This window comes from Chionomys nivalis, chromosome 8 (genome assembly GCF_950005125.1).
Source record: "Chionomys nivalis chromosome 8, mChiNiv1.1, whole genome shotgun sequence".
Classification (NCBI taxonomy): domain Eukaryota; kingdom Metazoa; phylum Chordata; class Mammalia; order Rodentia; family Cricetidae; genus Chionomys; species Chionomys nivalis.
In genome coordinates this window covers 8,035,991-8,180,169 of record NC_080093.1, presented here as the reverse complement: position 1 = coordinate 8,180,169, position 144,179 = coordinate 8,035,991, and the positions used below count along the sequence as shown (strand labels likewise).

At 45.5% G+C, this 144,179-nt stretch overlaps 1 protein-coding gene across 5 annotated transcripts; it reads right to left on the bottom strand.

The window, feature by feature from the left end:
• Window positions 1-38,165: 38,165 nt before the first annotated feature.
• Window positions 38,166-94,128, bottom strand: Xpnpep1 (X-prolyl aminopeptidase 1). 5 transcript variants are annotated; one of them, XM_057778902.1, is made up of 22 exons: window positions 94,022-94,104; window positions 83,024-83,154; window positions 80,681-80,769; window positions 72,570-72,694; window positions 61,417-61,480; window positions 60,210-60,314; window positions 59,365-59,457; window positions 58,941-59,084; window positions 57,220-57,315; window positions 54,891-54,972; window positions 52,738-52,948; window positions 51,506-51,595; window positions 50,538-50,588; window positions 49,215-49,273; window positions 49,050-49,127; window positions 47,223-47,294; window positions 45,866-45,926; window positions 44,577-44,646; window positions 43,600-43,773; window positions 42,876-42,952; window positions 42,004-42,102; window positions 38,166-38,694 (listed from the first exon to the last, which is right to left on the bottom strand). In XM_057778902.1, exons 4-22 carry the CDS (start codon window positions 72,684-72,686, stop codon window positions 38,566-38,568), a joined length of 1,872 nt encoding a protein of 623 aa, XP_057634885.1. In that variant the 5' UTR covers window positions 72,687-72,694; window positions 80,681-80,769; window positions 83,024-83,154; window positions 94,022-94,104; the 3' UTR covers window positions 38,166-38,565. The 5 variants fall into 5 exon arrangements, with proteins under 5 accessions (XP_057634885.1, XP_057634886.1, XP_057634884.1 ...); XM_057778903.1 differs by having other exon boundaries at window positions 83,024-83,158; window positions 94,022-94,036; XM_057778901.1 differs by lacking the exon at window positions 94,022-94,104 and adding an exon at window positions 93,676-93,959.
• Between the last annotated feature and the right edge of the window lie 50,051 nt (window positions 94,129-144,179).

Genomic DNA, 144,179 nt, shown 5'->3' with positions numbered 1-144,179 from the left:
ATCCATTTCAGCCTACAGGCCTGTAGTATCTGTAGAATTTTCTATGAAGCAGGAATTTTTAGAGACAGTTTCACCTATATTGGCAGTTTGTCAGTCACCTTCTTCTGTATCATGCAGAATGTCTGGTAGACTCTTTCATGAAGCAGGAACCCTAAAGGACTCTCTCATCTTTAGGCAAGTTCAGCAGTCATTTTCTGTGGGGCCTGCATGTCCAATTCACACAGCATGCCATCAAGCAGTCCAGAAAAGAGCAGTTTCTTGCCCAAGTGGCAAACAAACTCCATCAGGAGCCTCTTCAGTGCCCATCATCTTCTTGAAGTAGATTAGTGCTGCAAGGAGCAGGTGTGTTTCATTGTCATGAAAAATCCTAAGTTTTTAAAACATTTTAAATGCCATATTCTGTTAGTCTTTTAAAGGTTTGAAGAATAACTATCCACCTGAAATATATCTCTGTATATCTGAAAAAAACCTAACTAACATGACTATAATTAACTATTTTAGATGATTATCTATTAACCTGTATTTCTTAATTATACATTACATTTTAAATGAGCTACACAAACACAATACCTTAATCAATAGCAAAAATATACATATAGCAAATTGACCTTAAATTTGTATTAGTAAATCAAGATCCATACCAATGCAAGGTATTCATCTTTATAGCATATCCCCCTTTGAATATAAATAAACATTTATAAATAATCATTTAGAAAATTTGGACATAGTTCTCTCCAAATTGTTTCCTGCTTTTTGTTGGGCAAAGTATTTTCTTTTGGGAGGATTCACAGAGACCTTTCAGGGGGACTTGGTTCACCAAACCACATTAGTCTAGAAGGAATCCACAAGTGCTCATCCTCTGTGGAAACAAAAGCAGAACCTCTTTCTTAAAGAAACATATTCTTAGACCCAAACTTTAAAGTCAAGACACCTTTAGAACACATATGTTGATTAAGCTTAGCAGTCCATACAATGAAATGTCTATCTGTACTTAGCTTATTCACAGTCAAAAAAATTCAAAGAAAACACAATAGTATACATAATCCAGACTCTGTGTATATCCCGTGTTTACATGGCTTATTTTTCTTTACTATGTCTCTTTAAAGACTTTACTTATTTTCAAACTATTTACTTCTTTTTATAACTATTTCTTCTTTCTCCCAAGCCTACGTACATTTATCCAACACTGTGACCCATTTAGAGGTCTTTTCCATCTGGATGTGTTGTTGCTGCATAGCTGTAATCCTTTTCTGACCAGGACCACTTCTTAAAATGCTAAGTGGGCATGGCTAGGACCAACTCCATGGCACTGCCTATTGGCTCCGCCCAATCCAACACAGCAGAGGCATGTTCACTACCTCTGAGAGCACATTGCCCCAGCTCCAGGGTCTCAGCAGGTCTGTGTCACCATTAAGTAATTTGTAATACCACATGCTGCTCACAGACCCCATCTAAGTGCTCAGCCTCCTGAAAGAGCCAGAGTTGTTCCTGGAAGTCACTGTTTCAAAACCACGTGGTTTTCTTGCCAGTAATGCTGAGTCAGGAAGACTTCCCAAGATGTTGGCAAGGTTCCAGCTCTGTCTCCTCTGGTGGCTACATGGCATCCCTCTGACTCTGCCTACTTTCTCTATATAGCTCTGTTGGAAGTTCCCACCTGGCTTTACTCTGTTAAGCCCTTGACCGAAAGCAGATTTTTATTAACCAATGACAATAAAACATATTTACAGCATACAGAAAGGACTCCCACATCACTCAGGGAGATGGGGATGAGGGGCCAGAAAGATTGTAAGAGCCAAAGGAGATGTATGGCACCAAGGAAACAGTGTCTTCCAGACTCCATAGGACTGATACACATATGAACTCATAGCACACACAGGGCATATACAAGTTCAAGCCAGATGGGATGTCAATGCTGAGAGGGGGAAGTAGACATAGTCTCCCACCCCCATCCAAGAAGCTATCTGCAATTGATACATACTTGCAAAGGAAAAATGGTTTTCTCCAATGTTGTCTCAGTGGGTATATTAACTACACCTAAAGGTAGATCCCATGCCTAGCAGTATCTGGCCAACACAAAATTAACCCAATGGTATTTTTGCAGACTTTGTATCTCATATTGCTTTGTTTTCTGATGATGTGCTTTTCTGGGTGCACATTTTGGTGTGTGTATGTGTGTGTGTTTCTTGTGTCTTTTCCTTAGGTTTTGTTTTGTTTTGTTTTTGTTTTAATTCTGGTAGGTTTGCTTGCCTGTTTGGAAACAAATGAGATATTTATGAGAATATTTTTAGCTATCTCATAAATAATTTAACTTATTAAAAAGGATGCCATGGGGAATTAAGCCAAATAAATATCTGGCTACCATTTCTTAAGTAAAGCAATTGCATGACAGTGATGTTCAGAAAGCAAAAGTTCTTCCACTTGGAACAGAAATTGTTTTGATCTGTTTACTGCATCTCTCCTCTTTCTCCATATGCTGCTCTGTGATGAGTGTGTGCAGAGTCTCCTTTTTGCAATAATTAGATGGGAAGATCCTAGGGCTGATGGTCCAATTTCTTTGGCAAACTCCTCTCAGACTTACCTGCAAATTTTCATTTACATGTCCCAGCAGGTGTCTCTTTTTTACTGACTTCCGTCTCTATGAGGAAATCTGCAGTGTGGCACAGCATGGCCCAGTGACTCACCAAGTATTTGTAAATACCAACAATTTCCCTCTCTGTTAGTTTGTATCCATTATTTTATGAATGTGTTTTATTCATATTTATTTATGAATAGATATTGGAGAAAATTAGAATTACACATAAAAAGGCAACTTTTTATTTTTTTAATTTTTTTGAAAGTTTTATAGATTTATAATATTGCATTGTTCATAGCACTTCACCAAGAATTGCCCCAAACTCCCTCCACCACTTCCCATTCCATTTCCCTCGCAAAGAAACATCACCTTTTGTTGTTGTTTTGTGACTAATAACAAATAAAAAAAAAATTTCCTTGGAAGAAAGGAAATTTTAAAAGTCAGTTTGAGGTGTTATGAAGAAATGGTATTTTGAAATATACCCTACCCTTTTACAGAGAATATGAAACATATATACAGACACATGACGAAATACAGATGCATCTTATATAACATCAGCTTTAACTTAACAATTTAAGAATTCTATAGAATTCACTTTTTATTACTATTTCACATAAATGCCCATCAATAGTAGACTGGATGACGTGATTTGTTTCGTGTATACAGTGTGTATACTGCATGTATTAGTATGAGAGGTTTCACTTCCGCATTAACTCACCAAGAAGCCAGTGATTGATGAGACAAGAGAAGTGCAATTGTCCCTTATGCAATAATTCCACTATGTTCAGTGGAATTAGGATCTGTGCTGTGACCGATGAGACTAAAATCGCTTTCTGCATTCTGCATCCATGCCACACAGGCTATCCAGCTCAATTTCAAATGAGAACATGTACATGCAGGAGTGATATGGCCATAGACTCAGCTCATTTTCAGATCAGCAGGGCCCTGGCCTCCCATGATGCTCCTGGTGTGCTGTTCATCCCAGCAAAAGGCTATGCTCAAATGGTCTTTCCTCTTTTTTTTTTTTTTTGAAATTTATCTATTTATTATGTATACAATATTCTGTCTGTGTGCATGCCTGCAGGCCAGCAGAGGGCACCAGACCCCATTACAGATGGTTGTGAGCCACCATGTGGTTGCTGGGAATTGAATTCAGGACCTTTGGAAGAGCAGGCAATGCTCTTAACCTCTGCGCCATCTCTCCACCCCAAATGGTCTTTTCTTGCCTCCTGAGGCACTGCAAGAGCAGGCTAGGCCGGTAACATAAAGGGGAGGTTGCTGTGGCAGAAGTGGTAGCCATGGTGTTGATGAACCTGGTGGCAGTAGCAAACCATCAAGAAAGGGGCTGAAAGGTTCTAGAAGGCAAATGGGAGCAGAACTGTAGAAAATCGAGGTAGTTGAGATAGCAAAGGATGGAGGAAGGTAAAGGGGGACAGAAAATCAAGAGTGTAGAAGTGGAAAGCAGTGAAGAGTTGACATAGAAATGCAGCCACAGTCAACAGGAGAGTTCTAAGGAGCTGCCAGTACCTGAGGCCCAAAGGCTGGAATACTGTGTTCCATTGGAATCAGTGATCCCAACACTGAAGGCTAGAGAACTCAGAACTCTGGCAGCTAGAACTACTACCAGTTCCAGCTGCTGCACAAGCTGCAGATCACTAGTTGCTGAGTGTAGGGCTGGGGTAATCAACTCCAGGGCAGTCAAGCCCCTGACCTGTGCTTCTAGAGTTGCTTATGCATCCAGAACTGCATCTGCACATTCATAACTGTTATTGAGCATCCAGAGCTGTAACTGAGTATCCAGAGCTGTAACTGAGTATCCAGAGCTGTACCTATGCATCAACAGCTGCACCTGTGCATGCAGAACTGTACCTGTGAATCTAGAACTCACCTGTGGATACAGAGTTGCACCTGTGCATGCAGAACTGTACCTGTGAATCTAGAAATTACCTATGCATCCAGAGCTTCACCTGCACATCCAGGGATGCATCTGTGACCCAGACCTGTACCTGTGCATCCAGACCTGTACTGAACATCCAGACCTGTACCCTGCACCCAGACCTGTACCTGTGCATAAAGACCTGTACCCTGCATCCAGACCTGTACCCTGCACCCAGACCTGTACCCTGCACCCAGACCTGTACCCTGCACCCAGACCTGTACCTGTGCATCCAGACCTGTACCTGTGCATCCAGACCTGTACTGTGCATCCATCCAGACCTGTACTGTGCATCCAGATCTATACTGTGCATCCAGAGCATCCATCCTCTACTCTTGGACTGGGACGTGGCCTCATAGACTATTTACCTGGATGCTGAAGCACGTCTGGCCCCTTCCTTCCTCTCTCTGCTTGCCCCTGGGCCCCATTTTGACTGTTTGGTTTGCTTTGGATCTGATCTTCATCCACCGTTCAAGCAGAACATCCTGACTTTGTAAGTCTACCCCTTAATAAACACCAATTCGTTTTCTTAGTTCTGAGCTAGTGTGAAATTCTTTTTGTTAAGCATCCAATCATTTCTGCCTTCAATCATCTGTCATCATTTGCACAAATTCCAGTCCCTGTGTTTGAGAGTGTGTACTGTTGGAACTATTCTCTTGAGAACCTAACTCAGATGCGACTTTCTTTTCCTTTATTGAAAATAGTTTTCTGTCTCACATAAGGCCTGATTAGTATTTCCTTTCCCTCTGCTCCTTCAACTTCCTCCTTCCCTCCCTGCCCATCCACCCACTTTTTATCTCTCATTAGAAAGCAAACAATATTCTATGAGATAAAAGTAATATACAATACAATAAGATAAAACAAAAACTAATACAGAGAATAGGAAATACAGTGAAATAGAAGGAAAACAGCACACTCAAGAATCATTAAAAACACTAAACTGGAAAACATAATGAATATGCAAAAAACCTGTAAGAGAAAATGAGTTATATACAAATGTATATTTATATGTACATATATATATATATATAATAAAAGCAAAATTGAGATAAAATTAAAGCCAAAGGGGCAGAAAAAGTCCCAAGAGAACATATGAGATGAGAATCCCCAGCGATGCCATTGAGTTCATGTTCTGCTGGGCATCTAATGCAGGGCACACAGCCTATCTGCCGCGCACCGCGGCCCCAGTCTGCACTCTATGCGCTAGACCCCAGTTCGCAAGCTTCAGGAAAGGAGCTGGAGGTTGAGTTTACAGACGGAGAGACAGAACGACACATGCAGAGACAGACCGACACACGGACCTCCAAACGCTGGTTCAGAAAGCCCACTTTAATTAACACCATGTAGGCTTAAATACACTGCAGTCAATGGTCAACAGGTGATAATCCCATCCTCTGATCCTCTAACTAGTCACAGCTTCTAGTAACTTATATTAGAAGGTTCTAGGAGGGAAAAGCAGCTGAAAACCAGGATTCAATTAGTCCCAACATCTCCCCTCTAAATTTTTTATAAAACAGAAAACCCTCCTGATTTAGGTCATCTCAGAAGAATAAACCCTTACCCGTCTTTGGAAGGCCCCTTCCCTGTCTTAGGCGGGCACTCTTCTGTAGAAGTTGCCCATCTATGGAGGAGTCTTTATTGTTGGTGCAGTATTTGGAACCAATCCTGGAGTACGTTCAAGTTACTGGCCAACAGGCACAGAAGGACTTGCTAAGTGATCATATGCTGCGTTCTCATGGGTTGTCTGATCTTACACAGAATTCAGAAATGAATGCCCATGGCAACAGGTGTTAAGATTGCCAGCAATAGGGTCCCCAATTACCACTGGACACAGCCTCCCATTAGGGCTATGGTATTCAACCATCCCTTTGGCTAGTTACAATCTGGTGTGCTAATTGTAACATTTCAAGGGCTTTTCAAGTAGCCATTGAGTTGTTTCACCACATAAGAGGCATTAGCAATATTAACAGATGTGAACTAGACATTTGTTGTACTAGCCATAAGTCCACCTGCTCCTACAATAGGGCAGTCTCTTAATTTAAATTTGAAAGTCCAAATTTAATGTGGACACTCAGGGCATTCTGAGTCTGGAGAGCATCGTTGACTTGTCTCGCCAGTTTATCCATGGTGTCCAACACATGTAATAGCTAATCTTGTCAGCTTGATGGGATTTGAATCTCCATAGAAACACACCTGAGGGTGTGTCTGTGGGCATGCTCCCAGAAAGGATTAACTGAAGTGGGATGACCTACCCTGATTGTGGGGAGCATCATGCCATAGGCTGGGATTCTAGGCTGGACAAGATGAAGAAAGGAAGTTGAGTACCGCCAGCCTTCTCTCTCTGCCTAGCAGTGCAGTGTGAGCAGCCAGCCACCTCATGCTCCTCTTGTCAAATAATGAGCCAAAACCAGCCTTCCTTCAATGGTGGCCTTGGCCAGTTTTTTACCCCAGCAATGAGAAAGTAACTAATATGCTGCATTATTCATTCACTTATAATCCCTGCATTGTGACAAAGAGCAGTGCTCACTGCAGCTGGGGGTGAAGAATGCAGCACAGAGCACCTTGTAAGCCTTTCGGATGGTGTTCAACTGATCTGCGTCCTTCTTATGCTGGTAGATGCAAGAGTGTCTATGTTTACTAAACAATAAGCTGTACATTTAAGGTGACTGCATTTCATTACAAATATATTAGTTGACTTTATTCCCAAAAAAAAAACACATAAATGAATTATCAACTACCAGGACAATGATCTTTCCCCCCCCTTCAATTTGTTATTTATCTGTTTAGTTTTTAGACACAAACTCTCATAGTCCAGCCAAGGCTAGCATCCAACTTGCCACAATCCTCCTGCTTCAGACGTCTTAGTGTGGGAATAACAGGCATGCATCACCATAACCCTCCTGACCTTCAAATTAATTCTCATTTCTTGTGTGTTAGTTGTCCTCCCTGAAGACTGTATTACCCCAAATAAAGTCTCACCAACATAACTGCTTAACCAGGAGCTGAATAAGGAAGACACCAACAGACATGCCAAATGAATGGGGAAGACCAAAAGACCACAGCCCTGCACAACGAACTACACACAACTAAGGAACACAGAAAATGAGGGAGATGGTGTCCTCCAGAGAATAGTACACCAACAGGTTACCCAGTACCAGATGCTCAGCCCTGAAAACACACATGCAAGTAACATTCTACAGACCAAGGAGGGGTTATATGGGAGGGCTTGAAGGGAAGAAAGAGAAGATAAAAATGTGAGTAATTTCCTTGCCAACATAACCAGCATCTTTTCCTGATGTCTGCAACCAGGGAGGCCTGCTTTTTGGCGTCTCTTGAGGAGGCACCCATCATTAAATTTATTAGAATTGTGTAATAAAAGCTAGGAAATTGCACACTGCATCCCCAGAGCTGTTAGGTCGCAATTCTGCCACATAAGCCTAGCAGTTGTCAACATTCATTAAACTGCTAAAACCCAGGCTTGCATCTAAACGGCAGGTAGTTGCTCATAGGTGCCAACACAGGTCTAGCAATTATAAAACCAATTACTAAGATCAAAAAGGAAATATAGAATAAATATTCTGCCTGCAATTTTTTTTCACTAACTTCTTATCAAGAGGTAAATAGCTTAGCTGGCATCTACTAAGAGGTTATACAGTGCTAGAAAGGATTTTTACCAGAACATTTTAAACTTAAATGTATCAGAAATGTTGAGAAACAAGGCAGCCAAGAAGGAGTATGTGTAACAAGGAAAGCGGCTTTATTACTAAAGAATTCCATAGAACTTAGCTGTGTCATGATGCTCAACAAAGAGCACAATCCCAACCAGACTATGCAGAACAAAGAGAGGGGATTTAAGCCTATACATCAAGTAGAGTGGGGGAAGTGAGAGGAACCAGTTTTAACTTTATTTAAAAATCATGACCTTTGGAGTCAGAAGGAATGCTGGGGTCTGGTGTGGGACAATTCTGTATTCTGTCAATTATGTTTAAAATAAATGCTGATTGGCCAGTAGCCAGGCAGGAAGTATAGGTGGGACAACTAGACAGGAAGTAGAGGCAGGGCAATGAGAACAGGCGAATTCTGGAAAGAAGGAAGCTCTTTCCCCAGTCCTGTCCGGACACTGAAGAAGGAAGATGTGACCTGCCCTGCCAAAAATGGTACCGAGCCATGTGGCTAACATAGATAAGAATAATGGTTTAATGTAAGTTATAAGAGCTAATACAAAGCCTGAGCTAATGGGCCAATCAGATTATAACTTATGGAGACCTCTGTGTGATTTCTTTGGGATTCATTGGCTGTGGGAACTGGGCAAGACAGAAACCCCAACAAACAAGCCCTCATGTTAAAGGGGTCATCTAGCTCTTTGATTCCCTACACTGAAGGAATGAGCTGGTGGTGTCTGTCTGTCCCAAGACCATGTGGCCCTTGTTTCTCCACAGCTTGTTCAGAATCTTGCTTCCTTACTCTGTCTGTGTGAACAGTAGGATGAAAGCTAAGTCCATGTGTGCTGAATAACCATGGTGACCAGCAGACGTGAAGGGCGTATTGAATATTTTTACTAGACAGTGTCCTCTCCCTGGACACCCTCATGAGCAGAACCCCTTCCCCTTGTCTTCCTAGAACCACAGAGAAGGCCCTGGCCATCTACAAGGACCTTTTGCACTGTTTCTGTGCTCCTCTGCAGTTTGAAGTGTGAGTGAAGAACCAAGGCTTAGGAATGAAAGAAAACATTTTGAAAGGGAGATTTTATTTCAAAGCATCACTCTCTCTTCTGTGTTCTATTTAAAAGGCAACAACTGCTCCCTTTCTACTCAGATAAGATGGGCTTTTCCCCCATAAGCAGATAGGAGGCTTAGGATCTCGGAGACATGGATGGAAAGACACAAGCTGCATGCATAAGGAGGATTTTTTGTGATTCCTTACCTACATTCTCTCTGTCAGCTTTATGAATTATGAATTATTAGATCAGAATTATGAATTTTATGTGTGTAAACTCACCACCAGGTGCTTCACTGTTTGTCATTTCATCTCCTCTTTTGTGATGGAGGAGTTACTTTCATTTAATAAAGAAACTGCCTTGGCCCATTTATAGGCCAGCCCTTAGGTGGGTGGAGTAAACAGACAGAATGCTGGGAGAAAGAAGCCGAGTAGAGTGAGTCGCCATGATTCTCCCACTCCAAAAAGACGCAGGTTAAGATCTTTCCTGGTAAGCCAGCTCGTGGTACTACACAGAATATTAGAAATGGGTTAGATCAATATGTAAGAGCTAGCCAATAAGAGGCTGGAGCTAATGGGCCAGGCAGTGATTAAAAGAATACAGTTTCCGTGTAATTATTTCGGGGCATAAACTAGCCATGCGGTCGGCCGGGTGCCGGGGACGCAGCCCTGCCGCTCATATTTCAACACTTTTGTAACAGCTCCATGGTGTTTCTTCTGTGCTGAGAAAAGCCAGCCAGTATTTGCTATTCCAAGGGCCATCATTATGCCAAGCCCAGAAAGCTGAACCACCTGTTTTTAAAACCATTTACAGTCTTCTAGGGGGCAACAATTAAGCAAGTACTCATAATACTGAGGCAGGAGAATAAGGCAGAACGAGACCTGGAAGGCTTACACAAAAATCAGTGAAGGCAGCTGAGATGGACTTAAGCAGGCTGGTGCTGCTCAAACAGAACAGAGGCATTCCAGAGCAGCTTAGAGTGACTTCTGGGTCATTATAATGTGAAGGTGTTACACCACTGTCTAGAGACTTAAAATGCTAAGGACACAAGAGATTCGTAAAGTTGTACACAGAACTGCAAGTAACAGAGCATGCTCAGAATGGCAAATGCTATGCAAATGAACCCAAAAGTCCATGCTATGCAAATGACCTGAAGAAGCTGTGTTACATCACATTAAAACCCCAACTCTTTGTACAGGGGGGTTATTGAGCTTATAAGCATTCCCTCTTTGCTCAGCCCAGTTCCCCATCCCTGGAAATATACTCTCTCTAATAAATTGTCTCAGAACTATTCTTTGTCCAGAAACAGAAGAATCTGGAACCCTTCCACAAGCACCTTCTGAAACCTGGTAAGCTACATCAACACCATGTGACAAATGACCCCCACAATAATGGTCCTGTTTTCTATGCATAGTGTTATTCTGTGTTCACACCACCCTCAATTTTATGGAGGAAATCACACCATTCTTTCTACCTGCAGATCCCAGAGAGACATCTAACGAAGTGGATCTGTTAGAAACTTTAAGGTAAGCAGCTGACCAATCAGACTTCCAGGGGGAAGGGAGGAGAGCATTCTCCACAGAGAACACAGCCTGAGACGTCTGTCTGCCCGTATTGGTTGGTGGAAGAACTTGTTTGCAGAGCAAAGATAGTGGGAACACCCTGTCCAAGGTTCTACTGCTCTTTAACAGGAAAGGGAGGGGAAAAGGACAGTTCTCCTTCCATAACATGACTCTCCCTGGTGGGAAGTGGCCAGGTTTTCCCAAACACACTGAACTTCCTTTCTAAATGGAATGCTTCCTGATCTTCCAAATGGATGCTCACAGCAAATCATCTCTGTTTTTCTTGATTTTGAACAGCATCTCTTTGGACAAACCATTTCTACACAATAGCAAATTGTAGTAGTTATGATCATCATAATAGCATCACAAGAATAATCAAACGCTTCTGAAACAAAAATGATCCCATCTAAGCCAGACTTCAGCTACCGTGCTGTGCATTTGAGTTTATGCACATTTGTGATTGATGGTGAAATTTGTGCCCCTTTATGGCTCCTCGGCTGTTATGATAGACTGGCTCTACAATATCACTTTGTTTGGCAATTTATCTACCCTGTTCTTATCCTCCATTTGGAAGGGAGGAAACAGCATTCTTGCTGTAACTCGAGCATAAGCAAACTAAGAGCTAAGTCATGATGTGCTAATTGATAATTCTATTGGATCTGTCTTTTACAGACAAGAGCAGACTGGACTTTTGCAAACAACCTTCATGCAGCAAATCAGTTCAGCCCCTTTATCAGCTTCCTGGATTTGACTGCATGCTACCTTCTCTTTCACCCATGTAGGCTGCTCTCAAACTGGTTACTCTGGTAGCTCTCAAATTCTTTATTTTTTATTTATTTTTTTTTTTTTTTTTTTTTTTGGTTTTTCGAGACAGGGTTTCTCTGTGGTTTTGGAGCCTGTCCTGTAGATTCTTAAAGGGAAACTGTGCATTTCCTTTGCTACATAGAAGCTTTTTAGTTCTATGAGTTTTATTTGTTGAATGGAATCCTATTCAGAAAGTCCTTTCCAACCCCTACCTCTTATAGATGCTACCTCTGTTTTCTTTGAGCAGTTTCAGCATTTCTGGTCTCACAATTAGGTCTTTGGTCGGTCCACTTGGAGTCCATTTGAACAGGTGCTATATATGTGTCTCCTTTCATTCTTCTCTATGTGGCTATGCAGTTTTCCCAGCAACATTTGTTGATGATTCTTGGTTTTCCAGTGTTTGTTTTTGGCATCTTTGTCAAATATCAGATAGCCATAATTATGTGCACTCATGTTTGCATTTTCTATTTTGTCCCATTAACCTACATGTCTATTTTGGTGCCAGTACCATACTGGTTTTATTACTATAGCTCTGTAATATATATCTTAAAATATGATAGAGTAATTCCTCCAACACTGTTCTTTTTGTTCAGGATTTCTTTGACTATTATAGTCCCATATGAATTTTAGGATATTTTTCTCTATGTAAAGGACATCATGGGAATTTTGGTTGGGATGGCCTGGAATCTGTAAATTGTTTTGGGTAGTGTGGTGATTTGAATGAGAATGGTCCCTATAGGTTCATATATTTAAATGTTTTGTTCCCAGTTAGAATAGTTTTGGAAGGATTAGGAAGTTTAACCTTGTTGGAGAAGATGTGTTCTTGTTGGAGGAGGCATGTCACTTGTTGGGGGTGCCTAGAGTACCTCTGTCTCTCCTTCTTTCTCTCTCTCTCTCTCTCTCTCTCTCTCTCTCTCTCTCTCTCTCTCTCTCCTGCCTGAAGATCAGATTATAAAGCTCTTAGATACTGCTCCAGTGCCATGGATGTCTGCTTCACACCACAGTGATCATAGAGTACCCCTCTGAAACTGTAAACAAGTTCTCAGCTAAATGCTTTCTTTCATAAGAGTCGTTGTGGTCATGGTGTCTCTTCATCTAAATAGAACAGTGTCTAAGATGGTCATTTGGGTCTAGAGTCTGAAGAAAATCACCACACAATCTAAACTATGTCAGCAAGGCAAAGCGTTTTACTTCTTCATCAGAGTATGTTACCATGCTTAAGCTAACAAGCAAGCACACACAGCAGGGCTTCTCTTGAGTTTTGGTTCCAATTCAAAGGGTCCCTGTGCCTCATTCTAAGTGTTTGAAGCTTGGCCTCATATTTTTGCATAATTAGATAACACAGGGCAGTGTGATTTCAAAATTGGAACATATATTTTGATTACAAGAAGCACTAACCCTGAAGGAATTTTAATTTCTTCCAAGTAGCTTCTTTACTATTATTAATGAAATATCTCATTCAACCCTTTGGTAGAAAAGGTAGTGTTTCCATTCCCCATGGAAACAATCTTGCTGCAAGGAGGGGGCCACAAGACTTTGCAAATGGCATCCTATGTGCATCTCAAGGTGCAATGAGAACTTTCCCAGCTCAACTCTCAGTGGCACCAATTGCGCAGCACTAACAGTTGAAAGCTAATTGTTTCTCCATGATTGATTTTGTCCTTGGCAGCCCTGGTCCCCCGTGTAATGCCAGCCACTGGTCACATCTCACTGGCACTGAACAAGGGTGCAGAGCATGCAAACCAAACTTAAGGAATGACCTTATGTCCAGGCTTGTGCCCAAAGCCACAAGGCTGGAAGGCTAAGAGAAAAGAGTTCCCTATGCTAAGAATGAGTTTAACAGTGTAAGCCCCACAGAGGACAGCAGCTGACAGGGTAGCTGACCCCCAGAGCCTTTTGCACAAGTCAAGCTTGAGATTTGATTGGCGTCTGACACTTTCTCCTCTGACCGAGAGTCTGGATTCCAAGGGAAAATGCAAATTGGGCTGGACAGAGAAGCTTCAAACTAGAGCCTAGTCCCTCAAAGGTGAGGAGTCCAGAAGATGCCAAGGCTAGGCCAAACATCCCAGGCACCTGGGGCAACTGGAGGAACTTCAGCATCTTGCATTGCTTTGGCAGCATCTGGGGAACGGCTGTTTTCTAGCTTTCTCTGGGTGGCTCAGGAGGGAAGCTTTGGGGGCCCTTTTTCTGTCCTTATGCAGGATAGTTGATTATCCCACTGAATATTAGTATGGTCTGATAAGATCTACTGAGAAAGACAACTACATCTGGGGAATTAATACCAAGGAACACAGCAAGCAATCAAGATAGGCACATTGTGTAAAAAAGAAACTGACACAGAGCCGAAAGAGAAACTGATCAATGGGAATAGATGCAGAGATGAACAGGATGGTGAATTCAGTAGGAAGAGCTTTGAAAACAGCTACGGTTAGAGAGGAAATAAGGAAAACTCCTCACTTAGCTGTATAAAATGGGAAGAAGGAAGGAAAAAGGGGGACAGGAAGGAGGGAGAGAGGGTGGAAAGAAAGAGAGAAGGAAGGAGAAAAAGTGGGAGGGAAGAAGGAAAAGAAAAAGAGAATTGATGGTCAGAGAAAAGCCAATGACAAGAGAGTAGACTCAAACCCAATTAAAGGCAAGTGGAATAAATATTCTAATTAAATGGAGGAAGTTGTCCAGCTGGGTAGAAATTAAATTGAAAATAATCACATAGTACATGGCAAATATCTAATTTGAGGAAGGTAACTGGTAAGAAAAGTTAAGTACTGGGAGACGGATTGTAACTTTTGTCTGGAGTCAAATAATGTTGGGTCATGTTGTCAAATCCTGTATTTATTATGAGTACTTTTATGCCTTCTGTGTGCAAATAAATAGCCCGGCCTATGAGATTAGATGTGTGTTTGGAAGACAGGGAGAAAGCAGATTTACTCTGCAGAACATTTCACGCTATCAAAGCAAATTCCTCTTCCGCCGTGTGATACTTGCCTCCCTTACACTGAATAAAACAGCTTTGACCAGGTATTTGGATAGCCAGGCTCCTGGTGTGTAAATAAGCCAGGGAGTTACAAGAAATTGTACTACATTCTATGACTCTTTCCTTTAAAAATGAAAATATTCTTTAAGAGTGAAGAAAGAAATAAGCATGGTCATCAGTTGTCATTAAATCAATGGAGAAATTAAAACCATCCTTACTCAAACTATGGTTCTTGGAAGACAGCAAGCACCCTTTTTATTATTATCATCACCACTGTTGTTATTTCATTTTTATTGGCCGCTGTGTATGAAGGTTCCAGAGTTAAAAACACAGTGAGATATAGAAAAGATATTGCTTTAGCCTGGGTTTCATGAAGCCAATATCAATCTTTTATTTCATAAACCTCAGGCTACTTATTGCTTTAAATGAAGGCTTAGATGCATTAGCCATGGCAAGGACAGGAACACATAAGAGAACTCGCAGTGACAATACACAGTGGGGTTAGGAAAGAACTGATGTCCCTCCCATGCCCCGGGAATCTAACACAAAAGAGGTCACAAAGCCACCAGACTTGGAGAGGCATCTGAGCTCAGTTGACTCAGGAATGACTCCAAGTAACAGTTTTTGCTGTTGTCTTCAACTAGAGGAAGAAAGGACGGGTGATTTGACTGAGCAGGACAAGACATGGTAGCACTGGGGTTCAATGTGCCCAGACCTCAAATCTGACACGGAGCATTTTGCAAATGAATCCCTAAAGTTACCTCTGGCTTAGAACTGTAAGGTCTGAGTACACATCTATCAAGAGCAAATACCAATATTTGAAAATGTTTTTCAAAACACAATTGTCTTGGAGCTAATCGTGAGAGGAGAACGGAGCACAGTTAAGTAAACTGAGGTATATCTGTACTGAAAAAAAAGCAATTAGCTAAGCAAGAAAATGATCTTTTCTGCTTGTCTTTGGTTTTTAATCTTAGGCTATTGCAAAGGGGAAGTGACAACAAACACTGGCAAGTATGTGGGAGAAAAGAAATTCCTATACACTGGCGGTAGGGGTGCAAACTCGTACAGCCTGTGTGGAAATCATCCTGGAGGTCCCTCTACACACTAAAATTCCCACACGGTCCAGTTTCACCACTCAGGTTGCATAACGAAAGGAACCTGAGACAGTATGCCATAGAGATGCTGCACAGCCGTGCTTACCACAACACTGTTCACAATAACTAGCAAGATACGGAACCAGCCTAGGTATCTGTGAACAGACGAATGGACTAAGACGGTCTGGTGTATTGCACAGTGGAATTTTATTCTGCTATGAAGGAGAGTGAAGGAGACTAGAAAGATGGTCCAGTGGTTAAGAGCACATACTGCTCTTTTAGAGGAATCAATTCGGCTTCCAGCACCCACACTGTGCAGCTTACGGTCACCTGCAACTCCAGTTTTAGGGGTTCTTACTCCTAAATCTGGACTATACAGGCACCTACATACATATAGAACACATGTAGACAATCAGGAAAACACACATATATACAACTAAATTTGTAAAAAGAAGAACTAAATTGTTCATTTACAGACAAATGTATGGAACCAGAGCCATCATGCTGAGTGAAATAAGCCAGGTGAAGAAAGCTGAGCTGGTGACGCTGGTCCTGTAACCAATGACTCTGGAGGACAGTGCAGGGGGATCACAGGCTTTCTGGGGTCACACAGGGAACCCAAGGGAATCCTGGAAAATTCAGTGAAGCTCTGTCTCAAAACAAAAAGTAAAAGAGAAAGTTGAAGTACTGAGAGAAGAAAAAAAAGAAGAAAATGCACCATACTCTCATTCTGAAATAAGACGGAGAGAGAGAGAGAGAGAGAGAGAGAGAGAGAGAGAGAGAGAGAGAGAGAGGAAGAAGAAGGAGGAGGAGGAGGAGGAGGAAGGAGGAGGAGGAGGAGGAAGGAGGAGGAGGAGGAGGAGGAGGAGGAGGAAGAAGAAGAAGAAGAAGAAGAAGAAGAAGAAGAAGAAGAAGAAGAAGAAGAAGAAGAAGAAGAAGAAGAAGAAGAAGAAGAAGAAGAAGAAAGAGGACCACATGGGTAGAAAAAGAGGGAAAGTGTCTAAAGGGAGGAGGAAGGGAGACCAAGTGAGGATAATGGGAGGGAAAAAGACAGACAAATGTCGCATATGTATATAAACCTGTATTTATTCATATAAAAATGAAAGTAGATTGGGAACAATTAAGGACGAGGAAAAGGTACCAGCAGGGAGAGGTAAGGGGGACAAGAAGAGTGGCAGCCTGGCAGACATGAGCAAAGTGCAATGCTACATGACGTGTATGACAGCACCATAAAGAAACCTAAGGGCTGACATGGTGGCTCCGTTAGGAAAGGCACTGGCTGCCAGGACTGGCGACTGGAGTTTGACTCATGGAACCCACGTGTTCAAAGCAGAAAACTGACTCCCACGAGTTGTCCTCTGACTGCTACACATGCACTTCATCCTATGCACATAGACACATAAAGACAAGCAAACACATACATACATACATAGATGTAGAAATTTTTCAATTAATTTTAAAATAAACAGATCATAAGACAAGCCACTGGCATAAATGCCATTAGTGTCTGAGACAAGAACAAGCTTTTATGTTGCTAGACATTTGGATCATTTCTCCATGGTCTACAGAAAAACGGATTAAAATCTTCAGCTTCTCAGACCCCAGTAACCTGCCTTGTCTGGCCTGCAGGCTAAAGCCCACCACCCTCTTTCATGCACTGTGTGCCCAGTCAGACCACGGACAGTCCTTGTCGTCCCTGCACCCCATTTGCTAGCCGTGCACTTACTCAGCCCCTTTCCTTAGTCATATTTGTGCCTCTTCTTCATATCCACACATCTCCACAATTCCAGGAAACATCCTCTCCCAAGTAGCAATGCTCCTCTCCGTCTCCTGCATTTTTCATTTCTCTGTTATTGTTGGCTTGCCTTGTCTCCTCTCTTTTTAAAATTTTTATCACATTTATTTATTTGTATGTGCACATGTATGTGAGTGTGCATGCCATGGCATGCATGTGGAAGTCAGAGAGCAGCGTGAGTCCGTCCTCTCCTTCTGCCATGGGAGTCCCAGAGGTTGAAGACCTCTCCCCTCTTAAATGATACCTTCTATACTGGTCTGAATGAAAATGGCTCTAATAGGCTCATAGGGAGCAGCACTATTAGGAGGTGTGGCCTTGTTGGAGGAGGTGTGGCCTTGTTGGAGGAGGTGTGGCCTGGTTGGAGGAGGTGTGGCCTGGGCGGAGGAGGTGTGGCCTGCTTGGAGGAAATGTATCACGGGTTTTGAGGTTCAAGTGCTCAAGCCAGGCCCAGTGGCTTAGTCTCTTTTCATGCTACCCACAAATCCGGATGTAGAACTCTCAGCTGCCTCTCCAGCACCATGTCTGCCTGCATGCTGCCATGCTTCCCACCATGAAGATAATAGACTAAATTGCTGAACTATAAGTCAGTCCAATTACATATCATCTTTTATAAGAGTTGCCAAGGTTATGGTATCTCTTCAGAGAAATAGAAATCCTAAGACACCTTCTTTCAAGGTTTTCTAATGTAGACTTCCACAAAACATAGATGTAAAGAACCTAACCAGTTTTTGCATTTTGCCAAGATCTTCCTGGCATCTCAAACTGGGCATTAAGTAACTCATTACATAACTCACAACAATGCTTATTCAAGTATTTAGTTTTTTTAAGATGTACATTTTAATGTGTCTGTAAAGCAGAGGCTAGAAGGGGGCATCAGGTTCCAAAGGAGCCACCCACTTGGGTGTTGAAAACCCAGCTCAGGTCCTCTGAAAGAGCAGCAAGTCCTCTTAACCACTGTGCATCTCTCCAGCCCCTATTCAGGCTTTCTCTATTTTTTTATTTCAAAACTACTTGTACATTAAAACGCATTTCCATGCTGCATTCACTGTGGAGCGACAGTATCCCAAACAAATTAGTGAAAAGGCTGGGGACACATAACAATTTTAACGGGATTTTCTTCTAACAAATGGGTACACTGAAGACCGAGACCCAGGATCCCATTGTTCAGCTCTGAAATCTATAGCAAGAGCTTTGATCTTGGAAACAGAATTTGTCTGTGCTCTATGGAATTCCCACAGTGGGATATTTTAAGCCCTGGATGAAAACATGCTAAACTTGAAGGAGTCTTTTTCATGTCAATGCATCAAACCCTTACTCAGTCAACTACTATAACACACGCCTAATCATGGCACATGTTTAAGGCCCTGAAATATTTATGATACAATTCCTGAGAGACGGTGTGCTGTATTGTATATTGAGTATACAATCAGAGACATCTGGATACAATGACTAATTGATGCTCTCAAAATATCATGCCGGTACAGATTTTCCTTAAAAACAGCTCATCTCTAGAATTCGACTCCCATTCTGAAAGATGATGTTCTCTAGGTATATCTTAGGCAACATGAATAAATCAAGACTAGCGCTCTTTCCCCAGCCATCAAAGCGCATTCTGCCTTGCGGCTGTACCACTCCTGAACATGGGAGACTATCCTCACTGCTCCTAACATTTAGAATTATCCTATAAAAGGCCAGGCCTAAGTACATATTTGCTAAATGAAATAAAAATTCTCAGTCAGATTCCCTGGGGTCTGAATGGCTCCTTGCTGCTGTTTCGATGTCTCATAGGAAGCACCGGCTACAGCAGGAAGTTTGGAAGCCGTGGAAAACCATGGTACTTGGTGGTAGACAGGATTTAAGTGGGACAAAAGCCTTCCTTTGTCAGAGCCTGGGACTGCTTCGCTAACTTCTTTTTTTTTTCTTTTGGCTTTGCCCCTTTAAACCATGTCACCTCTACAGTTCTGTCTTTCCTCCCACGATCTACACTTAACCTTTTGTGTGGCTTTCTTTCCTCACTTTGTGTAGTGTAACCAGCATGCAAGCGAATGCCCAATAAGTTTTTTTTTTTTTTAAGGAACAGAAAATAGTTTGTGAAACTTTGCTACCATGTGTGTTAAGAGATTAAAAATGTGAGAACAAGCATGACCTCTGACCTGTTGAGGTTAAAGGTCTAGTGGAGAAGGTGAAGCATCTGAAATCGCCACAGAGCTGACACCAGAATGCCTCAAGTGCTAAGAAGCAGCTCATGTTGTGGGCTATGGTGGAATATTACCTTAGCTATGTAAACATGTGTTACATTTGTTTATGCTGCATTTGTTTAACGATATAAAGATAAGTTGTTTTGCCTGCCTAAGGCACCTGATTGGTCTAATAAAAAGCTAAACAGTCAATAGCTAGGCAGCAGACAGAGAGGTGAGGTTAGCAGACAGAGAGAATACATAGGAGAGATCTAGGCTCAGGAGAGAGAGGAGAGGAAAATGAGGGAGAAAAAGAGGGGGATTCCCAAGGTCAGCCAGGTAGCTGCCAGACAGAGAGACCCAGAGTAGGGTGCACAGAATGAGGGGTAAAAAGCCCTGAGGCAAAACATAGATGAAGAGAAACAGGCTAAGGTAAAGGGAAAAAACTAGCCAGAAATGAGCATAAGCTAAGACTGAGCATTCATAATTAATAATAAGTCTCCATATCATGATTTGGGACCTATTTGGTAGTCCAAAAGAAAGCCTGCTGCAGTGGGCAGAATATGATCAGGGTTCTGTGCTGACCAGAAAGGAGGGTTTCCTTGATCAAGTGAAGCTTCAGCGCTGACTTTAAGCATGAGTGTGAGGTGACAAGAGACAGAGAAGAGCAAACAAGGCAGAACAAGTGGTCCAGGAAGGCGACAGTGGGAAGAAACCCAGGAATTACCCTAGGCCAAAGACTGCGTAAGCCTGAGGCTCAGGAGCAGCCAGTGTGGTCTAAGGACAGGTTCCCACTTGAGTTACCCAGGTCCACTGATCAGCCCTGGACACGTGAACATACAAACAATGACAAACAGACTCAGTTGTATATACATGTGTGCCTATGTGTAAATGCATGTGCACACATGTACAGACATGCAACAATAATAAAGAAGATATTATGAATGTGGGAAGGAACATAAGGGGAGCTTGAGGGGGGAAGTGATGGAAGTGATATAGATACAGCGTTCATAAAGGAAGTTCTCAAGAAATAAAATTCAAAAAAGTGTTTTTAAAGATGGGTATGGAGTCAGTGAACAGATGGAGGGAAGTCTAGAGAGGAAAGCCAGCTTCAGGCCACAGGGACTTCTACCGCCCTTCCAGAACATCGGGTTACGAGACACAGAATCATTGTAGGAGTTTAAGCAGAGAATTGACATGACTGGATTTGGGTTTCCAAACCACTATGAAAAATTAGTGGTACGGAGGGAGAAGAGTGACGCCAGAGCTGCCTGGTGAGGAGGAATAGTAGCCAGAAGGTTAATGACAATGTACTTTCTCTGTATGTTCCCCTCTCGCTGCTAAACAGGCACATCTGTCTCTAAGGGAACAGGAGCACCACATTTAAAATCAGCTCCGAGAAGGTGCCTGGCAACCCCCTCCTGTACCAGCCTTTGGGCGGGCAGAGGTTCTATCTTTATCACAAGACAATAAAAGAAAGATCATCCGCTCCAGTCTCAGAAAATACATTCCTCATGTTCAATCAGAGATCATCATAATAATAGCATGAATGGAGGATTTGGGGAGGAAGGAACATGTCCACCGAAACTCTCTGATTGTGGCTGACAATAGGGGCTGACTGAGAAGCCATTGATAAAGACACTGGGACTTGTTTTTATGGCATGTTCTGGCTTTTTGGGACCCTAGTCTATATGGATGTGCAGCTCCCTAGGCCTGGATGTAGCGGGGAGGGCCTTGGACTTCCCACAGGGCAGGGTTCCCTGCCCTCTCTCAAGCAGGGTGGGAGAGGGAGGAGGGGGTGCCGCGCACCGCGCCTCTGTGTCTGCCCTAGGTGCGCTCTTACCCAGTTCGCGAGCTTCGGGCAAGGGGGTTGGAGGTTAAAATATACAGACACACACAGACAGAGAGACAGCAACACGGGTCATCCTTGAATTCCCCAAGAATGCCCCCTTTATTGTGTTCAGGGGCAGATTATATAGAGATAGCCATGCCCCGGCCAAATCCACCAGAAACCACTCTCCTACCATCAGGAACTCCTGAAGGTCTCGTGCTCAGAGCAGCTGTAGGCACTCAGATCAGGTGGCTGCGGTGCTGTTCCTTGGATTCCAGATAAAGAAACTGAGAGTTGAGTTTATAGATAAGAATTTGAACTCAAATCTCTGTTATCAGAGTCTGATCAGTTAACCAATAAATCCAACATGGGAATCAGCACACTTGAGAAAAAGAAGAGACCTTGTGAATGGCTGCCTGGATGCGCAAAAAGCTTAAAATCCAAATCAGCACAGCACTCAAGAGGCAGAGGCAGGAGGATCTCTGTGAGTCTGAGGCCAGCCTGGTCTATAAGAGCTAGTTCCAGGACAGGCTCCAAGGCTACAGAGAAACCCTGACTCAAAAAAAGAAAAAAAGATCCAAATCAGTACATTTCAGAAGATGAAGTGGAAGGTTATTACTAACTGTGGTGGTTTGAATAAGTATGGCCCCCATAGGCTCATATATTTGAATGCTTAGTCATGAGGGAATGGCACTATTTGAAAGGATTAGAAGGATTGGGAGATGTAGTCTCTTGTTGGAGGAAATGTGTCACTGAGAGGGGGGGCGTCTTGGGTTTTGAGGTTTCAAAATCCTGTACCAGGCATAGGCTACTTCTCTCTCTCTCTCTCTCTCTCTCTCTCTCTCTCTCTCTCTCTCTCTCTCTCTCTCTCTCTCTCTCTGCTTGCTCCTCAGGATATAGCTCTCTGCTACTTCTCTTGCACCATGCTCCCCACCATGATGAAAATGGACTAAGTCTCTGAAAGTGTAAGCAGGCCCTCAATTAAATGCTTTATTTTATGAGTTGACGTGATCATGGTGTCTCTTCACAGCAATAGAAAAGTGACTAAGACACTAATTCTTCTAAAGCAGTGGTCTCAGTCTCCCTAACGTTGTGATCCTTTAATATAGTTCCTCATGCTATGGTGACTACAACCATAGAATTATTTTTGTTGCTGTGTCATGAGTGTAATTTTGCCTCTCATGAATCATAATGTGAATATCTGGTATTGAGGACGTCTGATGTGTGACCCCTGTGAAAGTGTCATTCAATCCCTGATGGGTTTGCGACCCACAGACTGAGAACTGCTGTGCTAGAAGAACTGGTGGAAGGTGGGACCATTTCATTCGACTGGAAAATAAATAAATAAATAAATAAATAAATAAATAAATAAATAAATAAATAAATCCTAAGGTGGTATAAAATAGTAGTGGTGACAAGAGCTAGGTGGTAGTGAATGGGGTAGAAAGTGAGAAGGGTTGGGGAGATGAATATGGACTCAGTGTCATGGAAAAGCTCATTGATGTCAACAGTCACCTCAGAGGGGCAAGATCTGCTAAACTTGAACACGGTAGCATCTTGCACACCATCCAGCCATGAATATCTACGGACTCATTCACTAGGACCAGAGAAGGGATTTTTTTTTTTACTCTTTTCTATTGCTTTATAAATAATACCATTCAAAATTTCCACCTCCTCCCATTTCCCTTCCACTCCCCCCACTCTCCCCCTACCCTCATCCCCTCCAGTCCTAAGAGAATGCAGGGTACCCTGCCCTGTGGGAAGTCCAAGGCCCTCCCCACTCCATCCAGGCTTGGGAAGGTGTGCATCCAAACAGACAAGGCTCCCAAAAAGCCAGTACATGCAGTAGAATCAAAACCCAGTGTCATTATCATTGGCTTCTCAGTCAATCCTCATTGTCAGCCACATTCAGAGAGTCCAGTTTGATCACATGTTCCTTCAGTCCCAGTCCAGCTGGCCTTGGTGAGCTCCCATTAGATCAGTCCCACTGTCTCCGTGGAGATGCAAAGTATATTTGTAGTGACACAAAAAGGACTCTTCTGGAAGGAAAGATTAAAGATGCAAATGCTAGAATAATTCACAGAACAAGGAGGGTTGGGAAGCCTCAAGAAGACAAGGGGCTGGAGAGCCTTCCTTGAAGGGAAGAAGTCTCTCCTCCTAAAGAAACAGTGAAAACTCAGCACTCATAAGAGAACTCTGATGGAGGAGTTATTTTCATTTAATAAAGAAACTGCCTTGGCCCCTTATTAGGACAGAAAATTAGATAGGCGGAGTAGACAGAACAGAATGCTGGGAGAAAGAAGCCGAGTCAAGGAGTCGCCATGATTCTCCCACTCCAGACAGACGCAGGTTAAGATTCTCCCTGGTAAGCCAGCTCATGGTACTACACAGAATATTAAAAATGGGTTAGATCAATATGTAAGAGCTAGCCAATAAGAGGCCGGAACTAATGGGCCAGGCAGTGTTTAAAAGAATACAGTTTCCGTGTAATTATTTCGGGTAAAGCTAGCTGGGTGGCGGTGTGAAGCAGCCCCGTCACTCTTATTACTACAGAACTCACAGATGGGAAGAGGAGAGAGAACAGGGAGCCATAGGCTGGTGACGGTGTCAGCAGCAACCATTCCAAATTTACCAAGTGACTTCCTGAGCTCCCGTCTCCCACGGCATCAAGGAGAGAATCCTTTACTAGAACAGTCTCCAGCTATGTGTCTACTCAAAGACTAGGAACCCCCGAGCTAAGCCACGGACGTGAGATCTATCTCCAGGTTGGCCACTGTCTTATGTTGACTTAGAAAGAGAACATCCCTAAGCAAGCTTTCTCATAAGACTTTCTTTTGGGACCTCCAGCTCCCTAATAATGACATGGAGACTTATTATTAATTATGAAAGCTTGGCCTTAGCTTCCGTTTGTTCCCAACTGGCTCTTATACTTAAATTACCCTACTTCTATTAATCTACATCCTGCCACGTGGCTTTTACCTCTTTCCCGTTCTTTACATCAGACTTGCTCTATATCTCACTTGTGTCTCCTTGCCTCTCTTCTTCTCAGAGTTCCTCTCTCTCCCCAGAAATCCTGCCTATTCTCTTCTGCACAGCGGTTGGCCATTCAGCTCTTTATTAAACCAATCAGAAGACACCTTAGACAGAGACACATCTTTACAGTGTACAAGAGATTAGCCCCAACACATTCCCCTCTCAGGGGCTCAGGGCCTCCTCTGGGAAGAACTAAGCACCCAGATTAGATAACAGTGTGCACCCAGTAACACCTTTCTGCCTTCCACTTAACAGGCACAAGAGTCATCCAAGAACATAAATAACTTTCCTTTGATTCTGCCTCATAAGATATCATGTCTTAGCTCTTTAATTTTAAAGTCACTGGAAACTTTACATTTTAATTTATGAGCCATGTTTTGCAAGGCAGTGAGAAGCATTTCTGCCATTTAGCATTAGGTCGTGTGTGTGTGTGTGTGTGTCCTAAATCTGTACTTGTACTGCAGGTGGGTTATTCATAAGGACTTTGTCAGTCCACTGTGCTCACTCTTTGCCATTGCCCTGTCGAGGGACAACTAGAATATCAACACCTGCTCTCCCTTGACCCAGCCGTGGCAAATCCAATTTCCTTCATAACAGTATCACGCAGAGTGCCACCTCTGCTTGCCAGGCCTTGCAGCCAAGTTTGAAAATGGCAGTTGCCTGCATGAGACTGGCACCCATGATGTGGGGTGAGGGGTATATACTGACTCTTGGATTCCAGCCCAGTCCCCAGAGTCAGACTGCCAGCTGAAATTCCTGGCTCCGTCGTTTCCTGGCTGTGCAACCTTGAACACGTCATTCTTTCCTCTCGCCTCTAACTTCTTGCTGTGTGAAATTGGAAGGTGATTAACACTCACCTCATCGGAGTTTTAAAATGATCAGATGAAACTGTAGTGTGGGTTAAAGGACCTGGATTCTTGGGAGGTATTCAGCAAGGTAAATGACTGCTAGGGTTCTGCTCTTTGTATGTGCACTTTTGTAGAGAGCGCAGGGGAGGAGGCCAAGGCCACATGGAAGGTGAGACAACTTAACACCCGCAAGCTTGGTACCTCTGCCACAGAATCCCACAGTCATCTGAGGAGGACTGAGCAGGAGACCAAGGCCGATCTCACGCAGGAAAGAGAATTTGGATGTCCAGGCTGTTTCTTAGAATGGACATCATATCAGGAGAACCAGGGTGGCAGAAACAACTCAGAATCGACTCAGCATTCAACCTGACAAAGGGTGGACGTGGTCTTGGGATGATCTTTCTGTATGCTGTGAATATGTATTCCTCTCACTGGTTAACAATAAAAGCTGTTTGACCAATAACCATACAGGGATAAGGTTAAGCAGAACAATCAAAATGAGAACTCAGAAGAGGAGGGGCAGAGTAGGAAGAGATGTAAGCCAACTGCTCAAAAAGCAAGATGCCAGCAAACCGGTAAAGTCATGTCCACATGACAATACATAGATTAATAAAAATGGGTTAATTCAAATGTAAGAGCTAGTTAGTAATAAGCCTGAACTATAGGCCAAGTATCTTGTAATTAATATTAAGTTTCTGAGTGATTATTCAGAAGTAGCTGCGGGATGGAGAGGGACAGAGAAACCCCCATTTACCCTGGGGCCTGGGTGGAAACAGTTCTAAAGATAGACAGACAGCTAAGGAAACTCATTTGGGGACTAAAGAGGTGGGAATGGAGAAAGCAGACCCAGAATGTCATGACAACAAGACCAAGGTTAAAGCCGGTGACTGACCGTAGAACACAGGCCACCCACTGGGTTGCTGAGTTTCCTTCCAGCAAAGGATTATGACCTTGTTGGTTCTGAACACAAGCACACTAGCCGGACTACCCAAGACTACAGAGCAAAATGCATACAGGAAAACACAGAAAATGATTCTGCAGCTAGAGGCTGGAGAGACGCCCAGGGTCTAAGAGCCCTTGCGCTCTTCCAGAAGCCAAGTTCAGTCCCAGCACACCTGTCTGGCAGCTCACAGATGCCTGTACCTCTCTCTCCAAGGGACCCAGCGCCCTCTTCTGGCCTCCAAGGGTACTGTGCATCTTTATGTAAAGAGGAGAAAGCAGGACAAAAGAGAACCCTCAGCCCTCTTCTTCCCATTGTAGGGAATAGAGTCCAGCCCCGGTGTTCCAGTCCAGATCGGACAAAGGAGTCTCAGAGGAAAAGAGAAAGGTGATATCGTTGGTGGTGACAATAAAAAGGACAGGGAGCAATGCTACCCTGACTTTCCATCATGGTGACCATCGTACACAGAGTCAGAGGTGGTCTGTCCTCCCAGCTAAACGGACTCACCTGTTACTGTGGCAATTCTAAGCCACGTGCAGTGCATGTCAGTTTAGTAGAGCATCAAGACTCAACCAGGACACACTAGAGAGGTTCTGCACTTGCCTCCCAGTGACGATTTACATCATAAGCCCCGTGCTTCAGCTGACACACACTGAGACCGGCCCAACGCTATGCGCAGCTCGGTTCCATCACACTCGCCAAAAGGCCCTTCAGAGCCGGCTCTTCGTCCAGCTTATTAAATGAACTCTTCCTCTCCACCCGCCTACAGTCACGGGCTGCGCACAGTGAGCTTTCGAGGGACACTGAGGGCAGTCATGCGGCGCCCCAGTGTCAGAGATTTCCTGGGGTCTTCCCGGGGTCCCACTGAGTGTCTAATTCACCTCTTTCCAGGCCGGCTAGTGGTCTCTGCTCGCTGCAAAGAACCACACTGCCACCTGCTGGCAAACAAGAAGGTGGGCTTGGGATGCTATGGGATGTCCTGGAAATTCCCAGTGACTGTCTCTGTCGCTGATATCCTGACCCCGGGAGGTCTAGCGGCTGTTGTGGGGAAACCCTGTCTGTTCCCTTTGGTTTTCCTACTTTTTCTCTTCTTCTCTTGTTGAGAAAAGTGCGTCCTCCAGCACCCCACCTGGGATCAGGGAGCATGACGGTAGAAAGAGCCAGACGCCTTGGTCCCCACACGTACATCTCACCTCTTCCCAACGAGATTCACTACAAAACTTAACACCAGGTCACAGCACCCAGAAGGGCATAGTCGGATGCTCCATTATGGGAGTTTCTATGTTTCTTTTGCATGTCAATAATCAAGATGTATTTTACAGTCGTGATGATGCTGGGTGAAAACCCTTGACATCTGAAGGCGCCAAGCAAGCACTACTGTATTGGTCAGTAGGTGGATGGCATAGAACGTGAATTGCATCTCAGCAATGCTGCGATGAGATTTTTGTAAATGTCTCAGGTTGGGTTGAAAGACGAGGTTTACACAAAGCTTTACTATGCAGCAACATTATCTACAGGAGCTTTTTCCTTGGGCCCTCACAATCAGACTGGAGGCGGGACCACCAATCTCCATAGGGAACAGGGACCCAAAGGTTTGTGCTGCCCAACAACACGACAGGGCTCAGATACAGTGAGGTCTGCCCTGGAATATGTGTTCCTAAGCACTGTAATTCTCTCTTGTTTTGTGTTACTTCTAGAACAAAAAACTGAGATCAAATTTTCTCTAGTGAGGGAAAAAACAAAGCCTTCCTTTTGAGTTTAAGAAAAAAATTATACTGGGACTAAGTGCTGGGAGAGCTGACTCCGCCGTTAAGAGCACTTGTCGCTCCTGCAGTGGTTTTAGCACCCACACGGTGTCTCACAATAGTCTGTAACTCCAGTTCCAGGAGATCTGAGCCCCTCTTCTGACCTCATCAGGCACCAGGCATGGATGTGGTGCACTTACATACACGCAGACAAAATATTCATCCCGTTAAAACAATAAAATAGGTTTAATTAAAAATAAATGACTATTAAGACTGGGGAATTCGTGGAGAAAATGTGCAGTATGTCAAAGGTCCTGGGTTCAATGCCCAGCAATGCAAAACACATGTACGCATGTTAGGTAGGTAGATTAATGATATGTGATTAATAGAAGGCAAACAGGTAGGAAGACAGGCAGATGTTAAGATTCAGACATTTTGCTAGAAAGCAACCAAAATGCCCTTCAATAGGTGACTGGTTTACAAACTGATGTCTCTGCACTAGAATACTACTCAGTGACTGAAAAAGACGCTATTGAGCACTTACCTGTTCTGCACAAAGGTCTAGGCTCAACCCTCCTCAGCAGAGACAGAGAAAACTCTATCAAGTCACAAAAAGACATGGATGAACCTTAAGTACATGCTGCTGATGAGAGAGTGCACCTGAATAGCCTGTGTACTACACAGCTCCAGCTATGTGTCCTCTGGAAAAGACAAAACTTCAGAGGTGGTGAAAAGTCAGCGGCTGCCAGGAGCTGGAAGGAAAGACAGAGTGAGAGAGGCGTGAATAGATGGAGCTGGGGGCCGAAGGTCAGGTGGCGAAACTAAGTCTGTAAGATATTGTCATTATAGATTTAGAACACAAAGTACTTATCAAATCTATTGAGCTTTACAAAATAAAGACTGAACCTGTGCAACAATAAATAAATAAATAAATAAATAAATAAATAAATAAATAAATATAAAATAAAATAAATAAGCAAGCCAATATTGTTACTGGAAGGGGGGGTGAGGGCGCGAGTCAAAGAATCCCAAGCTAACTGCAAAATATTTTAATTATATTTATTTATTTATTTATTATAAGGGGCAAACTCAAGGAACAGGAACAAGAAGTCCAACCTCAGGTGTGTAACACAGGAACCAGAAAGAGAGAACCCTGGGTGGGCTGGTGGTTTTTCCCTGGGTACCCAAAAGGTCACGCCCTAACCTGGTCCAGCCTCTTAAAGGTTATTGGCTGAAGGAGGTTCCCCATCACCTCCCCCTTTTGTCTAAATAAAAGAGTTCCAAAACCAATACAAAACTATATACACTAGGATATCAAGTATAAAATTAGGATTACAACCAGCATAAACAATATTAAGCAAGGAACGTATGTTAAATGTTTTAATAATCATTTATCCTGAGGAGTCTAAGTCTTGTAATGGAAATGGCTTGGCTAGATCATAAGAGGAAGGCAACTACAACTACCTAATCTTTAACCCCATCGAAGGCCTGAGAAGGGAGATAATATTACTCGAGTAGGCAGGAAGCGCAATCAAACACCTTCCAAAATGTGCAGTATATGATAAAGGCAATGGGATACCTGAGCAATAATCACCCAAAGTCTCATTTGCAATGTTGAAGCAGCCAACTTTGGCTAAGGCCTAGAGTAACTGACAGACCATTTTTAGAGGCAGGAAAATTTTTAGAACTGTCTTACTCTGTCTTGTCAAGGGTTACCAGTCTTTTTCCTTGTGTTCTGCTTATCAAATACGGACACCATGCGCTTTATCAGTGGTCGAGGCATGGGCAATTTCTTGCCCAAAGGCCAGTTATGCAGAATGTGGCCTAAGATCCTTCAAAGGAATGAAACAGTCATATTCGAATGACAGGGGGGAAAGGTGGGGTCTAAACCACTTTTAAAAGTGAAAAGATGGAACTGATAATCCAAATAAAAGAAGAAACATCAAACAGTGACAAAGGTAGCCTCGCAGTGGCCCAGGCTACCAATCACAACACAGATACCAGAGCTGAGCCGTCAAGTCACAGATGTACAGATGTACATATGGCTTTGTATCCCTGCACCAGATGAAAGGGTCTAGAAGCAGTGATAATCCAATAATCAATAGCTAAGAATCTATCCTTAGTAAAAGAGATGTTTTAAGTATCTCCTTCCATAGGAATTTAAACTCCTTAGAAAATGGCTGACTCAATGATTAGTCAGGAAATAGACTATACAAATAAATCTGAAAGCATGGTGTAATACCAGGAATGAGGCAAGGAACACAGAAAGCAATGGAAAGAGAATAACCAAAATTGGAACAATTTGAGAAATAAAATAGTAATGTAAAATACCCTCAAAAATACAAACTATCAACAGGTCTATGTGGAAATGAAAAAAATAAATGTAAGAAAAGAGATAAGGCCAAGAGGTGGTGGCACACACCTTTAAACCCAGGACTTGGGAGACAGATGCAGGCTGGTCTATGTGAATTCGAAGCCATGCTGGTCTATAAGAGCTAGTGCCAGGAAAGCCAAAGCTATACAGAGAAATCCTATCTTGAAAAACCAAAAGAGAGGCAGGGGAGAGAGATCTCTTATGTGGAATATTTTCAAACAAATTCTGTAGATACTCACTCTTCAAGAAGGCTCATTGTAACTCTGCATTCAAGTCTGGTCTACACACAGTGACTTATTTCAAAGGAATATAGTACTGAGGAAGGAAATAACTTTACAGTGAAGAAACATGAGCAAACCCTCCTCAGTCTGATGGCCAAGGTCCACACCAACAGTGACAGGCTGTCTTGGTGTGTTCCTTTGATCTGATATTGTAAAATGGGTACTTTATCTTTGTGGAAAATACAGAACCACAGGTCAATCATATTAAAATCTCAACATAGGTACAGTCCACAGAATAGCTGGTCTGTATTCTTCAGAACTGTCAATATCATCAAAACAACAAGAGAAGATGTCACAACCTACAGGGATATGACAGCTGGGGGCTGATTTTTGTCACCCTGTTGTGAGATGGCATCACTTGGGAAGTGCGGGAACTCAAGGCACTGCTGCATCCAGATTGCTCTGTGGGCAGCCTGGGTGATGTTTTCTTGCTTGATGATATGTAGAAGGACCTAGTCCAATGTGGGTGGTGCTGTCACTGTGCAGGTGGTCCTGGGGTATAGAAGAAAGCAAGCTGAGCAAGTTGGGAAGAGTAGACCAGTAAGAAGTGGTCTTCTGCTTTAGTTCCCACCTCCAAGTTCCTGCTTTGGCTTCCCTCAATGAACTGTAACCAGAGATAAGAGCAACATAAAATAAATAGAACAACAGCAATTTCTGGTTTAATCTTCAGACCAGAAAAAAGTACAAGAAAATTTGAAGGAAGAATGGTCTCTGGTTATTAATAATGCATCAACATTTGTTCATTGTGACAAAAAAAATTAATCTCTCTGAACTGTTTTACAGTAAATCTAAGACTGTTCTAAAAGACATCTGGTTTATATTAGTTTTTCAAGACAGGGTTTCTCTGTAGCTTTGGAGCCTGTCCTGTAACTAGCTCTTGTAGACCAGGCTGGCCTCGAACTCACAGAGATCCGCCTGCCTCTGCCTCCCGAGTGCTGGGATTAAAGGCGTGCGCCACCACCGCCCGGCTCAAGGGTCTATTTTTATCTATATATACTGAGCCTGGAAGGATGAGCCCAGGAGTACAAGTGCTCACAGAGACCAGAAAAGGGTATTCATCCCTCCAACACTGGGGCCACAGGTAGTTGTGAACCACCAAACATGGGTGCTGAGAACCAAACCCATGTCCTCTGCAAGAGGGGCAAGCTCTCTCTACCACCGAGACATCTCTCCAGCACCCAACAACATTTGGTTTTTCAAATAGTGATATAGGAATGAAGAGGAAGGAATAAAGAATAATAGTGAGAGAAGTCAACACAGAATATATGCCTCTCCTTCTTGACTGAAAACGCAGGTGCCTCTTATGATACTTAGCTTTATTGGGCAGCCCTGCGTGTCCTAGAGTAGGCTAAGATTTGTAGACATTGTTTCGCTTCATCCATAAAAATAAGCTATGAAAGACATCATTACTGCTTCTATTTTATAAATGGCAGAACTGGAGGTCAGAGATAATAGATATTGCTAGACTTTGAAAGCAGTGGGAAGATGCCTATTCCACGTCCATAGCCTGTCATCTGCAAGCCTATTTGAAAGATCTTCACCCATCGTGTCAATAAATAAAAATGCTTAGCGATTATGCTCCTAGTTGTGGCCACAGATTGTATTGAGTCTGAGAAAGCCATAAGTCTAGTGGGAGAGACATGGGGAAAGCTAAACTTTCAAAGGGAAATTTCTTACAGTGTTTGAACGCTATAAAAAAATTGGCATGGGGACTCCTGCAGAGAGACATGTGGAATTTGAGCTTGGTTCTCAAGAAGGGAAGGAGAAGGATGAAGGTATGGAGGGCCCTCCAGGCAAAGAGGAAGCTCGTGGTTCACCATCTATTACAGAGCACAGGTTGGGTAGGTAGCATGCCCTAGCGCAAGAGCCCTTGGTCTAAGGCCCAGCAGGAGCTGCTATGGTATTGGTCTCACCTTCAATCTGGCCCTCATACAGCCTTTATTTGCTAAAGACAAACAAACAAAAAACTCCTTAGAGTCCCCTGTAATGATTAAAACACAGAACATTTTAAGTTGAGAGACCCTCAAGCAAGTAACCTAGTATCTTTTGCTGACCCATTGCATTTTCCTCGTTCCTTTTATGTTTGCCTAACGTACAATCTGCCATGCTTCTCCTCTCTTGTATTCTTATAAGCCTGAAGTTTTGAAGTGTTTTCCATCTCTTTCAATGGCATATCCCTGAGGTGTGCCTCCATTCTTGGCATATAATCCTGCAGATTTTCAAATGTTTCTAACTTCTCACCTCCACCTCCTATCTGTCATGTTTCTGTAATCATGGTTGATTGCCCCAAACTTCAGGGAAGGAGACTTGTACTGAGGTCATTTTTTATTATCTGGGACTCCACAATAGTCTTTTCTGTTGATAGTGTGAAGCATTCAAAAACAAAGCACCTACTTTGGGAGCTCCCTGGGCTCTGACCCCAGCTGGACAAATCTCCTTCATCTCTGTCTGTTCTAATCCTGTTTGTGTCTATCCTCGGGATTGACTCCTGTTTGGATCTTTCCTCAGCAGTTGCTCTTGTAATATGGAAAGTCCTTCTGTATATGTGTTGTTTTTATTGATTAATAGAGAAACTGATTTCGGCCAATGACTTAACAGAGTAAAGCCAGACTGGAAGAGATATAGAGTGGGCAGAGTCAAAGAGACACCGTGGAGCCACCAAAAGGGAAAGACACGAGCTGCCAGATGGAACCTTATTGGTAGGCCATGAGCCTTGTGGCAAAATATAAAATAATGTAAATGGGTTAATTCTAAATGTAAGAGCTAGCTAGCAATACGCTTAAGCTATTGACCAAACAGTATTGCAATTAATACAAATTTCAGGAGTCTGAGTGGCCAAGAAACAAGCAGCCTCTGCCTACACTCTTGTTTGGGTCTATCCTCAACACTGTCTCCTATTTGGGTCTATCCTCAGGATTATTTCCTGTTTGAGTGTATCCTCAGCAGTTGGTCTTGTTTTGGTCTATCCTCAGCAATTGGTCTTGTTTTGGTCTATCCTCCGCAGTTTCTCCTGTTTGGGTCTATCCTCAGTAGTTTCTTCTTGCTACAGGGCTTTGCCCTGCCCATTGCCGGGATTCTGTCTGCTGGGGCTCCTGCCTCTCTTCCACAAAACCCACCCTCATCACCGAAATGTACAGCTGTTCCTTTCTTTGATCACACCTCTCCAAACAGCTCTTGAAGACTGTATTCCTGGTCTGTTCACAGGCTTGTTGAGCACGTGGCCACCTCCTTCACCTTCCTCCACCACATAAGTGGCGAGCACAGCTGTCCTGGTCCTGTTGAGCCTGTCACCTCTGTTTGTTGTAGCTCTCACCTCTGCATTTGCTTTCCCAGCTGCTCTGTTCTATAGAGCGATTGGGGGAGATACAAAACTATGGCAAAAGTCAGAAGCTGCGTTTTTAACTCTAGATCCTGTGAACTTCTCTCTTTCAGACTTTGGGGGTTGCTTGTTTTTGTTTTGTTGTTTTGTTTTATTAGTTGGTTTTGACACAATCTCTCTAAATATCCCTGACTGTCCTGGAACTCACTCTATAGACCAGACTGGCCTTGAACTCCTTGGATTTCTTAATCTGTATTCTGACTAGTTAGTGACCACAGCATGGGCTTGAAAAAGGAGGAAGCTCAACTGGTGAAGAGTTTGTCATTACAAGCATGAGGACCTGAGTTTGGGTTTCTGAGAACCACATAAAAAGCCAGGCATGGCGACAAATGCTTAGAGCCAGGAAGCAGGAACAGAGGTTCTCTTGGGCTGTCTGGCCACCAGTCTAACTAAACCAGTGAGTTCCAGGCTTAGTGAGACTCTGTCTCAAAGACCGTTGTGGAAAACACTGACCTCTGACCTCCACATAACACACATGCACATACGCATGAACATGTACACACAGAGAATGAAAATTGCCACATACTACCTCCTCTCTTGAGGCCCTTCAAAACCACTACTAATCTCCCCCGAAAGGAAGTGCCCGGAACACTGGGAAACACAAGATACTTTACACTGAGCCTCTAGGTCATCAGCGGTATAAACTCCCAGCCACCCAGAAACCACCGTAGCTGGTCAGTAGTCATGGGCGTCCAAATCACTAACACAATCCAGAGTTGGCGGGACGAGAAACAACTGAAGGTTGTTGCTTGGCAGTTAGATACTAGCCGACCTCCTAGTCGAGAGATCTTAGGGAGGGGTGGGCTGTCTCCCAGGTGCCAGCATCACTGAAGCGCCAGAGACTGAAAAGCACCTGGAAGCCAGCCCCTGGGGTGTCCGATGCAGAGGCCGAGCATCTGCACCATTCCTGGATCCAGGGGACAGAGCAAGCAGAACAGAACTGGGGCTGGGTCCCCTGGAGTTCTAGTGTCGCAGCAATGCCGTTTTCCCACTCGGCATCTATCACTATTTAAACTGATCTTTGGTTCTGCCGTTTCCTCTCATCCCTTCCCTCAAGCCCTGGCACATTTCGAGCCAGATCTGGTCCTGTCTTTATGGAGCTGTCTCACCTAGTTTAGGTCTCAGAGGCTTAATGCTAAGCCAGTACAGCCCGGGCCGAGGCTTCAGGCCCTGGCACCTGTCAGCTTGGCTGGAGCCAATTAAGCCCAACTGCTCTGAGGCAGCCTTGGGAAGCGGCAGGCTGACGAAGGAACGGTGGAACTGCCGTCACACTTGAGTTATGGTCTGTTTAAACTGAATCAGCTGTGATTCACGGTTCCCATTTCTACTGACAAGGAAGCTTTCGGGACGACAGAGTCCTAAGGGGATGCCTTCTGCCTTCCGGAGGGATGACGGATGAGAAACACGCCTAATCCGTTCCATCCTTCGGGAAGAGACTTTTCCTCTAAGCCTTACTTTACGGTACATATTAGAAATATGATCAGGTATGAGGGAAAGACAGTCAAGAACTCTTCAGGGGATCAAAGCGTATCCTGATATTCATTGGCAAGCACCATTTCTATGCTTTTCTGATCCTGTTACAAAAATATCCTGAGGAGCAGATCTTGCTCCCACCACATGGCAGGTTGGAATCCGAAACTCTAAAAGAAAGCAGGCCATGCCGGCAAGCCTGTCAGTACTCTGGATCTGGGCTCACGCTTCTAGTAAAACTTGTCCTCAATACTGCCTTGGTTCTAATGGTGATATCAGTTAGTTCTCCACCCGCCTAGTTGGCAAAAATAACGGACACTGCCAACCATGCTTTCATGAACAGCAAGTATGCTTACATTTGTTCACCTGTCAAAGCCATTCAGATGAAAGGTTCGGTTTAGTCCCGTGAGTGTTGTGGGACAGTGACAAAGTTAGGATCACCTCACCTACACAACACCTACACCGGCAGGACCTGTCTGCTGTGACCGCTTGGGAACGCCAAAGTCAACTAAAGGCTTAGAACTTGCAGAGGGCTTGACAGCAAACTGAGGTTAATTTCGCCCTGTAGCAGTTACCGGGCCCACCTGTCTCATGCACCAATGTCTCTCCCCATTGGCAGAGAGCTGTGCATATATGTTCCTAAAGCAAACTGCAGAGCCTGGGGGAGCTTCAGTGTGCAAATAGACTTTGGATTAGATGAAGGTGTGCTCTGATGGGTAATAATTGCTGCTTCTGAAAAAAGTGCAGAGGTAGACAGCTGTGTCCCATTTCCCTGAAGAGTTGAAAGACCACCTCCTTCAAAGTAATTTCTATGAGATTTGAAGAGCCATTATGTTTTTTCTTTGTTTTTCTTTTTCCCTTTGGGAACCATCCACTAAAAACTAAAGCCCTGGGAGGGGGTAAAATCTGGGAGACCTTGCAGGGAATATCACAGCATAAATATCAAAATACATGATATGCATGTAAGAAATTTTGAAATGATAGAAATACATTTGTCTCAAAAGCAGATTGGAAAACAGCAGCACTATGGGGAAAATATGAAAGCAAATTCATATGCCCAGGAAAAGCTCAGGTTCCTTCAGAACAGACTGGTAAGTTTATATCCCAAGCTGGTCCTTGGCCTAAAGCCTGCTACAAAGGTAAACAGTAGTCAGCAATAACAAAAAAAGGCTGCCCCAAGGAAGAGTCTTGTCTTATAAATAAAAAGGTCACAGGACACAGAACAGAAAGTGGGATACTTTCAAAGGGGAAAAAAAAACTGCATGGACTAACAAACCTGAACAAAAACGCCTGGTGGAAGCCCTATAAGACGCCTTTAAACTAAGTGCCTTAAGATCCCAGGAGAGCTGAGGGGAGTGCACGGAAGGTCAAGAGCATGTGTGGACAAAATGCAAACAGCAACCTAAAAAAATTCCACAGCTGAAAATTACGGTAGGCAAATGAAAGCTGACAGGTAGGACTCAAAGGTGTATTTGAGTAAGCAGAAAGCAAAATAACGGAACTGTGGGAATTATGAGTCTGAGGGACAGAAAGAGAAACCTACAGGACACCCTAGAACAGACCAACAGACACACTGCTCCATCCCAGACAACAGAAATGGAGGGGATATCTGAAGAAGTGGTGTCTAGAAAATCCCTAATCTTGACAAAAAACATAAATATAAATCTAAGGTTATTATTATAGTCTAAGTCAATTATTAAGTTCAGAAAGATTAACTCAGAGACTCTTACTATGACACATTATTAGTAACTTCCCAAAGCTAATCTTCCCAAAACACCTGAAATCGGTGGAAAGCTGACCTATCAGCTATGAGGAACCTTCCTAAGATTAGCTGTCCATTTCCCACGAGAAACTTTCAAAGCAGGAAGGCTGTAGGCCACCATATCCTAGATGATAAACGAAAAATGAGTCAACCATGAAACTTCCATCAAGCAAAGCTGTTCCTGAGAAGTAGGGGAGAAATTAAGGCAGTCTCAGGTTTAAAGAGAGACTACACCTACCTGGCAAGAAATGCTTAAGGGGTCCTTCAGATAAAATGAGCAACAAGACAGAAACCGGATTGCCACGTAAGAAACCAAAGCAGTCGGCGAAGAGCACGGGCAACAGTAAAAGCTGGTGTTACTCCAACAATGGTCTACAATGGCTTGACTTCATGTTTTTCTATGTGAGAAGACTATGTTAAATTATCAGTCTGTTGTACATATGAACTCGGATACTAGAGCAGCATGCAGAGGGCTTGCACAAGGTCAAGCCAGATGAAGTCTCGGCACCAAAACAGGAAGTGGACATGAGATCCCACCCCTAACCACGAAACTATCTGCCATTGATACCCACTGGGAAAGGGAAAATCCACTTTCTCCACCAAAGTCTCCCTGAGTACAGTAGCCACAGCTCAGGGCAGGCCCCATGCCCTGAGTCACTGGCCAACACAAAGTGAACTCAATGGCATTCTGCAGACTTTCAGTGTCTTGTTCCTTGTTTGGGTATCTTTTGACTCATTGGTCTTTTGCTTGTTTTTCATTTTGGTGTTTTTGTGGAGTGGGGGGTCTGTGAGTTTATCTTGACCAGCAGCTGTGGAAATCAGCTTGCCTGACTTACTGGGAGAAAGACCTTGGGAAAAGACGGACAAAATCATGCAGAGTTTAGATGTTTTTATTCACCGACCGGAAGAGGGTCTCAAGAACATCAAGGTAACCATGACTGAAATACTAGCACCTGGAGCGAGACCATCATGGAGCACTCAGTGTTCACCATCACTGGCCAGGGGTTCGGGTGCCTCCCCCTTGTCAAGTCTTCAGCTTTGTAGGGCCCCTCCTTCTGGTGTAGCAATTTTATTCTTGGCTCATTCTCAACAATTAAAAATTCATAAAAGACTGTTTGCAAGAAAATATCAAAGTGGGTAAGAAGAGTTTCAGTTCTTCTTAGTGTCTAAAAGTAAAAAGGGGAGTCGGGAGGAAGAGGTAAGGAGAAAGAAGTCGGGGTCCGCCGTGTTTCCTCCTTCCCCCAGAGCATCCTTGACACAACTGCAGGGCGGTCTCAGTGCTGCTTGGAGATGGGCTCTGTCTCTCTGAGGAGCCACTCAAGAGCTTCCTGGCGGCCCTGCATCTGCAGCTCCTTCCCGATCACATCCCTGCAGGTCTGGTGGTAACTGTTGAGCCAGTCACACTGCGGGGAAGAAGAAGGACACCACACTGTCACTAAGAAGCTACACAGGCCAACAGGCCTAGGTGCTATGGTCACAGCTGAGAGGAGAGACACAAAACCTTGTCCTTTTGCTCCTAGATTCCCCATGCCCATCTGCTTCCCCGGGAACAGACGGGCTGCATTGCTTCTGGTGAAATGATCCCTCAAGAGTGTAGTGTGCCAGCTTGAACTAGCAATGACTGTGAGGGAACCAAAAATAACCTGGCGGTGAGCCAAGGTACTGGACTTGGCAGAGCGATGCATAACTGGGGCTTCCCCTTGTCAGGACACCTGGAAGCCATGTCCACAGATGCTCACAAGGGATGGGATCGCGTCACTGAGCTAGAAGCCATGTCCACAGATGCTCACAAGGGATGGGATCACGTCACTGAGCTAGAAGCTCCTTACCAAGCCATGCGGACTTAACCCTGACCTACCTCAGGGTACTGACAGACAACTGTAAAGATACCTGCCGAGACCAGACGCTCCTCAGCTTCCTGTCCTACACCCTCCAATGCTAAACAAGTGAGCATCAGCTAAGCCCAGGTGGCTCTGGTCTGCACAGTGTCTAGAGGATACAAAGCCTTTGGTGGTCAAGGACGACGGTTCTTCAGAGCAGAGCTGGAAACACACTTTGCTTTACTTCCAGCCCCTGTAGAATATGCCACCATAGCCAAACATGTTTTTTTTAAAGGATTAAAGAGTAGATGCGGACAGAACTTGGTGCCGGGAAGCTGCTACCTCCGGACCTGTATCAGAAGGTCCGCGGCAGGCACAAAGGGTGAAACCCCCTCTGCTGGGACTGGTGGCAAAAGGAAAAGGAAATAAAGGAAGTGAGGACAATGTCCACAGGACAGAGTGGACCATACACCTAACTGGACCAAGGCTCATGAGGCTAACACTGCCTTTGGTCTGGCTGCAGTAACTGAGAAACATGATGTTCAGGGAGGCTGTGTTATTACAAAGGAGCTGGCTTCCAGGAATGGTCTGAACCAGGTACCAAAACCTGCCTGAGAGACCAAGATGGACATATAAATCAAAGGGAACACATAGGGTACTGTCGTCAATAGGCTCTCAAGAGCTGGGGCCATAATGCCCACTGATAAAAGCAAACCAGCCCTGCCACAAGCTGGGGAAGTAGTAGTGAGGGTGTCTGCGTTTGCGGCAAAGTCCAAGAGCTAGAGGCTGCCGGCAGTGGATCAGCTCAGTAGTGAAGGGGGTGGCCTGTTATAACCTTGGGGACAAAGGGACACTCCAGAGCCCTTTTGGTTGAGGGATGAGAGAGACAAGACAATGCAAACTGACTCAACAGGACCTGGGCAATACCCCATGGCCCTGCCATCTGCAGGTGACCAAATTCACATCAGATTATGGTTCTCTGCTGCCATCTGGTGAAAAAAGGTAGACCTACTCCGAAGAACCCCTAAAAGGACAGTCAAGGGCAGGCTGATAGCAAGTAAAATGAGCAGGTATTTTAAAAGCACAAAGGACAAACCTTGCTTTGAGCTATTACCATTTCTTCAGAAAAAATGGTGTCCTAGCCTGTGAGGTGCTATATAAGAAAGGGGCTTTTGCTAAAATAGTGAGACAGTCCTCTGCCTGCTATGACAAACACTTTTGGCTATATCCACGGAAACATGCTTATGACCCAAAGAACGAGTAGCTGTCCACAATAATCCTGCAGCGATTTGGCCAGGCAAGGTGTATAAATAGTCACTGGACATGGTTGATCCCAGTGATCTGTGTCCAGTGTCACGAAGTGGGTGTGAGTCTTATTAGTAAAACTCTTTTGGAAAAAACAGCCTTGCTTAACTTTTCCTCATCCACTACTTCCCTGGATAAAGTGGAGCATCACCTGGGACAAATACTGGTCACACGTGGTCAGGGCAACTGTGCAACCTACATACCTGGTCATAAACTAAAGCCTTGGGCTTCGAGAGTCCCTTAATAAGGCCGCGGAAGCGTAGCCAAAGGATGCTACAAGAGACACGGTCCCTACAGGACTCAAAGCTTTTAAGCAGGCGGCTCTCAGGCCACTGCATGCTCATGCTCCCTTGCTCCCACTGCATCACTGGGGAGCAGAGGGCTCCTGAGCTGCAGATAGGCTCTTCCCACTGAAGAGTACAGGACGACAGGCTGCTATTTAGCTGAGCATCCTGTTCTAAATCTAGCTACAGTCTGAATAAATCAGGATCGCCAGGCCCCTTCAGTGTTCTGTAAACATAAATGCTGGCTGAACCACAGGCACCATGATCAGAGAGAGGAGCCCAAGCACACAGGAAAGTTAAGCTAAACAGGAAGCGAATGAACTTCCTCAGTAACGCACATGTTAAATGAAAAACAGGTTTCTAGCTGGGTGAGCCCCACTCTACAGCCTCCCTGGAGAGTGAGCACCTAAGCCCTCAGGCTCCCTCCTCTTCAGTGCTGAAGATGCCCAAGCAGACCCCACTGAAGAGCTGCCCTGCGTCTGTCCAGAAGGGCACCAGTGCCCTGGGGAGGGGCCGGTGGCTTATCCCAGGAACCAACCGTTGTATTCCTACAGTGACTTTTCATGCTTTTCCTGACTCATGTCCCCATCTGTCACCTGATTTTCACTGGGACTTCCACCTTGCCGAACGTCCTGGATGAAAACCTGTTTGTCTCTGTCTGGCTAATTGTTTCTACCCTTCCAGCCTCCTGCTTTGACTGTTCCCCAGTACGTGGCGTTACTCTCAGAGGCTACAGACCCTTTAGAAAATGGGGTCCACTAACTGGCAGGAGCAGGTCGTTACGGGCAGGTCTTCAAGTCATGGGCTGGTCCCTGGGTCTAGTCTTTCTCACGGCTTCCTGGTCTACTGTGACAATGAAGCCTCTGCTACGCATTCCCGTCATCACGACATCTGCCTCTGCTCCTCACACTCATGCACCATTCCTCTGTGCTCTCCTCACAGGATGACCTGAAATCTCCTGAAACTGAGCCAAAGCAAACCTTTTACAAAAGCTGTTTCTGTCTTTTCTTGAGGACACAAAAGTAGCTGGTACCCAGCCTCAGCGCACCTAAGCAGGACGAGTGGAGCTGTTTCTCGTGAACGGCAACAGCCCACTGTGCCTACCCATGAGCACTAGGGCCCCACAGTCCGTGGAGTGGGACTACCTCTGCTAAGAGCCCAGCACACACCAGCTACTAGGCCGGCGGCGGGACTTGACACGTACTTGACCTCTAAATGGTACCATGGAAAACGGAGCAGGGGACAGTCTCCACCCTTCCTACTAACATTTCCCCCAAACTTGCACCCCAAGATGCCCCATTACCTCTTTATCAGTAAGAGAATCCACATCTATCATTTTGGTCTGGATGGGAACCAAAGTTAGAGGTTCAAAGGTCAGGCTTCCTCGGTTATTGAAATTATACTGTAGGGCGAGAGAGGAAGCAGCAGGTTACACTCCCCTTGCGCAGTGAATGGCTGAGCTTCCCCCACCAAGCCCGGTGCCCCTCAGAGAAATGTGTTCGTGGGAGCTGATCACTAAACACCAGGGCACCACCTTCACACAAGACACGCACTGCACAATAACACCACTTGCCACCCGCCTGTGGGCGCATCTCTGAGTTTCAAACAGCGGTACTGAGCGCTCCCGCTCGACAGGCCCATAAAGCTACTGTATGTTATGATGGAGAAGGCAGGGGCAGGACATGACAGTGTCTGGACTTGGGAAATCTCTGGTTTGGGTTCTTGATTCTACTGGGATATAAAGCATCCAAATAAGCTAGCCGTGTGACCTATGTTGTCCTATTTATAAGCTTTTTTTTTTCCCAATTCTGTGTCTGTGTGAATAAGAAGACAACTCCCCACCATGTGGGTCCCAGGGATCAAACTCAGGTTGCCAGGCTTGGTGGCAAGGGCCTCTACCCACATTCATTCACTATGATTTTTTTATTCTTATTCTTTGACAGTGCTGTGGACTTAGGACCTCATTTGTGCCTAGCCAGGGCTCTGCTGCTGAGCTACAGCCTCTGCCCCCTTCAGGTTTTACAGAGGAGAGAAGCTTCCTGTAAATCCCCTGGTCTGGGTGAAAGGAAGCTCCATTTTGGACCCATTATGGTACATTTTTGGTTCCAAAGACAAAAATATTCATCTCCCCACAATAAGAGCAGGAAATCTTTAAGCAAATAAATGAACACCCACCTTGGTCTTCACGGGAACCACAAGAACAACATTCTCAATGCGGATCCCAAAAGCCCCATCTTCATAATACCCTGGCTCTAGAACAAACAACTCAGTGAGAGGCAGTCCACAGGAGACACAAGGAGAAGAGAGGGGGAAGGACCCACCCCACCACACTGAAGGAGAGAAGGGGAAGGGGCCTACCCCATCCACTCTGAAGGAGAAGGGGGGAAGGGGCCCATCCCGTCCACTCAGAAGGAGAGGGGGAAGGGCCCATCCGGTCCACTCAGAAGGAGAGGGGGAAGGGCCCATCCCATCCATCTTCTCCCACTTAGCCCCATCCTGCAGGCATTTAGGTACAAGGTACGGGCTCTCAAGTCCTGAACCGTGACACACACAGAGCACAATAATGGGGATCTGCTACAAGACACACACTGTGTATCCACAGGACACAGCGATGCAGCCCTGAGCTCGCTTTACAAACACTGGGAAATAGAAGATAGCAGAATAGGGCAGATCCAGTGTGACCTTGAAGGCAAACAAAATGTCTACACCTATAAAAGACCATAGTTCTTAAATTCTTATCTAGACCTCAATCTTTCTAAAATGAACCCAAATTACTCTGATAATTGAAAAAAGCTGTATCAATTCAAGATGATCTGGGGTGGGGGGCTGAGGGGAACCTATTATCAATTTTCTTTAAAATAACTGAAAAGCACATGCCCTGTGCACGAGGGGCACCTACCATCAGTGACAATCATGCCGGCTTCCAAGGGCTCATCGGAGAACGTTTTATAACTAATGCCACAAGGACCCTCGTGAACGTTCAAAAACGACCCAACACCGTGTCCTGTCCCGTGCAGGTAATCCAGGCCAGAGTCCCACAGAGCTGACCGGGCAAAGGAGTCTAGCAGGTGACCTGGAAGGCAAAGGGTCACCTGATATTTGCAAAGCACTTTAGAGATTAGATGTACTATGTTTGACTTCAAGAAGGTGAAACAGAAACCAAAAGTTACTGAAGAGTTCAGGTTTAAGAGTTCAGCACAAGGAAGAACTTTCTAAGAACAGAAAAAACTGAAAAGTCAGAGCTCAGTCCAAAGCCAGAGCATCATTTGCACCAGCAGCTTGGGGGATGGACACCTTCTTACAGATTAAGGCTACAATGGGTGACGTGGCCAATCCTTTCTGGAAGCTCAGGGTGTCAGAATTACAGACACGAGAGTCTTCCCAGACTACAAGCATGGCAGGCATGAACAATGAGAAGAACAAGTCTAAGGGAGGTAGAGAAGTGCGAGCCCATCTGCCAGAGACCAGGTCTGGGTCCTGCAACTGCAGTCCAAGGCCCCTCCCACCAGTAACTAGAGGAGAATACACCTCAAGTCAGGATCTTAGCAACATAAATCCAACAAGGGCCATCAAAGAAGGCGTTGGCCCCAAACTGAAGACAGACAGGAGGCTCCCCACGCCAGCCCTGAGGCCTCTGTGCCCAGCTTGCCCCCAGGTGTCAACAGCTTCTGTTACTGGTCAGAAGTGACATGGGAATCACCGTAAGCCTGGCTCTTGGGGATGAGGGGCGGGAGCGGGGGCACTCCCTCCGTGGAGTATCCGCATATCCTAGCTGGGCCAGAACTGCACTAACAAAATGAAGGATACATTTTTCTACACCCAAATTTAGACATGTATGAGTCCTGCACCTGCTGTGTCAGAGAACGAACCACCTACCTTTGGTTCCTGTGGGGAAAACGGCTGCACTCACAGCTATGTGACCTTTGAGGACATACGTGAAGCATTCCTACCAGAAAGAAAAAAAAAAACCTGAAACCCCAGAAGGTAGCTACAGGAGACAGGTTGAAACCCTGCAAGTCCTCCAGCACTTCAGAACCCCTTGCCTGCTAGTGTCTAGCAATACTACAGAGACCGTCAAAGTGATTTCCAAAACAAAAACAAAAATACCACCTTAACGCCCCAGTCTCAGACCAATCTGCCAGAAAAATCATAAAATCAAACTTAAAGCGGCAGGAGAAAGACCCGGCCTTCCCCTGAAGCATCTGACACACACTGTCGGGAAGACACGAGACAGTAATAGTCACAGCAGTCAGCACATCCTGCAGGACAGAGGCACTGCAGCACCATGTAAGCCACCACTCGTAGGTGGCAGCACTGGCCTGGCAGCCAGGTCTCTGGGCTTCTCACTACCATGCTATCCTCAGGCACCCAGACAAGGAAAGCACTGCCTGGAAGGCCATGGGCTTGCCAGAAGGGGCAAGGGAGGACTGGTACCCGAGCCTCCCGGATCTGATCACAGCAAACAAGGCCCAGAATCCTCCAGGTGGGGGTGGCTGCAAATGGCAAACCAAGGCACCGAGACCAAAGCTACCCAGCACGCCGTGTAAAACCCTTTCCTCAGACGGACCTAGCCTGTGCCACCTAAGCAGACGGTCAAGGCTCCCAGGGCCTCATGTGCAGCCAGAAAGTGGCCACTGCTGTGCCCACATTTAGAGACAAAGAACAAGTTGTTCAAGGCCACTGAGTCTGAGTTGGTAACAGCAGGTCCAAGCAGGGTCCAGAGCCCTGGCAGGGGTCTCTCCACCTCAGTTCTATGCTGCCTTCCTAACCGGTAAAGCAGAAACGGAACAGTATCCACCATTTCACAAAGTCCCTTGAGAGGGGAGCTGTAAACAGAAATGCTGACCTTGAGAAAATAAGAGGTGGCTTTCAGAATCCAATTTGAAAGCGCCACACTGCTGATACCCCTCCCCCGGAAGAGAAGGCCAGAGCTGTCTGAAGCTGAACTTGACTGCTTTGACCTTAGCAGCATGCTTTTAAATTCCCTCCAAATGTCTTACCCACCAATAATTAATTACACAGATCTCATAAAGCCAATAAGCCTGACTCCACAAATATGAGCGCTTCACTACCCACTTATAATTTTTATTTATTTATGCAGCCCCTTTGATAAAAGCGATGTGTTTTTAGGAAGGCGGAGGCCCGGAGCTTCTCCTTCACATCACCTTCTCATAGGCCGTAGGGGTCCCAAAGTGCATGGTCCGGGTCACATCTGTGGTTCCGTCCCTTTCAAAAGTAGAAGGAAAAAGAAAGTTTTTTCAGTCAAAGCAAGCTTTTCTCAACCGTGAAACAGATGGGCACGTGGAGAAACCATACACACAGCACTGGCGGGAACAGCACAGGAAAAACCCACCTTGGAAAACCGCTTAGCCTGAAGGTTAAGCAGGCCCCATCTGAGTCACAGCCCGTCTCCTAGACATACCCCAGGAGAACCGGAAAGATGTGCCTGTACAAACACTCATATACGGGTTGTCTGCGTAATGGCTCAACAACCTTACAGGTACATAAAAAGCTGATGCTATACTTTGAGTGGGTGAATTACATCTCAATAAAATTGTTATAAAGAATAAGACAAAGTGTGAAGGCAAAATTGGCTTGCTAGAGTAGGAAGCAATTGGGCCCTGACAGACACTATTCTAGGGCATGCAGTGAGGCCCTCCATGAGACAGCCATCACCGGGTTATGACAAAGAGGGAAGAAACCAAGTACACAGAGGCTTGTAGCAAGTACTTGTAGCAAGAAAGTCAAAATCTATCTCCTGCTACTGGAAAGCAAAGGGATTATTGAACCAAGACCCTAAAACTGCCCAGAGGCATCTCTTAGCACAGAAGCTCACATTAATCACACCAAAAACATAATTTTCAGAATCTTCCCATAAAATTCAGAAAAGACAGGAATTTCTGCTATGACGAAAGGATCCCAACATGTCCCGAGACCAGTCACAGTCCCCGGAACTGGCTTGCAGCTGCGGTGGGGAAAGGCCTTTCTAAGCACACAGTGCAGTGTCTACTCTGGCTGCTCTCTCTTGGGTTTCAGCAATGAGATGAGAGCAAAGTTCAGCTTTCTTCTCGGAAAAAGAAAAAATGCTGAAGAGGATGGCTGTAAAGGTGGCCAGACAAGTTTAGAGTTGGAGGGGCAGGTCCCCTTTTCACAGTCTTACATTCAGAATTAGCCTTCCTTCCTCGGGCCCTTCCAAGGCTGCTCCAAGCAGGAGCTAGCAGGCCGCTCTCTGGAGTGGAGCAGAAAACTCCACAATCGCTCCCAAGGCTCATGTTAGTCCATGTGTTGATTTCATAATCTACCAAGTTATAGCCAAGGACTGCATAGTATAATCATCCTTCATAGAAACAGCCACAACTGGGCTTTCTCAATGAGAGGTCACAAAACAAACACGACAGAACCCATCCATCAGTGACCGGCAAGGGTGCGCTCAGCCAGAGCACAGCTTGTCCACCTCCTCAAAATCTGGCCTTGGACTGAGGAACTGAGTCTCAAGTCTGACAGCAGCCTTGGTTTACTTACTTGTATTGAGCACCCGAGTCAATGAGGTACACCTCTTCCAGGGACAGGGTCCTGTTTGTCTCAGGAACAGGCCTAATAATCAAAAAATTAGTTATTCCAAAAACATAATCACTTGGTAAATCTGAGAGGGTATGAACACTGTAAGTTACTCTTTCTTTTTCTTTCTCTCTCTCTCTCTCTTTTTTTTTTTTTTTGGTGTTTAAAGAGGAACAGAAGAAGAAACAATTGTACTTATGTCTAGAACAATAAGTGAGAGATGACTTTAAAAGAACAATCAATAGAACCCATGTGGCTGCAATCCCCAGAAGGTTGAGACAGGAGGACTATAAATTAAGACAAGCCTGAGCTACAGTGAGGCCCTACCTCAAACAACAAACAAACAGACAACATACAAAACCTGACAGAGGAAGCAATGAGTTTAAGCTTGGGTTCCAGGGATGGGAAGCAAGAGCCAAGGTCCATGAGGGGCTCACTACTCTTAGGACTCCATACCCTGCCCAGGAATCTCTTTGCTAAGAGACCCTCCCTTCTCCTGAGGGGAAAGGAACGGGTGGAGAAACTTCAACACTCTTCAAAGATCAGAAGGTTCTTTGTGAAAAGTGACCCAGACAGTACCACTGTGCTGGGAAACACCCAAAGAGAAGACAGCATTCTGGGCTCCCACTCTGCAGGCAGCACCAATCCCTCTCCAGCAATAACAAGATAAGCAGATACCAGCCCAGTCTCTAGGCAGACATCTAACAGCCTGCAATGAAGAAACACTGAAAGAGGAGCAAAGGGTTTTGAAATTTTTATTGCTCTAATCATATGGGGGAAAAATCCACCAGGAAATTCATCATTTTCAGTCAAAGTGAAATCCCTTTGGAGCTGGCGCACTTGGTGAGAGAGTGGTCGTCACATCTGTGAGGATCTCCCACACATAGCTTTCAACTCTATCCCAAGACTAACAACTCTAAAAGCAATCATTTAAAAGGGAGATGAGTCTAACCCAGCTAGAGCCCAGAGCCAGACTGAGAGCCCTTCCTTTACTGCACATGAAGACAGAGGAGAACAGGTGCCAAATGCCCTACACAGAGCAAAAGCACTGAGCTGGGTAAGCTGATGTCCACACCTAACTACATTTCCTACATCACCAGCAGGGCCCAGATCCAGAATACAGCAATGCCCCTGTCTCAAGAGTTCAGGGAGGCTCAGCTCTATAGGTCCATGGATTCTCACAGAGCATATGCTAGAGAGGAAAGGCAAAAAAAGAAAAAGAAAAAGAAAACGAGCCTGGGATGTTGACTTCAAGACCAGACTCAGGGAAAGACGGCTCTGCTCCCCAGCATCTCACGACCCACAACAGGCTGGCCCCACAGTTAGCAGTGCACTTTGGACGTTGGCTGTGGTGCTCACACAGGATAGACAAGAACATCAAGAAGCCTGCTGTTACCAGAAAAGAAGCTCAAAAATTCAGTCAAAATACAAGGGTTATAGAGACGATTTCTGAGCCTCAGAATGGAAATCTGGTTAGGTGTGGTAGCTCATCCCTGTCATCTCAAGCTGATGCAGGAGGATCACCATGAGGTGGAGGCAGCCTAGACTATGTAAAAGTTCCAGACCAGCCTGAGCTATAGGGTGAGAACCTATCTCAGAAACTGTTAACAATAGCAGCAAACAAATAAGAGGAAACCCGAAAAGGCAGAGGCTTGAGGACTCAAGAAACACGGCCTCTGGGATCTTATCTCCCCTCCTTCAGCCTCCAGACACAGCGGTGGGCACAAACTTCCCCTGCTCAGGCTGTTGTACAAAGCCAGGCCTGTGCGCCTGCCCGTCTGCATGCCTTACGCATAGTGAATGATGGCGCCGTTGGGTCCCGTACTGGAGATCGTTGGGAAGCTCAGGTCCACAAAGTCAGCCTGTTGCCTGGAGCAGACACAGAGCAGGGTCACTCAAGGCTTTCACTGTTCTCATCCAGCACACAGTCCACGGGTCTTCTCCACATATACTCACCTTCGAAATTCCTCGGCTTTGTCAGCAGCTGAGATCTCAGTTACACCACCTTTGGGAACCTACAAGAAAGCGTGCTTATGACTCATCACTGAGGGAGCCCCGTGCTTCAGTCATGGGAAGAGCGTACATTCGATGTTTGGCTTTTCCTCAATTCCCACACCCCAAAGGCCCACGCTTCAGAATATACTGTGTCTCCTCTCTAATAAGGAGGGAAATTTTGCAGGCTCTTGAGAAAGCTATCTAAAGAAGAGTTCCTAGCTAACTTCCCCCTGAACTATTTTATCACAGCATTATATCCCCAAATCTCCCAAAATGCTATACATCTAAATTTAAAATCTCAAAAGCATCCCCTACTAAGCAACTATCCTAAAGCCAGTTATCCTGGAGGAAGAAAAGGGATAAGTGCAAAGATACTATAGGTTATAACAATCAAAACCAAGAAGAATATGTAAGTAAAACAATCTGGCACTAGATGCAATGCAGGCACCACGTGGAGTTTTTAAGACAGCAAAGTACACAGACGATGCTCACACTACATGGTTCTAAGAGGAAAATAAACAAAACACAAAAATCTATCTGTATACTACAAGAAAAACAAAAAATGATTTCCAAAGAAGACTAGCTGGCAGCATGGAAGAACTCAGTAGAGTCCCTGTTGATGACGAGCTGGCCATATGGAGGAAAACGGTCACACTAGATCTCAGTAGAGTCCCTGTTGATGACGAGCTGGCCATACGGAGGAAAACGGTCACACTAGATCTCAGTAGAGTCCCTGTTGATGACGAGCTGGCCGTACGGAGGAAAACGGTCACACTAGAACTCAGTAGAGTCCTTGTTGCAGGTCTACTGGCTCCTGTCATTCACTGGAGCATGGTGCTGTTTAGCAACAGCGCAAAGAAACCAACCTTTTCTCAGCTCCATGCATGGTTGGGCAAGAAATTAATGGCAGGAGTCAATTTAATATAAAAGGTTTCATGGCTTAAAGTTCAAAATGTACACACTAAGACAGCTTACGCCCAGTATAAGTAGGTGGCCTGTAATTCAGGAAAGGCCACTTTTCCTCCCAGTGAAATTCCACTTAATTATCACTCTCTACACAAAGGAGCTCCTCTCTACAACACCACAGTGGTGGAATTCTTTCTTTTTCACAGAATTTATCAACATGTGTATGTACAAAGTTTCAGAACACAGTGCCAAGGAGAACACTAAAGCCAACTAAAGCCTTCAGCCACAAGAGCCCAAGGGAGGTAACGGTTGTTATCAAGGAGTATTGATATCTAGGAGTATTCTAGAACCACATGCTCAACAAGTACAAAAACCAACCTCTTTCTCCAGCCAGTTGAAGAGTTCACAGAGGGCAACGGCATCCTTAATCTGCGTGAATAATAGAGTCAGTGATCAGACCCAGAGCCCAGGCCTGTGGCCACCCTCCCAGGACTGCGTCCCAGAGCCAAACAATCCAGGGGCACTCAGGTTCCCAGAAGCCCTCTGCAGGAAGCCTTTCCCACTACTGGGAGAGAAAAACTGAGGCACAGTCAGGTGTGGCCCTGCCTGAGCACACGGGCAGCTCCTCTAACCAGTGAATTCCACCCTGCATGGGCCAGGAGCGATGAGCTGTGGCCAGCCTCCACCAACCTCAGATCTTGCTTCCCTGACCTGGCTTCACATAATCTGTTCCTTTCTCAATACACCACAGCCTCACTACCCACACTATCATCAAGGCCCCCTCACAGTGTGTGTGTGTGTATGCATGTGCACGCACATGTATGCATTGTGTGTTTAACATTTATAGTTTTTTTGCCTCATGTATGGCTATGCACCATGTGTGCCTAGTGCCCAGAGTCAAAAAGAGAGTGTCGGAACCCCTGGAAATGCAATTACTGACAGTTATGGAGATGGCATGTAGGAATCAATCCTAGGCCCTCCAAAAGAGCAGTCAGTGCTCTTAGCCACTGAACCATCTGTTCATCCTCCTTCCTTTGCATTTTGTATTATACTTCCTAAAAAGTTAACACATCCAATTTTATTGTTTTTGTCTTTTGAGACAGAGTCCACCGTACACCTGATATTGGTGTCAAATTCATAATCCTCCTCACAAGTAGCTAGGATTACAGGCCTGCATGGCCAACATAATAGTTTATTTCATTCTCCCACTGACTCTGGAAGACCAGAAGGACAGAGGTCCAGAGAGATTCTGAACCTGTGCCAGGCCCGGGGCCTCACAGATGAGGAGGGAGCAGGACCCTTCTGACCACCCCCATCCTATTTCCTGGACCAGTTGCTCTACTCACATGAGCCCGCCTCATGCCTTCCGACTCAGTGGAGTTCTTCACAGCTTTGGCAATGCAAATGGGTGTATAAGGCATACAGCAGCGATGATCCTAGGGCACCGGAAGATGAGAAACAGTCTGCTCAACAGCCAGAACAGCACACACTTGGAGGCAAATCATCTGAAGAGCTCACTCGGGACCCGGCAGCTGTCCTCTGGATCCTGGAGGCCTGCCACTTTGGTTGATGGCCTGAGCATGCTCAACACAGCTTGAGCTCACCCAAAATAAGTTAAATACATCAAATGGGGCATCTTCCTCCACTCCTCGCTCTTTGTGGCTGCCGGCCTGTCACAGCAGAGGATTGCTGTCTAAGCCTCGTAGCTGTGGCTGGAGCTCACCGTCCTCTCAGAGCTGGGGAAAGGAACCATGTTGTTTTGGGGGTGGAGGGGTATCTGCAAAAGGACTCCTGCTCTCCCGCTCATCACTGTGCTTACTCTCAGCTTGCACACTGTGCCCACACCACCATCCTCATGCACACCTCAGGAAACGGACGTTCAGCTCTGAGGAGGTGAGTGGCAGGACAGAGACAACGGGCACAGTAGCAGGCCTCCCTGCTGATGACAGATCTGCCAAGAGAGCCCATGGCTGAGCTTGCCCAAGCCCTCTTATCTATCAAGGGTCCAGGGCCTAACAGGAGAACGAGCAGCTGAAGGGGTGTGGGTTCCATTCCTGCTCCAGATTCTAAACAAAGTGAAACAACAGGTCCTGATGGGGCCCCAGCAGGGGCTCAGTGAAGGGCAGGGCTGCCACCACCATGTGTTGTTCTTACAACACATCCTCCACTCCCCAGCCTCTCTGGGCCTTGAATCTGTATCTAAAACATGGGGAAAGAGGTGTGTGCTGGGAAGTGTACCCCAAAATTTAGGTTCCTATGCTGCCTTCAACCTGGCCACTTACCACCTGCACACCTCACTCAGTACTTTATGTGAAAGAATTTTCACGATAGCATCGTCTGCACTACCTAGAGCTTTTCCCCAGTTACAGTAACTGCTGAGAACACAGCTATATTTAAGTAAGCCTAAGTACCAATGTGTGCCTAAGTACCTAAGATCACCTTTCATGCCACACCCTGGACGAGTTTAAAGGGCCTCACACACTCCACTCTAGGCGCCAGCTCTGGGCTTCAGCTGTGTATGACATCAGAACCACAAAAGGGCCACCATGTCGAGATGGGCCTGAGCAAGGCCACTTACCTTGGGGATGGCGTCGCTGACAGCATAGCTGGCTTTGTCACTGAGCCACACTTTCTCCCGTGGGGAGAGATCAGAACACAGGGTCCTGAGCTCACTCAGGATGGACTTGTAAGGAAGCACCTGGATTTTATATTCAGCCTCCAGGCCCACGTCAAGGAGCAGGTGATGCTTCACAGCAGGCGCATCGATGCGGTCCCCATCAATGAAGAGCCTGCCGGGGCCGGGGCGGACCACAGACAAGGGCCACACATGAGAAGGTGAACAGACACTAGGCTCTCATCTCTGTACTCAACACCAAACAGCTTCTCCTCTTTCTCCGCTGCCTCCCCAAACCCTGCTGTCCCATCTGCCTTCCTGTCCCTGTAAATGCTGTCATTATCCACCCAACTCTCTAGGCCAGCAACTGGTCCATGGCTTCGATGTCCCTTCTCTGCACTCTCCACCTGCATTAACATCCTGAGACCTCCAGCCACATCCGCATCACATCTGTACAGCTGTCTGCAGCCTTGCCCATCACCACCCAGAAATGGGCCACCACCACCTCTCAGCCTCCAAATTCCATCCTATTGTACAGCTATCCCATTTTCCGATTTAGCTTCATGACTGTGCGGTCCCTTCTCATCAGGTCACTGAGTAACTTCCTTTCCTGTGCTTCCTGCTCATCTTCTGGCCTTACTTTACACAGGGACCAGCTGAACGACTCCATGACCTCACACACTGCTCCTTGCCACAGCCTCTCAATACCACTTCCTCTGTGTGTCCCTCTTATTGTCCAATCCTCCTCACCCCAACATTCACCAAGACAGCTCACCTACCCTTCATTTTCGATTCAATATAATTTTTGCCAACCATCCCCTATTACAAGTCTAAGCTGGGTTCTTCATATGCATTTCTATCGGCTCCTAAAGGGCCAGTCCCATTTATGCGCCTGAGTCCTTCAAGAAAAGGAGAGCTCAACTTCTCAACTATAACCCAGGACCCTGCCACTCATACTAGCACCTAACACCAGCCCCTAACACAGTTTGTATCCAATAAATGGGATGCCCAAATCTGAGCAAGGTACAATGATACATGTGTAAGAATGTTTTAATGAAGCCCACTATTTTAAACAATTAAGTAAAAAAGAAAATAGGTAAGCATGGTTTGTGGTTGTTGGTTGCTATTGTTGCTGGCTGGTTAGTTGGTCGGTGGGTGGGTTTCTTGAGACAGGGTCTCACTTTGCAGCCTGGGCAGTCCTGGGAATATGTGGACGATGATGACCTCAAACTCAGGGCCTCTGCCTCCCGAGAACTGGAATTAAAGATGTGGGCCAGCATGCCTGGTCCTGCCCTAGCTGTTTTAGCTCTCACCTGACACAGCCTACCACCATCCAAGACGTGCATCTAAGCTGAGGGACTACTGTACACAAGGACTGACGGTGGGAAGTCTCTGGGGGACTGTCTTGGTTTTCAAAGGGTACAGAGGGCCCAGCCCTCTGCAGGAGGCACCACTCCCTGGGCAGTGGTCCTGGGCAGTGTAAGAAAGTCAGCTAAGCAAGAGTCTACCTCAAGCTCCTTCCTGAGTCCCTGCCCTGACTCCCCTCAATGATGGGCTGTGGCATGGAAGTGGAAGGCAGTAAGTCCTTTCCTCCCATAAGTAACTTTGGGCCAGTGCTTCAGCACAAGAGAGAAGAACTAGAACCCCATACAGTAGAAAAGCAATGCCTGGAAGCCTACAAGCAATGCTCTGAAGAGACAGACTGACAAGTCAACAGAGTGAAGCACGAGGGTTTCCGTATCCTCGCTGACCCTCAGAATAACTGGGGTAGAGAACTGCACAGCTGAGTCTACATAGCACTCTCTGCACTGCCTTCCAGAAAACCTGAGATCAAACATGGCCTGGGGAGACTGTGCAACAGGAACCTCTCAAAGAGCCTCATGCGCCTTTGTTCTGCGGCCTCACTACTCACTTCTCAGTCTCCTTCACTATAAATACTTTGTGGATTCCAAGACATTTGGAGGTTCAGAGGGAAGGCAGGATAAAAAACAAACACCTTTAAGGCAGGCCAGGGCGAAGGGGAGCTCCAGAGAAAGGAATCGCACTGCCATAACAGTGGGGTGACGAACAGAAGGCGGAGTCTGGGGAGAAAGGTCAGGTGGGAGTCAGACACTTACATGATGGTCTCTAGTCCTACAATCGCATAGGAGAAAAAGACAGGATTGTGCTCCACGTCTGACCCTCGGAGATTGAACAGCCCTAAAAAGGAAAGCATTTTCTTAAGAATGGTTTTGGTCAGCTGTCTGGCTCCCAGGTCAAGCTTAGCAGGTAGCTTTTGGGGAAGGGAAGAGTTTCTGCTTAGAATTCGGCTACTATCAAAGGATCCCACATCTCTCAACAAGACTGGGCTGCAACTGCTGGAGTCTGCCACCTGATGGCACCAGAACTGTTCTCTAGTTGGCTACATTGCAAGACAGAGGAGGAAGTAGGATCAAAAAACATGAGCAGTGTTCCCCCAAAGCACCAAAATAGCTAACCTAGTTGTTGGGACCTGCCAAGCTCAGCTCTGCTGCATACAAACTCTGACAACTCCCCCCTCCCAAAATAAAACCAGGATACAAGCATTCTCTTTATTCCAAGACAAATGACCTAGAACAGAAAACTGAAATGGGAGGGAAGGGGGGCTCCACTGAGCAGAGGACCCGAGGGATGTAGAGCTTCTCATTAGAGGCAGAGGAAAAGCAGTGAGTGAGTCACAAGCCTGTAGCTTAGCTACAGCGAGCCGTTCCCAGGCTGGGTGGAGGACATGCCTTGAGCCAGGGGCCAGAGTCTGATGAGGTCACAGCACATTTGAGAAGCCTGATAGACAAGTACACAGTACAGCTCTGGTCCTGGCTACCAGCTCTAATGCTTGCTCTCGGGAACAAAATGTTGCTACCTCCATTTTAAAATAATCATTTCTCAGCCAGGCGATGGTGGTGCACGCCTTTAATCCCAGCACTTGGGAGGCAGAGGCAGGTGGATCTCTGTGAGTTCGAGGCCAGTCTAATCTACAAGAGCTAGTTCCAGAAAAGGCTCCAAAGCTACAGAGAAACCCTTTCTCAAAAAAAATAAATAAATAAATAAAAATAAAAAATAAAAAAATCATTTCTCAAAGCAAAGTAGAAAGGCAGCCTATTTATCTCTCATACTGACTCCTTTTTGTTTTTTTCGTTTTTGGAGACAAGGTCTCACTGTACAGCCCTGGCTGACGTGGAACTTGCTATGTAGACCAGGCTGGCCTCAATCTCACAGAGGTTCACTTGCCTCTACTCCCAAGTGCAACACCAAACTGGGCTTACCAGCTCCTTTTTAAATGAAGGTACTTGGAGCTGCTGAGCTGTGACAGGGTGGATGGGTCGAAAGTCCTCCCACACATCACCCTTAAACTCACAAGACTACCCCTAAAAAGTAACCAGAAATACAAAACGAAATGATCAAAAACTAAGACGTAACGTATGAGCCACGATCGTGATGGAAGGATCGTAATAAATTACAGAGAAACTGGAAATAGCCCAAAGGCCCTCCATATGGAAACTGTTAGGCAGACTGTCGTATAACCATTTGATGGAATTTTTAAAGCTTAAATTACGATTATATTTGTTCCTAGCATACTGACACATTTAGAACACCAGGCTGAATGACAGACACACAGAAACATCAACAATGGTTGTCACTGGTAACAGGATCACGAGTGATTTTGGCTTTCTTCTACCCTCTGTAGTTTGCAGGTTTCCATAATGGGAAGTGTTTTTCTTAAACTGAAGGGGAGAAACCGTGTGTGTGTGTGTGTGTGTGTGTGTGTGTGTGTGTGTGTGTGTGTGTGTTTCCTCTGGTGCTGGATTAATTAGAGACAGCAATCACTGACATCTAACAAAGTCTGACAGAGTGAAGAGGCAGGGCATATGGAGTGGGCTTTCTTCCTCCAGTGGGAAGACACAGCACAGGGGCCTCTTCCGAGCTTCCCTGAATCAAATCCAGTCAAAATGAGACAGGAGGGAGCATTTCCGTCAGTTTCCTTCAGATTCTGAACAATTACCGGGACAGGAGAGGGGGAAGCTCTGAAGATTAAGGGAAAGGGCCTTGAGAAGAATTTTCAGTTCTTGAGGTTTCTGAGGTAAAAACTTTACTAGAAGTTTCTTTCTCTGAATACATTAGGAAACTACCTAAGCATAAAGAAAGAACGACACAGGAAACGTTCAGAAGAAATTCTTCCTCAGAGACGGGCCAGAGGTAGACACACACCTGGATTCACCACAGCCCCTGGCTGTGGACTGCTGGTTGTGGCGTCTGTGATCCCCTGCCCACCTCACGGTGATGCATTCTCCACTGGCTAACTGGCATCTGCTCTCTCGTTTGGAGACACGGTCTGTTACAAATTCCCTCACCATTCAGAAAGCACACAGATTCCCAGAGGCCCAGGGACGAGATCAGGTAACTCCCAAGCACCGAAACCAGAGAACTCACATGCAATCTCATCTAGGGCAGTGACCACAAACCACACGATGTTCCTCTCGGCCATTTTCAACCGAAGGTCTGCAACCTTCTCCTTCCAGGAGATGCCTGCAAGAGACAAATACGCTGTGGCTCCAGCTGGGATCCCTTGAAGACGGAGGCCGCAGAGAGGGCCTGTGCCAGACACTTAGGCAAGTACCATTTCTTACAGCGAGCATGTGACCTGCACAGCAGGCAGCCGAGACTGAATCCACAGAAGAGAAATAAATGCCTCTGCAAAGCGCCTTGCCTATCGTGAGCCCTGACCACCTCCCTGGTACAATGTGTGTCCCACGGCGTCTGTGAAGCACCTACACTTGCCAAGCAAAGGTGGGGGTCCTGCTGCTCAATGCAGTTATGGCTCTGAAAAGACCCAGGCCTTACTCGCTTTGGACTTAGGAGCTACAAGGTGATGCATGCAGGCAGATCAACAATTAAGTGCTCAACCATTTCAGTGCTGGTCTACTGAGTTATAGGAATACAAATCTCTCCGGCACAGAGATCTTGCCTGTGAAACTCACATTTCTTCAGCCCTGAGATTTGGTGCTATGACCAAAGAGCCTCCTGCAACCTAACTCACTGTGGATATTACTTCCAAATCATACTGGCCCAGTTAGGCACAGCCAAGGCCTTCCTGTTTCCCCCAGAATGCAATGTGGCACCAGAGGAAGTCAGCTCACCATGGTAGCATCTGTAACTTGGCTCCTCACTAGCTCCCCATGAAGAGTATGGACACACCTGTATGGTACCTAGCAATGTCCTGCCCATAGCAGGCATGCAATTGTTTGCAAAACAGAAACTTTGGCAGCATATCTGAGATCTCTTCTCCTATGGTAATAGGTCAGAGGCTCTGTTTCAGTTAATAAACAATTTTAACTGTGCTGATGGAAAATATTAAGCTGACTGTGGGTCACTCACTGTACCCATCCCTCCCCGATAAACCACTCCCAATGAGGGTGTCCCGCAGGAAAGCAAGCCTGGGGCTGCCCAGAACCAACGGCTGCTTTGAAGATTAGCCCAGGAATGCTGTTTAAAACTTGGCCCGGTATCTGAGCAGTGATACTTTCTTCCCAGGACCCCTCTGGCAATCTGCCTACATTCCAGATGTCCCCCGTCCACCTCCCTGTTTCTACTGCAGGGCTCCCTCCCCTGCAGCCCCACATCCAGCCTTCTCCCTCTGTCCTTCATGTCCCCACCAATTCACACTCCCTTCTCCTAAACAGGTTCACAGACTACACGGCTCCCCACTGCCGCGGGGAAACAAGCACATCTAAGTTTCACAGCATAGGTACAGACAGTGAGGCCACAAGGCCACCCTGCAAATGCCAGCACGCAGGAAAAGTAGCTGGCGTCACTAGATGCTGCTCCTGGTACCTGACCCAGAAGAGTGGCAGTGGGCAGCCATGGAAAAGCTTCAGTCACCTCCCGGGTCCTACAAAGACGCCCAGAGGAGCACTGCAAAGACAGGCTAACCAGACAAGCAGGTGCGCATGCGGCACGCAGCAAAGCCCCAGCCTGGTCAATGGCCCTGTCCACCGGGTGAGGCACAATCCTGTGCTCATGCTAAAGGCCTGTGCGAGAGACATGACTACATACATGTGGCCTACCAACTCCATGATGACAGGGTCTTAATATGACCTTTGACAAGATGGGTTGGCAAGCCAGCATCTCAGGGTCACAGTTATAGCTCTGACCTGTATAATCCAGGCCCAGTGTGAGCAGGGGCTTGCAAGGGCGTTCTGGCCGATCTGTCCAGATTTTGTCCACAAGGTTCTCCTTCACAGGTACGAGGTGGTGACCAGCACTTCGAAGTACCTTGGCCATCTTCTTCCAGTAATCTGAAGAAAAACACACAGCCAGCCATGAAACAAGCACCTGTCTCTTCTAAGGCAAACAGCAGGGCCTTGGCCAGGCCCTTCTGAAAGACATTCCTGAGTGTCAGGCACGCAAAATGAAGAACTTTGCCACCACGGTCTCCCCTGCCTCTGTCCCAGAAACATCTTCCAGCTGAGTCTTGATTGTAACATCAAGTCATATACAGCCCCAAATGCCCCAGATCCAATGCAAAAAGGAGGACACAGGGAAGTCTAGAAAGCTGGAAGGAACCAGGTCACTCACCTGTGGGAATGATGAGCGGGTCTACACCAACCCTGGATCCTTCTGGAAGCACACTCACCAGCCAGTCCTCCTGCGTTGGTGTGTCCTTCAAACCTAGGAGGACAGAACTGCTAAGTGCCTCTCTTCACCTACAAGGCCAAGACCCAAGACCAAAGCCCCTGCCCACAGCCAGCCTCTGATGAAAGGACCGAGCCTAAGTTTTGGCCACAAAGAAATCTTTCTGAGGGAAGATCCCAAGAGGGATGGGCACACAGGAGCACGCTGCAGCCCTGGAACTCCCAAGCACAACAGTGGACAGTCTCTCACTTCTACACACTGTGATAAGGAACTAAACCATTCCAGAAAGAAAGAATTATTTCAATAAGCCAGTGTTTCTGCAATCAAACTATATCTTTGGGATACAGTTTTTTGAGCGCCCAGGAAGGATAAGGAACCCTCCGTGCCATGCAGCGGACATAGTACCACTTTAACAGGCAGACAGAATTCGCTCTTCTGCTGCTCTGACCCCTCAGTGCTACCAGACCTTACAGCCGTAGCTCAGGGAACCCAACGTCAGTTTGCTGTCAGCAAAATGAGCCTGGGGTCCATCAAAAGTGAGCATGCACTAGTGTGCACACAGAGGCACACGCACACAGAGGCACACGCACAGAGGCACACGCTCAAAGAGGCACATGCACAGAGGCACACTCACACAGAGGCACACCACTTTTTGGTTTTCTTGGCTTTTCAAAGGATGGGAAATGTCAGAAAAAAACATTAAGATCCTAGATGCCGGAAGCACTCCACCCCTGCCCAGACCGAGCCAATCACAAAAGGCAGGTTAGTCAGTCTAGGCTTCTACCCACCCATCTTCATGAGAGTCCAGTTGTTGTCCATCTGCTTGGCCGCTTGGAGAAAGTAGCGCCCATCGGTCCACATGGCCGCATGCTCTTCTGTGATAATGGCTGTGCCTAGAGGAAAGCAGCGAGAAAAGACCAGCTCTGACCACCGCTGAGAATCTGTACAGAACATGGTGGTAGGCAGCCAGGAAAGCGAAGAACACCTGCTCTCACTGGGGCAGAGGGGTCCTAGACCCCAAGGCAACATCCGGGCAAGATAATGATGCCATGGCAAATGCGGGTCAGGCTCTGTGGGGAGCAGTCGTGAGGCCGGGACTACCAGAATGCTGGTCTCTGCACACGTGTGGCCTGAGTCAAGGCTGGAACAGAGGACCATGCAGCCAATCTCATAACCAACAAGACTGGGTGGGAAAGGTTCTGCTCCAATGGAAACCCTCAGAGAGCTGCTGCACTTCCCCAGAAGCAGCAACCCAGACCGTACATGTCCACGGTGACTCAGCAGGCAGCAGCAGAAAGTCCATGCCTCCCACCTCTTCACCCTCAGTTCCCACAGACCTGGCAGCCCTGGGAGCTTTCAGCAGAGGTGATAGCCAAAACCAACCCAGATGTGCCAACCAACACAAGCACTTAAGCCAAAGGAAGCAGAGGTGAACCACAAGTTGAGAGGGGCTCCCATCTCATCTAGTTTGCTTAAGGGATAGAAGCCCAAAGGGGAAATCACCCAAAAAGTCAAGAGTGAAACAGCTTTGGGAAAGTTAAGACCTAACAGCAAGGGAGCTCGACATTATCCACTGTGATCTAACGCCACTGAACACGGAGACTCAGCAGTGGAGGACTTACTCAAAGAACTTCACAGGGCCAGAAGCTAGAAGCTCGCGGTTCATGTTTGGGGCACTACCTAGGCAGCCATGCTCAGTTTTATTAATACTCTTTTCTGTGTGTATTGTCAGAAGCAGTACTCCTTATAGTAGAAGGTTGTTTTGCTTTGTTTGAAAAAGCAAAGACATAGAAAAGAACAGTCAGTCACTAAAAGCTGACACTGACGAGCCAGGGAATTTGGGACCTACGCCATCCTGCACAGGCTCGGCTGGGGAATGTCCAATTTGTATCTTATTTTGGTTCTACAGCATAGGCTGAAACACAATTCAGTTACTTTGGGAGGGGAACAAAAGCAAAAAAAGACAAAGTAAAAACAGAAAATTCAGGGACTTACCTGCAGAGCCATCAAATCCAGAGACAAAAGCCCTCCGGCAGTCACAGGGCGCAATGTACTCACTCTGGAAAACAGAAAGGTGAGAGTTGAACCTTGGCTGTTCATGCCGTGTGCTAAAGCTTGTGGGTGTCACAAAGTGGGAGGGTTCTCGGTACTGCCACTCATAGAGCCAAAGGCACACATAGAAACCCAAACCAAACATCTTTTCAAAACTAGCCAGGCATGGTGGCACAATACTTGTAATGCCAACACCGATGCAAAAGGATCTCAAGTTTGATGCCAGCCTGGGTTACACAGCAAACTCCTGTCTCAAAAACCAAAACAACAAAAGTTAACGTACACACTGTGAGAGACGGACTGAAGGCTACAAAGCTGTAGCCTTTGGCTGCACAGCACCCTTTGAGAAACAAAGCAAGTACAGAGAACTGGCTCAAAACTGCTTCCCTCAATAAGATCTTACAAACGCTGATTGCTTTCTCCCTCCCTTGCCTCTGACATTTGGACATCTGTTATTTTTCTGGAAAGTGGAGCTGTATTTCTGTTTTAATAAGTCCCTCCGCGGTGGTGTCAGTCTCCCACACAGGCCCACCCCTTCCTGTCAGGCAATCAGAGGAAGCACTTCCTCTGATCCAAGGGGCTCCAGCAAAACCAGGCCCCTCTGCTGAAAATCCCCTGCCTCTGTGAGGAAAGGGGGTGGAAGGTACCGGGGGTGTGAGAAACCACCATGTGGCAGCCAGAGAAGCAGTGTTCATGTAACTGGCAGAAAGTAAATAGCAGAGGCAGGATTTGAACCTGGGCAGTCAGCCCCAGAACCTCAACTTTGAAGCTTATGCTAGGCTACCTTCTACCACACAGTATCTCTCATCCTCAGGACTCTCTAGGAACAGATCAAAGACAAGCAAGAAAACAGAGCGTGATGGCTGATACTGTCACCTGATAGGCTCTAGAACTACCTAGGGGACAAACCCTGGGCTTGTGTGTGAGGGAGGACTAAGATTAGGCTAATTACGGTAGACTGACCCACCCACCCTAACTGTGGGCAGCACCATTCCATAGGCTGGAGTCCCAGGCTGAATAGAAAGGGGCAAGTGTGCTCAACATCCACATTCATCTCTCTCTGCCTCCAGCTGCGGATGCAATGTAAGCAGCTGCCTCATGCTCCAATGGCCATACCTTTCCTGCCATGAAGGAGTGTATTCTCAAGTCCTTCCTTAAGCAGCTGTATCTCTCTATGAACCGTGTCCCTATGGCCACACCTTTCCTGCCATGAAGGAGTGTATCAAGCCCTTCCTTCCGTAAGTAGCTTTTGTCAGGTATTTTTTGCAGCAAGACAACTAACTAATATACTAAGGTTGAAAAAGACAATCTGTCAGAAGCTTGCCCTCTGTCCAGCTGGTAGTGAGTAGACCAGGACCCAAGGTCAGTTCCGCTTGTGTCCAGAACTGAGTCTCCTTCCACCATCAGCTGATTTTTCCCATGCTGAAGGACTTAGCATGGTAAACAATGTTGAGCATGCTAGCACACGCTTGCAATGTCAGCACTGAAGAGGCTGAGACAGGAGAATTATGAGTCAAGAAACAGTCAGGCTTACAGGAATGACAGACCCCAGAGGGAGGGAAGGACCTTAGGGTAGAGAACGGGGCCTCTAGCCAGAGCCCAGAGTCTTTGGGGACAGTCAGGACAACTTCAGAGAAAATACCCTGTTCCTCTCCTGCTGTCTGCCCTCTCACCAAAGCTGCTGTCACCATTATCTGGAACTCAGGGAGCTGCTCAAGGGACCTGCTGTGAGATGGGAAGCAGGAGCCACAGACCACACCCGGCCCAGCCAAGTCCGAGCTCTGTGTCTCACCCAACTCCTCATCTCTAAAGTGTGTCATCCCCTATCAAACTCAAAAGAGCACACACAGCCGACAAAGCATAAAGACCATCACTAGACCTGCAGAGACAGAAGACATGGCCACCAGTGGTTTAGGGATGGCAGAATCCTTATTAATTAACCCAGGGACTGCGGGGTAAAAGGCTGTTAGAAGAGAGGCATGGGAGCACCAGGCCTAGTGACCCAGGCCTCCATCAGATGCTCAGGAAGTCGAGGCAGGAAGATCTTATGTTCAAGGCCTGCCTGGACTACAGAGCAAGCAAGTCCAAGGATAGCAGTGGCATCTTAATTTTAAAATAAAAAATAATTTTAAAAAAGCCTGTAAAAAAGTTACGGAGAAAGTGGCACCGGAGAGGACAAAAACAACGTCTTTCCTAGGCCCACTGGAAAGAACGGACAGAATACCGGGTTAGCCTCAGCAGCCCCTGGATCCCACGCATGTGCACAGAAGAGACTGCTAGCCCATCTTAGGAAGCATCTGAGGAACCAAGGCAACAATGCTGACAAGTAACTCATCCTCTCAGCAAGGATGCTCTTCGCTGACATCACAGGTCCCTGGATGGAGCCCTCCAGCCCTGACAATGCTGACTCTAGATCTCCCTCAGAGACATAGGGATCCAATGTGACCCCATTAACTCTGTGGGCAAGCCTGGGGGTGAGGGAGTGCGCAGGAGACCACAGGTCCCCTCCAGTCCCCACCAGAAAGGTGGCGGGCAGATTTCTCCAGCAGATGTCTCGTCTGGGACCCAGACAAGGCCTGGGGCAAGAACCAGACATGACCTAAGTGGTCAACAAGCCAGGAGGACACGGCTAGCGGGGCTGGCAGCAGCATTACCTCACAATGAAGGCTTAGGAGGCCAGAGAGCAGAGTCCTGGCGTGTGCTCTTCCCCGTCATGAAGCTGGCAGAGCCCAGGCACATTCTTCCCAGAACAGGCTAAGGAAAAGATGCACAGAAGCAGACACAGCAGCTGGCTTTTCCTCCGCAATTTCCCACTGCTCTGCATTTCTCATAACAGGACTCAGGCCGAAGCCTCATCATGTCCACCTGACCACTGCCCCGAAACCCACACTTCAAACACTCTGAGTGTTTCTAATACATGTACATTTTTAATATTAACACACCTTATTACCACTCTCCTTCAAATTCTCTAATGGCTGCCTGCCGTGTTTAGGATCAAATGCAAATCCTAGTCCAGTCCCCAAGTTACCACCTGACCAAGCCCTGCTGTCCCCTGGGCTCCCTAACCAACCCAGCCAATGCCTTCTCATCAGTGCATTTGGGCTGAATGTCATCTCCACAGCGAGACTGCCCAAACTACCAAACAACACAGCCACATGGTCACTCTGAACGCTCTGCACAGAGCAGCTTCTTCTCAGGGAAACTCTAGACTTATGCTGCACTGGTCCTTTGTGCCTCCCCTAGACTGTCCCTCAAGATCAGAGTGCTCACAGCTGTCCCTGTGCACAGAACAGGTACCATGCAGTGGGTCCCCAACCAACAGTGCACAATGAACAGAGGAGCTTTCTCCCTCTGCCCGGGGAACCTTAACCAGCTCTACAAAAAGGAGGACGAGACCGTAAGCCAGGAAACAAAGGTCACCAGAGGAGCTAAAAACCAAGGAAGAGGGTCCTCCTGAAGCCTCCAGAAGTAACACAGCCCTGCAGTTCACTGGAGACCTGGAGCCCTCCGGAGTGCTGAGGGAACGCATCTGTGCTTTTGATGTGTCCTAGCAGGGGCAGGAAACAGGAAGAGGGTTGGAGGGACTTCTCACAGCTGAGGCTTCCAACACACGTGCTTACAGCACCGCCAGCAGGCAGGCAGGATGGGTATCTTCTACACGGAGCAGCTGCTCACTCACGTTGCCACCACGCTGGGCTGCGGGCCACATGATGCCCGCCTTCAGTATTCAGGAAAGCTAGAACCGTGAGTGTTCATGAGAACCCCCCAATTCCTAGCCAACAACATAAACAAAGCACACCTACAAACCACAGACAGAACCTTAGTCATCTCTCAAAACCCAGCTCCAGAAGCCTCTGACACAGTGCTTCCTTCCCGACTCCAGCTTGCAGCGGTCTCCCACATCTGTGGGTCTTGAATGATGGTGACAGAGAACACTGGCTGAGGATTTGGCTCAATCTCTATTTGTTGCCAATGACAGTATTAATTTCCTCCAAATACCACAGCAGGTCCAGAAGGAACCACCTCCCCCGGCTACAGAAGGAAAAACCGAACTGAAGCTCACAGAAGCCAATTACTCCCCTCCACCCGAGGAATCGCCATTACAAACAGGGGAGGAAAGATTTGAACTCCAGCCTGACTCAAAAGCCCTCTCCAATTCTGAACTACGTATAATATGTACAGTACAAATGGTTTATAAACTCAGAAGAAACAAGGACTACAGATATGCCCCAGAGACCTCCACCTTCAATAACAACACAATCGACAACTCAAGCCTTTGACCAAGCCTGGAACTCAGTTTACTAGCTGGGTAAGCCTGGAGCTCCACTTGCTCACCTGTGAAATGGGGAGAACGTGATGCCCACACTACAGGGTTGGCTAAGCATGAGCTGGTGCTCAGCACTAATAAGGTGCGGCATTGGCTTCTCTGCATCAGCACCAATGACGCGGGGAACTTCATCAGGCCTCCAGATGCCGCAGGAGACATGAGCTACAGACACACAGGACACACCAAATATGCAGGGCACAGTTTGCTTGGGTCTGCCTTCAACCCCATCAGGCCGCACCAGAAAGATGAACCTGAGCCACCACCGGCAGGTGAAGAGGAGGGGGAGGGCAATCCAAGGGGAAACTAGAGAAAGAAGGGCTGGGGCTACCAACCCACAGGCCTGACAACAGAGGCGGCAGCAGAGAATTCTGGGAGCAGTCTGAAGACATCACCCTGAAAGGCTCGGGCCCGACCCTGTAAGCTCTGAAGAAACACTAAGGCTGAGAACAGGGTCATAACTAGTGCTGATTTTAAGAAGAGCTGTCACATGGCCACAGTCGCATAGACCAGGGCAAGGATAACTAATGCCCGAATGCCAAGACATCAAGATTAAAGTTACTGGAGCCCACGTTGAAGCATCTCCCCCAGGCCCACCCTGCAGGCCTATAAGCATCATATCTGGAACATGCCTCGGACAACATGAAATTCTCAAGAGAAGTGAAACTGAGTGTCTGGCTGTCTATACACAGAAAACACCACGCGTTGTTGAGCACAGAGACATAAGCTCCCTACACCCAAACACTGAAGTATTCAATGCCCTGCCGTTGGCCTTCTCTCCTAAATGGAACAGAGTGAACGTGAGGAAGACGTAGAGCTGCCCAGAGACTAGCACTCCAGCCGCAGTGTAGATGGGTTCTAGAACTTCATCTCCCAGGTGCCCCTGCTACTGTCACATGACAGGAAGGGATAGCTGGGTCAAGAGCTCTCTCCACACTCTTCCTCCCTCTGCTGGCTAGAAAGGGGGCACCACAGAAGAAGGAGCCCAGTCAAGTCCCTCATCAACCAGGAACTCTATACTACAGAAGGGAGTCACACCAGGCCCCTGAAGCTACACGATGCACTAACCACCACAGGCATGGGCTCAAATAAACTAGTGGGGAAAATCACTACTCTGTCCCAGGATTAAATTTAAGAAACAGAACAAAACAGGAGGCTGATTTCAGGAGGGATGGAAAAAATACAGTTTAGGAAAATCTGATTCATGTCTTCCAGGAGAACCACACACGGCCAAACACTCACATTAGCAGATTCGTCCTGACAAAACGTGGCCTTCTGACCACGCCACACCAAAAAGCAGAACTCAGGACCTTTCAGACGAAAAGGATGAGGAATTAGGATTTCTGAAAGAAAGCCCTGGCCCCATTCAGAGACTGTCCTGGCTTGAAGCAGGAGATGCCCCGGAATCCCAATGTCTGCCTGAGACAGTGCATGAAAGCATCCAGATCACCACTGTTCTCCTGGGCCTTGTTCCAGGATTACAGAGAACCCCTAAGTCGACAGAGGACAGAGAGAGGCCAACCACCTTAGTGCCAAATCCTTGCACAATCACTGGTGTTATCTATTTCATATCTGACAGGGGAAGTACACAAAGGACAGAATTCAAGATGGCCCTGCAGAGTTCTAAGGCCCTCCCGTCTCCACCCTAGAAGGAATTCCATCAACCTTGAGTCAGCCTGAAGTGAAACAGTCAGGATCAAGAGCCACAGAGAACAAAGGCTCTATTGCTGAGGAGGCCGCTGAACAAGCCACAGTCCTCCCTCCCTGTCCTCAAAGTCCTGGCAAGGACCCAGAGCCCCATTTAGTGGCGTGACCCCAAGTGTACAGCCTCTCGCAGGAACTGAAGCGAAGAGCCTGGCTCTGCTGCCGCCATCTTCATCACCCATGGAGCCCAACACCTGCAGATTCTCTCTGCCACCCGCCTCCTGCTCACCCTTAAAGCATGCCCTGTTGTTTCTCCTTCCAATCTCTGTGCTCTCTACCCGGACTCTGGGATTCTACCTGGGCCTACCAAAGGCTTTCCCATGTCTTCCTCCTCTAACCCATACTCAATAACTCCCCTCTGGTCGTGTTACTTTCCTGTCCCGAAATTCTTCCTGAGCGCTAACAGCCAGACGTGGTGGCCCCTGTAACCCCTGCAGGCAGCAGCCTCAAGCAATCAAAGCTATCCTCCACTACAACACCAAGTTTGAGACTAGCCTGGGCTATACGAGAATCTCAAAAAAAAGTAAAAGCTCCTGACTATGGGAACCAAGGTTATGAACAGGAATGAATGACTGACAGATAGCCTTGACCTAAATGTGCCCATGGTGAATGTCTCTGTCTCTCTCACTCTTTTCCCTCTCTACCTCTCTCCTTGCATCCAAATTCTAACTGCCCACAGTCCAACTAAATGTTCTTCTTCAAGGAAGCCTTCCTGAATCCTAATGTCTTAAAGGTCTCTCACATCCGGAATGTGTTCTATACTTACACAAGCTTACGCGGTGAATGGCAGCAGCTTCCAGCGTCAGTGGCTACTAAGCACTTAAAAGACTTGACTGAAAATTTAAGTATTTTAATTTTATTTCGCTTTTATCAATTGCAATGTAATTTTTTTTTTTCGAGACAGTTTCTCTTCATGGTCTTGGCTGTCCTGGAACTCACTCTGTAGACCAGGCTGGCCTCAAACTCACAAAGATCCGCCTGTCTCTGCCTCCCAAATGCTTGGATTAAATGTACCATTACCAGGCAAATTGCAATGAATTTTAAAACAGATATTCAATTATTAGATTCAATTATTAGAAAACCTTTAGATATGCTTAGAACAACTTGGATCTTTGAGTTTACTTTGTCAACTATAAATTTAAAGAAAGGTAAGTACAGACCAAATACTTAAAACTATGTATTCAAATTGAGGTGTTTTATAAACTACCATATTTGAATGGTTCCTATAAAAAGTAATCTATACTCTTTATACTGATATATGAAAATGTTAATTCTTCCAATACACCGGAATAAATAATTTATTAATATTTTATTACCTTACAGTGTGTCTACAGAGTTAAAATTACACACGCCTCACAAAATTCTCCTGGGTGGTGCTGGCTAAACCCTTCCCCAAGACATATGGGATTTTATATTTGATTTCACATCTCTAATTGCGGCTCGTTTATTTCTTTACTCAAAGGGGACTCTCGTTAGCTTCTACAATGCTGATGAGCAAAACAGAAGCGGCTCACACGATGAAACCTGAAGAACAAACCTGCTTTAAGCATTTGCTGACAACGGCCCTGTGACTCACATGTCACAGTCCCCTTTCTGCAGGCAAGAAAGGTCCCCTTTCTTCAGCTGACCAAAGTCTAACACTAAGTGATTGACTGGTTCAGTGGCAAATCTGACATCCAAGCACTTGAACAGATAGTCCCTCAGGCCCACATGGGAGTCACCTGCCTCTACATTTGCCCAGTATCAGTCCCTGGGCAGGCAGGTAGAAACGGCAAACAGCTCAGCCTCCCCTACAAATTCCTGACAGGTAGCTAAGCTACAGCAACAGAAAAACAGCCAGTGCAAAAGGAAAACGGCAGCGGCAGAGGGGTGGGAGGAAGGGAGGATAGCAAGAGCCAGGAATACAGCTGGCATGGTGCCTCACCCTATGATCCCAGCAGTCCAGAGGCTAAGCCAAGGGCTGAGGATCAGAGTTCAAGGCCAGGGACTGGGCAGACAGCTCAGCAGTTGAAAGTGCTTGCTGTTCCTTGCAAAGGACCTGAGTTCAATCCCAGCATCCACGTTGGGCAGATCACAACCATAACTACTTGTAACTTGAGCTCAGGGGCGGGGTCCGACACCTCTGGCCTCTGTGGATACCTGCATTCTTGTGCCATACATCACACACACACACACACACACACACACTGAAAAATAATGAAAAGTTAACTCAAGGCTAGCCTGGGCTACATAGTGAGTTCCAGACCAGCTAAGGCTGTGTAGTGAGACCTGACCTCAGTAAAAAGAGAAACAAAAGGAATATAAGTATTTAAGTTTATGAATTCTAGACAGCAACTTCCTCAACTAGTGACTAGTACTGAGCAATTGTCACTAACCTGACTTATTGTTTTGAGTTGCCAATATATGATGTTTTCCTGGGATCTGAGTCTCAGCCTTCAGTAATGACATTCCAGTAAAAGCTGAAGGCTGAGTAAACCTGCACCAGTCTGTCCCCTGGGCAGTCTTACTACCATTCCCGGAAGGCATATTAGGCCACATCTAAAGTCAGAGGTAAAAGCATCTAAAATTCAATGGGTTTTGGGAAAGACCAGCTTTGTGATAGTTTCTCGTGAACTGCACCCAGGACTGAAAACAGCAAGAAAAACTTGGGTTGACTTAGTTGCAAGAGTGCTCTCTACAGATAGAACAGAGTACAGCCTAACACTGGGCTAAAGAAACAGAAACCCAGACAGGCACACGGCTGCACACACAGCCTGAGCCAGGCCCAGACATGCACACGGCTGCACACACAGCCTAAGTTAAGCCCTTCGACTTTTAACTGGAGGCGTACTAAGGCTCAAATCTTACTGCACTAGGCCACCCTTGGAGGTAACGGGTCACAAATAAAGTGACGTGTTAGGAAGAGAGAAAAGGGAGGAGAGCGAATGGAAAAGGAAAGAAGGGGATGAGAGCAAGAGGGGAGGGGAAGCCCTTATCACTGGTCACCTCCTGTCATATGCAGTGGAGCCCTGAGGACTTAGGGAAAGCAATCTAGTCACAAATGGCAAGAACACGGACAGGAAGCATCTGAAGCAGTCAGACTCCTAGAGCCTGAAGAATAATGGTGGAGTATAGGCGCAGGGAAGAAGGGAAACGGGACAGAGGGGTCCTCTGATGGGCAGAGTTTGATGAAAAACTTGTAGCAATCTGCTATGTAAACAACATGTGCGTGTTGCTAACACGACAGCATGCATTCTAAGTAAGTGTAAATTCTGCGTCTGTGGCACATCTGACACACGCCTCAGAACACATGTGGAGAGCACATCTAAAGAACACATACCTCTGTATGTGCTGGATCTCAGCAGCTTACAATCACAGCCTCGCTTGCCACCTGATCCCTCACGGTAGACCCCATCACTGTTTGTTCCACATGACAAGGAGAGGGGACCAAGGAGTCACAGCAATCACATGACGGGGAGAGGGGGACCCAGGAGTCACAGCAACGGTGCTCTCACTTGGGACTCTGACCTGGGATGAAGGCTGCAGCTCAGTCTTGGAAGTGAGGGATAAGGAAATGAGGGCCTAGCAGTTTATATTCCCTACTCCATAGCCTGCCGTTGGCCCAGAAAAATGATGTAGAGCAAAGGGGTTGTGACCCGCACGTCAAGAACCTGGTCTAAACTCTCACAAAGCATCTTCAGTGTCCGTGGTGTCTCTAAACAGCTTCTGCCACTTGCACGTGAGGAATCCTCAACAGAGCCTTATCGCACACGGATGCTTGGTTTTTACTTCCCTAAAACTTCACCAGGGAAGCTGTCTGCCTCCCTGGCTGTGCTCCTAGTAACACTCCTACCTGGACCCCCTGCCCTTCTCCCCCCTATTTCCACAACCCACACTGTATGCACCCTTTATCTCACAGATCCCCCATGATCCTCCTCTCCTCCTCCCGTGGCCACAGCCTCAACTAGCTTTCCTCACAGGAGTTACCCACTCTCGGTCTTATTAGAGACTTGTGTGTGTGTGTGTGTGTGTGTGTGTGTGTGTGCGCACGCGTGCGCGCAAGCGCTTTTGTGTCTGTAGGTGATTATGCACACATGCATGGGTACCTGCAGAGGCAATAGAGGCATTGTATAACCTAGAGCTAGAGTCACAGGCAGTTAGGAGCCACCTAGTATGGAGCTGGGATCAAGCTTAACTCTGCCGGAAGATCGGCTACTGTTCCTAACCACTGAGGCACTGCCCCCGCCCCATACATAGATATCTTGACCCCACTACTAAAATGATTCTTTTCCTTTGGCTTCCTCTGTGTAGCCTGGCTGTCCTGGACTCACTCTGTAGACCAGGCTGACTGCCTCTGCCTCTGCCTCAAGTGTGGGAATTAAAGGTGTGTGTCTCCACCGTCCAGCTAACTGATTCTCAAGGCAGAGAACAATTCTCCTGTTGGCACGCAGCACAACCGCTGAGGGAGTTGCCTTGCACACAAGCAGAGGCTGGAAAAAACAAACACACAGAGGCTTCACTGGGAAACTAAAGCACTTTGTACACCGTTTCTTCTCTCATTAAAACCAGAACCACGGTGACGGCAGGGGACCAACCTCCCATCTTTGTAGCCTTTTAGTCACATGTCACACCTGCTGGCTTGCCTACATCAAGTTAGTCCCAGACTTCACTCATTACCACTAAGATGGAGCTCATGACGGCTTTCTACCTATCTTCTAGCAATGCCAGAAGCTGGCAGGACCATCTCCTTAGACACGGGGAGGTAAGAGACAATTCTGATGGGGTCAGAGCACAGCAGAAGCAGTGGATAGAAGACATCAGCAATGGAAAGATCCTGAATGGATAGCCTTAATTTGCCCGCTGATTTCTTCCCAATTTACTGAAAGAGCTAAATTCCCTGAGAACAAGGAAGCAAGGGTCAATGCATTCAGTGAGACTTAATCAGGTGTGTGTCTGGTCCTATGTCAGGCCCCAGATGACACACTTACTATGGCTCACAACTAGAATTCTATAAACATGATAGAGCCGAGGGAAGAGAAAAGGCAAGGAGGGTCGATTGGCCCTTTCTTCAGCCATCTCCACTTGGTACCTGGTGGGCATCTCCTGACGGGATGATATAGGCCTGGATTGGTTCTGCCACATACTCGGCATTCCTCATAGCTTGTCGCAGCTGCCGCAGCAGCTCTGATGTCACCTTTGGAGCCATCCTGTGGACTGCAACAACAAGAGAATTTGTTCCAAAACCAGTCTGTGCCCCCGCAACTGAACTGACTAGTAGTTCAAAGCAAGCTAAATGAGGGTACCTCCACATCCCATCCTCCCGCGTCCCATCCTCCCGCGTCCCATCCTCCAGCGACTAAATGAGGGCACCTCCCACATCATCCATCCTCCTACATCATCCATCCTCCCACATCCATCCTCCCGCGTCCCATCCTCCCGCGTCCCATCCTCCCGCGTCCCATCCTCCCGCGTCCCATCCTCCCGCGTCCCATCCTCCCGCGTCCCATCCTCCCGCGTCCCATCCTCCCGCGTCCCATCCTCCCGCGTCCCATCCTCCCGCGTCCCATCCTCCCGCGTCCCATCCTCCCGCGTCCCATCCTCCCGCGTCCCATCCTCCCGCGTCCCATCCTCCCGCGTCCCATCCTCCCGCGTCCCATCCTCCAGCGACTAAATGAGGGCACCTCCCACATCATCCATCCTCCCACATCATCCATCCTCCCACATCCATCCTCCCACGTCCCATCCTCCCGCGTCCCATCCTCCCACGTCCCATCCTCCCGCGTCCCATCCTCCCGCGTCCCATCCTCCTGCGACTTCATCTTCAAACTGACGATTCCACCACCAGACCAAGACTGAAGCAGCCAGAGACACTTATGTTTATAGTTATTAAATATTACTTCTAAACAGCCATTAGGTGGCAAGAAAAAGTGTGCCACTAAGACACATTTCCTGATTATCTTGCACTTCTAGGACATTATTCTAAGAAGATAATTAACAGGTATATAAAAGTATAGGTGTCAACCTTTGTTTATAGCTATGGAAGAAACAGTAATTATTGGTTAGATAAACAATAATGCATAGAACACAAAGCAACCACAAAGAACTAGACAGACCTAGGAAATTGTTACATAGGTGTGAGTATGCAATGTATATTGGAGAGATATCTAGGCCTGGTGGGTAACTAAAAACATTTTGCAAGGACATACATAGATTGCTCTACTTTAAAACTGTATTTTAAAATATACACGTGCTAAGATTTTTACTTTGAAGTGTCTTAATTTGGAGACTTAATTTTGAGGTTTCCATTGTTGTGATAAAATACCGTTACCAAAAGCAACCTGGGGCAGAGGTTTCTTTCAGCTTAGGGTTCCACATCACAGCCCATCACTGAAGGAAGTCAGGGCAGGACCTGGAGGTGGGGGCTGGTGAGGAGGCCATGGAGGATGCTGTTCACTGGTAGGCTCCTCATAGCTTGCTCTGCGACATGCCAAAGTGCCAAGGACCATGATGGCAAGTGCTCAGCTCTAAATGGAACAACTATATCACCCACTCCGAAGCTCAGAGAGCATCGTACAATAGGGAACCTAAAGCACATAAGAGCCAGAGGATGGAGAGCAGTGTGACAGCCGACGTCATTGTCACACTCAGACACTCGAGGACGGGGCATGACAGCTGACATCACTGCCACACTCAGACACTCGAGGATGAGGCGTGACAGCCGACGTCACTGTCACACTCAGACACTCGAGAACAGGGCATGACAGCCGACGTCACTATCAACACTTGAAGACGAGGCGTGACATCCGACGTCATTGTCACACTCAGACACTCGCTATGGCTGTGGTTATCCACATAAGAGCCACTCAGGGCTGGGCCTGCCAACAGTTCATCCCCAACAAGGCTCCACCCATCTCCGAGAGGGGACCGCCAGTTTCTGGGAGGGGCTGTAGTTTTCTTCAGTGATGCAGCCACTGATAGTTGTCTATGCTTCGATAAGACACTCGACCACACTTGTGCAAGCAACTCCTAATAAAGCTAAGTAGATCACATATAAGCACAAAGTAGGAGGTGACTTAATGAGAAGACAGGTTTCAATGCGAAAGTGGAGGGGATGAGTATAATGGTGGTAAAAATAACCAAAATTCATTTTGTAAATGTATAAAATTGTCAATTTTTTAGATTTATTTATGTATATGAATGTTTTGCCTACATATATGTATGTGCACCATATACATACATGCCTGGTGCTCTTGGAAGTCAAAAGAATGTGGCAGAACCCCTGGAATGGGACTTAAGTCAGCTGTAAGAGACCATGTGCATATTGGGAATCAAACATAGGTCCTCTGAAAGAGCAATCCGAGCTCTTAACTGCTAAACCATCTCTCCAGGCCCTGCTTAGTAGGTTCTTCAAAAAGATCTTTACTCAACAGATGCTGACATCATCCACTAGATAAGCCTTAATCAGAGTCCTATGGCAACCTAACCAATGACGTCACAATTGAGCATGGTCCTCAGCCCATGCATTACTAGCATAAAACATGCCTAGAATGCTAAAAGTCAAAGTGGAATGAGAGGAGCGGCTGCTGCTTTTGCTGCTGCTGTTGAAGACAAGGTCTCATACACTTAATGAATGGCCTGGAACTTACAACTCTGCTCAGCCTTCTGAGTGCTGGGAACGACAAGTACCACCATACCCAGTTCAAAATCGTCCTTTTAATTTCTAAATTACATTTGTTTGTGTGTTTGTGTGTGCGTGCACGTGCATGTGTATAAGCTGGCTGGCTGAGCAAGAGCTAAAAGGAACAAGACAGTAAGCAGTGCTCCTCCAAGTTCCTGCTTCAGTCCCTGCCCTGACTTCCCTGGATGACTGATTGTGACCTGGAAGTGTAAACGGAAATGAATCCTTTTTCCCCAAGTTGTGTTTGGTGCAGAGTTTCCCCAGCAACAGATAAGAGAACTAGAGCACCGGTGCTTGGCTTTGGGGACAGGATCTCTCTAGATCTCAGGCTGATCCAGCATTCACTATGTAACTCAGGATGGCTCACATTCACAACCCTCCTCCCTCAATCCCAAGAGCTGGGATTGCAGGCAAGTCCCACCATGTCTGTACACAGTATTTTCACTGACCCCCTCCCAAACATCTGTGCTCGACCTACCCATCCCTCGCTCTCCCCCAGGCCCTGACAATCTCTGATCTTTCTCACCATCTCCAGGTTAGACTTTCTCAGAATATTATTCAGCCAGAGTTATATGGTAGGTAGTCTATTGGCCTCTCTCACATAGCAAGATGAAGAAATACCCCATATTTAATACCCCATATTTTTAAGGGGTGCTATCTCACCCTTTAGTTTTGAGTGATATTCTAGAAACTAGCTGTCATTCACCTGTTGAAAGACATCTAGGTGGCTTCCAAGTTTGGTAATGAAGCTGCCTAAACAATCATGTGCAGGGCTCTTATGTGGATATACTGCTTCAGCTTATGTGGGTAAACACCAAGGGATGTGACAGTTCAGTTACATGACAGGCATTTATCAGCATGTAGATAACTGTCAGACTGCTTTCCAAAGTGGCTTGGCCATGGTTCACCAGCAATGAATAAGAGTTCCTGTTGCTCCATATCCTTGACAGCATTAGACATTGTTGGTGCTTGGAATTTTGCAACTCATTTTAAGCAAGTAATGAAAGATCTATTTATCAAGACACAGTCTGATGCACAGTTGTGCAACAATGGGGGGGGGGTTCCAATGAGGCCACTATATTCAAGGACCGACATGATTGCTGCAGCCTACACACACTCTGATTCTGTGAACTAATCCCTTGTACATGCCGAAGATTTGTCATTGTGATTAGTTTAATAAAGGAGCTGACTGGCCAAAAGCTGAACAGAAAAAGATTAGGCAGGAGGGTCAAACTGAGAATGCTGGGAAGGAGAAGGCCAGAGTCAGGAGTCACCAGCCAGACACAGAGGGAGCAGGAGATGTGTCATGCTAATAAAGGTACCACCACGTGGCAGTGCGTAAATAAGGAATATGGGTTAACTTCAAATGTAAGAGTTAGCTAGTAACAAGCCTGAGCTATTAGTGGAGCATTTATAAGCAATATTAAGCTTCTGAGACAATTATTTGGGAAGCGGCCTCTGTATATTAGGAAACAGGTGGGTAGGAGAAAAACATCTGATTACACTCTAACTTGTCCCTGTGAGTCTTTCTCTTCATCCCCACCTGCACCTTGGGTTCTCACACTTCAGTTCTTACGGCGCTCTCAATAGACTTCCCTACAAGCTCACGCCAGTTGTATGAGTCACTGAGAAACTGAGCAGTTCATCATCTGCACAAAAACACCTTTACCAGCTGCACTTCCAACTCAGAGGTGTTTCAGAGCAGATGGCCAGAAGACTTGCCTACTCGTCACTCATGTCCCTGTTCCTTACATTACAGCTGCTTCCAAACACTGTCTTCCAAGGGCCTTCCCTTCCTGTTCTCAAATCTGCTTAGCCAATAGCAGCTCATCTCAGAGAAAGAGTGATCAGAATATCTGGTCTGAAGCCAAGGTTGGAGGCCCAGACATGTAAGTCTAAAGGAGAATAAGGCAAAAAAGGACCACGAGGCTCCTGGCCAGTCTGGGCAAATTAGTGATATGATACACAGCTTCAACATAAAAAGATGACTCTAGATGTGCTCAGGGGGTGTAGCTCAGAGGGGTGCAGCTCGGGGTGGGGGCACAGTGCAGTGGTGGGCAAGCATGCCTAGAATGCGCTAGGCTCTGGATTCAATGCCCAGTACCGCAGACACACACGGGAAGCATCTGAACTGCTATGGATTTGTCTATAACTAGGAGAGTCGCTCAGTATTAAGCACTGTCTAGCACCATGGAGCACTAGGTCCAATCCCCAGCATTGCTCCATTCCCTAGAAGTCGAACTCCCCTGTGCAGATGCTAGCACCTCTCCTGGAGCCACAGTAAAACCCACCATGGACTCAGAACGTCTGAAAACTTGGCCGTGACACTTTCCTGAGTTTCAGAACAGATTATTATGCTTCTAAACTATATTCTGGAGCAAATTAAACCCCATCCCATGTCGTCAGGGGAGGGGTCTCTCTCTCTCTCTCTCTCTCTCTCTCTCTCTCTCTCTCTGTTGCCTATGCTAGTTCAACTCGTTGAACTCAAGAGCACCACCCAGTGCAGCTTTCTGACAGTTGGGACTGTAGGCTGGCACCATCCCCACCCACCCCTCCACCCCTGGCCTACGCCCACCCACCCATTCCCCCGACTCCCCGACCCTCCCATCCCTGGCCTATGTTAACATTTTCACACCAGGCCAACATAAAGACTTCTTCTGAAGCACTGATTCACCCTTGGCTGTACACTAGAACTACTTTGGGAACTTGGGATTTCACTGGCCTGCAGTGCAGCCTGGGCATATGAAACCCTGAAAAGCAAACCCTGAAAGAGTCCACCGCACTTTATTTCGAGACCATTAACTTTCTTACAGAGTTTAGCTAATTCGGGCACATTCCAGGGTAAGGCTTTTGTTGGCCCCACCTGGGAGTTTACAGCACAGCACCAGATGTAGCAGCACTGGCGGCTACGAGCCTCGTGGACAGCAGCAAACATCAAGACCAAGTGGATGTGGTCAAAGTCACCTTCAGCTTCCCTCTCCTCAGCGCCACACCCTGGACTTCGACACTATTTCCTGCCGCACCACTGCTGTCTCTCTCTTTGACCGTCACATCAGGCCTTCTTAGAACCATAAGCATCACGGTTTATTACAAAGGTGAATTTCCTTCCACCCACCCTGACCTCAGCCCCCAGCACTATTCTCAACATTTCCCTTCTTCCTGCCTTCTTATCCTTCAGCCTCATCACACTGGTGGCTGTTTTGGGTCAAACGCAGCCACTTCTTTGTCATCTGTGTCCTTGAACATGATGAAAAAACTCCCAACAGTACAATCAAGAGATAAGGTAAAGGGCAGCAAAGGCAGAGACCACAACATCAGTCAACTCAGAGACTACTTAGACCGGGGTAAGGACACCAGGAAAATGGCCATGTAAAACAACAGCCTATGGAAGTGACTGATGGCTGAAGAGGTAACGCTCGAGGACAAGACTGGCACAACTGTGTACCCCAGCCACTAAGGTGAAGCAGCAGGACAGGCAGCAAGGACGTGACACTCATGACTGGAAAGCCTCAAAGGATAGTTCTGATGAAAACCAGTTATTCTAGAATCATTATGAGAATCTGCAGGTATTAGAGTCTGATGCAGAATAAATTAAGAAGAAATGCAATGGGCTGAATCGTGTAACGGGTATGTATCCTGATTTTCTCTAAAGCAGACGCCAGATCATTTCTGCATCCGTGCATAACTATGCACATTTAGACGACTGAATATCACAATGTTGTGTCTATGATCTTCTCAGAAAAAGCTTTCTAACCGTGAAATAAAAAGCTAAGAACTTGAAGATGCCATATTATAGCATCTCACTCCACATCCTTTTAATTTTTAGAAATGTTAGCAGCTGCCAAGAGCTGAGCAGTGTGCAGGGAAGTGGAAAGCAAAGAGCAACAGACTAGGCCATGATGTAACATTAGCTACACTGCCAGGTATTTTTAAATCATGCCTTAAAGAGAATGACTCACTGAAAAGTCTCCTGCATATGAAATCAGCTCTTAGACCTGAAGCCTTTATCACAAAAGCTTTCCCTGCTCACACTGAAGGCACGGCACATTTCCCTCAGGGGGTGGCGAGCACTGAACACAAGAACAAATGTGAAAGGGCCACATGAAAGAACTCACCAATCACGTGAACCTGGACCTGGGCTCCCACTGCGACTCCCACCCATCCTATTGTAATATTGTAACGGGGGGGGGGGGGGGGGGGGACACGCCAGACACCCTCCAACTTCAGCATCCTAGATCATGCCCAGATGTTCCTGCAAACATCTAGAAACAGCAGTCTGTGTTTCTGCCTGCATGGCTGAGACAGCTGAGGGCTTTGTATGCATTAATGCTTGTTTCTCACAACCATTCCTCCAAGGAAGATTCCATTATTCCCATTTAAAGGAACAGGGGTGAGAAACAGTTAAGGAGTTGCCCAAGTCAGCTGAACCATCGAGAGTCAGAATCCAAGGTCTACGAGATTCTCTAGTTCATGTTCCATTACCAACATTGCTAGGGGACTTACTGGAGGACTAAATGAGCCTCTGACTAGTAGAACCCATACCTGGGCTGATGTCCAGCTGGCACCTACCTCCTTAGCTCCCAGGAGCTACCCTCATACAGTTAGAAGCTTTCTTCCAACTCCAAATTTGATCATTTGAGCCCCTTATGTCCTCCTTTCTTGTCGTCTTCTTTCCTGTCTTCTTCCTAACAGAGCTCAAAAGGAGCTGGACAATCTGTATTTTCAGATGTAAAGCCACACGATTCCCACAGCCACTTCAGGGTGGAGGGCACACTGCAGTGCTGCTAGGGCGGCCACAGCAAAGCGAGGCTGCCTAGTCAGGGGTACGGCGAGAAACTCCTTGTCAGAATTCAGCTTCCTAGCAACAACTGGATGAGGAACTAACAAGTTCTAAGAGAAAAGGGCTGACCTTGGAAATTTTCAAAGAAAAAAAAAACTTTTCCTAATTGCATACTCAATTTATACAGCACAGTAACATATTTTCTCATCTTAGAATCTGACGAAACGTTGAAAACTGATTTCTAAGATCATCAATAGGGACTGTATTAGAGATAAAGGTGGATACTAGAAAAAGCAAAAGACATTTCAAAAGCAATCTCCCCCATCTATCACCATCATTTTCTGGTTTACCAAGTTTTAAAAAAAAAAAATTGGGGCCATGCAAGATGGCCCAGTGGGTGGGTGCTTGCTACCAAGCATGACGAGTTCCAGTCCCAGGATCCACATGGTAGAAGGAGAAAAACCAACCCCACTAAGTTGTCACTTGACCCCCATACATGCACCATGGCATTTACACTCTTACATATAAACAATAAACAAATTCGATAAATTTAAGTGGTAAGTATATAGAGACAGTAACTGATCACCCAGGAAGCCAGAGGACACCATGATTTTCAATTTCCAGACCCTCATCTTAGCCTCACTCAGTGACAAATCCCGTGACCTCTCTTCCCAGTCAACCTGAGGCTGGGACAGGAACTCTTGTGATATTCCATCTAATTTATAAGCAAAATTGTTGTTACCTCTTTCCACACTCTTGTCTCCTGAGGGTGTCGCCTCGTTAGGTTCAATTATTCTTAAATTTCTCAGCTGGAAATCCTGGTGATTCGCCCTTAAAGACAAAGAGCAGAATGCTGCAGACTTTGGCCCCAGGAAACGTGGCAAGGCTCAGTCAAAGGCGGCGTCAGGTTGGCTGAGCAGTCTTCCCGCGTGAGTCACAACTCTGACCCTGGTATCAGTGATGGCACACCAGTTTCGGATAAACCACCCTCCGCTCTGTGCACCCCAGAGCAGGGAGCACTTCCCCATGGGGCATGTCAGATTGCCAATGTCAAACACCCACCGCAGCCTGACCTCCTCAGCTCACCACCAATTCGTGAATTCTCTTCAATTCCATCTAATCCCATACTAGGCGAAGATTTCTTTCCCGTAACTAAGCCCTCAATGACGATTTCTCACTTGGACAAGGTTCTACTTAGCTCCGTTCCCCTTTCCCGTGGTCCCCTAGTCTTTCCCTCCAGTTTCAGTCTCTCCTCCTGGCAGCTTGATCATTTCAAGCATTTACCTCACTTCCTTCCCACCTTGGATAGCGACTCTTGTTCGTTTGCTGGCTGTGCTGCTTCTCTCTCCCTGTTGGTGGCCCTCGGGGAGTTTACCTTCATGGGCTGGGGATGCAGCTCAGTTGGCAGAATCCTTGCCAAGCATGCAGGAAGTCATGGGCTCAGTCCCCAGCATTGCACAAACCAGGCACAGAAGAACATGCTCAAAACTGGAACTTCAAAGTTACCCTACACTACTTAGTTCAAGGTCAGCCTGGGATACGTGAGCATCTGTCTCAAGGAACTGAAATTTATCGTCAGCCAGGCATGTGGTACCAACCTGATCCTGTGGTCCCAGCTCTCCTTAGGAGGCTGAAGCAGCAGGAGGGGAGAGTTCGAGTATACCCGGGCCTACAAAGTGAACACCTATCTCAAAAAAAAAGGGGGGGGCGGGATGTAAACTTTTCTGGACCAGAAACTGTCTATGAAGAGCTTGGTCCTGGCTCATACAAGGACTTCTGCCACAGCTTGCCAATTTTCACATTAACTTCTTAGGCAAATCCTCCATGGGGACCCTGGATCTCAGGCATAAAGGCCTATATCTGAATCTGATACTTTCCCGGGCAAGTTCACCAGCATCCCAGGCAAGCTTTAAGTCCCTCCAAATCTGTGGCACCTGAGAATTCTCTATCATGTTCGCTCGGGGACTGTCTGAGAACCTTCCAGTACCTAGATGTTGGTGTAGACCCTGCGGGGATGAGACATCTGACTTGTGAGGTGGGGCAAGGGAGACAGACAGGGGAGAGAAAGCAACAGACGCTGTTCTGCAAAGCGGGAAAAGGAAGGTCGGGCAAGGGAGAAATGGCCTCCTGGAGGTAGGAAGAAGGCCACGTCCATGTGAGACCGCTCAGGAGATCTTTCTGATAACACTCGCCATATTAGCCAAGGATGAGTTTAAAAAGAAAAGGTGACAAAGCTAGCCACATGCAATTATAGAGGAAGAACATGCCAGAAAGGGAGTCTAGCAAATACAAAGGCCATGAAGCCTCTACTGGGACAGAATGAGGCCTTGAATTTGCTGTCCAAAGTAAACCATGCCAGAAATCTCATAGGTGTTAGAGTGTATGACCCAACAAAACACCAGAAAAGAGCAAACACAGGTTTCATTCCAGAAATATAAAGTTGGTCAACATAGGAAATGTAATGGAAGGCACCAGATCAATAAAATAAAGAGCAAAATCAATATCTCAAGACAACTGCAACCCCCAATGAAACTAGAAAGAAATTCCATGAGCAGGAGACAAGCTGGCTGGGCAGGTCAAGGAGCCCACAGCTAGTTCCACGGCTCACTCAGTGGAAGAAGAGGCATGGCTCCCCAAGTTGTCCTCTGACCTCCATATATGCACACACAGAGACAAATAAGTAAAAATTTCCCAACCTAATATTACTACTTTCTATGCGCATTTGTGATTCTGGCCTGAGCAATTAGGCAAGAAAGTGAAACAAATGTCTCCAGATCAGAAAACAAGGAAAATTCTATTTGCAATGCCACTGTTTTGAATAGAAAACCCTAATGAATTCACACAAAAAAAAAAACTAGAGTAACTAAACTCGCCAAAGACATACTATATAAAAATTAATTATACTTCCATACCCTTGCTCTCAACATGATAAAGAAAAATCCATGCTCAATAGCATCAAAAACAATAAAATATTTAATACACTTAGCAAATGAAGTGTACAATGTATACTGTAAAACATACAAAAGATTGGTGACATGAGTTATATAAAATCTGAATATATAGATTTATGGATTTGAAGACTTACTTATCATTAAGATAATACTTGCTGGGTGTAGTGATACACTCAGAGGCAGAGCCCAGTCAATTTCCGTGAGTTAGAGGCCTGCCTTGTCTACAGAGCAAGTCCCAGGACAGTCAGAGCTATACGCAGAATCCCTGTCTCAAAAAGAAAAAAAAATGTTAATATAAGATTGAACATTCTCTATCAAAATCTCAGCTGGCTTCTACGCATAAGCTGATAAGCATATCCTAAAATATAGGAATACAAGGGACTGAGATTAAACAAAAGGGCCTCAATTATCTCAACTCACCAATAAAAAGATAATCATAATTTGAAAAGTCAAAGAATATGAACAGACTTTTCTTCAAATGGTCAAAGATACACACAATGTTCAACATTACTGAATGTGGTGGATCACACAGGAGGTCCCAACACTCAGGAGGCTGAGGGAGAGGACCACCATGAATTTGAGGCCAGCCTAGACTTGAGTGTGCAACCCAACCTCAAAAATCGAGGGCAGAGGGAGAAGAAAAGATGCTCAACATCATTCAGCACCAAAAGTTTGCAGAACAATGATGGGTGGGGCTGTAGCTCAGGAAAAGTGACTCTCCCAACATGCTTGAGGGCCTGGTTTCAGCCCTAGCACTGGAGAAAGGAAAAAGAGGCCACAGGATATCACTTCTCACCCACAAAGTGCAGAGTGCTTACTGCTCTTGCAGAGGACTCAGGTTCAGTCCCAGCACCCACACAGTGGCTCACAACGCCTGTAATTCCAGTTCCAGAGGGTTCAACACCCTCTTTTGATCTTTGCCAGCTCCTGCACATACATACACTCACACACACACACACACCAAAATATACTTTGCACACATGCAAACACACACATAAAATATACTTTGTCGGAGTCCCTGACCAGAGGGCAGGCCTCAAGGTCCCCGCCAGGGAAAGCGGGCCCCTGCTGCTGGGGATGCACTCTCTGCTGTGATCTGCTGGACCTGCTCTGCCTGCGCCCTACTTCCCTTAGTCCCTGGCTCATTGGGGCATCCAGGAGTTCCTGTGTAGGTGCCGAGAAGTTTCATCGGGACGGGTGAGTGTGTGCTATCCTGGGGCGGACTGTCCCGGTAGAGAGCACAAACACCCCTCCCCCAGCTCCTGCTGCAGGGCTTGCTCTCCTACACACCCGCCCCCACCCCCACCCCCAAACCTGCCTTGTCTGCAAGGTCCTTAGCTGTGGAACAGTTTCCTGCCATTTCACTAAGGCTACCAACCCAGAGCAGTGAGTCCCTGACCAGAGGGCAGGCCTCAAGGTCCCCGCCAGGGAAAGCGGGCCCCTGCTGCTGGGGCTGCACTCTCTGCTGTGATCTGCTGGACCTGCTCTGCCTGCGCCCTACTTCCCTTAGTCCCTGGCTCATTGGGGCATCCAGGAGTTCCTGTGTAGGTGCCGAGAAGTTTCATCGGGACGGGTGAGTGTGAGCTATCCTGGGGCGGACGGTCCCGGTAGAGAGCACAAACGCCCCTACACTAAGGCTACCCAACCAGAGCAGCGGGCAGGCCTCAGCAACCCCCGAAAGGGAGCGCAGGCACCTCCAGCTTGTACTGCAGTGTCGCCTGTGTTCTACTGGACCCCGCCCGACCCCTTGCATTCGGCCTTCTTTACGCGGGTCATTGGAATACCACGCATCCATGTTTTGGTGTTGAGGAGTTCACCTGGAAGGGAACGGTTCCTGCCCCTACACTGAGGAGATACACCTAGAGAGTTAGTCACAGCAAAGACTGGTCCAAGACATCAGGCCTCTCCTGGCTCCATTTGAAGGAAAAGATGGGCAGGCGCCAATGCAAGAATTCCCCCAACAACTTGAAAGGCAACGTGACATCACCAGGATCCAGGAGTCCCGAAATGAGAAGTCTAAACCCTAATACAGAAGAACTAGAAGAATTCGACTCAAAAGTGAATTTTATGAAAATAATAGAGGACCTTAAACAGGAGGTGAAAAACTGCCACAACCAATTAGAGATTACAAACAAAAAGGTAGAGGAAATGAATAAATATCTCAAAGATACCCAAGAAAACCAAGAGAAACAAGAAAAAGTAATCAAACAGGTAAGGGAAACGGTTCAAGACTTGAAGAACGAAGTGGAAGTAATAAAGAAAACACAAACCGAGGGAAGGATGGAGATGGAAAATTTGAATAAACGAACAGGAACTACAGAGACAAGTACCACCAACAGATTACAAGAGATAGAAGAAAGAATCTCAGACACTGAAGATACCATAGAGAAAATAAACACTCTCATCAAAGAAAACAGCATAATCAACAAATTCTCATCACAAAACATTCAGGAAATCTGGGACACAATAAAAAGACCAAACCTAAGAATAATAGGGATAGAAGAAGGAGAAGAAGTACAGCTCAATGGTCCAGAAAATATATTTAATAAAATTATAGAAGAAAACTTTCCCAACCTTAAGAAAGATATTCCTTTGAAGGTCCAAGAAGCATACAGAACACCAAATCGACTGGATCAAAAAAAAACATCTCCTCGTCATATAATAATCAAAACACAAAACATACAGAATAAAGAAAGAATATTAAGAGCTGCAAAGGAAAAAGGTCAAGTTACCTATAAAGGTAAACCTATCAGACTTACACCTGATTTCTCTATGGAAACCATGAAAGCCAGAAGGTCCTGGATAGATATACTGCAGAAACTACGAGACCATGGATGCAAGCCCAGACTACTATACCCAGCCAAGCTTTCGTTCACTATAAATGGAGAAAACAAAGTTTTCCAGGATAAAAACAAATTTAAACAATACGTAGCCACAAATCCAGCCCTTCAGAAAGTAATTGAAGGAAAATCACAAGCCAAGGAGTCCAACAATGCCCACAATAACTCAGACATCTAAAGACCCTTCACCAGCACAACTTGAAGAAGGGAAACACACAAACTCTACTACCAAAGGAAAGAAAGAAAGAAAGGAAAAATGACCGGAGTTAACAACCACTGGTCATTAATATCACTTAATATCAATGGACTCAACTCACCTATAAAGAGGCACAGGCTAAGAGATTGGATACGAAAACAGGATCCAACATTCTGCTGCTTACAAGAAACACACCTCAACCACAAAGACAGACATCTACTCAGAGTAAAGGGCTGGGAAAAGGTTTATCAAGCAAACGGACCTAAGAAACAAGCAGGTGTGGCCATACTAATTTCTAAGAAAGTTGACTTCAAACTAAAATCAATCAAAAGAGATGGAGATGGACATTTTTTACTCATAACAGGAACAATTCACCAGGATGAAATCTCAATCCTGAATATATATGCCCCTAATATAAAAGCACCCACTTATGTAAAAGAAACGTTACTAAAACTCAAGGCAGTCATCAAACCACACACACTAATAGTAGGAGATTTCAACACTCCTCTCTCACCAATGGACAGGTCAATCAAACAGAAACCTAACAGAGAAATAAGAGGATTAAGGGAGGTAATGAATCAAATGGACTTAACAGACATCTATAGAACATTCCACCCAAATAGGAAAGAATATACCTTCTTCTCTGCAGCTCATGGAACCTTCTCGAAAATAGACCACATACTCGGTAACAAAGCAAACTTACACAGTTACAAAAAAATATCGGTAACCACCTGTGTCTTATCAGATCACCATGGATTAAAGTTAGAATTCAACAACAATGCTATCCCCAGAAAGCCTATGAACTCATGGAAACTGGACAGTCAACTACTGAACCTCACCTGGATCAAGGAAGAAATAAAGAAAGAAATTAAAGTCTTTCTTGAATTCAATGAAAACGAAGACTCAACATACTCAAACCTATGGGACACTATGAAAGCAGTGCTAAGAGGAAAATTCATAGCATTAAGTGCCCACTTAAAGAAAACGGAGAAAGCACACATTGGAGACTTAATAGCCCACCTGAAAGCTTTAGAAAAAAAAGAAGCAGACTCACCTAGGAGAAGTAGAAGACTGGAAATAATCAAATTGAGGGCTGAAATCAACAAAATAGAAACACAGAAAACAATCCAAAGAATCAATGAAACAAAAAGCTGGTTCATGGAGAAAATCAATAAGATTGATAAACCCCTATCCAAACTAATCAAACGGCGGAGAGAGAATACGCAAATTAACAAAATCAGAAACGAAAAGGGAGACATAACCACAGACTCAGAGGAAATTCAGAGAATCATTAGATCTTACTACAAAAATCTGTATGCCACAAAATTGGAAAATGTCATAGAAATGGACACTTTTTTAGATAAGTACCATATACCAAAGTTAAACCAGGACCAGGTGAACAATCTAAATAGACCTGTTAGTCGCGAAGAATTAGAAGTTGTTATAAAAAACCTCCCCACCAAAAAAAGCCCAGGTCCAGATGGCTTCAATGCAGAATTCTACCAGAACTTCCAAGAAGACCTAATACCTATACTCCTTAATGTATTTCACAATATTGAAACAGAGAAGTCATTGCCAAATTCCTTTTATGAAGCTGAAGTTACTCTGATACCAAAACCACACAAAGACACAACCAAGAAAGAGAACTACAGGCCAATCTCACTCATGAACATCGACGCAAAAATATTCAATAAAATACTGGCAAACCGAATCCAAGAACACATCAGAAAAATTATCCATTATGATCAAGTAGGCTTCATCCCAGAGATGCAGGGCTGGTTCAACATACGAAAATCTATCAATGTAATCCATCATATAAATAAACTGAAAGAAAAAAACCATATGATCATTTCATTAGATGCTGAAAAAGCATTTGACAAAATTCAACATCCCTTTATGATAAAGGTCTTAGAGAGATTAGGAATACAAGGGTCGTTCCTAACTATAATAAAAGCTATTTATAGCAAGCCGTCAGCTAACATCAAATTAAATGGAGAGAAACTCAAAGCTATTCCACTAAAATCAGGAACACGACAAGGTTGTCCACTCTCTCCATACCTCTTTAATATAGTGCTTGAAATTCTAGCAATAGCAATAAGACAACATAAGGGGATCAAAGGGATTCAAATCGGAAAGGAAGAAGTTAAACTTTCATTATGTGCAGACGATATGATAGTGTACATAAGCGACCCCAAAAACTCCAGCAAAGAACTCCTTCAGCTGATAAACACCTTTAGTAGCGTTGCAGGATACAAGATCAATTCCAAAAAATCAGTTGCCCTCCTATACACAAAGGATAAGGAAGCAGAGATGGAAATCAGAGAAGCATCACCCTTCACGATAGCCACAAATAGCATAAAATATCTTGGGGTAACCCTAACCAAGGAAGTAAAGGATCTATTTGACAAGAACTTTAAGTCAATGAAGAAAGAAATTGAGGAGGATACCAGAAAATGGAAGGATCTCCCTTGCTCTTGGATAGGGAGGATCAACATAGTAAAAATGGCAATTCTACCGAGGGCAATTTATAGATTCAATGCAATCCCCATTAAAATCCCATCAAAATTCTTCACAGATCTTGAGAGGACAATAATCAACTTTATATGGAGAAACAAAAAACCCAGGATAGCCAAAACAATCTTATATAATAAAGGATCGTCTGGAGGCATTACCATCCCTGACCTCAAACTCTATTACAGAGCCTCAGTATTGAAAACAGTTTGGTATTGGCATAAAAACAGAGAAGTCGACCAATGGAACCGAGTAGAAGACCCTGATTTTAACCCACAAACTTATGAACACCTAATTTTTGATAAAGGAGCTAAAAGTATTCAATGGAAAAAAGAGAGCATCTTCAACAAATGGTGCTGGCAGAACTGGTTGTCAACCTGTAGAAGAATGAAAATAGATCCATATCTATCACCATGCACAAAACTCAAGTCCAAATGGATTAAAGACCTCAATATTAGTCTGAACACACTGAACCTGATAGAAGAAAAAGTTGGAAGTACTCTACAACATATGGGTACAGGAGATCACTTCCTACGTTTATCCCCAGCAGCACAGACATTAAGGGCAACATTGAATAAATGGGACCTCCTGAAACTGAGTAGCTTCTGTAAAGCAAAGGACACTGTCACTAAGACAAAAAGGCAACCCACTGACTGGGAGAAGATCTTCACCAACCCTGCAACAGACAAAGGTCTGATCACCAAAATATATAAAGAACTCAAGAAACTAAACTTTAAAATGCTAATGAACCCAATAAAAAAATGGGGCACTGATCTGAACAGAGAATTCTCAACAGAAGAAATTCAAATGGCCAAAAGACACCTAAGGTCATGCTCAACCTCCTTAGCGATAAGGGAAATGCAAATTAAAACAACTTTGAGATACCATCTTACACCTGTCAGAATGGCTAAAATCAAGAACACCAATGATAGCCTTTGCTGGAGAGGTTGTGGAGAAAGAGGCACACTCATTCATTGCTGGTGGGAATGCAAACTTGTGCAACCACTTTGGAAATCAGTGTGGCGATTTCTCAGGAAATTTGGGATCAACCTACCCCAAGATCCAGTAATACCACTATTGGGAATATACCCAAGAGATGCCACATCAAATGACAAAAGTATCTGTTCAACTATGTTCATAGCAGCATTGTTTGTAATAGCCAAAACCTGGAAACAACCTAGATGCCCTTCAATGGAGGAATGGATGAAGAAAGTGTGGAATATATACATATTAGAGTACTACTCAGCAGTAAAAAACAATGACTTCTCGAATTTTGCATGCAAATGGATGGAAATAGAAAACACTATCCTGAGTGAGGTATCCCAGACTCAAAAAGAGGAACATGGGATGTACTCACTCATAATCGGTTTCTAGCCATAAAATAAAAGACATTAAGCATATAATGTGTGATCCTATAGAAGCTAAATAAGAAAGTGAACCCAAAGAAAATCATATAGTCATCCGCATGAAGAGGGGGAAGTAGACAAGATTCCAGGGCAAAAACTGGGAACTTGCGGGTGAGGTGGCATGGGGCAAAGGGGAAATGGGATGAGAAATATGAGAAGGGGAGGATGGGAGGAGCTCGGAGGATTGGGATGGTTGGGATATAGGAAGGATGGATACGGGAGCAGCGAAGTATATATCCTATCTAAGGGAGCCATCTTAGGGTTGGCAAGAGACTTGACTCTTGAGGGGTTCGCAGGTGTCCAGGAATATGTCCCCAGCTGGTACCTTGGGCAACTAAGGAGAGGGAACCTGAAATGTCCCTATCCTATACTGATGAATATCTTGCATATCACCTTAGAACCTTCATCTGGCGATGGATCGAGGTAGAGTCTCAATTTGGAGCAATGGTCTGAGCTCTTAAGGACCAAATGAGGAGCAGAAGGAGGGAGAACATGACCAAAAAATCAGGACCACGAGGGATGCACCCACCCACTGTGACAGTGGAACTGATTTATTGGGAGCCCACCAAGGCCAGCTGGTCTGGGACTGAATAAGCATGGGTTGATTCCGGACTCTCTGAGCATGGCGGTCAATGAAGACTGATGAGAAGCCAAGGACAATGGCACTAGGTTTCGATCCTAATACATGAACTGGCTTTGTGGGAGCTTAGCCTGTTTGGACGCTCACCTTTCTGGACGTAGATAGAAGGACCTTGGTCTTCCCGCAGGGCAGGGAATTTGGACTGCTCTTCAGTATCGAGAGGGAGGGGGAATGGAGTGGGGGGAGGAGAAGAGGAGTGGGGATAGGGGGAGGGAAGTGGGGGGAGGGCAATATTTGGGAGGAGGGGAGGGAAATGGGAAATGGGGAGCAGGTGGAAATTTTAATTAAAAAAGAATAAAAATAAATAAGTAAAAAAAAAAAAAAAATGGCAATCTTAAAAAAAAAAAAAAAAAAAAAAAAAAAAAATATACTTTGTCTGAGGCAGGGTTTCCCTAGGTAGCTGATTGGCCTGGAACTCACTGCATAGACCAGGCTGATATCAAACTCACAGGATCCACCTGTCTGCATGTCCTGAGTACTAGGATGGTATTAAAGGACAAACCACTAAAAAACACCAACAAGAACAAGTATGGGTGTGGATATAGAAAGTTGGACCCACCAGACATTGCGAGTGGACATGTAAACTGGTGCTGTGGCTTTGGAAACAATTTTCTAGCTCCTTTTAAAATTAAATATGAACTGGACGATGGTGACACAAGCCTTTGATCCCAGCACTCAGGAGGCAGAGGTGGCTGAGTCTCTGTGAGTTCAAGGCCAGCCTGTACTACAGAGTGAGTTCCAAAACAGCCAGAGCTACACAGAAAACAAAAACAAAAACAAAAAAAAAAAAATCCTGTCTCAGAAAAAAAGTAAAGAAAAGAATTAAAATTAAATATGGTTATCCAACCCATGCAATTCCACTGATAGGGATATACTCAAGCAATCTGAAAACACAGCGTCATAAAAACTTGTTCACAAAACTATATGTATAGCTCAGGGGTAGAGCACTTGTCCTGCATGCAGTATACGTAAGACACTGGATTCAACCCCCAGTGCTGTTGAAAAAAAAATGAGGACAAAATTATGCTAAGGGAAAAGCTGTCACAGGTACCTAAAAAAATAAGCGTATGACTCTATCTATTTACATGAATGCAAGAGTGGGCAACCTACAAAGACAAAGTGAGCTTTTAGTTGCCAAGGGCTGAAGGGAATGGGAAGTTGGGGGGAATGAGGACTGAGTCCTGAGGACATGATTAGACTGGGAGCCACTGGCTGCTCTTTGCAGAGGACCTGGAACGGAATCTCAGCACCCACATGGCAGCTCACAACTGTCTGTCCTTTCAGTTACAGGGGATCTGGCGCCTTCTCCTGGCCTCCAAAGGCTCCTGCACACATGCGGTGGACAGAAAACTCATGCATGCACACACATACACAAAATAAAAAAAAAAGTAAGCCTAAAAAAATTTATTTGGGGGTAAAAATGTCCCAAACATCAGTGGCAGTACACAACTCAGTGATTACTAAAGCCGTCCAACTATTCGGTCAAAGTGGTACAGAATCAAGAGTTTAGGCTCTCAACGCCTCCCTCCTCGGTGTTCTATCTGGCTAAGAACTCGTGAAGCCCACACCTTCTACAGATCATGAGCCAAAAAGGACCTACATGGGAAACAGTGTGCAGAGCTCTCCCTGCCGCACCTTCGTAGATGGTGGTTATGGCCAGGACCACTTAAAACCATACATTTGCCTCCCTTTCTCCCTCTCTTGCTAAAAAGAAATCACAACAGAGTTCTAAAGATGCATCCAAACTCCATTCCTAGTGTGTGGGAAGAATCACACAGTTCTAAAGCTGGCGCTGAGGCCAAATAACCAAGTGCTCAGTTTACCCAGTGAAATGAAACAAATGGAACAACGCTGTCCACCGCCACACACAGCCTGCCCTCCTGATTTGAGGACCGCCTTCTCCATTGCGGTCCAACGTTTGGAATACTTCACTAATGTGCCATATCCTGGATGCAGGCTTGGTCAGTACAGTTCTCTGGTCATGATGGCTCGTTCAGATAACAGTGAAAATCAAGTGAATCCGGGGAGAATAAGGCCTAAGAGTCCCGCCCCAACCATGCCGAAATAAGATTGCTTCTACGTGACGGTCAGCCTAGACATCTCTGTGTGACGGTCAGCCTATAAGCCTCATCGCCTGCAACAAGGAAAAAGTCTGCCCAGGCAAGAGCGGGGCAAACTGGAGCTGGAAGTGAAAAGGGGAGGACAAGTGTGACGCCAGTGTCGGCTCCTCTGGCTAAGTGTGACGCCACTGTCGGCTCCTCTGGCTAAGTGTGACGCCAGTGTCGGTTCTTCTGACTTTAGCTTCACTAACACCAGCCCAGCTCTATTTACCTCCTTCTATGAGTTCAGTTTTACCTTCTAAACTGAAAGGAGTCTTCATTTGTACACTGGATGGCACTGGAATGCTACCACTTCAGGGAAGCACCCTGGAACAAAAGGCCTCCTTCTCTCAGTCTGCCAACTGAGGTTCAAGTGCCACCCACCCCCAACACTGTTACTCTATGGATCAAGCAAAGACTGTGGTCTGGTCCTCAGTGGCTCCTCTCAGCCTCTGGAATCACATCATTATCCACCTGCCTGACCTTATTTCCAGCAGAAAACTTCCAGAAGGCCTATCCCTATGGACAGTTACCCACAGGGCACATGTGAATTTCTGGTCACATTTAGCATGCTGCCACAAGACCAGGTCCAGCTCAAGGTAGGATTGAGATGTCCACTCACAAAAAACAAGCATAATATGGTCAGAATTCCACGAATATGTCAGGCTGTGGGGTCTCATGAGTTCAGTCTAGCCTCAGCTGGTCTTAGAGGATGGGTAACCCTATGTGGATCGCCACAGTTTTCATTCTGACCTTTGTGTACTTAGCATTTCCCACTTTTAATAGCTAAGTGTGCCTGGTCTGGGGGAAGTATAAACTGCAACATGTTCAACATGAGGAGGCTGAGGAATATCTTCGCACTTCCTATATCCAAGGAGAACCCAGAGCGGGTTCCTGGTGGGCTTTTCCGGAAGGTTATGCTAATCTATTTCCTGATACAGCCCCAGAGATCATTTGTGTGGGGAGGGACTCCACGGCTGCCTGTCTCTGTGAAGGGATTGAATCGAGAGGTAAAAATGCAGACATCAGAATGGTCAGGATTGTAACTTTAGATTGCTGCTGGGGAGGAAAGATATGAACAGGGACAGAACCACCTCAGGGTACCCGGCGTAGATTCAAGAAGGACCAACTTCCTGCAACAGCAGGGCCTTTCCCCCGTCGGGGTTGGTGAAGATCGCGGTCCGCCTGGGTCGGGCGAGGCAGTTCCTCCTGCACACTGGTCCCGGGACGGACTCCGGCCCCCAGAGGTGCCCGCGGCCCCGCCGGAAGCGAGCTGAGTACAGCCGGGCTGCACGGATCGATCCCCGGCTCCAGTTCGGAAGGCTCCCGCCAGTCTCGGCCATCCCCCGACGGCCGCGGGCCCGCCGCTCCTCGCCCTCTCTTCCCTACCCTCCCGGGTGTGCAGCTCGCGCGCCCGGCCAGCCGGCACAGTCCCCTCACCTTACTCGCGGTGCCTTTCTGGAGGCTGCCATTCGGCGGTGACGTGCCCCAGCCCACGTCAGGGGAGCGCAGACCAGCTGATCACCGGCGGCCAGGCGCGCGCACCGGAAAAGCCACGCCCCCCTCTGTGGCGTGCTCACGCAGGACCCCGCCCAGCTGTAGGCTCCACCCATTTGCGGGAAGAGGCGTGGCCACATTTCAGAAGTCAGAACCCCTGCAGGCAGGCTGTTGCTTAGAGAGGGCAACCAGTTGGAAAGAGGGCGCCATTCTCCTGCGCGTCGCAGTCCTTCCCCTAAGAGGAAGGAGAAGAGTTTTCCCGCTAATGAGGCTGCAGTGCTTCCCGGGTGTGTTCCAACCCTCAGGTCAGCTAAGACGAGTGGGGTCCTGAAGACACTGGATCAGGATATAACTTGCTGAGACCTTAGAAATGTCATCCAAATGATTTTTTTAGACAACTGCTGTTCACTTCACTTGGATAACTACTGAGCCCTTCAAGGTTAAGGCGTTCAAACCTAGCCCCTAACCCCAAACACAAACGCGTTCTCCAAAGAGCTTTTTCATCTCAATCAGTAGCTATTCCATGCCCTCAAAGGGCTAAAGTCTTGAAGTGATGTCTGCCTTCTACCCAGCCTACGTCCCATTTGCCGAAAATCCGCTTGGTCCTGGCTTCGAAATTAGATCCCAAGCCCACCCACTTTTCATTATCTCTTCCTGTCCCCTATCTGATGATGTCACTTCCAGCGCACCTGTGTGACACCACACTGCAGCCAGAACGATCCCATCCCGAGGTTCCCTGCAGTGTTTGCTGTAGTCAACTTGTCATGCTCTAGAATTTCCTGGGAGAAACACCTCTAAGCCTGTCTATGAGAATTGTTTTGAGGTGTTAATTAATAAGTGAAGGCCCATCTTAATTGTGGGCAGAACCACTCTCTAGGCGAGGGATCCCAGACAATATAAATCGGTGAAAACAGCTCTCTGCTCTTGACTATGGATATCACGGCTTCTGTCCACTGTGACGTCCCTGACATGATGAACATGATGAACCTGTAACTGAAAGCCAAATAAACCCTCTATCCCTCAAATTCCTTTGCAGAATATTTTTCTCGCAGCAGCAAGAAACTAAGACATTCCCCCATTCCATTCAGGATGAAATCACAGCTCACACCTGTCTCACTGCTGGCCTTCGCCATCCCTGGAAGGGCTGAGCACAATCAGGATCTCTTCCTCCAAGCGTCACCTCCTCAATGAAACCTATGGAAAGCTGTAAAGTCCTCTGACACATCCAGTCTCCCAACACCTGCTATTTTTCCCATTTCACCATTGTTGCCATGACTTTTTTTTTGTTTTTTTTTTTTTGTTTGTTTTTCGACACAGGGTTGCTCTGTAGCTTTGGAGCCTATCCTGGAACTAGCTCGTGTAGACCAGGCTGGCCTCAAACTCACAGAGATCCGCCTGCCTCTGCCTCTCAAGGGCTGGGATTAAAGGTGTGTGCCACCACCGCCCGGCTCACATGACTTTATCTTTTTTTTTTTTTTTTTTGGTTTTTTGAGACAGGGTTTCTCTGTGGTTTTGGAGTCTGTCCTGGAACTAGCTCTTGTAGACCAGGCTGGTCTCGAACTCACAGAGATCCGCCTGTCTCTGCCTCCCGAGTGCTGGGATTAAAGGCGTGCGCCACCACCGCCCGGCATGACTTTATCTTTTAAAAGTATATTCTGCCCCTTCTCCCCACCCTACACACATGCCATAGCCATCAACGCAGGAGCTGTTTCTGTTCTTTAAAAATGAGCAATAGCTGGCATTGAGTAAATTCTCATGTTTTCTGCAGAAATGAATGTCCCAGGATTGCACACTTCTCAGGAGCAGGGACAGTGGCTCTCTTCTTGGTTGTTACATCCCTAGTGCTTATAACAACACTTGGTGCTAAATGAAATTTGCCACATTTTTTTCAAAGCTGATGAATAACCCCAAGTCCTAATACACCTGTGTCGAACAGGTTCTGCTCTCCTCCAGTACTAAAGGTTCCGGTCCAGGCTGAGTGAGAGCCTGGACAAGCCAGAAAAGATTGTAAACAAAGTGACTGGCTTCTGCCCACACCGAAAAGAATAGCTAGAAAGAAAACCAGAGGTACCGGTAGGGGTTGTAAGTGAAACCCCAAGGCGGTGAGCAGTTTCATAGTCTTACTGCCAAGGAGAAAGGAGCTGGCTCAGAATTTATGCCATTGGCTTTCTAGGCAAGAGAAAGAAGCACTATTCCCTGAACTAGACTTGAATTCTTGTTTGTAAGACAGCAAAGCCACCTTCGTGGTCTTGAAGTTCTCTGGGGAAATCCCAGGAAGAAGACTCTGAGAATAATTGCCAGAGGATGAGAGCAGGAAGGGTTAAGCGTGGCTTGGGTCTGTAGACCTTATGTCTTTGTAGGTAGACACGCGACCATGAACTGATCGTTATCTGTCTGGCCCACGCAACCCTCTGAACCAGGAGGACTCTCTGTGTTCCTTTTACTGTTTTCAAAGACGAAGGTTTTCAGCGGTCAAGTTCATTGCCTAAAGCCCTTGAGCTCATACATGATGAAAATCACAGTGTACTTTCTGGCAGTAGGATGTTCTTAGCTCCCACACACAAAACCAACAGTTTCTAGGTAAAGGGGGGACCTTGAAGTGACCTCATCGAAACTGCTAGTGTACTCAGTGGAAATAGGGAAGCCACTGGTTGTAGCATTTGAGTACAGATCAGATGGGCCTTAAATGCAAGCAGAAACAATAAGGATGTGGAAACATTGTCAACTGAATTGTGCCCACCCCCACCCCAAAAGAAATCATAGATTATTTCCAGTTATTCTGATCTTCTTTGGGCCTGTAATTAATTAAAATGAATCCTTTCAGAACCGACAGGTTCCTACTCTGATATGACTGATTAAAAAAGGAATCTGGACACATGGTTCCTGCGGGAAGAATGCCATGTGAACGAGGACGGGGAGTCAGAGTCATGCACTGAAAGCCAAGCTCGGAGATTGCCAGGAGCCACGCAGAACCAAGAGAAGCGTGCGACCAGATTCTTCCCTAAGAAAAAATTAAGTGACCCCATAGATACCTTGATCTTTTTGGCTTGTTTGTTTGTGTTTGTTTTTGTTTTTCAAGACAGTTTCTCAAGGTAGCCTTGGCTGTCCTGGAACTCCCTCTGTAGACTCCCTTTGGCTGGCCTTGAACTCACAGGTATCCACCTGCCCCTGCGTTCCAAGTGCAGGATTAAAGATGTGCACCACCACCTGATGATACCTTGATCTTACGCGTCCAGATTCCAAAACTTTGAGACAATAAGTTTCTGGGTTTTGAGCCACCCGTTTATGGTAGTCTGCTGTAAAAGTTTTAGAAAACTAACATAACGCAAGTTCTAAAAATCCAAGTGTGTGTTTTGTATGCTGTTTTGGCAGCTAAGCATTCGCTCAGTAACCATGCCATTCATGGGGCCCATCTGTCACCCCCGCCTCCCTCTTGTTTTCAGTCTGTGTGGTCCAGGTGAGACACTGAATCCCAGGGAGCATGTGTAACCCAGACCCAGAACCCACAATAATAGGCGCAGAGATTGCTAAGGGCCCAGGGCAATCTAGTAAGGTTTGCATGATAAGACTGGAATGGGAACATGCTCTCCTCTGCCAGGCAACAGCAGAGGCTGTACTCCTGAGCTGCTGGCTCTGCACGCCACCTTCCAGAGGTACAAAGGCAGCAGAAGGAAGCAAGGACAGAGGAGAGAAACAGACCTCATAACAGCACCTGATCCCTGCTTCTTGCTGGGCCTTGGACCACATCTCCTATTTCACCTTTCAGATGTCAGCCAAAAAATTTCCTTTTGATCTTAAGTCATTTTGACATGGGTTTTCTGTCACTTTTAATTAAGACTTCTTTGGGTTTTTTTTGTTTTTGGTTTTTTTTTTTTTTTTTTTTTTTGGCTTTTCGAGACAGGGTTTCTCTGTGGTTTTGGAGCCTGTCCTGGAACTAGCTCTTGTAGACCAGGCTGGTCTCAAACTCACAGATATCCACCTGCCTCTGCCTCCCGAGTGCTGGATTTAAAGGCGTGCACCACCACCGCCCGGCTTTAATTAAGACTTCTTACTGAATCATTTAAATAATCACTTGTACAGTTGGACTTTATGCATGAGTGGTTTCAACTTTATTAATAATGGTGAACTAACAAATTAAAAAAGATTACAAAACATGGTGTCCCATTTTTATAATACATAGCTGTAGATTTAGATTCAAGCTGCTATAGTGTTAATGCTTTTTCAGAATCAATACAGAATGATAGCGTCTTGGAGCTTGTGGGGACAGCACTGAAGCAGTTTCTGTTTTCCCTGTTTTCTTTCTTTTTTGTTTGTTTTGTTGTTATTTGTCTCTTTTGTTTCCTCTTTCTTCCCCTTATATCTGGCTAGAGAGAGAGTTCATAGAGTGAAAAAATCTACTTTAAAGTCAGACGCTTGTGTTTGATCCCAAGGCCCAACCTGATGGAAGGAAAAAAATGACCCCTTCTTAGCTGTTCTTTGACCTCTGTGCACACCCAGTGGCAAATGCACATGCTCACACGTACATAGACTTTCTTTTCTTTTCTTTTTTTCTTTTGGAAAGTAAAAGGTTGGGAATTTATCTCATTGGTGACCCTGAGTTCAATCTCCAGTGATAGAAGAAGAAGAAGAAGAAGAAGAAGAAGAAGAAGAAGAAGAAGGAGGAGGAGGAGGAGGAGGAGGAGGAGGAGGAGGAGGAGGAGGAGGAGGAGGAGGAGGAGGAAGAAGAAGGAAGAAGAAGAAGAAGAAGAAGAAGAAGAAGAAGAAGAAGAAGAAGAAGAAGAAGAAGAAGAAGAAGAAGAAGAAGGAAAGAAGAAAATAGAAGAACTCATCCTCATCTACCTTTCTCTTTGGAAGGCAAAGTGGGAGAGATTTGCATCTTCCAAACTTAAGCATTCCATTAGTGATTCTCCAGTGTCCAGGTGCTAAGAGGTCAGTATCCTGACTGTGCGCTGATGGGGGCACGGCAAAATTCCTTCAATAAACTCCCACATGAAGGGACTCTGAAAATGAAATCCTTGCAGTAGATGAAATGAAAATACAGCATCTGAGAAGCTTTTCAACTTTTCAAATGTTTCTATGTGCTCTAGTGAAATTGATAGTCATAGGAGCCCGGATGAGCAAGGCCCTCGCAAATTGATATAACATGCTCTCTTTTGTTGTAAACTTAACTAAAAGATAGGCTTATGGTTACACCCTAGAGAGGAATGGGAGAAGAAAGCCAACTTTCAGAATGGTAGAGTCTGCCAACACAATGCACTGTAAATTAAGGGTGGGGGAGCACACTTGGCTCAGTGCGCAATTTCGCTCACCCTTGGTCTTCAGTGAAAACTGAACTCAGACCTTTTGATATCTGAGTTCCATTTGCTCTTGGCAAAGTTCAGTTCTCTGGTTCAAATAAAAAAAAAATCTCTTAAACCTTATGAGGCCCACAGGGTTTCTTGGACATCAAATGGCTGTTGCAAAAACAGCATTTTGATGAGCTAAGTGTGATTGAATCCCAAACATACAGGGTAAGTGTTTTCTGGAGCACACAGACCCTCCTATGCTGCTGGGGGAATAAGGCTGGGGGAGGTATGTTGCCCGTCTCTTCCCTTTAAGGGGTATCCTTCTTTACAATATTTTAGCCTCTCCTCAAGCGGCCTTCGAGTGGAGGGAGGAAAGCCTTTGCCAAACAGAGAGGGAATGGAGCATGTCCATCTGTTCGTGATGCTGAATTCTCACAGTCCCTTCCTGGTTACCCTTAAACACATGGCTGTGCACAGTTAGTACGGCAAGAGCAGAGGTCAGGAGATGATCTCCAGCCCTGGTTCTGCCACTAAACGGAAGGAGAGCTTTGAAGCAGGCATAGCCCTTCTCTTCCCCGATTCCCTAAGCAGTCTGTTCCTGGAACCCTTCTAGACCTTCTGTGCAGAGAATCTGGAGTTGGAAAAAAGGCTATGTGTGGCCATCACTGGAATCTTTTGTAACCGTTTTATTGGGGAAATATTCACATACCATGCAGTTAGCCTGTTTACAGTGTGCAGCCTGGTGGGTATGGGATATTCACAGCCATCACCACAATCAATTTTAGGCAATTTTCTTCATCTCAGAAAGAAATCCATACCCTTTGTACTCACTCTCTACTCTCTTCTCACATCTTTCACACCCTAAGGAACTGCTAATCTGTCTGGGTAAATTTGTCTTATCTAGGAGCTGTAGATAAATAATATTTGATAGAGTTTTTGACTGGCCCTTTTCATTTAATATGTTATTTTTAAGATTTTGAGGTTTTGCTTTGTTTTGTCTGGGTTTTGTTGTTGTTGTTGTTTGGTTTTTTTTATTTTGTTTTGTTTTGTTTTGGGATTTTGTTTGTTGTTTGTTTTTTCATGACAGGATTTCTCTGTGTAGCTCTGACTATCTTGGAACTCACTCTGTAAACCAGGCTGGCCTCAAACTCAGAGCTCCGCCTGCCTCTGCCTCCTGGGTGGTGGGATTAAAGGTGTGCGCCACCAGGCACAGCTAGGTTTTTATTTTTATTGCTTGTATTGTGAGTCTGTGGCGGGGTATGTATATATGAGTGCAAGTGCCCTTGAAAGCCAGAAGAGGGCATCAGATCCCATGGAGCTGGACTTTCAGGTGCCTAGGAACACCCTAAAATGGCATTTTAAAGTTTATCCACGCTGCAGCATGGACCAGTACTTGATTCCTTCTTATTCCCAAATGCACTAAATAATATCCCATTTAATAGGGATTATCTTTCACTGAATGGACGTCTGTGGTATTCCCACTTCAGGGTACACAAATGTAGTGGTTTGGATGAACATGCTTCCCCATAAGCTCAGATGTTTAAATGCTTCAGCACCCAGTTGGTGAAGCTGTTTAGATAGGTTAGGGAGGTGTGGCCTTGCCAGAGGAAATGTCACTTGGGGGGGGGGGGCAAGCTTTAGGATCTCAAAGCCTCACACCATTTCCAGTGCTTCCCCTCTCCTCTGCTTCCTGCTTGCAGTTTAAGATGTGAGCTCTCAGCTTCCTGCTCCAGCCACCATGCCTGCCACCACTTCCCTACCACGATGGACTCCAATCCATCTGATACCCTTACCCCAAATAAACTCTTTCTTCTCTCAGTTGCCTTGGTCGTGGTGTTTTAACACAGCAATAGAAAAGGAACTACTACAATGAGCAAGGCTGGTACTGAAATTCATTTACGGCTTCTTATTTACACATATACTTTGATTGTTTTGAGTAGATAGCTAGGAGGTAAAGTGTTAATCACACGCCATTTCATTTAGCTCTTTGCAGAACTGCTACTCTGTTTCCAAGGAAGACTAGGTCATTTCATGTTGCCAGCATCACCAAGAGGGCTCCTGTCCCTGTCCTCACCACACTCATTGTCTTTCTTTTCTGGTCATCCTAATGAGTGTGAAGTCACATCTCACTGTGTTTCTCTTTTCCTGACACTAATGACATTTGCGTGTCTCTGCAGGGTGATGTGTCTGTTCAGACCCTTTTCCAATTTTAAATTCAGGTTCTTTATTGTATTGTCATCGTCAGTATTGTTGAATTACAAGCACTCTTTATATATTCAGATGCAAATCTCTTATTAAGTATGTGATTTGCAATTAATTAGCTCCCATAAATTGCTGTAGGTCATTGCACTTCAAATTCAGATTAGAGGAGCCAAAGATGACTCAGTGGTTAAGAGCACTTGCTATTCTTGCAGAAAACCTAGATTTAGCTCCTAGCACCCACCTGAGATGGCTCATGCACAGCTACCTACGACATAGTTCCAGGGAATCTAATGCCCCCTTCAGGCCTCACAGACACCTGCACGCACACAGAGCACACATACATAAAATAAAATTAATAACAAATCTTGAAATTCTGATTAAATGGCAGTGCTTTTTAAAAAAGCCTTCTGTATGTAAGCATTGTTATGTTGGGTTTCCTCTAAAAACTCACACTGCTTTGGAGACTTTGCCCTTCCTTCTGTTCAGTACCAGGCAGCTCCCAGGGAGCAGCCCTTCCCCCCAAGGATGAGGCCAGCAGCCCTCCATCTGCCATTCTTTACCTGTCCAACATCTGATTTGTGACCCCTCTTCCCAGAGAACCTAACAAAGCGTGGCCTGGGTTTCAACCCCACTGAAATCGTCCTTGCAATTGAAGTAAACAGCTTCTTGCCAGAATGTTGTCACCTTTGGCACCCGAACAAACTTCCTCCCCACTTCACACCAGCTAGCAAGTCCTCCACTCCTGCTATTTTGCAATTTTGGTTTTTCAAGTCCTAGGGCAAGACACTGGAACTTGGCAGGATTTTGGCAGTTCTGCTAGTACTGATGTCATGAGTGTCCCCGGCCATATGCATTCTCATTTCTAACTCAAACCAGCCAAACAAACAAATGGAGCCGAGAAAACAGACCAACGGGTTGCCTGGGCTTCAGAACTACATTAAAATACTCAGGAAAAAAAAACAGTTTAGTGCTTAGGCCCACATCCAAGGATGAAAACCACTATTTCTCATTATTAACCATCACTTGCCCTGGTCACAGTTTGCCTGACAAAAGTCCCTATTGAAATAAGCTAGGTACCCCTAAATATATGTTAGTGAAATAGTCGTGAGTGTGTGTGGCATGTGAGCATGTGGGGGTGAACACATGGCAGGGTACACCGATACGCATACATGGGAGCGTCCTATTCCATCACTCTCCCCCTTATCCCCTAGAGACAGAGACTCCCTGAACCTAGAGCTAAACTGACAGCTACAAACCCACACACACGATCTCCTGTCTCTGCTGCTCACAGCATTGGGTTACAGTCATGCCCAGTTCCTTATTTAGGTGCTGGGAATTTGAACATCAAACACTCTCATCCCTGAACCTCTGCCCAGGTTCCTTATGAGTAACATTCCTATTCCTGTTTCTCACTAGCCTTTATCTTTTTATTTCTCTCTTGCTTCTCTTAAATATAGGATATAGTTCAGATGCCTTATAATGTAAAAGATTGCACTTCAGTGGGGGTTTGTGGGTGTGCAGAGCTGCACACTCATCACCACAGCCCACTTTGGACATTTTATCAACATGAAAAGAAACGTCATATCAGTAGTATAACTCATTGCCTTCACCCGTCCCAGCCTTGAGTGCCCTCCCATACTGTGTTCTCTTTCTTTGTTGCTATCTTGACCACATCATGAACAGAATCACATCATATGCCGCTCTGGCCAGCTTCTTTCACTTGGCACAGTGTTCTCAGGATCAATGAACGGTGTAGCATGGGCCAGAACTTTTTTTATTGTAGAATACTCCATTAAATAAGAATGCCGCTTTTTTGTGAGGTTTCATTTTATTGTATACAATAAAGAGGGGACCGTTTGTTGATTCCTGGCTGCTTAACTCTGAAATAATCACACAAACTATATTAATTAAATCACTGCTTGGCCCATTAGCTCTAGCTTCTTATTGGCTAACTCTTACACATTAATTTAACCCATTTCTATGAATCTGTGTATCGCCACATGATACATGGCAGGATACCCATACATATACATGGAAGCCAGAGGAGGATGTTGAATGTCCTGTTCCATCACTCTTGCCGGCTAAGGTTCCAGTGTCTGGCTCCAGCGGGGCTCCATGGCTTCTCCCTGACTCTGCCTCCTTCCTCCCAGAATTCAGCTTAGTTTTCCCCACCTAGCTCTGTTCCCCTGTAGCTCTGCTATAGGCCCCAAACAGTTTCTTTATTAACCAATGGTATTCACAGCATACAGAGGAGAATCCCACGTCAGTTGTGTGTGTTCTGTGCATGCACTGGTGTGCACATGGCAGGGCATGTGCATGAAAGGCAGAGGACAACTTTTGGAGTCAATTTTCTCCTCCTGTGGTGGGTGCTGGCTATGGAAATTGGTCTTCAAGTGTGTGCAGGAAGTGTTTTTACCCACCGAGTCACCTCAGCCGTCCTCATTTGATTGTGTTTTTGGAGACAGAATCTTGCTGTGCAGCTGAAGCTAGCCTCAGAATCACCATACACCTCAGACTAATCTCAAATTCACAATCCTGCCTCAGCCTCCCACATGCTGGGATTACAGATGTACACCACCACCCCACGCTACATTTTATCTGATGGGGGATTTCCCTCTGCAGGCTGTGAATATGTTCTACTACCATTGGTTAATAATGAAGCTACTTTGGCCTATGGCAGAATATAGCTAGGCGGGAAAACTGAACTGAGTGCAGGGAGAAAGAAGACACAGTTAGGCAGATGCCATGTAGCCACCCAATAAGCAAGATGTGAGGTAGTAAACCACGAGCCTTGTGGTAAAATGTAAAATAATAGAGATGGGTTAATTTAAGATGAAAGAGCTAGCTGGGAATTTGCCTGATCCTTTAGAAAAACAATGTTGTAATTAATATAGTTTTGCGTGATTACTGGGGTCTGGGCGGCCGGAGAAACGAAAATGCAGACTCTGTTTACATTTATCTACTCATTCAAACAAACCTTAGGGATTTTCTACTTTGGGGGCACCATGAATAATGCTGCTATAAACATTTGGGCATAACACATCCTAAAACCATACATCTCACGAGGGATAAACTTGCTGGGTTGTGCTGTGGTGCCGTGCTTAATATTTTGAAGAACTGACAAGCTTTTTTTTTAAAGCAATGGCTCCACTTTGCATTCCCAGCACTGATGGCCCAGGGTCCAGTCTCCTCCGCATCATTGGGGCTCTTGTCAAGCTTTGTCAATATGGATTCCAGCCTTCCGGGGTTCAGATGAAATTCCTCGTGGCATTCACCATTGGGAAATCAGAGTGGCATCTAATTTTAGGGTGACCCTTATTTAGCCTCTTCTTCTAGGAAATCTATTGGAGAAAAAAGGCCTCCAGGGACAATTTACAACCAGTTATGTTTCCACAGTGCAGCGTAAGTCTGCAATTCTAGGCAACTAGTCTGGGCATGTTAAATACAAACAAAATAGAGCTGAACTCAAGCCAAGGATGCAGAATTTTAGAAGTAGAAGTCCTAAGGATTCATTCACCAACCGTTTCCTTCCATAGATGAAGATTCTTAAATCAAGCCAAGGGACTCGTGTGAGCAAGGCTACGCAGCTATTTATTATAGAATAAGACTGAAACCTGGTCTTATCAGTCCACACTGAGCTCGACTCAGCAAACATACGAGCAGTAATAATCTCCAGAGCAAAGGTAGCATACATACCCACACAACAAAGTTCATAAATATCTGGGCATAACATATTCTAAAACCCAAAAGGAAAGCTGGGAGCTGATTCGAGCCAATTATTGTATTGAATGCATGTTATACAGCATTTTAAGATTTTGCTTGGGGGATAGAGAGTTAGCTCTGTATTTAGGAGCACTCACCTCTCTTGCAGAGGACCTGAGTTCAATTCCCAACACCCACATGGCCACAAACCATGGTCTGTAAAATCAGCTCCAGGAAAACCATTGCCCTCTTCTGGCCACCTCTGGAGCTGCAGCCACAGGAACATATACACAAATACACATAATTTAAAACTCATTTTTAAAAGAACTTTGTTTAAATAGTTGCTGCTATGGCTTGAGTATAATTTATTCCCCAGAGGTGCTCAGAGATTGAGAGCTATTCTTTAAGTGTTAAGAGGTTGTGCGACCTTTAGAAATTTGATAGCTCACTGGATATACCTGTGTTCATAGGACTGCAGATGACTCTCCAGGACCCTGGGGAGTTCTTATAACAGCCAGTTTCTATAAGAGGAAGCCTGCCTGTCTGTACTTTCTTGCTTCCTGTCTCACCACACAGTCAAATCTTGCACACCCTCCTGTTGATGTGATCCATCACCCACAGACAGCCTCTGGAACTCTAAGAAAAATAAAACTCTTATTCTTTATTGAAAAACATAGCTTTGAAATTTGGAAATTTGGCTAATATAGCTTGCCAATTCATAGAACAGAGATTTCATATACACATCCACCGACAACAAGCCTACGACTAGTGTTCAAATTTTACAGCGCCCAGACATGACGGTGCATTTCTGCAACTCTATCCTTAGAGATTGGAGGCAGAACGATCATGAGGTCAAGGTCATCCCTGGCTGCACAGTGAGCTTGAGGCTGATCTGGGCTTTGTGAGATTTTGTTTCAAAAGGAAAAATCAGCTAGAGAGGAGTAGTCCAGTCCAGTGTTTGCCTGATGGGATCATGCATTGTCTTCTATGCCCACGGTTTCCTGAAAGGATCTGAATTCAGGACACTTATCCCAGATGACTGGGACATGTGTCAACTGCAGTACTCTACCATACGGAGCTTAGGGAGAGAGGGGGAGACCGAGAGAAGGAAGGAAAGCAAGAGAAAGGGAGACAGAAAGAAGAAAGATTTGGACAAACACCATGGGCAGCAGATCTCTGCCTGCTTTTCAGGCCTGTCAGAGAAACAGTGGGGGAGGGGGTCTCCTTTTGGCCTACATTCACAGATGGAGCAGCAGACACAGCAAGACTTATGCAGAGAAATAAAGACAACGTGTTGCCCAAGTTCCCTCAAGGGAAGGTCTGGGAACAGTGTGCATTCTTTGAACAGAAACCCTTCGCCTCCTCTCCTGCAAGAAGCTGGCCGTGTTTCCAGAACGTGCTCTGCTGTGCAGCAAGCGCATCAGCTCTCACCATCGCTAGCCGGTGACCCAGGCCACGATAGCCCACAGCCCCTGAGGACGCCGGATCCTGTGGAGCGCCGCCGGCAGAGTGCCGCGGGCAGTGCGCGCACCAGACTGCTGCTGGCTGGGACTGCGAAAGGGAAGCTGCCATCTTCAGCTTTCTTTTGGTCCTAGGAAGTGACCAACGCTTGGCCTTCAGTCAGGTCACACGCACTGAGAAGAGTTCAGAGCACCAGAATGCTGGAACGGCTTCTTACTGTCTGTGGATGCTTTGGTAACTTTGTTTCCTCTCTCGGGGAAGCAAGAGAAAGAATTCGGTAGCGGCGCATGAGTTCAAGACCAGCCTGAGCCGGGCGATGGTGGCGCACGCCTTTAATCCCAGCACTCGGGAGGCAGAGGCAGGCGGATCTCTGGGAGTTCGAGACCAGCCTGTTCTACAGAGCTAGTTCCAGGACAGGCTCCAAAGCCACAGAGAAACACTGTCTCGAAAAAAACCCAAAAAAAAAAAAAAAAAAAAAAAAAAGACCAGCCTGGTCTACAAGACCTAGTTCCAGGACAGGATCCAAAACAAAACTACAGAGAAACCCTGTCTTGAAAAACCAAAAGAAAAAAAGAAAAAAAAAAAGAAAGAAAAGAAAAAGAAAGAAAATTGCTTTGCACTAGCTACAGAAAGAACTCTGCTCCCACAAGGCATTTTAAAAATCTCAAGTCTTTACATCTTTGTAAATCAAATGCTGTCACAGCAGGAAGAGTCTTTGGAGACCATCTATTTCTCTGAACTTATGAGGCAAGCAGTTTGCTCTCCCATGACATGAGGTGACGGCCCTGATCAGTGTGTGGTCCCATCAGTCTGAGGCTCTGTCAATGCCCTCATTGTAGAAAGCAAGGCACACCTGCACACCGCAGAGTAGATGTGCCCCTCACCCCGGGGCGGGAGGCCCTGCTATTAAGCTAAGCAGTAAGCAGTCACCTTTCCTGCAGTGTGGGCTCACTATTCCAGCCAGCTTCAGAGGCCCCTGGGTGAGACTGGGGGCGCATGAGATCGGAACACACAGCACACGTGGGAGAGCAAAGGGAGACCTACACTCCACACTCTTTCTCTTCGCCAGGAAGCTGCGTATGTGAGGTGCAGGGCCCACAGCTCTGGGCTTGGAGCGCAGGACAGCTGCGAAAACAACTGTCCCCGGCTTCACCCAGCTCTGTCACAAAGAGGCCCCAGCGGCTTCTCGCCAGGGAGGAACTCCCAGCCTAAACAGAGAGAGCAAAACAAACACAGCGGCTGTTGTGTGTGACCTCGGCACAACCAGGTCATTGCTCCTGCCTTTGAAGTTAAGTGGAATAGAAATCACGTGGCTCTAAAGTAATGTGGGGAAGATTTTCCTTGGGGCTGGGCAGATGATTCTGTGGACAACACATTTGCCACAAAAGCCCGAGAACCAGAGTTCAAATGCCCAGAACCCACAGGTGCGCATGGTGACGGACCTATAATCTCAGTGCTCTAAAGACAGAGATGAGGGAACCCTAGAGCAAGCTAGCTAGACTAGTCATAGGGATGCATTCTGGGTCCAAATGAAAGCCTCGGACTCAATAAATAAGATGGAGAGAGAGCAAGAAAGACTCTCCACATCAGTTCCCACCTCCACACACAGGTGCACCCACATGTGAACATGCACACTCACGTGGACACACAGGTGCACCCTCACGTGAATGTGCACACGTGCACACACAGGCACACCCACATGTTAACGTGCACATGCATGTGCACACACAGGGTGACCTACATGTGAACTTTCACATGCACATGCACACATACGAGTGTACCCACATGTGAACATGCACACACACGGGTGCATCTACACATGGATGTGCACATGCACACACACAGGTATACGCACACATGAATGTGCATATGCACACGCACACATACACATGTAAAAAACGGTTTCTCATCCACCCGGCAACTGAAACTTGTCTTAAACTTTCAATATAAGTTAAGGAAATACTGACAGATAAATGGAAAAAGAAATTGTGGCACTATGTACACACATAGTATAATATCATTCAGTCTTTTTAAAAGGACATTTTTCCATTTGCTGTGACATAGATGAACTCAGAGGACATGACCAGACATGAAAGAAAAATACTACATACTCCTTAATGTCCAGAATCTGGAAGAAAAAGATGCATAGAAGCAATAAAATGGCAGTTATGGGGGCAGGGTGGGGAGCAGGTAGGAAGGAAAATAGGGAAATGTATGTCAAAGGTATTGCAAAGCAGGTCTTTGGGATGAGTAAATCAAAGATGCAATCTGCAGCCAGGGGACTGTCTTAGGGACATTTCTATTGCTGTGATAAAATACCGTGACCAAGGTAGGTTACGGAAGTAAGCGTTTGTTTGGGCCTTCTGGTTCCAAAGGGATGCGATTGCATCACAGTGCAGCCAGGAAGTGGGGCGGCACTAGACACAGCAGCAGGACAGCTGAGAACTCACACCTCCAGCTACACCCAGGGAGAGCACCCTGGGACTGATGGGAGGTTCTGAAACCCCAAAGCCCACCCCCAGTGACATACTTCCTCTAGCAAGGTCACACCCCCAAAGCCTCCCCAACCACAAGGACAATACATACAATGTGCTGCCTACCATAAATTTTCTGAATGAATAGATTTGATTTACTGTTTGTTTGTTTCTTTGTTCATTTTTGGGTTTTTTTGTTTTTTTTTTTTTTCAAGATAGGGTTTCTCTATAGCTTTGTAGTCTATTCTGGAACTTGCTCTGTAGACCACAAAAATCTATTCGGGTAGGAGCTCCACTCCAAGACCCCTCCCCCACCTCTCTCCAAACCCTGATATATATCAGAAAGTCCACCAGATCCCTCTCCCAGAGATGCACAAGACCACTCCCACAGGCTACTTAAACTGCCCCCCAAAAAACAGACACTTTGTTTTCCATCTTCTCCCAGGGGGGCTGGAAAATCATCCAGGAGCGCTGTGTCCATTAAAACTGGGCTTTTTCTAATTCAGTTTGATTTGGTCTGATTTGCATTGTTACGTCAGCAGAGAGGCTTATCAGGGTACAGAAACTTTCCAAATTTCACCTGCCTCTGCCTCTTGAGTGCTGGGATTAAAGGTGTGTGTCACCACCCGACTTGCTTTAGACGTTTTTGCCACACACGTAAAAGGTAACTAGGTGAAACAACAGGTGCGTTATTTGCTCAGTTATAGCAAGACATCATTGGGGGTGGCGCTGGGGAGATGGTTTCGTGGCTGAGAGTACCTGTTGCTCTTCCAGGGGACCCAGTTTTGAGTTCCAGCACCCACATGGCAGCTCACAAGCATTTGTAGCTCCAGTTTCAGGAGACCTGACCTCCTCTTCTGGCCTCTGTGGGAACAAGGCATGCATGTGCTGTGCAGACATACATCTGGGCAATACCCATACATATAAAATAATATTTTAAACCATGTGAGACAGCAAGATAGCTCAGTGGGAAAGGTACTTACCTCAAAAGCCTGGAAATTTAAATTTTATTCTTTTTTTTTTTTTTTTTTTTTTTCGAGACAGGGTTTCTCTGTGGCTTTGGAGCCTGTCCTGGAACTAGCTCTGTAGACCAGGCTGGTCTCGAACTCACAGAGATCCGCCTGCCTCTGCCTCCCAAGTGCTGGGATTAAAGGCGTGCGCCACCACCGCCCGGCTAAATTTTATTCTTATAACCCAGAAAAACCTACAAGGGAAAAGCTGATCCTACAACATTGTCCTCTGACCTCCACACACACACCAGGACACATGCACCGTGGAGCTAACGACCACACAACAAGCCCCCAGAATTACATACTACTACTACTAATAATAATAATAATAACATAACTTTTAGTCATTTGTTTGAAATATATACAGTTAAGTAAATCTGGAGACAGGATTTCGGTGCCTATAACCTTGCTTCAGTCAGCTTTCTACCACTGTAACAACATACCTGCTCGAGGACACTCAGGAAATAAAAAGATCTTTATTTTGGCTCTAGTTCCAGGGGTTCGAATACAAAGTCGGGTGACCTCATGGATTTGTGGTTCCGTGGAGAACTACAGCACTTCATGGGGCCTTATGAGCTCCTCCCTAATCCATGATGGAATGTTGAAGGTCTCAGTCTTGTAAATGCCACATCTGAAAGGCCCACAGCATGCACGTGTGCGCGTGTGTACACACACACACACACAGAGAGAGAGAGACAGAGAGAGAGAGAGAGAGAGAGAGAGAGAGGGAGAGGGAGAGGGAGAGGGAGAGGGAGAGGGAGAGGGAGAGGAGAGAGAGAGAGAGAGAGAGAGAGAGAGAGAGAGAGAGAGAGAGAGAGACATACCTATTCGGACAACCCAGGAACCAAGCTCTTTATACATAGACCTTTGGGAAATATCCATCTAAACCATGGCTCACCCTACACTGCTGTGCGGGACAAGGCTCTGTCCCGCCTCCCACCCAACCATACGCCCTCTCTAGGCTCTAGCCTCACCTTCATTTGTGCCTCAGGACCTTTGCACACTCTCCTCGTAATGAACCCACAGCGGCACTTTCATCCCAACCTAGTGTGACTTCTCTTCTTTAGCATTCAGGTGAAACGTCCCTGCCATCCCAGTGACATTGCCTTTTGTGCCAACATCCCATGCCTGTACGTTCTTACATAGAAGGGTCGATGGGCCACATCCCTCTGTCCCTCGTTCTGAATTCACAGGAACTAGTATGGTTCCCAGGGGTCCTTTCCATCTTCATGTAGCTTATCCTTTTTATATTATTTTTTCTTTAAAGGCTTTATATTATGTTTAAACTATTTTTTCTATAACTGTCTATACCTATTTTCTTTTTTAAGCCTATGTACATGTTTTAAAGACACTGTATCCCATTTAGAGGCTTTTCCCCGTCTGGATCTGTCTTTATTGAGCATCTGCAGTATTCTCTGATCACATGAGACAAATTTTAAGTTGCTATGTCAGTCATGGCTCAGCTTAGTGCGTGGTGCTGGCAGCTGGCTCCAGCCCACAGCAGTCTCCTACACCAGGCCTACCCAAGAGACCTCGCTCACCAGGAAACCGTGCCAGGAACTCACGTTTGACTCTGTGTTTTGATCTTTTTTATTTTAGCTTTCTCGGGCCTTATGTGGATATATGTGGTTGGGCGTTGGGCACCATATACAGGCAGATTTTTCTTTGGGCCACCAACTCACAAAAGATGACATGGAGTCTTTCCAACTTTTTGTTTTGTTTTGTGTTTTGTTTACAGGGTTTCTCTGTAGCGTTAGAACCTGTCCTGGAGTTTGCTCTGTAGACCAGACTGGCCTCGAACTCACTTCACTAATTATGAAGGCTCGGTTTATAGCTTAGACTTGTTCCTCTAGTTCTTATAAGTTAATCCATCTCCATTCATCTGCATGTTGCCACATGACTCGTGGCTTTTACCTCTCTTCCTGCATGTCTGTTCCCTCTCTACATCTGCTGGTGACTCCTCCTTTCTTCTTCCCAGAGCTCTCTCTCCCCAGAAGTCCTACCTAACCTCTTTGTTCCTAGCTAATGGTTATTGGGGGCGTGAGGGTTAAAAATGCTAGGTAGGAGGAATGGAGACAAGAAAGAATCACAGAGAAACAGAATAGTACCAGGAGGGCAACTCAGTCTCGCCTGCATACTGAATTCTGAGTACTGAGTTTGTCCTGTGTTTAATTTTCCACATACTTCTATACCCCAAATACAACAAGGGAGGAGAAGCAAAAGACTGCTTTAGCATGATACAAAGGACAACTAGAGCAGTTACTTGCTTCAATACTTTGAGACATCAAGCCATTAATTCATGAGAAAAGCATTCTGTCATTTAGGCAATGAACCCACCTAGACAAAGTATCCCGAAGACAGTCACTCTCTAGGTCAAACCTCCTAATTCAAAAGAAGGAGCAGAAGTATGCTTAAATTCTCTGACCTTTGGTCAGAGTGGACAGGATACACCTCTATGGGCCATCTCAATATCCAAAACGCCAAGTAACCACACCCTAGGTCAGGGCGTGTAGCCCCACACTTGTTAACAACTTTGAGCAAGCTGAAACTCTCTGACCTTCAGACAAGGCTGACATTTTTGGACCTCCACAAGTAATTCTTCATTGTGCAAACGTACCATATTTCCTTTGTCCATTCATTCATTGGTGGATATCTAGGTTGTTTCCAGTTTGTGGTTATTATGAATAGAGCAGCAATGAACATGGTTGACCAAGTGTCTCAGTAGGAAGATGAAGCATTTTTTTTGGAGATATTCTCAAGAGTAGCATAGCTAGGTTTTAGGTTATATCAATCCCCATCTTCCTGAGGAACGACCACACTGAATTCTATAGTGGCTGCACAGCTTTGCCCAGCAAATGGATGAGTGTTCCCCTTCTTCCACATCCTTGCCAGTAAGAACTGCCCTTTGTTTTATTGATCTTGGCCATTCCGATGGGTGTGAGATGAAATCTCAGAGTAGTTTTGAGCTGCATTTCCCCGGTGACTGAGTACATTAAACATTTACTTAAGGTTTCTTGGACATTTGACTTTCCTCTTTTGAGAATTCTATGATTAGATCTGTGCCCCATTTTTAATAGGGTTATTTGTTTCCTTTATGTCCAGTTTTAATTTATGTGCTTTGGATATTAGGCCTCTATTGGACGCAGAGCTTGTAAAACTCTTTCCCCATTTTGTAGACGGTTGTTTTGTACTTCTTGTGGTATCCTTTGCCATACAGAAACTTTTCAGTTTCATGATGCCTGTGTTATCGTTGTTCTGTTCAGAAAGTCTTCTCCAGTGCCGATGCATTCAAGGCTATTCCCCATTTTCTCTTCTGTCAGGTTCAGTGTACCTGGTTTTATGTTGAGGTCTTTGGAGTTTTGTGCTGGGTAATAAGTATGCAGTTGTTTGCATTCTTCTACATGTGGCCATCCAATTTGGCCAGCAGCATTTGTTAAAGATGCTGTCTTTTTTCCCAGTGAGTATTTCTGGATTCTTTATCAAAATTCGAGTGTCCGCGGCTGTGTGGACTTATTTCTGGGCCTTCAATTCTATTCCACTGATCAACATGTCTGTTTTTGTACCAATACCATGCTGTTTCTATTCCAATAGCTCTTGTACAGTTTTGAGATCAAGGATGGCGATGTCTCCAGCAGTTCCTTTTCGTTCAGGAGTGTTTTGGCTGTCCTGGGTGTTTTGTTTCTACGTGAAGCTGAAAACTGTTCTTTCAAAATCTGTGAGGAATTGTGTTAGAATTTTGATGGAGAATTTTGCATTGAATCTGTAGATTGTTTTTGGTAGGATGGTCATTTTTACTATATTAATCTTACCAATGCATGTGGGCCCCTGACTTCTAATGGCATTCTTTCTTGATCTGGTCTTGTTACAAGAATGTGTCAACTGGGTAAAAAAAACTCACAACCTGTGCACTTTCCTGTAGCTATATTTCAGAGGGGAAATTCTTTAAGACGCTTTTAGAAGAAAATACAAGAGGAGATCATAGACTGACTCCTGTTCTTTCTTTTTGTTCTCCTCTATATTTCTGGGGGTTTTCTTTTCTTTTTTTTTTTTTCTTGTTTGAAATACTAGGGATTAATTGAACATTAGGTCTTATGCATACCAAACAAGAATTCTACCATTGCACGACATCCTCAAATGAGGATTTATTTTCATTTTTATTTTCAAGATAGGATCTCACCAAGTTGTCCATGCTGCCTTGAACTTAGAATCTCCCTGCCTTAACCTCCCGACTAGCTGGGATCACAGTCTCCACTACTGGGCCCAGCTGAAAGGATTCTTGGATCTGGGCTTGGGATATAGCTCAGTTGGTAGGATGTGTGCCTTCTCATGCAGAAAGTCCTGGATTTGATTCTCATTACCAGTAACCCAGGTATGGTTGTCATGATTTACGATGTGAGTGACTCTGGGGGATCCCACGGCAGTTGGAAGACTGTGGCGGGTAAGGGACAGAGAGATATGCTGTGCAGAGAGCTTGGGTACGGTACAGAGAGATTATTTAATGGGTATTGGGAGAGTATTAGAACAGGGTTTGGGGGGAAGAGAAAGAGAGGGACAGAGGGGCAGGGAAGAGGAGAGAGAAGAAGGAAAAGGGGAGAAAGACAGAAAGCTGCCTCTTCAGATGAGAGAGAGAGAGAGAGAGAGAGAGAGAGAGAGAGAGAGAGAGAGAGAGAGCAGAGACGAGTTTGCCTCAGCAGGAGGGGGATGGGAGATTGGGAGTGGGCAGAGCTTGTCTATTAAAGGGACAGGGTACACAGGTGACTGGGCAGGCCAACATAATTTTAACTATAACAATGGCAACACACGTCTATAATCTTAGCACTTGGAAGGCATGGCAAAAAGAGGAATTTTCCTTATTTTTTATATGATACAAAAAACATAAATCCTTAAGTGTTTGAAGAATTCAATTGCAGAAAAATATTCTAAATGAAGAAGGAAGCAGAGACAACAGCAGCAAAGACTCCGTAAACATTAGATGAATTGATATCATAAAGCCACTACATTCTTTTTGCCAGGATCTGTGCCCAAGTCCTTTGTAAATGTTGCTCCCTGGACCCTTGTGACTACCTCTTGGGGACAATGTTATGATCATCCCTGTTTTGCTGATGGACAAGCTACTATTTGAGGAAATTCAGTTACCTGCTTGTGGGCATTTCACAGTAGGAAGTGAGAGCCAGCAGAAAACTCAGGAGGGTCTGACTTGTAGGCTTCTGTCATCAACCAGGTACACAGAAGGATAGAAGTCCAAATGGGGGAGGGGCTGAGGTTGGGGTCATAGGTCGTGTTCCAGATTCCTTTCCCCATAGATTCTAGCAATGTTCTCCATAGAGTAACCACATGGCACCGCTGCTGCCTTGAGATCACGGTTAGAACTCTTTTTTCCTGGTGGATTACCATGAGCGAGTAAGGAGGGGCCGAGATTCACTCTCTGAGCCTTTCATCCCTAGACCCATGGCCTCCACAGCCGCTCTGAAGCAACTCTGCACTCTGACTGACCCTGTCCTCTGGGAGATGGATCCCACATACCTGGCCCATTCCAACCCCCAAGCACAGCCCCGCCCACCCAAGAACCTTTCCCTTCCTCTTTAATTTGACCAGGATGGAGTCATACCTGTACCCAGTAGGTGGCATGTGCTACCTCTGGCTGTTCCATGAGACTTTCCCCAGAGTGACTGTTCATTTTACCCTGTCCAACACGGCAACCATCAAGCCACACACGACTTCAACACCTGCTATGACAAACATGGCTAAAAATGGCTGCCTGTGGCTAGCAGCTACCACATTGGACAGCACAACTTTAGGCTACACTGATTATATCACTGCTTTGATTAAGATTCTTCCAGAAATGAATACAGTGGTTGATTGGTTTTGTTTGACTTGTGGGAGTCTTGTCTTTGGATGTGAGCCATTAGCATAAGAAAAGAATTAAAGACAGGGAAAGTCTACTTGTGTGGTCCTGCAAGTTCAGGGCTGAGCGCAGAGGAGAGTCATCACAGTGAATTCCTATTAACAACAGTTTCTGGTTCAAACTAACAGAAGTCGAAAACACAGCCTGGGGTGTTTGGAACCCTAAGAAGCAGATGTTTCACTCTCAAGGTGGTAGAGTATGGATTCCAGGAAGAAGTTAATAGCTTTATTGTGACAGAAGCCAGCACCTAGGACCCAGCTGAGGGCGGACATTAGTGCTGGTTACATATTCAGAGTTCTCTAAGGCCATTACCTATAATCTTCTGCAGCTCAGTGGTGGCTCAAGATTCCACAGTGGGTCCCAGACAGGGTCTGGAGAGGCGATAAATGCCACACGTCAGAGGATGCAGCCATGCCTGGGGGATGCTAATTATAGACATTGAGTATGGCATTCCCCGAGGGCCATGAGTCTGCCTCCCGCCCCCCCCCCCCCCTGAAGTTATGGCAGACTAGCAGGAGGTGAAAGAGAAGAAGCTGAGCTGGGGATGCCCCTAGTGCCTGCACAGAGGTCTAGGCTGTCTCCATGAGTCAGCAGTTGAGGGAGGGCAGTGTCAACTGGGGCACTAGGAGCAACAGACAAAGGGAGCTGTGGTCACCTTGAGGCAAGAAGACCCGATGGTAAAGGGCTAAGAGAACTCTGAAAGAATAGTCATCAGATCTTCTCAAACCCCAGGTCTAATAGCGAATCTCAGATGACAGTCACGTTGGGAGATAAAGTTAGCAGTAAACTAGAGATTGAGGGGTCTGGGCATTACGCTCTGTGATCTGTCTATACATTAGGAATCTGGGAGGTGCCCGTATGGACTTTGGAGAGACTCTGGCCCCTTTCTTTAGGGTAAGGTAAGGGAGAGAGATAAAGAGAGATAGCCTCTATCGCACCGGATGTCCGTCTGCTCAGGGAAGACGTCCCTAGGCTGGGTTAGAGTGGACAGGAAAAGCAGGAAGTTAGCTGGATGCCTGAGCACAGATGACACCCTAACATGACTTCAGCCCTTCCTGGTCTACGAGGAGGAAGTGTCTGGGGTCCATATGCTGCATCTAGCATGTAAAGTAGACCCCACAACTGCCCCCTCCAACACACACACACACACACACGCACATACACACACATGCATGCACGCACACAAAGCCAAAAAGAGAAGCCTTCTGAGGTAAAATGTCCTGTGAGAAAGGCACTGTAAGGCCCTTCCAGGACACAAGCAGGACCCTCCCTCTTTCCCGACTTCTGCTCTCTTCTCTCCTTCACCTCCAGGTTCTGCTTCAGTCACATGATCCCCTTATCTATAGGTCCACTGATGTTGGTGACCCTCGACCCTTAGATGCCAAACAACACTGAACCCACTAAGGGCCCATCTCACTTCTGAGACCTCTTTCAAGAACTGATATTCTCATGAAGCCATCCTGGAACACTTTTGGGGTCCCGAGTCTCCTCTTGTTCCTCCCGTCTTTATAGGTATGGGGACCTTTTCTCACTCAGCACACACCACCCTAGGCTTTACCTTATACCCACTCACCTCCACCACTTTGCAATGTCCACATCTGTATCCCCAGCCCATCTGGATTTCTGAGGTCTGGTTCCTTCCCTCTTTCTCCTCAAGAGCATTGTCCAAACATTCGGGCATTTCAAATACAATAGATCCAAAACACAAATTCCCCTCTCCTCTTTTCTTGAGACACCATTCCCTTGTTGTATTTTCAAATATTTGGTATAAGCCTACTCATTAACAAAAAGCAACCCCTAAAATCTCTCTCTCTCTCTCTCTCTCTCTCTCTCTCTGCCATCTCTGTCTGTCTCTGTCTAGTAAGAGCTTGCTAGGAATACACTAGAGTCATTGGCCAAAAATTATTTCAATTAATATAGTTTCTGTGTGGTTATTTCGGGTCTAAGTGGCTGGGAACAAAACACCTACATAAGGGCTTGAGTTGGATTCCTAGAAACTTTAATTTAATAAGTACATAAATAAGTAAATAAAAGTAAATAAACCTTTTATGGTTTTAATACTGTCGGAATTGGAGTTATTACTTGGAACCAAGGTCACCCTTGATGATACATTTCACTAGTAGCGTCCTTAGTAACTATTTGTTGAAGTGAACTCAGCCCTAAAAGGTTTTTAGCTTTGCAGCTGTTCTGTGTAGTGAAGCTCCACCATCTAGCTAAACCACATCCATTCAGGAAGCACCCCAATGTCAGCAGATGCTTATTTTAAAGGCCTTCAGGAATAAAAAGGCCCATGACACACCTCAAATCATGCCACGATGGTAGCCAACTCTGAAGCCTACCCATGAAGTTGAGTCTTATTTCAATTTCTCTGTCTCTAAATCCAGTTGATGAAACATACTTCCTTCTATCATCCCTGTGGCCCTGTAAAAGTGAAGAAGTCAAAAGTATCCAACTTAGCGTGGTCTTGTTTTCCACCTCCAGAAGCATGGGCTGTTCTTTGCAGAGCAGGCCTCCTCACCTTCGGAAGGGCAACGTCTCGTGAGAAACTTGTGAGAGGCCTCTGAGTTGGCTCTTAACATTGAGAAAATCTCTAATGAGGTGTCAGAACCAGAGGTCAAATGTCCACTCTTTATTCCCAAAGCAAACATCTTGAACAGTAACACCTTGAAAATGAGTATTGAATTAGATGGGTGACCTTTAAGCCACGCAATTCTTACACTGGTAAAGCCCAGCCCACTGGGAATGTGGACTGGAAGTATGTGTTTACCAATCATCCAAGCACCTCATTGACTATAGTGACTGTCAGCGTCATCCTACTTAGATTTCTTCTAGGGCTGAAGAAAATGGATCTGAGTGCTTAGGCATATGTGCTGTTCCTCGGACCTGAGTGTTGTTCCCAGCCCTGGTACCAGGAGGCTCACAACTGCCTGCACCTGCCTGTGCCTCCAGCTCCAGGTAACCCAACACCTTCTTCTGGCCTCCTCAGTCACCCACACCATATCCCCTGACTGAGTATAGCCAGTCCTGGTTGCACCTCCACCTACTAGGATTCTGCCAAGACCCACTCTGCCTAACCCTCCCATACAACCTCCAACCTTTCCACCCAGCAAGATCTATCCCCACACTCCAGGCTTGTACGAGGACTCTTATTTTATATACCAGCCCAGTCTCCTCTGTCTACCAGTTTTATTCCATCTAACCCCAACCCACCCACTCATCCTCCCTTCTGCCCCAACCTGTTCTGTCCATAACAGACTCGGAACTAACAAAAGAAGTCTACATGGCCAGGACACAGAATTTAAAGGAACAATCACAAATGTCATCAAAGAATTCAAGGAGTTTTTTTTTTTTTTTTTTTTTTTTAATTTTTCGAGACAGGGTTTCTCCGTAGCTTTTTGGTTCTTGTCCTGGAACTAGCTCTTGTAGACCAGGCTGGCCTCGAATTTACAGAGATCTGCCTGCCTCTGCCTCCCGAGTGCTGGGATTAAAGGTGTGCGCCACCACCGCCCGGCGAATTCAAGGAGTTTAAAGAAGACACAAAGAAACAGATCAATGAAATTAAAGAGAAAGAACATAAAGAGAATAAATTCCTGAGTGAGGCTCAAGAAAACACAAGTAGAAGGCTGATAGAAATGGCAGAGACAATCAAGAACTTAAAAATGGAATACAATAAAGAGATAGAAATACTGAAAAGGACTCAGACTAAAATGAAGATGTAGCGGAAAACTCAATAACCCAACCAGAAAGCTCAAAGTTTATAAGTGGAATGAATCAAGCACGGATGGGATATCACGACTCATAGATAAAGTAAAGGATTAAATCAAATAAACAAGGGATGTGAACATTAAAAAAAAATAGCTGTGCAGTAGTGGCCGATGCCTGTAATCCCAGCACTAGGGAGCCAGAGGTACTCAGATCTCTGTAAATTCAAGCAAGGCCAGCATAGTCTCTAGAATGAGTTTCAGGACAGGCACAGCTACGCAATAAAAACTTATCTCAAAACAAAACAAAAGTAAGTAAATAAATAAATCTTAGACTCCATTCTGCTTGCTCTTTCTTTTTTTGGAAAGATTTATTTTTATTTTTAATTCTGTGTATATAAGAGTGTGGAGTGGATCTATACATGTGAGCGTAGGCACCCTCCAAAGCCAGAGACATCAGACCTCCCTGAGCTGTATTTATAGATGGTTGTCAACCAACCAACTTGGGTGCTGGGAGTCGAACTTGGGTTCTTTGTAAGAGCGGTACATACTACACTCTTAGCCGCTGGGACGTCTCTCCAGTCTCTCTAATTGCTCTTAACATTCTCTCTGTTCTCCTCTAGGGAAGAGCCTCTGTCCACGTGGCTCCAATGAGGCTGAGCTCACTTTTAACCCTACCCCTACCCTAGAGAAAGCAACAGAGAAAAGAAATAGCCCGAGCTAAGCACATGCCCATTGCCAGGAAAACAGTGTCTGTCCAGGCAGGGATTCCAAGTCAGTCCAGGAGTCTTAGTCCTGGAACTTATGTCGAAGTCATTAAGGAAAGAAACCTCTGTTTTCTTGGAAGATGGTAAGATGTGAAGATGCAGGCCTAAGGCTGCTCCTGGGAGCCGTTTATCACTCATGAAGAGACTCAGCAATGCCAATGCAAAGAAGAGCAGATCCAAGAGATGGACAGAAAGAAGTCCCGAGGAATGCACTGGAGTCCCTGGATCACCTCATGACTGAAGCCTGGACTGCTACACACCCATTTATTTCACAGGTCGATAAATCTCATATTCAAGTCAGTTTCGGTCAGCATTTTGTTACATTCATGAATCCAAAGTTTGTATTTGCACAAAATAAGTTGGAAACAAAACTGTTCTCACCATAGCATCTTTCTTCTTCATTCGTGTATAGTTTTGTGCGTGAAAGTCAGGAACAAGCCAATACCAGCAATTGCTTGATCTATATTTTAGGCATCTGTAAAGGTGAGAAAATGAAAAAAAAAAATTGAGCCTACCAAAGTAATGTATGTGTCTAGCCCATGTCTTCACAAAGTAAAGACTGAAAAAAAATTTCTTCTAAGACAGTGTTTTACATAGCCCAGGTTTGTCCCAAACTCTCTACGTAGCAGAATGGTCTTGAACGTCTGGTCCTCCTTCCAAGTGCAGGGATTGCAGGCGTGGACCGCCGCACCCAGTTTATACAACAATCTCTACTGTTCCATTGCTCATGCTCCTTCTGTCTCTTCAACTTCTAGAGTGTGTAAACGGCTGTCCCTGCCACGGTCTGCTTCTACTCACAATGCTTCATACTCTCCAAAGCTCTTCCCTGCCACATCTGCGCTCACACAACCCTGAACACCCAGCAGGGATTACAACACTGTTTCACAGATGGAAAGGCCGGATCTGAGCAGGGTGAAGTGCCCTGCCCTGAACCAGAGCAGGGTAGCCTGCTCCCCATCCTCCTCTTGTGAGGGCAAAACGGGATCACAAATAGGAAAGCACTTTGGAAGGAAAGAAAGTCTATTGATGCCAGATGTATTATTACAAAGCCTAAGTACACGCTGACCTTGTTATCACCCCTGGAGGTGGGATGCTTACACATCAGTCCTGCTCAATCTCTTCTACCCTGGGGAAAGGCTGTGGGACTTTCTCCAGCAAGGTTAAACCTTGCATATGTCTGACATCACCTTCTCCAGAAAGGACCATGAGGAAGAAGAGTGACATCTCCTCTACTCGTTAAGAACATTGTCCTCCGATTACATTCGACCCAGGCCAATCCACACGCCAGAGGATAATTGCAGAGCTGTCAGAACTCAAAACTTATAGACAGTGTGGACATGCGTGATGGTTTGTTGGGGGAAATGGATTTGTCATGTGCACAGCCCATGGCAGCAGATAAAATACCCTGGCAATATTACACACTTGGGGGTGCAGGGCCTGAGCCGATCATTTTGAAAGCATGCTGTTATGACATTTGGGGAATTCCAGAGTCAGGGCTGAGCAGATCCAGAGGCTACAGCAGTGCTCCACTATGCAGCTGCGCAGGACCACAGAGAGCCATTCATTTCCCCACACAGACTGCACTTTCTTGTTTCCACTCTGTCAAGTCGTGAAATTCATTAAAGGGATGTTTCATAAAAATTTGATTGGGATGTGTTTAAAATAAATTAGTATGGCAATAGTGATACTCCTTTTTGAGGTTCTTAATACAAATAACTCTACTTAGTTCCAAATTCCAAAATTGCAAAAGTTTTAAGCTGAAAGCCCAACAAACCATAAAATCTACTTGTTTCTCTCCAGCTGGCCAATATGAGTGCATGCCGTGTGTGTGTGTGTGTGTGCGTGCACATGCATGCGTGCATGTCTGCATGTATTCTTACTCAAAAGAGTATGTATATGCATGTATGTATGTATATGAGCATTTATGCATATGTGTGCATGCAGAAGCCAGAGGCGGGGAGCATCTGCTGTTATCACGTCCCTGCCACCCTGTGCCCTGCAGCAGTTCCTCCCTCTCCCTAACCCTTGAGCTCACCTGTTTTAGCTGCTGTTCGTTGGTTTGTTTTGCTAGCCTGGTGACCAACGATCTCCAGCAATCCTGTTGTTTCCCTCCTCCCGAGTCCTAGTGCTACAATTGAGTGTGCCCACACTTGATTTTTTTTATTTTTTAAGTGTGAGCGGCCCTGGGGAATCTGAACTCAGGTTCTCATGATTACAGGAGAAGTATTCTTATCCACTGAGTCATTTTCTTAAATGTCTGCCTTTCTGTCAGAATGAACCTTGTACCCTGAGATGCATTTGATTTCTTCTTGGAAGAGGTTAAAATATGCAACTTCCACATAAAGCTCAGCTTCTTCCCACTCAGTGCGGTTCATGTCTCAGAGGGCTTGTTATGTATAGACTTTCACACATCTGCTATTCTGAACCTCACAACAACCCAGAGAATCGACTCTCACTCTCTCATCTACAGAGGAGCAAACAGAGACCTGGAAGACGGAGTTGCGTGCCCACAGTTACTAAGCAGGTGGTTTTAGAGTCAAAACTCAGTGGTTTCCACCCAAGGCCTCAGGCGTTCAACCTAACAGAGGCAGAGGGTATTTGTGCATGTTTTCGCTGGTCTCCAAGCATATACCAGGCCCTGTGCCAAGCACTAGTTTGATGGGCACAAAAAGATACCATAACCGAGATTTTTCATAAGTAGGCAATGGCACGTAACACATGTCCAAAGCTCCAAGCTGGAACCAGAAGGTATTGGCATTTGAAGATTGGCTTGATGTTACGTGGAGGTGGGGGACCTAAGAATTCGCTTCTTCTGCTGGGGCACTGAAGAGCACAGCACAAGTAGACTTCGGGGGGCGGGGGTATCCTCAGGCGGGGGTATCCTCCCCAGTGAGGTTAACTCAATGCCCAAAATGATGGCGACTGACTCTGAGGACAGAAACAGAAATAGGAAAGGTCAGCCAAGGAGGCAGCTCTCCCTGTGAACCAAAGAAAAGCTAAACACCAGACTGGTCCAGCTGGGCTTTAAAGCGCCTGGGTCCTAATCTGGGAACAGGACTGCTATGGTTCACTGCCCGCAGCAGACTGGCTCTGGACGCCCAGAACTAGGACTCAATGGTCTCCGGTGTCCTCATTGCAGGGCTCAGCAGTTCCACCTCCTCCGTCTCTCCCTCATAGTGCTTCGGATGCCGCTAAACCGCCCTCGGTACCTTCCCCCACGTCAGAGCTCATTTTCAGATCCTCTGCTGAGCTGTGAACTCACCTTCCTGTTTCTTGCTCTCTGTGTGTCTTTTGGCTTCTATCCCTCTGACTAATTCTCTCACGTGATGGGTTCGGACTCTTGAGACAAAACATCTGGTTGGTTGACCTCATCACTGTTTCCCTTCCATGCAAACATTTGCACCAGGCTCGCTGATAGGCTGCGAGCAGACCTGTGGACTAAATGTCCTGTCTGCAGTCAAGTGTCCATCAAAGATCAAATCAGTGATAGCTCTGGAGAGGAGGGCCGGAAGGGTCCTATGGGACAGAGAGTGACCACATCTCCCTGTGCATAAAGAAAAGCTTTAGTGGGCTGGGCTGTAGCTCTGGGGCAGAGTGTTTTCCAAGCTTCTATGAGGCTCTGTTCTCCACCTCCAGTGATACAAAACTAATTAGTTAAAATTCAATAAAAAATTTAAACGCTTAAGTCCATGATTTATTTTCTCTCTGAGATTGGCTTTTTCTGTGTAAACTTGGCTGGCTTAGAACTCTCTCTGTAGAGCAGACTGACCTCAAACTTCTGAACATCTTCTTGCTTTTGCCTCATAAGTAAGTGATAGAGCTTTATAAATATGCACTACTCAGCCGGGCCCATTTCAGTCTATCATCTCATCGAGGAACAGTAAGCACAGGATGCTCAGATAAAACTCAAGATCCTCAAGAAAATCTGAATTTCTGATAAAGGACATAAAAATGTTCTCATAGTGGTATGCACCAAAATACTGCATACTACATAGAAATTTTTTCGTGCATACCGAAAAGTCTGTGGAGTAACCTGCATCCTGACCTGTAAAACAAGCAGTGCTATATGAGGGGACAAGGAGAGCGCTATTATGACCCACCAGGTACTTGAGTTTAGGAAAACACAGCTCAGTGAATGCCAGGGGTTGGCAAGATGACTCAGCTGGGGAAAGCGCTTGCCCATGAGCCTGGTGACCTGGGTTCAGTCCTAAGAAACCACATCAAAAAGCCAGATGCAGTGCACATCTGTAATCCCAGCATTCCTATGGCCAAACTGGGGGGTGGGGTGCAGGAACAGGAGCATCTAACTAGCTGGAAGTACAGAGAGGGAGAAACAAGAGAAACCCTGCCTCGACAAGGTGGGAGGAGAGAATAGACTCCTGAGAGCTATCCTCTGACCTCAGCAGAAGTGCCGTGGCACAGGTCTACATGGCACACACGTGCCTACACATACACTCACCCCACATATGCATAATAGTAATACATAAACTTTTATGTAAAATAAAATTTTAAAAACAGTGACGTAAGCCCCGACTGGAACCATAAAAACAGAGCCAGCTAAGATGGTACACACAAGCAGCAGCAGGCCATTTTGTCAGGGACGCCTCCAAACATCTTCATGATCTTTGCCGCCGAAATTACCCAAGATTGCATGTTTGTCCCTGGACATCAGCTCACACTAATTAATCTGATCTGGTTGGTCAGATTGATAGTCCCAGTCTTGACACCATTTACCACCCACTTCAAAACTGCATACTGGCCTTTCGGTTTGGCAGCCCGCAGTGCTGAAGAAAATAAATCTGAGTGCTTAGGCATATTTGCTGTTCCTCGGACCTGAGTGTTGTTCTGGTCGCTACAGAGCCTCTCTGGCATTCGCATTGACTCTGCTCCGGCTCCTTGCCAGAGGAATTCAGCCACTCTGCTGTTTTCTACGTCTCCGTTACCTGACACTACTGCTGAGAGCATGATGTCTGGGTAGTAAAGACGTTAATGACTGAGAACGAAGGACTGAGAGAGATGGCTTAGTCTGCCAAGGGCTTGCCACACTAGCATGAGGACCTGCGTTCAGGTTCCCACCACCCATGTAAAGAATCCAGGCACAGGGGTTTGCACCCATAACCTTTGCATGTGGGGAGTGGAAGGCAAATGCGGGACTTCACTAGGCAGCCAACCTAACCAATCAGTGAGCTGGTGAGCTAGCTAGAGTTCAATGTGAAACCCTGTCTCAAAAAGTAAGATGGAAAGCAGTGGAGGAAGGCACCCAGCATCAACTGCTGACTGCAACACAGACACACAGATACACACACACACACACACACACACTGCAAAGGGAAAAAATGATAAAAACGGAATAATAAAGAATTTGTAATTTGATAGTAACGACTACCAACGGAAGCTGTGATGAAGTAAAGCCCATAAAACTGATGTAGCGTGTGGCTTTATTGATATATAATAAGGTTTGACTATGAAACCAAACCAGGAACAAAAACAGTATACCTTGCAAGTTAATGGGAGACCAAAACGGGAAAAACATGCCTTGCAGGTTAAGGGTTCTGTTTACAGATAAGACAGTTAAGAATAACTTCCTGATAGTTCTATGCTTGTTTGACCCATCTACACCAGATGTGCTTGATCACACGTGGGCGGGAGGTACATAGGCAGGAAATATGTCAGGATGTATGCTTGCCCACGATTGGACCTGATGAGATATGCAAAGAATTATGGCTTTCTAAGCTCCTTTAACATGACTTGTGGTCATTTCCTGGGAATCCAGGAATGGACCTAGCCAGAGTCTATCCACCTGGACAGTTTTTAATTAAAACTTGCATTCGTTTACGCTGTTACAAAATCTGGCTTTAAACTGTGGGAGTGGTTTTATTTCCAACCAGCAGAATTAACACTGACCTGTGGAAAGACTAGAACATGTTGGTATATGTTAATGGCATAGCTTTTTTTTTATTAATTAATTTATTTAATTATTAAAGATTTCTGCCTCTTCCCCGCCACCACCTCCATTCCCTCCCCCTCCCCCAATCAAGTCTTCCTTCCTCCTCAGCCCAAAGAGCAAGCAGGTTTCTCTGCCCTGTGGGAGGTCCAAGGACCACCCACCTCCATCCAGGTCTATTAAGGTGAGCATCCAAACTACCTGGGCTCCCACAAAGCCATTATGTGCAATAGGATCAAGAACCCATTGCCATTGTTCTTCAGTTCTCAGTAGTCCTCATTGTCCATTATGTTCAGCGAGACCGGTTTTGTCCCATGCTTTTTCAGTCCCCGGCCAGCTGGCCTTGGTGAGTTCCCGATAGAACATCCCCATTGCCTCAGTGTGTGGGTGCACCCCTCGCAGTCCTGAGTTCCTTGCTCGTGCTCTCTCTCCTTCTGCTCCTCCTTTGGATCGTGAGACTTCAGTCCAGTGCTCCAATGTTGGTCTCTGTCTCTGTCTTCTTTCATCGCCTGAAGAAGGTTAATATTCAGGGGGATGCTTATATGTTTTTCTTTGGGTTCACCTTCTTATTTAGCTTCTCTAGAATCACGAATTATGACAATAACTGTCTTTCCAACTCAGGATTCTGTGTGTTCCCAAAGATAAAATGAATCTTTAGCAAATGGAGTCTTAGTGGACAGTTGTAGGTCTATTACAGTTCTAATAATCCATTACCACCCTTCTGACCCCATGGAGGCCACGTTCATCCCATCTGTCAGACAATAACCAACAGCACTCCTGTTCAGTCACCGTGCTAATGGAAGCGCTATATCTTGGATGAAATGTACCCCAATAGTTGGGAGCCAAGGAATACCATAATGTCACACTGCACAACAAACCTCACACATGAGATTTATTGGAGGGAAAAGCCCAGGAGTGCTGTTGCCTCTGCTCGGGTGAGACACAGTAGGGAACCAAGCAGAAGGCAGGGTTTATATAAAGTTTCTTGGGAGAGGAGGTGGAACTTTTCAGGGTGACTTGGGATTGGTGGGATTATGTGGCCTGATCTTGGGGCAAGCTCAGGGATTGATACGAGTGGCCTGGCCACTCTCCCACCTGAGGACTGAGCTGTTAGGACCAATAGAGAAGTCTGGGGGCTGGGACTGGCCTCTTGCACACCTCGAGGACAAACGAAGTTTATAACGTATACAAAGTTTACAAAGGGAGCACCTGACAGATGGAGTTGGCATGAGGAGTCAACATGTAACTCAAAGTCTAGGCTACTAGACTAAGAGGATACAAGCTCTTGGTCAGTTTTATATGTGGCTCCTCTTGGCTCAGCGATTTATTGGCTAAAGGATTAGTTATCTGTTCCTCTAACACTGGTTCTCCACCTTCCTGTTGCTACAGCCCTCTAATACAGTTCCTCGTGAAGTGGGGACTCCCCAACCACAAGATTATTTTTGTTGCTACTTCATAACTGTAATTTTGCTATTGTTATGAATTGTAATGTAAATATCTGTATTTTCCAATGGTCTTAGGCAACCCCTGTGAAAGGGTCATTTGACCCTCAAAGGGGTCATGACCCACAGGTTGAGAGCTGCTGCTTTATCAGATCTACTATCCATGGTTGGAACAAGAACTTGATAACAGCAATTAAAGCACCTGCCACACAAAGAAGAAAGAAGAAGGAAATATATCATTTTTACGTGATGATGAGCACTGTAAAGATCTCTCTCTCTCGCAGGTCAAGCCCCTTGTTATTCCTTATCCTGCTCTCTGGAAAGGATTCCGTGTTGAGTATTCTTCAGGGTCTCCTACTCTACTCTCTAAGGGATTCCCTCCTCACTCATTACCAATGGGACTCATGAAGACCGGCCAGCCTCCACAGCCCACTTCCAGCTCAGACAAATTTAGGACAAAAGGATAAGGCTTGGCCAATAAGAGATTATTTGTCCGAGCTTGAGATCTTTGTAATACAATACCCTCAGTAACAATAACCTTCCACTTCTTTGCTTCCAGTAAATTCCAAATACCGGTGACCGCACCCAAAGTCTTTTCCTAGGCCTAGTTCTGAAGTCTAAATTATTTGCTTTCTTGTCTCCATAGCTTTCTTTGTGCCTAGCAGCAGCTACCTTTAGACCATGTGAACTATTGGCTTTGGTGGAAAAGCTCCACCCTTAATCTGAGGTTGCTGCAGGGTTGAGTTTCAATATCTAATTCTCTTTTTCCTTTTTTATTGTTTTAATTGAGCTATATATTTTTCTCTGCTCCCCTCACTTTCTCTCCCTTCACTTTCAACCCTCTCCCATGATCTCCATGCTCCCAATTTACTCAGGAGATCTTGTCTTTTTCTACTTCCCATGTAGATTAGATCCGTGTATGTCTCTCTTAGGGTCCTCTTTGTTGTCTAGGTTCTCTGGGATTGTGAATTGTAGGCTGTTTTTTTATTTGTTTTTGTTTTGCTTTATGTCTAAAAGCCACTTATGAGTGAGTACATTATCATATTTATCTTTCTGGGTCTGGGTTACCTCACTCAATATGATGTTTTCTAGACCCATCTGCACTTTTCAAGAGGTCATTATTTTTTTTCACTGTGTAGTACTCCATTGCATAAATGTACCATATCTTTTTTTTATCCATTCTTTGGTCAAGGGTCCTTTAAGTTGTTTCTAGGTTCTAGCTATGACAAATAATGCTGCTGTGAACATAGAGTTGAGCACATGTTCTTGGATCAAAGACCACAACATAAAACCAACTACACTGAACCTCATAAAAAAGAAAGTGAGAAGTACATTTGAACACATTGGCACAGAAGACCATTTCCTAAATATAACCCCAGTAGCACAGACACTGAGAGAAACAATTAATAAATGGGACCTCTTGAAACTGAGAAGCTTCTGTAAAACAAAGGACACAGTCAACAAGACAAAATGACAGTCTACAGCATGGGAAAAGATCTTCACTAACCCCACATCAGACAGAGGGCTGATCTCCAAAATATACAAAGAACTCAAGAAATTGCTCATCAAAAGCGTTATGGTATAAGTAAATTGCTGCGGTTCCCCCGAGGGGTGCAGTGGGCAGCAGGTCCCTAAACCACAGTGGGCCACAAAGGCAGCCTCATCCCAGGCAGGGAGCCCCCAAGTGGCCTGCAGGTCCTAGGCAGGGAGCCACATGGCGGGTGAGAAACCTCAGTGGGGCAGCCAGTCCCACAAGGAGCTGCAGTCCTGGCAGGTGAGAGATGGAGGGATAGGCACGCCATGCAGAGTAAGTGGGTATTTATTTAGTGGGTTATGGAAGGGAAAGGGAGGAAGGGGGGAAGGGAGAAGAGCAGAGAGGCGCAGAGAGAGAGAGAGAGAGAGAGAGAGAGAGAGAGAGAGAGAGAGAGAGAGAGAGAGAGAAACAGAGTGGGCAGAAGGAAGATCTGCCTGCCTCAGCAGTGGACAGGAGAAGGAGTGGGCAGGGCCTGTCTCTTAAAGGGACAGGACAAACCATTACACAAAAAAACAAACAATTCAATAAAAAAAATGGAGTACAGAACTAAACAGAGAACTCTAACAGAGGAATCTAAAATGGCTGAAAGACACTTAAGGAAATGCTCAATGTCCATAGCCATCAGAAAAATGCAAATCAAAACAACTCTAAGATTCTATCTTACCCTGTAAGAATGGCCAAGATCAAAAATACTGATGACAGCTTATGCTGGAGAGGTTGTGGGGAAAAGGGAACACTCCTACATTGCTGGTGGGAGTGCAAGCTGGTACAGCCCCTTTGGATATCTGTATGGTGATTTCTCAGAAAATTAGGAAACAACCTTCCTCAAGACCCAGCAATACTACTTTTGGGTATATACCCAAAGAATGCTCAATCATATCAATATCTAATTCTTAATGTCCTTTCCCCTTGTGTGTGTGTGTGTGTGTGTGTGTGTGTGTGTGTATACTTTCTGTTCTTAACCCCAATTTGGGATCCAGAATCAACAAGCTTCTCTAAATCTTAGAACTCTTTTTATTCTCTATTTTTCTTCCTTTATAGTTTATACTGGTAATTTATTCCCAAAGATGATCATTTTCTAGTAGTAATTTGTCATAAGCAACAAAGAGTGCAACTCAAACACATATGAATTCTGAAATTCTGTCTCTCTAGAAAGGCAGATGCCTGGGCAGACTTACACACGATGGTAGAGAGCCGATTTCAGACAGACTTTGCTGCAGCATACTATAAGACACCATTTTTCTCAACCCCCTCTCTTTTTCTGTCTCCCACTTTTTAACTAGTGAGTACCCCTTGTTTAGGGTTTTTCACATATTTTTTATCTTCACACATTTCCATTCCTGTTGAGAGGCCGGTTTCTCTCAATAGGAATGAGATAATACTTAGGGTAGATAATCTGCTGTTAAAAAGAGACCAGAGCTATATCATGACTCTGACACAATAGAAATCTGTTTCCCACTTGCCTGACTGTCAGGTAGTGGCTCTGCTACATACAATAAGTGAGGAACAGGACTCCTTTTCCTGTCCTCTGAAGCTGAGTACCCCATAGTTCTACCTGTGACACCTGGCAACCCTGTTTGTTATTAGAAGGAGGTTTGGATATCCACCCAAGGCCGGGCTGGTACAAAGGAGAGAGAAAGTATAAAGGGAACTCATTTTCTCTATTAAGGGAACACCCAAAATTGACACCAAAACACGAGGCTAGAAAACAGGTACAGAATGCCATAAGCATGGGACCACAAGCCATAACTCCAGGGAAGGCACGCACAGGAAGAAGGGGAGACCTATGGACATGGAAAGCTGTTTCCCTCAGCTAGTTCTCGAGTGATCTCCATGGAACAAAGGAGCACGTGGGAGCAGACCATGGAAGTCAAGCCTGTGTTCCTTCATGGTCAGACACACATAAGGAATTTAATGAATGCTCATCAGTAGAAAAGAGGATGCAAGACGGATGTTGTCTAGAAGACAGAACAGCTTGATCTTTGATAATTTAGGCAGATACTGAACTTCTACAGAGATCATGGAGCAGGAACCATAAGGAGAAGCCCAAGGGCTTCCATTTTCTCTGAGAATCATTTCCTGTTTCTCTCTCTGAGATGAGATCACCAAGAAAAGGGAGATTCTGAATCCATGTGTCTATGAGATGTTTCCAACTTGAGCCTATCTGATTGGACAGGAGTGGACAACTGACCCTAAACAGATGACCAAGTGTTTTCCTACCAGGAATGTGGAATTGGGCCAGTGAGAGATGATTAGTGAGTGGTAGGTGGTCCTTGAAAAAGGCATATGGTCATGTAGCGTGTAATCGATGTGACTTTAGGGATTACTAGCTATGCACAGTATTCTATACTTCTAGAGTTACATAACACACAATTGAACAACTGAATTTAATAGTCCGACTGGAGCTGTGAGGCTAAAATGCCCACACTTGATTATATACTTGTAAAAAAAGTATATATTATATAATATATATTTTATAAAGTTATGCCAGTAATTCATTTGGGGGAAGGAATTTTCTCTATGTGGAAAAGTACCTTGCTGATCTAACCAAAGAGTTCTCCAGAAGCAAGCACATGTTGGTGCCATGACATCAGAAACAGGAAAGCCATTCTGCTTGAGACAAAGGAAAAACTTTCAATTTCTGGATTTTTTCCTGAAACAGGGAGAGAAGTATTTGAACAACACTGTTTTAGGTGTAGCTGATAGCCTACTACCTGGAATATCCACCTTCAATCAGGAGTAAAGGCTCCTGGGGTAATAAAAAAAAAGTCACTGAAAATGTAAAGGAAGTAGAAAATATTGGGTTTCTAAAACTCCTGAGACAAAGAAAAAAATACTTGTGAGGGATGCGTTGATAAGCTAGCTGTACCACACTCAGATAAGCCCCATGGGACGTGGTTGTATAAAAACAGACAGCTGGTTTTGATTTAAGGGCTTTGGCAGGCCTTCCCAGAACCAAGGGAAGAGAGCACAGCCTAGAAGTGAATCCAGACACTAAAGCCAGCTGATATTTAACAAAGTACTGAAGATCCATGTTAGAAAAAGTGCAAACTCTTCAGTAAATGATGCTGAGGAGACTGGCTATCCATATAAAAATCTATGACAGAAGACGACTGTACCTCTCTAGCTCCAAAACTCAACATGGGTTGGATCTAAGAGTGTTGGGATAACTTTTTGGTACACGGGTTAAAGATGTGTCTCTATTTTACCTCACCTATCTAACGCACCTTTTGATTGGTTTAATAAAGATCTGAATGACCAATAGTTAGGTGGAAAAGGATAGGCGGGACTTCCAGGGAGAGAAGGGAACTCTGGGAAAAAGAATCTGAGGTACAGGAGATTCGTCAGTCAGATGTAGAGGAAGTTGGACATACAGTACTAAGAAGAGGTAACAAGCTACATAGCAGAATGTAGGTTATTATAAAAGGGTTAATTTTTTAAAGAACTTGCCGGGAACAAGCCTAATCTAAGGCCAAGCCTTCATAATTAACAAAAAGTCTCCATGGCCATTATTCTGGGATGGGTAGTCCAAAGAAAGACCTGCTACAAAAAAATTTTTTTTTAAATTATGAGTATGTGAGTGGGTGTGGGTGGGTGTGAGTATAGGCTTGCACACATGAGTGCAATGCCTGTAGAGATCAGAAGAAAGTGCTAGAGTCCCTGGAATGGGAGTTATAAGCCATTGTGAACTGCCCTGTGTGGCTGCATAGGATGCAGCTTCGGTCCTCTGCAAGAACAGTATTTGCTACTAATTGCTGAGCCATATGTCCAGACTGAATATTGAAATGTAAAACCTAGTAAGGAACAAGGGAAGTTGAAATAGAGACCAGCTGTGTTGTTGTATTAAGCAGACTCTGTTGCGTCAACAAGTATACAAAACGTTACAACTGCTCAACAATACAAGTTTATGAGGTGGTGGAGGACTATAACACACAGCAGGGCAGTAGCACATGAACTCACAACAGTGAAACAGCATGCACAAAACCCATGCAAACTCAAGCTGTGCAAAACCCTCCATGGAGCTGGTAGGTAGACGCAAAGTCCTATCTCTAGCTGAGACCCTATTAGAAATTGATGGCTCCTGGGAGATGGAGAGTCAGCTTTCTTTAAAGGTGTAGCCCCTGGTAGATTGACCAGGTTCCAGCATAGCACAAATTGGACTTGATGGGGAGAGGGGCTAGAGAGGTGGCTCAGCAATCAAGAGCACCGGCTGTTCTTCTAGAGTATCCCAGCTTAATTCCTAGCACCGTAGGCAGAGACCACTTGTTCATTTCCTGGCTGCCCAGATCCAAATAATAACACAGAAACTATATTAATTACAATATTGTTTGGCCAATAGATTATGTATATTTCTAGCTAACTCTTATATCTTCAATTAAGCCATTTCTATTAATCTGTGAATCACCATGAGGCTGTGGCCTACTGATAAGGTTCTGGTTTGCAGCTGGCATCTTTCTCCATTGACAGCTACAGTGTGTCTCCCTAACTCTGCCTTCTTACTCCCAGAATTCAGTTTAATTGTCTTGCCCTGCCATAGGTCAAAGCAGTTTTATTCATTAACCAATAAAAGCAATACATATACAGAAGGACTGCCCACACCATTTCCCCTTTTCTATCCAAAAAAAGGAAGATTTTAACTTTAACATAGCAAGATTACATAAACAAAACAGTTATCAAGCAAGAATTATAGTTACAATATTTAGTCCATTTACATTTGGCAAATTAAGGAAAATATTCTATCATCTCTTATCTTTGTGAGTCTAAAGTTTTATTTAATCTATCTTTTATAATTATAACTTACTTTCTTCAATTCCATCAAAGACTCCAGAAGGATATAATATTACCTAAGTAAACAGGAAATGCATCATAAACAACTTTCAAAACTCTAAAATTGACAGAGACATCTCACCTGGACAGTCACAAAGTTCATCTGTAACATTGGGGCATCCATCTTCAGCCTACAGGCCCACACTATCCAGCAGACTTTTCCATGAAGCAGGAAATTTGAAGATCTGTTTTGCCTTGAGATGGCAAAATTTATCAGTTGCTTTCTGTGTCTTGTAGAATGTCTGACAGACTTTTCATGGAGCAGAAACCCAGAAGGAATGTCTCACCTTTAGGCAAGTTTAGCAATCATTTTTATGTGGGTCCTGAATGTCCAGTTCATACAGCATACCATCAAGCAGTTCAGTAAAGAGCAGTTTTTTGCCCAAATGGTTAACCAACTCCATAAGGAGCCTCTTGGATGGCCATCTTCCTCTTGAAGTAGATTGGTGCTGCCAGGAGCAGATGTATCTCATTGTATTGAAAAGTCCTAAGTTCTTAAACATTTTAAATGCCATATTCTGTTAGTCTTTGAAAGGTTTGAAGAATAACTATTCATCTGAAATATATCTTTGTAATCTAGAAAACCTAACTAATATGACTACAAGTTTGGCTATTATAGATGACTATCTATTAACCTGTATTTCTTAATTACACATTACATTTTTAAGTGAGTTGCACAAATATAATACCTTAACCAAGAACAGAAATATACATATAACAAAATTGACTTTAAATTTATTTCAATAGACCAAAATCCATACGAACACAAAGAATTCATCTCTATTTCATATCCCCCTTTAAATTTAAACAAACATTTATAAACCATTTTTGGGAATTTGGGCATAGTTCTCTACAAACTGCTTCCTGCTTTTTGTTGGATGAAGTATTTTTGGATGTACATGGCAATCTTCCAGGGTGTCTTTGTCGATCAAACTACGTTAGCCTAGAAGGAGTCCACAGGTTCTCGTCTTCTGTGGAAACAAAAGCAGCACCTCTTTCACAAGGCACCATATCCTTAGACTCAAATTTTGAAGTTAAGATACTTTGTGTTGGTTTAACTTAGCAGCCCATATAATGAAATATCTCTCTGCAATCAAAAAATTTGAAGAAAGCACAATAATATACATAATCCAGACTCTGTGTATATTCCATGTGTATATTCCATCTTTATGTAGCTTATTTTTCTTACTCTATTATTTTTTCTACAAGTTTAATATTTATTTTATTATTTTTACTTCTTTTTTTTTTTTTTTTGATTTTTGAGACAGGGTTTCTCTGTAGCTTTTTGGTTCCTATCCTGGAACTAGCTCTTGTAGACCAGGCTGTCCTCGAACTCACGGAGATCCACCTGCCTCTGCCTCCCGAGTGCTGGGATTAAAGGCGTGCGCCACCATTGCCCGGCTTATTTTTACTTCTTTAATCTGTGACTGTCTGTACTCTTTTATATTATAACTGTCTATATTCTCTTTCCTCTCTCTCCCAAGCCTACAAACATTTATCCAACACTGTGACCCATTTAGAGGTCTTTTTTTCTATCTGAATTGTTTTTATTACATATCTGTAATCATTTTCTGACCAAAAGCACCTTTTTTTTTTAATGCTAAGAGGGTGTGGCTAGGACTAAGGCTGCTTTGCCTTTTGGCTCTGGGCAGTCCAACATGGCAGAGGTCTGATTACCACGCGCTTTATGAGTCATGCTCTCTTCCCCAGCTCCAGGGACGCAGTGGGTCCACTTCGCCATCAATCAGCCTATAGCAATCTGCTCACAAACCCCATTCAAATGCTTGGCTTCCCAAAAGAGCCAGAGCTGTTTGTGCAACTAGCACAAACCAGGAAGCTTTCTTAAAGGAGCCACACAGTTTTTGCTGCTACCGCTGAGTCAGGAAGCCTTCTCTTAAAAGAATCACCCCTCTGCTTACTTCTAGCAAACAGAGTCCACACAAGAAAATGTTGTTACCAAACGTTGTGCTTAACTCTGTTCTTTTGTGTCTGGAATTTCTTTCCAAGCTCTCTCAGGTTTTATGTGGATATAGTTGGCCCATGTTGGCATGCCATTTTGTAGTCGGAGGCTGCTTGCTTGTTTCCCAGCTGCACAAACCCAAATAATAAAACAGAAATTATATTAGTATCAATACTGTTTGGCCAGTAGCTTATGCATATTTTTAGCTAATTCTTACATCTTGAATTAACCCCATTTCTATTTAATCTGTTAATGACTATGAGTCTGTGGCCTACTGGTTAGGCTCTGGCTGGCGGCTGGCATCTCTCTCCTTTGACAACTACATGGCATCTCCCTGACTGCACCTTCTTTCTCCCATCTTTCAGCTTAGTTTTCCCACCTAGCTCTATTCTGGCCTGTCATAGGCCAAAGCAGTTTTATTCATTAACCAATAAAAGCAACACATATACAGAAGGATTTCCCACACCAAGCTCCCACAAGGTCAGAATCATCTATAATTCCAATACCAGGAAATACAGTGGGTGCTTTCTCTGGCCTCCAAGGGCATTAGGCATGTAAGTAGTACACAGACACAAATACAGGCAAAACATTCATGCACAAATGATGTGGGATTCCCCTCTGTATGTTATGAATATGTTTTATTACCATTGGTTAATAAAGAAGTTGCTTTGGCCTATGGCAGGGCAGAATATAGATAGACAGGAAAACTAACCTGAATGCAGGGAGAAAGAAGCCAGAGTCAGGCAGATGCAATGTAGATGCTGAAGGAGAAAAATGCCAAAACCTTACTGGTAAGCCACAGCCTTGTGGCGATATACAGATGAATAGAAATGGGTTAATTTAAGATGTAATAGCTAGCTAGAAAAATGACTGAGCCATAGACCAAACATGTTGTAATTAATATAGTTTCTGTGTGATTATTTGGGTCTGGGTGGCTGGGGAATGAATGTGCAGTCTTCAATTACACATATATAATAATTTTATAATTATTTTTTAAAACAGAGAAGACGACATGAAGTTGGGTGAATAGGGAGGTGAATGTGGATCTGTAAGGAGTTAGGGGAGAAAGGGTGAATGTGATAGAAATATAGTGTATGAAATTCTAAAAGAAGCGATGAATTTTTTTAAAAAATAGTTTGTTTCACTTACACATCAGTCAGAGAACAATCTTTCTCTGAGTGATGACTCAGAGCCCAGACTCGTTTCATGTTGGGGCTGCACTGTCCCCTGGGACTTCATCTTTATTGACACCAGCCAGCAGAAGACACGGAACAAAGGGGTAACACACCAGCTTCCTGGCCTAGAAACAGCTTCTATCACAGCATTCAGATTCTCTTAGTTAAAGCTGACTCATAGAGCCACTCCTAACTGTGTAAGGCAAACTGTGCTTGCCCTGAGTCACTCCATTTTGCACAGGAGCAACAGCACTACCCTATGCCAATTTGTTTCTCGGTGCCATTGAGCAGCACTTTGCTGAGATGCTCCACTTTGAATGCAAGTGCTAACACAGAATTAATTATAATAATTAATTAGTTATCTGCTGTGGGGCTTTAGAAAAACATAACTTATGGAGAAGAATAGCCACCATCTGACTGGCACAGAGTGATCAATAATGCCACGCTAGTAAAAGATTACCTGTGAGCTTACTGAATTAAATCAGAGTTTCATGGATATATGGATTTACTGGACTATATCCGAGAGACAGACACATGAGCTTGTGAACGACACCAGCACAGGGAGCTGCAGAGATGACTTGGTTGGTAAAATGCTTGCCTTGCAAGCACAAGAACACAAGTTCAATTCTAGAACCACATAAAAAAATAGAAAGCCAGCCTGGGGGAGTATGTGTATAATCCTAGCACCAAGGAGGCAGAGACAGGCACATCCCTAGGGCTGGTTCCAGACCAATGAGACACCATGTCTCAGAAAGGAAAGGTGGGCAGAGTCTGAGGAACGACACCTGGAGGTTGTTCTCTGACTTACACACACACACACACAACACACACACACACACGTGCACCTGTACACACACATCTCAAACAAGAGCAGTGCAGTACTGCAAGTCTTCCATGTAAAGCATCTGAAAAGAGAGGTATGTTACCATATGGGTCACTTCTGGAGTGAACCCCCATGAAGACCGTCCAGCCTCCATAACCTACTCTCTGCTCAGACAAATTTAGGACAAGAGGATAAGGCTTGGCCAATCAGAGATTATTCGTCTGAGCTTGGGATCTTTGGAATAACATCCACTCAGTAACAATAACCTTCCCACTTCTTTGCTTCCAATAAATTCCAAATGTCAGTGGCCACACGCGAAATCCTTTCCTAGAGCTAGCTCTGGAGTCTCAAGGATCTGCTGCCTGTCTCAATATCTTTCTCTGGGCTTAGTGGCTGCTGCCTTTAGACCCGCAGAACAATTGGTTTGGGTAGCTTTCGACCCCACCCTTTTGCAGGGCTAAGTTACTACAGTATCGTGTGTCTGTCTGTCTGTCTGTGTCTTATTTCCAACTTGAGGTCCAAAATCAACAAGATTTTCCAAACTGGAGGCTGTGTTTCCTTTCATTTTGTCAGTTATTTCCAAGAATCATGTTTTTCTTGTAATCTGTTAGGAGCAGCGAGAGACTCGACTCAAATGCCCACAAACATTCTGCAGCTTTTAAGGGCTTCTCCTGATGCTGTAATCCCATCAAGTGTCTCACTGTACTTGCAGAGTTTAGTAGTCAACATTTTTAAGAACTATGTTGGTACTAATAACATGAGACACCATCTTTATAGCCTTCTCTGGGGTTTTGTGGTTGTTATTGATGTTTCGATTTTTTTGTCTCCCATTGTACAACTGGATGCCCCTTTTTTTGGGTATTTTACACATTCCTACTCCCTTTCCTACACCAGTTTCTACATTATTTAAGGTAGGTGAGCTGCCTTAATCTCAGACACATTGGAAATCTGTTTTCCAGTTCCTAACAGTATGATACAAACTCAGTGTGGTTGCCCATCTCCACACAGCGAGACTCCTTTCCTGTGGGAAATTCGTTGTTCTATATGCCCATATTATATATGCAGGTGAGCAGGATGTAAGAAAGCGTGTTTGCTGACTTCAACTTCTGCCCCAGAAAATGGCCACGTAACTTTCATTTGTGTCCCACGGGCATTAACTCAGTCATGTGACCCCTCCCAATTATAAGGGAAGCCAGAGAATTAGTCCCTGGCTGAGCACACTTTTCCAACAACAGCTCTGTACTTCCAGAGGTCAGGCTGTCTCTGGCCCACTGCCTGCTTCTGTAAATAAAAATGTCTTGGAGCACAGCCATGCTCGTTCATTTCTGTGTGATCTATGGCTGCTTTTACGCTATTACAGGGGAATTGAGAAGTTGCAACAGAAGCCATACGATCTTCAAATCCTAAACTATTTCCTATTTGGCACCTTTACGCAAAACAAAAAATGTCAACCTCTTGGCTGTAGTTCGGATCTTGACTGTCCTCCAAAGGTCTGTGTGCTGCAGGAACCAGCCTCCTGTGCTATTGGAGTAGTGATTCTCTTAAGAGATAGGGCCTACACTGGGAGCGTTGAAGGTCATATTGAGGCCCTGATCCCCCCCTTTTCTGCCTGCCACCAGTGAAATAGGCGATTCGGCACCATGTGTCTCCACCACAACAGCCAAGAGACGGCGAATTATTGAAAACTCTACAGCCTCGAGCCAAAACCAACCTTTCTGCCTTAAAAATGGACCCATCACAGGTTTTTCTTGTACTCACAGAAAGCTTCCAACCATACCTGCCCTTCCCCTCGGGGTCTGGAACTTCTAAGGCAGTCTTGCACCACAAGGGGGAGTCTGGAATTGCTAGGGCCCACCACCTGGAATCCAAAAATAAAGCCAACCTAACAGAAGGTAAAGGGAAGAGATGGAGAGAAACCAAGTCCCAGTGACCTCATGTAAACCCAAAGCCAAGCTAGCCTGGAGCTTTTCAGTTAGATGATCCAATACATGTCCTTCTCCATTTAAACTACTGTGAACTGGGTCTCCTGTCTCATCAGAAAGGGCCCTTCATGATAACCCCTCACTCTCTAGTGACGGCAGGCAATGTAAGAAAAGTTTCCTTATAATTAAGACATAAAGATAGAACCAGTTTGATGTAATACCCCAGTGGGTCTGACAAGGACCATGGCCAAGCCGACAGAGGCATGCAACCAACCCATGACACTCGCCTGAATTAACCCTACAAGCTTTTTGAGACCCGGACGCCTGACAGCTTGCCTCTAAATGTTTCGTGTCTCTGTCTGAGTCTATCAGATTTCTCAGAGCAGGTGAAGTGAGAGTAAGAGACCCAGACTCAGCGAGGCAGCTGCTCGGTGATCCCGAAGCCCAGGAGACCTTGGATAAAACTTGGCTAGGAAACAAAGGTAGAGATTTCTAGTCCAGTCTGCCCTGGAAAGACACTGTCATCTCACGCAGTGAAACATAAGATGCAGTCTCTCTTCCAGGCTGAGCCCTGGGAGCTCTCTGCAGGTGTACTGGCAGAGCGTGGAGGGGCTGGCAGAGGCCAGGTGGCTTTGTTCCCCCGGTGCCTCCTCCTTAGAAGTTGCTCTTGACTGCAGGAGCTGGTGGTGTTATATAACACAGGCTTAGCCTGATTCCACTAGAGCCCTAGAGAGGAAATACCCAAATAGCTTAAACATACCGCAGACTAGGAGACCACATATAGAACCCTTTAGACTTCGACAGGCAATGCACTGACATCCTTGTGTGCTCTAGGTTTCCTGTGAGGTGCCCCTTCTAAAGATAAACACTCGTTCCATGATAAGAGTCTTCTAGAGTAGGGCCAACAATAGTAATGCCTGTGTTTCTAATAATTCTTGGCATGGGCTACGCAACTTCCTTTCATGGATCTCTAAGAGCTTTGCAAACATTTGCTGTGAAGTTAACTACACACACACACACACATGTCTATGCTTACATTCAAAAATAGCCCTATGAATAAGCAAAAGGTGATTATACACACCCCCTTTTAATTAACAAACAAATCCACCTGTAGCCAAATGTCCTGAGACATGAATAAGAAACTCAACACGCAGGAGATAGAAATGACTCCAACTGTTTTTTAACTCTTTGTAAAAGTCTGAGAACACTGTGTAAAGAATGTGGTTTCTGAGCTCAGGTATGTAGGGCAAGAATGCTCTAAGAGACTGAAGTACAAAAGGACAGAGGTTCTGAGCATAGAGAAATCTGTGCGGGTACGGAGCTCACCAGACCAATCAAAGTCCCTCCGGGTCAATCCCTGGGGTCTCAGGTTGGAGGCCCACCAGAGGAAGTTCTCTTCAGAAAAATAAACAGCATCCAGGGGTGAAAAGAAAGTTTAAATTACAGTCGTCTATGAGAACAACACAAGACTGAAGCCAGACACGGCGAGCTGAGGGGTGAGGCAAGTTTAGATACACAAGCCAAAATCTAAGAAGGTCAGGTAGAATGGTCAAGCACAAGGTAAATCAGGCAAACGGTTCTGGGACACAGGCATTCTTTTCATGTGTGGTATAGGGCTGGCAGATCTGAAATCTGTAGGGCAGGCCAGCAGCCTGCAAATTCAAGTAAGAGATGGCATTTCTGCCTTCAGTCTGAAATTCAGAAAGTTGGCCAACCAGATTTCAACGCCAGCAGAATTTCTCACGTGTAAAGACAGAATTCTTCCTCTCTAGGAAACCTTTGTCTTTACTTTAGAGGATTTCGGCTAACTAGGCGAGGCCATGGACATCATCGAAAATCAAAACCAAACCCCTGCTTTATTTAGAGTCAATAAATTTTAAATGTGAATCATATCTACGAAGTGCCTTCACCACAGCATTTAAACAAGAGTGGCCAAGCAACTCAGCCCAGCCTAGATGACTGACAGAAAATGAAGTATCTATTGTGTGGCGTTTAAATGATTGCTAAGTTCCTGATTTACAGAGACTTGGAGCTGGAAAGTGCTCCAGAGACGGGAAATCTAACAACCAAACAATGGCTAGAGGAAATCTCACGAGACAATCCCTAGGGCCACCCAAAGGAGAGAGTAAGACTTGAGCCTCTCAACTCCAGTTCTGCTCTTTTCAAATCCTCTCTCTGGGCCTGGAAAGCTCCAGTGTGCCAACTCCCACGCAGTTTCTTTTTTGGTCAGATTTGGTTGGCTGTGAAATGTCTATGCGCCTTTCAGTGAGAACCAGCTAGATGACATTCTCGTCATCCAAGTATCTAGTTCTGGAATAGCCTCACGAGGAAGTTAGGGATGGCAGGAGGCTAAGTGAGCAGAATAACACAATTCAAGGATTTCCGAAGGACTGGAAAGCATATGTGGATGCAGAGCCTTGCCCTGTTTTTCCCCCCCTTCGCTGGCTACATCCACCAGCAATTGCTTTGGGAATTCTCATTTGCACCTATGTCTGTGTTCATCTACTCATAGAACTGGGTTGCGTCAAGACGAGGCCGTTCGCTTTTCCATTCCCTGGGCCTGAAATCGCGGGCTCAGCTAGTTTCTGACTTTCTGTGAATGAAATAACAGTGTTTGCTGGGTAGAGCCATCTGGCCATGCACAGCACGCCTTGTGTGCCTCGACCCCACCCCCACCTCCCAGCATCCCTCTGAGGTCGGAATTCTCCTATGGCTGGGGTGGTTCCAGGATGTGCTTAGAGCAACAAAAAACTTGGCAAGAAATGATTCATACAAGTGTCGTCAATGCGAAAAGTTTTTCTGCAACAGAACCGTTGCCAGAGCAGTCTGGTACCTTTCTTTCAGTGGAGATCAGGGCAGACTTGAGGACATCACCGGAGACTAAGGCACAAAGTGACAATCTACGCCATCCTCCCCACGTGACCTGCTTTATTTCTCTAAAATCACTTGGCAATGTGTAGGTGTTGCTCCACTGTCCCTCTCACCCCTGGCAGAATGACAACCAGGAAGACCTCTAGCCTTCAGTTGAGCAAGTTCTCGAGGACTTGAGTGATCTGTAGAGAATCGAACACTTACGCGCTGGGGAATGCTGGGAGCATTTTCCGTGAGCCAAGCCCCTGACTCATCGCAGCCGCTTCATGAGGCAGGATCCATACCTATCGTCAGGTTTTTAAACAAAGAGATGAAACAAAGTTAGAGATTCGGTTTCCTACACAGACGCCATAGTCTATAAACGCTAAGACAAATGTTTTTGTCTGATTTTAACATCTTTTCCTTGCTGCTGTTCCCTAGGATAGGGTTTCTCTACAGAGCCCTGGCTGTCCTAGAACTCACTTTGTAGACCCAACTGACCTTAAACTCAGAGATCCGCCTGCCTCTACGGGGACTAAGGGTGTGTGCCACCACATCAGGCAAATCTGAACATCTTTGAAACTGGGATGTGCCCTACAATTGGTGGCATACTATTGTGTCATAACTGGTCATGCAGCTTTATGTCTTTCTTATTGATGCTGAAGACAGTGATGCATCTCACAGTCAACGGCCTCTTATACTCCATGAGACATGCTATGTGGTGAGCAGGAGGGGACCGGAGGTCTGGCCCTGAACTTTGTATCCCCAGACTGCGCAAGGGCATTCCCGTCCACCCTGGTTAGAACACTAAGGAAGAAGCACATGACGCAGAATTTTTGAGACCATCTCACCACTTAGCTCCTTCTGCATTGAGCCATTATTAAACAGAAGTTGTGGGTTGAGTTAGCTCAGGGGCTGAGAGCATTTGATAAACAAGGATAAGGGTGGAAGTTCAAATCCCCAGAACTCACATAAAAAGACGGGTGTGGCTATGTGGTCACCTGTAACCCCAGCCTGTGGTAGGCAGAGACAGGAAGAGTGTTCTAGCTGTCAGCCTGGCTCCAGGTTCAACCAGAGACTCGAGAGTGATAGACCAGGATACGGGCCATCTTCCTCT

Bases quoted from the DNA above. Each gene is read 5' to 3' on its own strand.
- Xpnpep1 (XM_057778900.1), bottom strand. From the start codon at position 94,053: ATGGCAGCCTCCAGAAAGGCACCGCGAGTAAG. The intron at 57,316-58,940 runs GTCAGAGCTATA...TGTCTCTTGCAG, and splicing joins ACTGGGCCTGGATTATACAG to GCATCTCCTGGAAGGAGAAG. The intron at 54,973-57,219 runs GTGAGTTCTCTG...TTTCCTTTTTAG, and splicing joins TGCCCTAGATGAGATTGCAT to GGCTGTTCAATCTCCGAGGG.